This window comes from Heterodontus francisci, chromosome 28 (genome assembly GCF_036365525.1).
Source record: "Heterodontus francisci isolate sHetFra1 chromosome 28, sHetFra1.hap1, whole genome shotgun sequence".
In the NCBI taxonomy this organism is placed as follows: domain Eukaryota; kingdom Metazoa; phylum Chordata; class Chondrichthyes; order Heterodontiformes; family Heterodontidae; genus Heterodontus; species Heterodontus francisci.
Genome location: NC_090398.1, coordinates 18,072,520 through 18,216,698, shown reverse-complemented (window position 1 = coordinate 18,216,698; position 144,179 = coordinate 18,072,520). Strand labels below are relative to the sequence as shown.

The 144,179-nt window shown below is 44.2% G+C and overlaps 1 protein-coding gene across 10 annotated transcripts; it reads right to left on the bottom strand.

Moving 5' to 3' along the window:
• Positions 1-42,142: 42,142 nt before the first annotated feature.
• LOC137385110 (NACHT, LRR and PYD domains-containing protein 3-like) lies at positions 42,143-139,497 on the bottom strand. Of its 10 annotated transcripts, none has more exons than XM_068059883.1 (17): positions 139,085-139,497; positions 135,116-135,196; positions 126,891-126,974; positions 125,982-126,147; positions 102,602-102,780; positions 97,141-97,233; positions 94,008-94,174; positions 84,333-84,504; positions 84,162-84,227; positions 73,377-75,114; positions 60,165-60,251; positions 59,726-59,896; positions 59,287-59,457; positions 56,466-56,636; positions 56,121-56,291; positions 43,347-43,514; positions 42,143-43,184 (listed from the first exon to the last, which is right to left on the bottom strand). In XM_068059883.1, the coding sequence occupies exons 6-17, from the start codon at positions 97,214-97,216 to the stop codon at positions 43,091-43,093; spliced, it is 3,252 nt and encodes a 1,083-aa protein (XP_067915984.1). In that variant the 5' UTR covers positions 97,217-97,233; positions 102,602-102,780; positions 125,982-126,147; positions 126,891-126,974; positions 135,116-135,196; positions 139,085-139,497; the 3' UTR covers positions 42,143-43,090. The 10 variants fall into 10 exon arrangements, with proteins under 10 accessions (XP_067915984.1, XP_067915983.1, XP_067915982.1 ...); XM_068059882.1 differs by lacking the exon at positions 126,891-126,974 and adding an exon at positions 105,181-105,410; XM_068059881.1 differs by lacking the exon at positions 126,891-126,974 and adding an exon at positions 105,189-105,410.
• Positions 139,498-144,179: the final 4,682 nt, after the last annotated feature.

Sequence of the window (144,179 nt, the reverse complement as noted above, 5' to 3'; positions counted from 1 at the left end):
TTCCATTAGTACCCGCCAAACTATTTACCTCCATCTTGGTAAACTCAACGACTAAACAAGCATAGCTCTCTGGGTTCGAGAATTCCAAAGATTCACAACTCTTTGAATGAAGACGTTTCTCCTCATCTCAGTCCTAAATAGACGACCCCTTATTCTGCACTGGTGACCCTGTATTGTACAGCCGCAGCCAGGGGAAACATATTCTCAGCGATTACCTTATCAAGCCCGGTAGAAAATGTATCTGTTTGAATTAGATCAGCTCTCATGCTTATAAACTGCAGGGTACAAAGGCCCAGTCTACTCATTCGCTCCCAATAATGTTAATTGCACGTTAATTGTGTTTTGTTGTACACTGATGGTGGGTATTAGACAGCGATTCACTTAACTCCCCTATGAATAGACACAGTATATAACTGTGGTTTTGGAGGTGAGGAGGTGTATGCTTGTAATATGTAATTCTGTAAATAAACATAAAAGTGTCCAAAGATTGATATAAGTTCTATGCTTCACCAACTTGCTTCGTGGAATAAAACACATAGGACCATCTCCTTATCCCGGGAATCTGTCTTGTGAATCTTAGTTGCACTCGCTCTCAGCAAGTATTTCCTTCCTTAGGTAAGGATTGTGTAATTGTAGTAAAGCTTCTTTACTCTTATACACCAATCCCTTTGCAACAAAAGCGAACATAAGTCCTTTAGGGAAGGAAATCTGCCGTCCTTACCTGGTCTGGCCTACATGTGACTCCAGACCCACAGCAATGTGGTTGACATTTTACTGCCTGCTAAAATGGCTGAACAAGCCTGTCATTCCACATATTTAATATCTGCACATTTTTTCCCCGAAAAATATTGTTGTAATCAAGTTGTTTTTGCCTGTGAATTCCACCCCGCCTCCCCCCTCCCGTCTCTGGACTATTTTCTCTCTTTCATTATCAGTCGTCCAATTGGCGATTCTCATCCTGTCCCGAGGAAAATGTGGTTTCTCCAAATGCCTCACTAGTTAACTGGTAGCAATGGGAATAGCAGATCGGACAAACGTTATTCATTGTGTATTACTGTGGCAGATCAGTCATATTTATTTCACTTTTACTTCCTTGTTTCACTCTCCGTAGTGCACAGTCCATCTGGTTTTGTGCTGCACGGCCATCGCTTGCTCCATCTGCATCATGCTCACTTTCACCTTTGATCAATTTGTTTCCCTTTGCTGTCAGCAGTTCAAGTGAGAAAATCGCAGCTGCTGTCCTGGTAACATTGCGCTTGCTGCTGTGTGTTTAAAAACGTCCAGCTTTATTTTACCGAAAGGAATGGTTACACTCGAAATAAGCACTGTTAGCTGAAGCAAAGTGTTGGTTACGTGAACCAATGACGGTTTATTAAACCCATTAATTCCCTTCTTGCTGGTGTTGCTGCTACACGCAAGGATCCTACAAGGGAGGGTGCAGTGCTGGACCTGATTCTGGGGAATGATGCCCGACAGGTGGTTGATGTGTTGGTGGGGGAGCATTTTGGTGATAGAGACCATAACATGGTACAATTTAAGCTTGTTATGGAGAAAGAAATAGACAAGTTGCTAAAAAAGGTTTTGGATTGGGGGAGAGCGAATTTTAGTAAAATAAGACAGGATCTGGCCAAGGTAGACTGGAAAGAGTTACTTGTCGGGAAATCTATAGAAGAGCAGTGGGGGGCATTCAAAAAGGAAATGGGGAGGGTACAGGCCCAACATGTTCCCTCCAGGGTAAAAGGTAGGAGCAACAAGCTCAGAGAACCATGGATGACCAGAAACATTCAGGGTGATGAGAAGGAAAAGAGAGGCTTTTAGCAAATACAAGGAGAGCAAATAAACGGAAGCATTAGTGGAGTACAGAAAGTATAGGATGGAGCTTAAGAAAGCAATTAGGAGAGCAAAGAGGGGATATGAGAAAGTTCTGGCTGGTAAAAGTAAGGAAAATCCCAAGATATTCTATAAGTATATCAATGGGAAGAGGATAACCAGGGAAAGAGTAGGGCCCATTAGGGACCAAGGGGGAAATTTGTGGGTGGAGCCAGAGAACATTGGTAGGGTGTTGAACGAATACTTCACATCTGTCTTCACCCAAGAGAATGAGGATGTAGATATGGAACTTAGAGAGAGAGACTTCTTGAGAGACTGCTCAAGAGAGAGGTTCTCGAGCAAATTGTCATCGGGAGTGACAAGCTATTGGAAGTTTTGGAAGGCTTAAAAGTGGACAAATCTCCAGGTCTGGACGATTTGTGTCCCAGGATGCTGTGGGAGGCAAGGGTGGAGATTGCAGGGGCTCTGACCCAAATTTTTAATTCCTCTCTGGCCACGGGGGAGGTGCCAGAGGACTGGAGAACAGCTAATGTGGTCCCACTATTTAAGAAAGGTTGTTGAGATAAGCCAGGGAACTACAGACCAGTGAGTCACATGTCAGTGGTAGGGAAACTATTGGAGAAAATTCTGAAGGAGAGAATCTATCTCCACTTGGAGAGGCAAAATTTGATTAGCAATAGTCAGCATGGCTTTGTCAGAGGGAGATCCTGCCGAACAAATTTGATTGAATCTTTTGAGCATGTGACCAGGTGTGTGGATGAGGGTAGTGCAGTTGATGTCGTTTACATGGATTTCAGCAAAGCCTTTGACAAGGTCCCACATGGGAGACTTATCAAGAAAGCAAATGCACATGGGATACAAGGTAACTTGATAAGATCGATTCAAAATTGGCTTAGCTGTAGGAGACAGAATTAACCAAGCGCATGGGAAAGGCTTCCTCTGCTATGTCCAGACTGGCCAAGAGAGTGTGGGAAAATGGCGCACTGACACAGAACGCAAAAGTCCAAGTGTATAAAGCCTGTGTCCTCAGTACCTTGCTCTACAGCAGTGAGGCCTGGACAAGGTATGTCAGCCAAGAGCAACGTCTCAATTCATTCCATCTTCGCTGCCTCCGGAGAATACTTGGCATCAGGTGGCAGGACCGTACTACCAACACAGAAGTCCTCGAGGCGGCAAACATCCCCAGCACATACACCCTACTAAGTCAGTGGCGCCTGAGATGGCTTGGCCATGTGAGCCACATGGAAGATGGCAGGATCCCCAGGGACACATTGTACAGCGAGCTCGTCACTGGTACCAGACCCACCGGCCGTCCATGGCTCCGCTTTAAAGACGTCTGCAAACGCGACATGAAGTCCTGTGACATTGATCACAAGTCATGGGAGTCTTTTAGTTTAGTTTAGTTTAGTTTAGAGATACAGCACTGAAACAGGCCCTTCGGCCCACCGAGTCTGTGCCGACCATCAACCACCCATTTATACTAATCCTACACTAATTCCATATTCCTACCACATCCCCACCTGTCCCGATATTTCAGTTGCCAGCAATCGCCAGAGCTGGTGGGCAACCATAAAGGCAGGGCTAAAGTGTGGTGAGTCAAAGAGACTTAGCAGTTGGCAGGAAAAAAGACAGAAGGGCAAGGGGAGAGCCAACTGTGCAACAGCCCCGACAACCAATTTTATCTGCAGCACCTGTGGAAGTGTCTGTCACTCTAGAATTTGCCTGTATAGCCACTTCAGGCGCTTACCCATTGTCTCTCGAGGCAAGGAGGCCAAAGAAAGAAAAGAAATGTCTCCATATCTAAGGGAGAATATACTCACCTTGGAAGCACCACAGTGATGTTCACTAGATTGGTTCCTGGGATGAGTGTGTTGCCCTGTGATGAGAGACTGTGTAAAGTAATCTAATTGAAACAGAACATTTCTTTACTCAAAAGATTGTGAATCATTGGAATTGTGTGCCCCACAGGATTGTGGAGCACCATCATTGAAAGCTCCTATTTCCTATGTGCTTTTGTCCTTATGTAAGTGCAGGGAACCATTAGTCATGGAGGAGTTCTGTTACTGCCATTGCAATTATAGGTGAGCACAAGTACCAGAGGAGTATTGTTTTATCTCACATAAGTGTAGGGTTAACACCAGTGGCAATGTCTAGAATAAATAGAGGGAATCAGGTGTGTCAGAAAAGGGCTTTTATCTTTAGTGTAAGTGTAGGGAACCACGAGTATTGGAGCAGGATGATCACATCTCCTCTAACTGTCGGTGCCACAAGTACAGAGGAAGATGGACAAATTTGATGTAATCATAAGTGCTATTAGTCTGAGATAAACCTGGTCACCTCTAGAGTTAGTGGGGTTATACCACTATTACAGTGATACCCTGCTCACCTCTAGCATAATTGAAAGGCACCACGAGTACTGGAGGAATATGGACACCCCAGTATGAATATGGTGTAACTCCAGCAAGGATACACATACAGATCTCTGTGTACATGTACTGGTCCCTTAGTCTCAGAAGAATAAAATCGCCAGTATTGCTGAAAGACTATTTTCATCACAAATATTGCAGGATTTATTTTGCTGCCTGATCGTCAAGTTTTGAATCAACAGATTAGACTGAAGGGCAGTGTCAGGATGATAAGAAAGCTACGTTGGCTGATCCTGTAGGAATAGGATCTACATTCGTGCGTCAATTTTGTATTTTAATTTTGTGTTTTTAAAACTGTCTTAGTGTTAACCGTTTCGCTAAGTAGGTATTGACAAGAAAAAAAAAATACTTACGATATCTATTTGTTAAATGACTATAACCAATGTTAATTAGGAATAAAGCAGATTGACTCCTTGGAGGATTAATGTCTGTATAAATAGAGGTTCCCCCGCATAAGCTCAGACGTGCACCAGTCTTTCAACTCATACAGGATTCATCTATTCATACACAAAATGGGGAAACCAGCTATTCTGGCGATGAAGGACATTTACTATCCTATTGTCGCAGCCGTGGGTATCCTTGGTGAGCCATTATAAACTATTAGTTTGTAAACTGTGTTGACAATTTCCCCGTTTATACCACATGTTGAAAAAGAAAACATGTTTCCCCAGTGTCAGCATTATAAAGTCACTGCTTACTGGAACAAAATTTTAGTTGGGTGTCCAGACTTCCTGTTTCCCTTAATCTGATAGCCTTACTGAGGTTACAATGTTCTTTGAAGGTCCTACACAAAGAATCAAGTACTACTCGTACAGAGTGAGTGCTGCAGCAGCTCAGTAAAATATATGGTCAGGTTTCCCAGGTAATGGCTCCACGGCTAATCCTATATAATTATACTGAATGGAGTAAAATGCTGTCAATAAATATCGCCATATATATTTCAAACAGCCACTAAAACATTATTTACCTCATCTCTCTTTCTTACAGGGAACTTGGTGACAATTATGATTCTCTGCCGAAGAAAGTGCGATCTGTCCAAATGTATTTCTGTTTATATGGTGGCCATGGCAACAGCAGATCTCCTGATTATGATCATCAACGTAATAGGGTCACGTATTTTCAGTTATCACTTTCCACTTTCATTCCTGTCTTACACTACGGTGTGTAGGGTTATTATATACATCGATATTGTCAACTTTGATTTGTCTGTTTGGTTCACAGTCTGCTTCACATTTGACCGTTTTGTATCTGTCTGTTTCCAGAAGTTGAAAACAAGATATTGCACAGCAAGAACTGCCGCTGTGGTTATAACAACGTTTTGTTTCTGTAGTTTTTTGAAGAACATTCGCTTTTTATTTGTATACGAACCTGAGCAAATAATTAACAAGGTGCAGTGGGGCTGTCAGGCAAGAGTGGATTTTTTTTCTTCACCACTCGGTACAGCGTGGATCTGGTTTCACAGCGCCTGGCTCGTTTGGCTTCCTTTTACTTTAATTGTCTTATTTAATTGTTCAACCATTGGACGTATTTTAGTGGCCAATAGAACCCGCAGGAAACTCTGGGCTAACAGGAGTAAGAATCGCAGTGATTCGGAAATGGAGAACCGAAGGAAATCCATTATTTTATTGTTCACTGTATCGGGCTGTTTTATAGTGTTGTGGTTGACAGTTGCCGTGAGTTTCGTGGCGACCAGACTAACAAGCACCAATTATTACCGTGGTGACCGCACGGCCCCTGGATATATTGCCTATGAAACCGGAACCTTTCTTAAGTTTTTGAGTTGTATTCAAAACCCATGTATATATGCTGCAACACAGAGAAAATTCAGGGAAGATCTGAAGAATGTGTTGAAATCGCCCTGGGAAGTGATCCTGAGATTAGTTAGAAAATGCAGATGCAAATAAAGAAATCTTATTCAAATCAGAAGATCAAGTTGAACACATTTCCCATCGTCCAGCATCCTTCTTTTCGGTAATGTGAAAAGTAGATTAGCTCTTGTGTGCACAGTTCTTCCATTTTGCAGCACATGTTCGATGTCAGCATTACATTCGCTCATTGAGTAAACAACTTATTCCTGTCAATTCAACACATTTCAAGTTCACGTTTCAAAGATAACAATGATGGTTTCGGCAGTAGCGTCATGCATGTAGTTAAGAGAGGAAACCAGCTTATATAGAAGATATTGGGATTGGGCGCGCCAGTTTATCTCATTAATAACACTTCATTTGGTTCGGAAACAAAGGTCCTGCGACCGTTCACATTGATAACATTCCGGGAAGCTTGGTGTGAATATTGCCAGTGTGGGTCTCACTATCAGAGTCATTCCTCATCAACAAGTGGAACCGGGATCTTGTCACATGATAAGTTTTCAAATGGAGAAAACTGTCGGAACTCGACACTGATCAATGTGGACGTGTCACCTCTTTTGCCCCAGATACTGAATTGAAATGTCGATTGTACACTGACTGGTGTCTCCCACTCATTATAGGGAGAACCTGCTGTTTTGTTGTGCAGTCGGTAACAGCATCATGAGCAATAGATTGCTATTCTGTCTCAATCAGTTTCCGAAACCGAATGTAAAGGCATGTAATATTGAATAATTTGTCATAAGATTATTAACCATTACATTTGCAGAAAGTTATCTGTAAAAAAGTCTGTCAGAGTATGAAAACATGTCAAACTGATATTAAGTATTTGATAAAAGCAAAATACTGCGGATGCTGGAAATCTGAAATAAAAACAAGAAATGCTGGAACCACTCAGCAGGTCTGGCAGCATCTGTGAAAAGAGAAGCAGAGTTAACGTTTCGGGTCAGTGACCCTTCTTCTAAGTATCTGATGTTTAGCAGACATCTGCAGATAGTCAGAAAGTATTTTTGGTAATTATCGGCTTATTATGCATTTGCACATTATTCCAAATTATAATAAAATAAGTTCCAGGGAGTTTGAAATATTTACAATTTTTTCATCTCTCATCTCTCTTCAATCTGCCAGGAACGCCAAGGAATAGGAGCAGGTTCTCAGTGCAAAGAAGCTGCAGGGTGTGGATGAACAACAAGCTCTAGGGACACAAATGCCTATTTGAGAGAACAAAGGCTTTCCTGGTGTAAAGTCCACAAGAAAAAAAAACCAGCAACAATGTTTGCAAAGGTTACAAGAGTGAACAAATGGTGATAATTCTTTTCAAAAAACTGCTAAGGCTGCTGTTAGATGACCAGGTAAAGCTTCGGTCCGTCATTTTGGAAAAGCCATTCAACACAGACAGCAGATAACGTAGATACAATATGATGATGCCAGGGATCAAAACCATACTGATGACAAGAAACAGGACATTGCATCTATATGCATTGCAGGACAGAAAACTAAGATAAAATTGAAGGGTTTAAGTGTTACAAATAGTTTTGGTGAAATGAAGAGGGAGAGTATTCTGCTGAGTTGGTTTGCCAGTGGTAAAGATGATCAATTAAAGATGGTCACAAAGAGAATGATCAGAGCAGTTAGCAGAAACTTCTTTAGGCAACAGTTGCGGAAGAATGGAATGTTTTGCTTCAGAGAATAGTTGGAGGAAATTATATGTGCATTTGAAGCAGAGAAAATAAGTGTCTGTGGAAAGATGTCAATTCTGTAATCCAAGAACTCAATACAGAAAGGCAGCGTCAAACGACCAAATCCCACCCAGAATATGTTTTTCTTTATTCGTTCAAGGGATTTGGGCGTCGCTTGCTAGACCAATAGTTATTGCCCAGCCCTAATTGCCCATGAGAGGGTGGTATTGAGCTGCCTTCTTGAACCACTGCAGTCCATGTAGGGTAGGTATACCCATAGTGCCGCAAGGAAGAGAGTTCCAGGTGCTAAACCCATCCAGGCAAGTGCAGAGTATTCCATCACACTCTAGACGTGTGCCTTGTAGATGGTGGACAGGCTTTGGGAAGTTAGGACATGAGTTACTCGAAGCAGGATTCCTAGCCTTTGACCTGTTCTTTTTGCCACACTATTTATATTGTTATTCCAGTTTCTGTTTAATGGTAACTCCTAGGATATTGATAGTGGGGGATTCATCAATGGTAATGCCATTCAATGTTGAGGGGAGATGGTTAGATTCTATCTTGTTGGAGATGGTCATTGCCTGGTACTTGTGTGGCACGAATGCTCCTTGCCACATATCAGCCCAAGCCTGAATATTGTCCAGGTCTTGCAGCACTTCGGCATGGACGCCTTCAGTATCTGAGGAGAGTGAATGGTGCTGAACACTATACAATCATCAGCAAACATCCCCACTTCTGACCTAATGATTTAAGGAAGGTCAGTGATGAAGCAGCTGAAGCTGGTTGCGCCTCGGACACTACCCTGAGAAACTCTTGCAGTGATGTCCTGGAGCTCAGATGATTGACCTCCAACAAGCACAATGATCTTCCTTTGAGCTAGGTATGACTCCAAACAGTGGAGAGTTTTCCCCCGGATTCCCATTGACTTCAGTTTTGCTCGGGCTCCTTGATGCCATACTCGATCAAACGTTGCTTTGATGTCCAGGGCAGTGACTCTCACCTCACCTCTTGAGCTCAGCTCTTTTGCCCATGTATGAACAAAGGCTGTAATGAGGTCAGAAGCAGAGTGGCCCTGGCAGAACCCAAACTGAGCCCCGCTGAGCAGGTTATGGTGAAGTGACTGCCGCTTGATAGCACTATCAATGACACCTTCCATCACTTTACTGATGATTGAGAGTAAACTGATGGGGCGGAAATTGGCCGGGCTGGCTTTGTCCTGCTTTTGTGTACAGGACATAGCCAGGAAGTTTTCTGCATTGACGGGTTGATGCCAGTATTGATTGTCGCTGTACTGGAACAGCTGGGCTGGGGGCATGGCTAGTTTTGCAGCAAACGTCTTCAGTACTGTTGCCAGAATATTGTCAAGACCCGCCTTTGCAATATCCAGTGTCTCCAGTAATTTCTTGATATCACATGTAGTGAATCGAATTGGCTGTAGACTGGCATCTGTGATGCTGGGACCTCAGGAGGAGGCCGAGAATATATTGATGGTTTCATAAGTTACCTATGTGGCATATTGTCAATGTTTTTTCTAAGATACCCTCATCCCCATTGAGACTTTATTCAACAAAATATATTTAATAATCTGTTAACAAGAAGATGCCAGAGCTTCAATAGCCACCCTGACCTTACAGGTTGCCATTTGTCGATAGTCTACTTACAATATGTAAACCCCTCTCTGTGCAGTGCCAGATTTCCCACTCCATCCCATGACTACACATCGTTTGCAGATATTCCTGGAATTCACAATTCCAGTTTTGAAGAAGTTATACGAAATTGAACTTTATGTCGTTAGAACAGATTCCTTCAGATGAATGCCAGTTTTAAGATGATGAGCCGATGGACAAAGTTCTTTTCTCAAATTCATCACTGTGACAAGGAGTTCAATCATAACGTTGTACAAAATGTGAAATTAGAAATGGAATATTCCTGTCACGACATAAACTTCAATGTAGAAGACAAGAATGAAAATTCTAATGCTTGACGTTATTCTAGAAATGCACCATTTTATCCTGACAGTTTGTAATGAGTTGGTCTGTGCCGCTTGTCCCTACTTCAATGAATACAAAAAAGAACTGACAGTTCAGTTAGCTGCACTTTATTGAAGTTCAAATAGAACAATTCTCGTTATATTGTATTTACCAAGCCCAGACACAGCATCAGCGAATGGAATATCTTGTGCTGTGAATCCAAGTATTATCCTATATTGTAGAGATCCTGTTGTAAGAAAACTGGATTTTGCTATCCTGAAAGATAACAGCTGAAAAATCAGATGCATTCTGCAATCCTTCCTTTAACTCCTGATAAAGGAATTGTCTGGGATTAGTGGGAGGATGTTGAGTTGGGTTGGGTTGGGTTACCTCCCAGTGTATATGGAGGGATGAATGATGTTTGACTCCGTTCACGATCTCTGTTGTATTCAACCCAGTTTGGATCAGCGAAAATGTAATTTATTAATCATCGATTAAGTTATCCTCCAGCTCCTGTGTGAGAGAACTTCTTCCAAATGAGAAAGATGAATCCAAACCAAAGTCTGAAACAAATTAAACAGTCATAAATCAGAACTGAAAGTTAATGTTGGACACACAGGAGCTTCATAGACATTAAGACATATAAAACGATTTATCTAGAAATTGAGTAGTAAAACACAAATAGGTAGAGTTACTTAAAGAAAAGTGATGGCAGTTGTCCAGACAATTAACACATCACGAGAATCAGCATCAAAGGATGCTGAGCTTTAATCACAGCAGCAACGAAACCCAGTTGCTATAAACTGGTGAGATGTTTTATTCATTCACGGGCTGTAGAAGTGGCTGGAAACTTCAACTTTTGTTGTCCATTCTGAATTGTCCATGTGGAGTTGGTTCTGAGCCACCTTCTTGAACGGCTGCAGTCCATTTGTGAAGGTACATTGTTAATTCTATTCGGAGTGGAGCTTCAGGATTGTGTCCAAACGACAGTGAGTGAAAGGCTTGGAAGGAAACTGAGAAGCGGTGTTGTTCCCATGTGCTGGCCGAATTTGTACTTCAATACATTACAGGTGGCGGGTTAAATCTTCTCGTTGAAGGAGCCTGTTGATATGCTGTTGTGTTCTTGTTAATGGTACGTACTGAAGTCACAGATCGCTGGTGGTGGAAATTGTGTATTTAAGATGGTGAATGGATTGACAATCAAGCCTTTTCCTGAATGGTGTCGAGCTTCTTGAGTGTGATTGGTACTGGAATCATCCAGAAAAGTGGACAGTATTCCATAATTTGGCAGCTCCTGCTAAGTTTCTGGTCAATGGTAACCCAGGTTGATAGGTAAATTGGCCATTATAAATTACCCCCAGTATATGTAGGTGGTAGGGGAATTGAGGGGAGGTGGGGATGTGGTAGGAATATGGGATTAATGTAGGATCAGTATAAATGGGTGGTTGATGGTCGGCACAGACTGGGTGGGCCGAAGGGCCTGTTTCAGTCCTGTATCTCTAAAATAAATAAAAAATAACACCGCAAGATGTTGATGGTTGTGGATTCCACAATGGTATCATAGAATCATAAAATGGTTCCAACAGAGAAGAGGCCATTCCCCCTTCATGTTTGTGCTGGCTCTTGGCAACTGGTCCCACTCCCCGACCTGTTCCCTGAGCTTTAATACTGTAGATGCTGGAAATAAAGACAAGAAAGTGCTCGAAATACTCAGCGGGTTTGGCAGCATCTGTGGAGAGAGAAGCAGAGTTAACATTTCAGGTCAGTGACTCTTCATCAGAACTGACAAATATTACAAATGTAAAATGTTTCAAGTAAGTAAAGTGGGAGTTGGGGCAAGCAATAACAAAAATGTATTTGTTGATATGTTGCTGTGTTCTTGTTAACGGGACGTGCTGAAGTCACAGAGCGCTGATGGTGGAAATACAGCGCTTAAGATGGTGAATGGGGTGACAATCAACTGGTCTGCCTTTTCCTGAATGGTGTCGAGCTTCCTGAGTGCGAATGGCACTGCAATCATCCAGGGAAGTGGACAGTATTCTATAATTTGTCAGCTCCAGTTAAGTTTCTGGTCAATGGTAACCCTGCAGGATGTTGATGCTTATGGATTCCACAAAGGTATCATAGAATCATAGAATGGTTACAACACAGAGGAGGTCATTCGTCCATTCATGTCTGTACTGGCCTCTGCAACTGCAACTCACCTAGCCCCACTCCCCGACCTTTTCCCTGTAGCCCTGATATTTGTACAATTTTTGTGAAGTCCTCCATCACACTCTCAGTCAGAGCATTCTTGCTCCTAACCACTTGCTGTGCAAAGAACTTTTTCCTCATGTCGCCTGTCGTTCGTTTTGCCATTCTCCTTTAATCAGTGTCCTCTGGTTCTGGTAACCTCGGCCAATAACAACAGTTTCTCCCTATCTACGCTGTCCAGAGCCCTCGTGGTTTGGAACACCTGTTTCAAAGCGCCTCTTCATCTGCTCCTTTCCAAGAAGAACACAGCCAGCTTCTCCAACATATCAGCATAACTGAAGTTCTTCATCCGCAGAATCATTCTCCTGAATAATTTCGGTAATGTCATTGAATTTCAAAAGCAGATGGTTAGCCTGTCACTCTAAAAATGGTCATTGTCTAGTACATTTGTGGCACTTTTACATGTCACTTTTCAGCGCAACCCTAAATATTGTCCAGGTTTTTTCTTTATGCAGGCATGGACTGCAATCATCAGCGAGCACCTCCACTTCTGACACATTCCTGCAGCGGTGCACTAGGGGTAAAATAATTGGCCTCCAGCAGCCCCAACTATCTTGCTTTGTGCTAGGTATGACTGCAGGTAGCGGAGAGTTTTCCCCAATTCCCACTGACTTCAATTTTACAGCAGATTCTTGATATTACATTCAGTTAACTATTGCCTTGAAGTCAAAAGGGTAGTCACATTGACCTCACATCTGGAATTCAGCTCTTGTGCTATGTTTGGACTAAGGCTATAATGGGGTTTGGAGATGACTGGTTTTGGCTGAACCAAACAGAGAATTGTTGAACAGGTTATTATTGAGCAGGTTATTGTTGTGCAGGTTTCTGAGGCAGAAACCATCACACACTTTTTGAAAACAACTTGGAGAGGCTGTTCAGGTGCTCGAACCAACAGGGCTAAGGACCAAGAGCTCAGAGGTTTGATTAAACTGTATAGGTTTTTGCTGATAGTATGTATACTGAATGTCCTCCTTCTTTATATTGAATTTTTCTGTTTCTCCGTTTCTCCACAGCACAAGGAATTGACTAAACAAGCCACAATATAAGCCATTGTCTGAGGTGATAAAATGTAGGGGGAGGGACTCAAATAGGCCATAATAGAAGGGATGGTCCTGAACATAAAAAAACACCTGGGCATGAGCTGAACTGGGTCAGAAAAGAGAGGGCGATCTGGGTTACAAAGATTTGAGAATGACTGTATCGGACCTTAACACAGATCATGGTCTGATGACGGGAATTGAGAAGGTTATTCTGCAGTTTTCAAACAATGGCACATTAGAAGCTTCAGGCGGGATAGAGGGGGATGTAAAAGGGGTGGGGGAGTTGCATTACTGGTTAAGGACAATATCACAGCTTTACTGCGGGAGGACATCTCGGAGGGGTCATGCAGCGAGACAATATGGGTGGAGCACAGGAATAGGAAGGGTACAGTCACGATGTTGGGGGTTTACTACTGGCCTCCCAACAGCCAGTGGGAGGTAGAGGAGCAGATATGTAGACAGATTTTGGAAAGATGTAAAGGTAATAGGGTTGTAATGGTGAGTGATTTTAACTTCCTCTATATTGACTGGGACTCACTTAGTGCTAGGGGCTTGGATGGGGCAGAATTTGTAAGGAGCATCCAGGAGGGCTTCTTAAAACAGTATGTAGATAGCGCAACTAGGGATAGGGCCATTCTGGACCAGGTATTGGGGAATGAGCCCGGCCAGGTGGTCGAAGTTTCAGTAGGGGAGCATTTCGGGAACAGTGACCAAAATTCCATAAGTTTTAAGGTACTTGTGGATAAGGATAAGTGTAGTCCTGGGGTGAAGGTGCTAAATTAGGGGAAGGCGAATTATAACAATATTAGGCAGGAACTAAAGAATATAGATTGGGGGCGGCTGTTTGAGGGTAAATCAACATCTGACATGTGGGAGTCCTTCAAATGTCAGTTGATTAGAATCCAGGACCAGCATGTTCCTGTGAGGAAGAAGGATAAGTTTGGCAAGTTTCGGGAACCTTGGATAACGCGGGATATTGTGAGCATCGTCAAAAAGAAAAAGGAAGCATTTGTAAGGGCTGGAAGGCTAGGAACAGACGAATCTCTTGAGGAATACAAAGACAGTGTGAAGGAACTTGAGCAAGGAGTCAGGAGGGCTAAAATGAGTCATGAAAAGTCATTAAGGAAAATCCCAAGGCTTTTTATACGTAAATAAAGAGCAAGTGGATAACCAGGGAAAGGGTTGGCCCACTCAATGACAGAGAAGGGAATCTATGTGTGGAGCCAGACAAAATGGGCGAGGTACTAAATGAGTTCTTTGCATCAGTATTCACCAAGGAGAAGGACTTGGTGGATGATGAGTCTAGGGAAGGGAGTGTAGATAGTCTCAGTCATCTCATTATCAAAAAGGAGGAGGTGTTGGGTGTCTTGCAAAGCATTAAGGTAGATAAGTCCCCAGGGCCTGATGAGATCTATTCTCGAATACTGAGGGAGGCAAGGGGGGAAATTGCTGGGGCCTTGACAGAAATCTTTGCATCGTCATTGGCTACAGGTGAGGTCCCCGAGGAATGGAGAATAGCCAATGTTGTTCCTTTGTTTAAGAAGGGTAGCAAGGATAATCCAGGAAATTATAGGCCGGTGAGCCTTACGTCAGTGGTAGGGAAATTATTAGAGAGGATTCTTCGGGACAGGATTGACTCCCATTTGGAAACAAACTAACTTATTAGCGGGAGGCAGCATGGTTTTGTGAAGGGGAGGTTGTGTCTCACTAATCTAATTGAGTTTTTTGAGGAAGTGACAAAGATGATTGATGAAGGAAGGGCAGTGGATTTTATCTATATGGACTTCAGTAAAGCCTTTGACAAGGTCCCTCATGGCAGACTGATACAAAAGGTGAAGTCACATGGGATCAGAGGGGAGCTGGCAAGATGGACACAGAATTGGCTTGGTCATAGAAGACAGAGGGTAGCAGTGGAAGGGTGTTTTTCTGAATGGAGCGATGTGACTAGTAGTGTTCCACAGGGATCAGTGCTGTGACCTTTGCTGTTTTCAGTATATATAAATGATTTGGAGGAAAATATAGCTGGTCTGATTAGTAAGTTTGCGGATGACACAAAGGTGGTGGAGTTGCAGACAGTGATGAGGATTGTCAGAGGATACAGCAGGATATAGATCGGTTGGAGACTTGGGCGGAGAAATGGCAGATGGAGTTTAATTCGGACAAATGTGAGGTAATGCACTTTGGAAGGTCTAATGCAGGTGGGAGGTATACAGTAAATGGCAGAACCCTTAGGAGTATTGACAGGCAGAGAGATCTGGGCGTACAGGTCCACAGGTCACTGAAAGTGGCAACACAGGTGGATAAGGTTATTCAAGAAGGCATACGGCATGCTTGCTTTCATCAGTCGGGGCATAGAGTATAAAAATAGGCAAGTCATTCTGCAGCTGTACAGAACTTTAGTTAGGCCACACTTAGAATATTGCGTGCAATTCTGGTCACCACACTACCAGAAGGACGTGGAGGCTTTGGAGAGGGTACAGAGGAGGTTTACCAGGATGTTGCCTGGTCTGGAGGGCATTAGCTATAAGGAGAGGTTGGATAAACTCGGATTGTTTTCACTGGAATGACGGAAGTGGAGGGGCGTCATGATAAAGGTTTCCAAAGTTATAAGCGGCAAGGACAGAGTGGATAGTGAGAAGCTTATTCCCAGGGTGGAAGAGTCAGTTACTAGGGGACATAGGTTTAAGGTTAGAGGGGCAAAGTTTAGAGGGGATGTGCGAGGCAAGTTCTTTACACAGAGGGTGGTGAGTGCCTGGAACCTGTTGCCAGGGGAGGTGGTGGAAGCAGGTACCATAGCGACGTTTAAGAGGCATCTTGACAAATACATGAATAGGAAGGGAATAGAGGGATATGGACCCCGGAAGTGCAGAAGGTTTTAGTTGAGGCAGGCATCAAGATCAGTGCAGGCTTGGAGGGCCGAATGGCCTGTTCCTGTGCTGTACTGTTCTTTGTTCTTTGCTCATCTGCATGAGTGAGATTGTAGAAGTCTCAAGCAAACGGACTTTAACGGAATAGGAAAACAAACTTCAAACTAAATACGCTGTAACCTGGGGAGGAGCGGCCCAGTGAGGACAGATATTGTGTAACATCAAAACATAAGACATGGAAGCTGGTAATATTCCGGTAATCTACTTGGCAGCGTAGTAGCCTAAACAGTCCCACACAGGCCTTGTTCTGTCATAAATAATACCAGTGCACAACTGTTCTGAAACATTTAAAGGTGCTTTGCACTTGGGGACAAAACTGTGCAGAACAATTCAAGTTTAAATGAACAATGTGAGTAGGAGTAGGTCGTTTTCGCCATTCAACAATACTATAGCGATCTTGTACCTCAACTCCACCTTGCTGGACTATCCCTAGGTCCCTTAATTCCATTCGTACCAATAATCTATCGAACTCTCTCTTGAATATGCTCAACACCTGAGGATCCCAACTCTTTGAGTTAGAACATTCCAAAGATTTACAAGTGTCCGAATGAAGACATTTCTCCTCATCTCAGTCCTAAATGGCCGACAGCTTATTCTGAGACTGTCCCCTATATTCTAGAGTCTCCAGTCAGGGTAAACATTTTCTCAGCATCTACTCTGACAAGTTCTTCCAGCATTTCATATGTTTCAATTAGATAACCTTTAGTTCTTATAATCGACAGGGTGTACAGGCCTAGTCGACCCAGTCTCTCTTCATAATGTTAATTGTATGAATATTATGTTTAATTTTATGTAGGTGGTGGGCATTAACTGAGGATTCACTTGAGCTCCCTATCAATAGACACAGACTGGCTTTGGGGGCTAGGAGGTGTATGCTTCTAATGTGTAATTGTGTAAATAAATATAGAAGTCTGCAAAGATTTTCTCAGGTTCTATCCTTCATCAACTGGCTTTCTGGAATAGATCACATAGGACCATCCCATAATCGCAGGATCCAATCTCTTGTAAATTAGTTGCACTCTGTAGGGGAAATACTTTCTTCTCTAGGTAAGAAGACCGAACTGAACACTGTTCTCCACTTGTGACATCACCAATGTCTTGTATAATTGTTGGAAGGCACATTTAGTCTCATATTCCAATTCATTGTAACAAAAGCTAAAATTCCATTTACCTTCTTTGCTTGCTGCAACTCCACGTTACGTTTCTGTGATGCATGTACAAGGACACTCAAGTCACCCTGTCTGTAAAGACTTCCCAGTCACTGTCTCATCAAAAAATATTTTCCTTCCTTTCATTTTCCAAAGAAAGTGAGAACTTCACAGTTCACCACATGGAATTCCAGCTCCATGTTCTTGCCCACTCACACAATCTGTCCACATACCTCTGTAGCCTCTTGTTGTCCTGATCACCACTTACTGTGCCAACTAACTTTATATCGTGAGCAAACTTGGATATGTTACACACAGTCCTATAATCAAGGTCATTAGTATAAACTGTAAATAGCTAGGCACAAGTACTGATCTTGTGGTAACCAGCTCGTTGCAACCTGTCCCATAAAGTCCAATTTATTCCACTCTCTCTTTACTGTGCATCAGATAATTCTCAATGCATTCTAATATATTACCCCCACAATTCCACAAGTCCTAATTTTTCGCAATAACCTTTCGTGTGACACCTTATCAAATTATTTTTTAAGAAAATATATTCTTCCTACAGTATCCATCTTACGAGCAGCATGTCCAAAAAAAAATCCACAAGTTGCCAAACATGCTTTCCCTTTTCTAAAACTATTGTCTCCGCTTCATATTCAGACCTACTACTCTTTTTGACAAAATCATAAGCCTCTTTCTCTGATCTAATATTGTCTTTAACTCCCCTTGTTACCCACAGATGACCATGTTTTTCTTTGTGGACTTCATGCCTTAAAAAGAATGCATATTTGCTGCAGGTTGTGCATTCTTTCTTCACATACTAGACATTGCTGCCTACCATTATATCGTTTAATGTAGTTTCCCAATATATGTTAGCTAATTCGCCCCACCGCCCACACCTATGCAGTCAGGGAGCCTGAGCAAAATTCAAGTCGATGGGAATCAGAGGTGAAACTTTCCATTTATTGGAGTCATGCCTTGCACAAAAAGCGATGACTTTGGTTGTTGGAGACCAAATATCTAAGTCCCAGGACATCACTGCAGAATTTCCTCAGGGTATTGTCCTAGGACCAACCAATTTCAGCAGCTACATCAATAACCTTCGCTCTATCATAAGATCTGAAGTAGGGATGTTCGCTGCTGATTGCACAGTACCATTAACAACCTCTCCGAAGCTGAAGCAGTCGGTGTCCACATGCTGCAAGACTTTGACAACATTGAGGCTTGGGCTAACAAGTGATAGTGACATTCAGACCACAATTGCCAAGCAATAGCCATAAACAAGAAAGGAGAATTTAGCCATCTCTTCCTGGCATTAAACAGCATTGCCATCAACATCCTGTGAGTTACCATTGACCGGAACTTAACTGGACAAGCCATATAAATACTGTTGCAACTTGAGCAGGTCAGAGACTGGGAATTCTGCGGTGACTAACTCAACATGTGACTCCCCAAAACCTATCCAACATCTATAAGGCACAGGATCAGTGCAGAACCAACACTCAAAAAGTCGACAAAAAACAGGACAAAGCAGCCTGCCTGATCAGATCCCTATCCACCACCTTAAACTTTCACTCACTCCACCACCAGTGTACAGTGGCAGCAATGTGTTCCATCTACAAGGTACCCTGATGCAACTCGACAAGCCTCCTTTGACAGCATCTTCCAAACCCACAACATCTACCACCTAGAAGGACAAGGTCACCAGCCACATCCACGTTCCCCTCCAAGTCCCACACCGCCCTGTCTTGGAACTATATCTCCGTTACTTCACTGCCACTTTGTAAAACATCTTGAACCCCCTCCCCCCACTAGTGACACTGATGGACTACAGCGGTTAAGAAGGCAACTCACGACCAAAATCTCAAGGGCAATTATGGATGGGCAACAAATGCTGACCCACATATCTTGAAAGAATATTTTAAAAAGTCCTGTACAGCATATTCATCACTGACAGAAAGAAAATAGTTGCATATGTTCCTTTGTACTAAACTGATATCGCTCAAAAGAAAAACACACCTAAAGTGGATGGCTATTGAAACCATCATACATGTTTTACAAGATCTTTAAGTTGCTGATGACAAATGATTTTGGATTTTATTTTGTAATTTTAAGTCCTCAATTAGTTTTCATTCTGTGAAATATTCTGAAGCATCGAGTACTTTCACTGAAGGCATGTAAACCACTCAGCTGTGGTTGAGATCTGACACGGACACTTTATTAACTTTCATGCCTCTGAATCTTCGCTGAGATCCTTCTGCTCATTGTAAAGTTAATTGGCCGATCCGCTCCCCACAAGGCTTTACACCAGCTAATAACAGCTTTAACACAAGGCTCATAAATATCTGTGCACGCTGTGGGCAATTAGTTCAAACTCACACAGTACTGGTCTCTACCATGGTTGGACCAGTGGGACCAGGATCGTACGCTCCTCTGGAGACTATTGAGGTGCAACACAAGTTCTGTTTTTTGGCACATATATCATCGCCGGAAATATTATTTCCATTCCGGTTCTCAATAGCGGTGAACATCTCAACAGGTCAATATGTTAAATTGTATTTGCATCATTGCTGTTTGCTTAACGGAGAAATGGAGGGTACTGGGGTGGGCAGGTGATGTCGGTCTGAACCACGTAAATAGACGGCAATGGAACTCTGGACCTTGTCATTATATACGAGGGTAAAAATGTTAAAGCTGACACATGGAAACCTGCTGAACATTAGGGCACAGGCAGACCAGGGTAATGCGGGTGGTGGCGGTCATAAGTCATTCATCCCCTTACTTTCTTCTCAGCAGGACAAACTCTGGAATGATTAACACGGACCCAAATGGAACTCGATAAAGCTGGAAAACATACAGTTTTAAAAGGTTCCTTTTCCTTCCCAGGCAGGTCCAGTATTTCTGCTCAGCCTGTGGCAAAAGTGAAATTGTGAAAAATTCGACACAGATACAAAGAACCCACAGACATAAACATTCAACTACAATAACACATAGAGCAGCGGCCACAGATCCTGTATTCATGTCACACTCACTTACAAGGTCTTTGACAATATTGTGAGAAACTTATATCCCGTTGAACTGCCTAACACTGTAACCCTTATTCACTAGATGTTCCTAGCCATTCTCACTCTAGATGCAACGTTAGACCCTATTTGTCAACCTCTGTGTCCTTGCTCCTAAAAAAATATCCCTTTTCCCATCGTCCAGCTCATTAAGTTCCACAAAAATAAGAAGAATCTCAGCACCACTCCTTCTGACACTTCGCTCCATGTCTGTTCGTTTTCTTAACAGTTCCATTGACAGATGTTTTCCAATCCCTCTCTTAAAGGTATTTCATTGCCAAGTTACAATCCATGCTCCTGCATTGTGAGATTTGACTCAAACTGTCGAGTGAGTGGGTCCAACATACAGGGATTTTTTGGGTACATTGAGGGCTCCGTAACCTCTGGACAGGACTATTCCAATACTCACCTGACCATTTTCCCATCAACCGCTCTCCGTAAACTCCAACTCAAACTGTGCTACCCATATTGCAGCGTGCACCAAGGCCCGTTCATGCCTCACCCATGTCCGCGCTCATCTATATTCGCTCCTCGTCCAGCAATAACTCAATTTACATTCCCTCTGTTTAGATCCATCCATGGATAATCCCTTTCAATCGCTGTGACCTCCTTCACCCCAAAAACCTGCCGAAACTCTGCATTCCTCAGATCCTGCCATCTTCTAAACCACAGATTTACTTCACTATAACATTGGTGGCCTTGTCTTCAGCTGTCTAATTCCTAAGTGAAGGGGAGGGACTTGAGACAATGGATGGGCTAAAAATTGATGCAGATGAGGTGTGAGAGAGCTTAGATGTACCTAAAGCTAATGAGTCAGCTGGACAGGTTCAGATGCATCCAAGGATACTGAGGGACGTAAAGGTAGAAATTGTGGAGGCACTGGCCATAATCTTCAATCCACCTTCGCAACATGTGAACATAGGAACATAGGAGCAGGAGTATGCCATTCTGCCCATCGAGTCTGTCCCACCATTCAATATGATCATGGCTGATCATGGCTGATCATCCACCTCAATGCCCTTTTCTCATACTATCCTCATATCGCCTTATGTCATTTGTATTTAGAAATCTGTCTACCTCTGCTTTAAACATACTCAATGGCTGAGTTTTCACAGCCCCCCGGGGCAGAGAATTCCAAAGATTCACAACTTTCTGAGTAAATCAATTTCTTCTCATCTCTGTCCTAAGTGGTTTCCCTCTTATTTTGAAATTGTGCCCCTTGGTTCTAGACTCCCCAGCCAGGGGAAACAGCTTAGCTGCATATACCCTGTCTATCCCTTTAAGTATTATGTACATTTCAACGAGATCACCTCTTATTCTTCGAAATTCTAGAGAACAAAAGCACAGTTTCCTCAATTGCTCTTCAAAGAACAGTCCGATTTTCACTGCATTCCTTTTATGACAATAATATCCTTCCTAAGGTAAGGGAACCAAAACTGCACACAGTACTCCATGTGCGGTCTAACCAAGGTTCCATACAATTGAAGCAAGACTTCACTACTCCTGCACTCAAATCTTCTTCAGATAAAGACTAACATACCATTAGCCTTCTTAATTGCTTGCTGCACCTGCATGTTACCTTTCAGTGGCTTATTGACAGGGAAACCCAGGTCCCTTTGTACAACTACACTTTCTAATCTCTTGCCATTTAAGAAATACTCTGCACATCCATTACTCCTACCAAAGTGGATAACCTTACATTTTTCCACATTATAGTCCATCTGCCAAGGTCTTACTCACTTCCTAAGTCTGTCCAAATACCCTTGAAGCTGCTTTGAATCCTCCTCACAACGCACATTCCCACCTAGTTTTGTGTCATCCATGAACTTGGAAATACGACGTTTAGTCCCCACATCCAAATTATTGTGAACAGCTGAGGCCCAAGCACTGATCCCTGTGGTACCCCACTAGTCACAGCCTGCCAATGCGAGAATGACCCATTTATTCCTAATCTCTGTTTTCTGCCTGTTAACCAATCTTTAATCCATGCCATATATTACCTCCTATCCCATGTCATTTAATTTTCCCAACCAATCTCCTGTGAGGGACTTTATCATAGTCCTTCTGAAAATCCAGGTATGCCACGTCTATCGACCCCCCTTTATCAATTCTGTTCGTAACATCCTCAAAAAACTCCAACATATTCGTCAAACATGATTTCCCAGTCATAAATCCATGTTGACTATGCCCAATCAGATCATTATTGTCCAAGTGCCCATTCAGCACATCCTTTAAAATAGATTCTAGCATTTTTCCAATGACTGATGTAAGGATAACAGGTCTGTATTCCTTGTATTCTCTCCCCCGCCCTTCTTAAAAAGTGGGGTGACATTTGAGACCTTCCAATCTGCAAGAACTGCTCCAGAATATATAGAATTTTGGAAGATGACCACCAATGCATCTATAATCTCTATAGCTACCTGCTCCAACACTCTGGGATGTAGAATATTACGTCGTGGGGACTTATCAACCTTCAGCCCCATGAGTTTCTCCAATACAACCTTCTTACTAATACTAATTTCCTTTAATTCCTCATTCCCCCTAATCACATGGATCTCTAATTCTGGGAGATTTCTTGTATCATCCCTAGTGAAGACAGGCACAAATTAATCATTTAGCTTATCTGCCATTTGCCAATTTCCCATTATAAGAGAGCAGGGAAGAAGCTCCCTCTTTGGTGAGTATCTGGTAAGTGATTAAGGTCTATTATAATCCTAAATTTGAAATCGTAAAGGAACGAGTGGCAAGCTTAATAAAATACATTAAAAAAGGTAAATAAAATAAATAATTGAATACAAGCATTAAGTAGTTAATTAAAACTCATTAAGAATGGCAGGACAGGTGATGTGTCACGGCTGTGACATGTGGAAGCTGCTGGATGCCAGCGCGATCCAGGGCAAACATATCTGCAGTAAATGTTTGCAGCTCGAAGAACTTCGGCTCAGAGCCATTGAACTGGAGTCCGAGTTGCAGAGACTGCGACACATCAGGGAGGGGAGAAAGTTACCTGGACATTTTGTACCAGGAGGTGGTCACATCCTTTAGGATAGGGTCTCCTCCTTTGGTCAGTGGTCAGAGACAGGAGAGTGTGGCTGCAGCTGAGGCATGTAAGGAGACCCACAGGGCAGGAGTGCAGGAGCCTCAGCCTTTGAGATTGTCCAACAGGTATGAGATTCTTTCAGCTTGTTTGTATGAGAGTGGGGGCTGCAAGGTGGATGAACAACCTGACCATGGTACCATGGTACAGGAAGCCATTCAAGTGGATGGAGAAAAATGGAATATAGTGTAGTAGGGGACACTATAGTTAGGGGGATTGACACTGCTCTCTTCAGAAAAGAGCAAGAGTCCAGACAGCTGTGTTGCCTGCCCGGTGTCAGGGTTCAGGACATCTGCTCAGGACTGGAGAAGAACACACAGTGGGAGGATGAGGAACCAGCCATCGCAGTCCATGTAGATACCACCGACATAGGCAGGACAAGGAAATACGTTCTTCATAGTCAGTATGAGAAACTAGGCGCCAAATTAAGAAGCATAACCTCAAAGGTAATAATCTGTGGATTACTACCTGGGCCACATGCAAATTAGCATAGGGCAAATAAGGTTAGAGAAATTAATGCATGGCACAAAGACTGGTGTGGTAGAAGTGGGTTCCAGTTCATGGGGCACTGGCACTAGTACTAGGGAAAGTGGTGGCTGTACATTTGGGATGGTCTGCACATGAACCGTGCTAGAGCCAGTATTCTAGTGAGCTGCATAACTAGGGAAGTAGAGAGGGCGGGGTGCATGGAGTCTAATTTGGGAAGATATGGTAAATCAAGGAGTAGAGCCAAGGCAAGAAAGAAAGGTATTAATATGGGAAATGATAAAACAGACTGTGACAGGAAGGGACAGAGTGTACAAATCTACGTGTAAATCAACAGATAAGGCTAGAGGTTCTAAAAATAATAAAAATACACCACTAAAGGCAACTGAAGGCACATAATATTTGAAACAAAACAGATGAACAGAGAGTGTAAATAGAAATAAATAAGTATGATCGGATAGCCATTACAGAGATCTGGCTGCAGGACGCCATACATTGGGACCTAAATATTGAAGGGTACATGGCATTTAGGAAGGATAGGCACATAGGAAAAGGTGGAGGTGGGGTGGAGGGGGGGTGGGGGGGGGGGGGGGGGCGGTAGCTCTGTTAATCAATGATGGTATTAGTGCAATAGAGAGGGATGACCTAAGTTCAGGAGACCAGGATGTAGAAGCAGTTTGGGTAGCCACGAAAAATCATAAAGGTAAGAAGTCACTTGTGGGAGTGGTGTACAGACCACCTCACATTAACCACACTGTAGGACGGGGTATAAAGGAAGAAATAATGGCAGCTTCTTAGAAAGGGACAGTGATAATTCTGGGGAATTTTAACCTACATATAGACTGGAAAAATCAGATGGGCAGAGGTAGCCTGGATGAGGAGTACACAGAAAGTTTTCGGGATAATTTCTTGGTACAATACTTTCTGGAGCCACCAGAGAGCAGGCTATACTAGATCTGGTATTGTGCAACGAGATAAGATTAATTAATGACCTCATTGGTAAGGCACCCCTAGGTAGCAGGGATCATAATATGATTGAATTTTACATTCAGTTTGAGGGAGAGAAGAGTGGGTCCAAGTCCAGTAATTTAAACTCAAATAAGAGCAATTATGAGGGTATGAAATCATGGCTAGCTAAAGTGAACTGGCGAATCAGGTTAATTTTTTTTTTATTTTTATTTAGAGATACAGCACTGAAACAGGCCCTTCGGCCCACCGAGTCTGTGCCGACCAACAACCACCCATTTATACTCACCCTACAGTAATCCCATATTCCCTATCACCTCCCTACACTAGGGACAATTTACAACGGCCAATTTACCTATCACCTGCAAGTCTTTTGGATGTGGGAGGAAACCGGAGCACCCGGCTAAAACCCACGCAGACACAGGGAGAACTTGCAAACTCCGCACAGGCAGTACCCAGAATCGAACCCGGGTCCCTGGAGCTGTGAGGCTGCGGTGCTAAGGTTAAGGGATAGGTCAATAGAGATGCAGTGGCAGACATTTAAGGGGATATTTCATTATACACAGAATAGATACATTTCAACGAGAAAGAAAAAGTCTCAGGGTAGGACCCGCCATTCGTTGTTAACTAAAAAGTTAAAGATAGTATCAAACTTAAAGAAAAAGCCTATAATTACAGAAAGATAGGAGGCAGGTCAGAAGGTTGGACAGAATATATAAAAAAGCAAAGAATGACTAAACAATTGCTAAGGAAGGTAAAATTAGAGTACAAGAGAAAGCCAACTAGGAATATAAAGACAGAAAGTAATAGTTCCTATCGATATTTGTTTTTAAAGAGTTAACAAAGTGAGCGTTGTTCCGATAAAAAGTGAGTCTGGGGAATTAATAACGGTAAAAAAGAAGAAAGCAGATGACTTGAACAGATATTTTGCATTGTCTTCACTACTGATGATACAAGTAACATCCCAGTATTAGCTGGGATGATTAGAAGGGACGGAGAAGCTCAAGAAAACTGCGATCACCAGGGAAGTGGTACTGAAAAAATTGTTGAAACTGCGGACTGACAAGTCCCCGGGTCCTGATGGACTTCATCATAGGGTATTAAAAGAAGTGGCTAGTGAGATCATTGATGCGTTAGTTTTAATTTGCCAAAATACCCTGGATTCGGGAAAGGTTCCTTTAGATTGGAAAATAGTGAATGTAAATCCTTTATTCAAAAAGGGAGAGAGACAGAAAGCAGGAAACTGCAGGGCAGTTCGCTTAACATCTTTCAAAGGGAAAATGTTGGAATCTATTATGAAAAGTGTTGTAACAAGGGATTTAGAAAACTTCAAGGTAATCAGGTCGAGTCAACGTGGTTTTATGAAAGGAAAATCATGTTTAACACATTTATTGGAGTTCTTTGAGGGAGTTACACGTGCTGTGGATAAAGGGGAACCGGTGGATATATTGTACGTAGATTTCCAGAAGGCACTTGATAAGGTGCCACGCCAAAGGTTTCGCAGAAAATAAAAGCTCATGGTGTCGGGGGTAACATAGTGGCATGGATAGAAGATTTGTTAGCTGACAGGAAACAGAGAGTAGGCATAAATGGGTCATTTTCTGGTTGGCAAGATGTAACGAGTGGTGTGCCACACGGATCTGTGCTGGGGCCTCAACGTTTTACAATTTATATGAATGACTTAGATGAAGGGACCGAAGGTATGGTGGCTCAATGACTTACCCCTGTTGCTGAGACTAAGACCCACAATTCCAGAACCTCCAGCAAGGTAAAACAGTCACTCAGCTCCTAACCGGCTAAGCCCACAAAGATGTTTTTTTGACGTTTTAATGAGATCATCTTTCATTCTTCAAGACACCATAAACTATAGGTCAATTCTACTCAATATCACATCGTAGGACAAACCTCTGATCCCAATAATCAATCGACTGAAGGTTTGCTGCACACCATCCGTGGAAAGTATTTACTTACTTAAGTAAGTAGATAAAAACTGTACATAGTGCTTGAAGTGTGGACTCATCAGAGTCCTACATCATTGCAGTACGTCTTCCTTTCACTTTGACTGCAACCTCCTTGCTCTTAAGAATAGCACACAATTTACCTGTCTATGTGCGTGCTCTGTTTGGGAGGCGTTGTGATATTGTCACTGGACTAGTGACCCAGGGTATTGCTCTGGGGACTTGGGTTCGAATCCCACCACTACAGAAGTGGAATTTGAATTCAATTAATAATCTAGAATTAAAAGCTAGTCTAAACATGGCCATGAAACCATGATGGAATTTCGTTGTAAAAACCCATCTGGTTCAACAATGCCGTTTAGGGAAGGAAATCTGCTGTCCTTACCTGGTGTGGCTGATATATGACAACAGGCATGCAACAATGCTGTTGACTCTTAAATGCCCTCTGAAATGCCCAAGCAAGCCATTCAGTTATATCTAACTGCTACAAAATCAATAAAGAATGAAACCGGATGGACCACCCAGCATCGTCCTAGGCACCAGAAATGACAACAGCAAACCCAGCTCTGTCGACCCTGCAAGGTCCTCCTTACTAACATCTGGGGGCTTGTGCCAAAGTTGGGAGAGCTTTCCCATAGACTATGCAAGCAACAGCCTGCCATACTCACGGAATCATGTCTTACAGAAAATGTCTCAGACACTGCAATCACCATCCCTAGGTACGTCCTGTCCCACTGGCAGGACAGACCCAGCACAGGCGGCGGCACAGTGGTATACAGTAGAGAGGGAGCTGTCCTGAGAGTCTTCAACATCGACTCCAGACCCCATGAAGTCTCATGACATCAAGTCAAACATGGGCAAGGAAACCTCCTGCTGATTACCACCTACCGCCCTCCCTCAGCTTATGAATCAGTACTCCTCCATGTTGAACAGCACTTGGAGGAAGCATTGAGGGTGGCAAGGGCACAGAATGTATTCTGGGGGATGGACTTCAATGTGCATCACCAAGAGTGGGTCAATAGCACCCCTACTGACCGAGATGGCCGAGTTCAAAAGGACATAGATGCTAGGCTGGGTATCCAGCAGGTGGTGACGGAACCAACAAGAGGGAAAACATACTTGACCTCGCCCTCATCAATCTGCCTGCCGTGGATGCATCTGTCCATGACTGTATGGGTAGGAGTGGCCATCTCTCAGTCCTTGTGCAGACAAAGTCCCACCTTCACACTGAGTTTCACATTGCCCACCTTCACATTGCCCTCTGTTGTGTTGTGTGACACTATCACCGTGCTAAATGGGATAGATTTCAAACAGATCTAGCAATGCAAAACTGGGCATCCATGAGGCACTGTGGGCCATCAGCAGCAGCAGAATTATACTCACGCACAATCTGTAATCTCATGGCCCGGCATATCCCCCAATCCACCATTACCATCAAGCCAGGAGACCAATCCTGGTTCAATGAAGAGTGCAGGAGGGCATGCCAGGAGCAGCACCAGGCATACCTCAAAATGGGGTGTCAACCTGGTGAAGCTACAACCCATGCAAAACTGCATAAGCAGCATGCGATAGACAGAGCTAAGCAATCCCATAAGCAATGGATCGGATCTAAGCTCTGCGGTCATGCCACGACCAACCGTGAGTGGTGGTGGACAATTAAACAACTAACTGCAGGAAATTTCTTCACAAATATCTCCATTCTCAATGATAGGGGAGCCCAGCACATCAGTGTGAAATATAAGGCTGAAGCATGTGCCACAGTCTTCAGCCAGAAGTGCCGAGTTGATGATCCATCTCAGCCTGCTGCTGAAGTCCCCAGCATCACAGATGCCAGTCTTCAGCCAATTCGATTCACTCCACGTGATATCAAAAAAACGACTGAAGGCACTGGATACTGCAAAGGCTTTAGGTCCTGACATTATTCCGGCAATGGCACTGAAGACCTGTGCTCTAGAACTTGCTGCGCCCCTTGCCAAGCTGTTACAGTACAGCTACAACATTGGCATCTATACAGCAGCATGGAAAATTGTCCAGGTATTTCCTGTAACAAAATGCAGGACAAATCCAACCTGGCAAATTACCACCCCATTGGACTACCTTCAATCATAAGTAAAGCGATGGAATATGTCATCAACAGTGTTATGAAGCAGCACTTGCTTAGCAATAATCTGGTTAGTGCAGCTTAGTTTGGGTTGCACCAGAGTCGCTCAGCTCCTGACCTCATTACAGCCTTGGTTCAAACATGGACAAAAGAGCTGAAATCAAGAGGTGAGGTGAGAGTTACTACCCTTAACATTAAGACAGCATTTGATCGAGTATGGCATCAAGATGCTCTAGCAATACTGGAATCAATGGGAATCGGGGTGGGGGACGGGGTGGGGGGATACTCTCCGCTGGTTGGAATCATACCTAGCACAAAGGAAGATTATAGTGTTTGTTGGAGGTCGATCATCTCAGATCCAGGACATCACTACAGGAGTTCCTCTGAGTAGTATTCTAGGCCCAACCATCTTCAGCTACTTTATCAATGATCTTCCTTCAATCATAAGGTCAGAAGTGGGGACGTTTGCTGACAATTACACAATGTTCAGCACTACTCACAACTCCTCAGATACTGCAACAGTCCATGTAGAAATGCAACAAGACCTAGACAATATCCAGGCTGGGGTTGATAAGTGGCAAGTAACACTTACATCGCACAAGTCCCAGGCAATGACCATCTCCAACAAGAGAGAATCTAACCATCTCCCCTTGACATTCAACGGCATTACCATCGCTGAATCCCCCACTATCAACATCCTAGAGGCTACCATTGACCAGAAACTGAACTGGAGTAGCCATATAAATACCGTGGCTGCAAGAGCAGGTCAGAGGCTAAGAATCCTGAGGCGAGTAACTCACCTCCTGACTCCCCAAAGCCTGTCCACCATCTACAAGGCATAAGTCAGGAGTGTAATGGAATACTCTCCACTTGCCTGGATGGGTGCAGCTCCAACAACACTCAAGAAGCTTGTTCAGGACAAAACAGCCGACTTGATTGTCACCCCATCCACAAACATTTACTCTCTCCACCACCGATGCACAGTAGCAGCAGTGTGTACCATCTACAAGATGCACTGCAGCAATGCACCAAGGCTCCTTCGACAGCACCTTCCAAACCCGCGACCTCTACCACCTAGAAGGACAAAAGAAGAAAATCCATGGAAACACCACCACGTGCAAGCTCCCCTCCAAGCCACACACCATCCTGCACTGGAACTATATCGCCGTTCCTTCACTGTGGCTGGGTCAAAATCCTGGAACTCCCTTTCGAACAGTATTGTGGGTGTACCTACCCCACATGGACTGCAGAGGTTCATGAAGATAGCTCACTACCACCTTCTCAAGGGCAGTTAGGGATGGGCAATAAATATTGGCCTAGCCAGCGACGTCCACATCCCATGAATGAATCATAAAAAAATCTCTGCATGTTTATTTTCTGTGATTTATGTACAAAGACATCCAAGACACTCTGAATGCCAAAATTAACTTGGCTCTCACTTTTTTTGTTAATGAAAATATTTTTTCATTGTTTTCCTTCCGAAAATGGATAATTTAACTCTTTGCACGATATACCACATCTGTCGCCAGCTTACACAATCAACGATACCATATTGCAGCCTCTTCACATCTTGAATAAATGTGTCACTTTCACCACTCTCTATTCCTCTGATACCTTTGCCAGTCTTATGATCCTCTTCACCCCCCTCTCCGCCGTTTGTGTTTGACCTGGTTCAAGTTTGAAGAATTCTGCATCATTCACCCTCTTTTTTTTCATCATATTCCTTTGTCATCCAAGGTGTCTTGGTTTTGGATCGCCTATTTTTCCCCTTGTTGGAATGTACCTCGCCTGTACATGAAACATCTACCCCTTAAGGAGCATACATTGTTCTGTTACCGTTTTACTTGGCAGTCTTTGGTTCCATTTTACCCTGGCTAGAGCTCCATATCATCGATTGAAATTTGCCCTCTTCCAATTTAGAAGCTCTACTTTAGATACTCTTTTGCTCTTCTCCAATACAAATGTAAACTTCATGATGATCACTCTTACTCATGCGCTCCTGCACAGACACTTGGCCCACTTTCCCCAGCTAATTCCCCATCCCTGATTCACAATGCCTCATTCCTATTTGGACACAGAATGTACTAGTAAAGGGAGTACTCCTGATTACATTTCAGAAATTCCTCCCCCACCTTACTTTTACTCTGATACTCTCCTGATAGATATTTAGGTTTTAGAAGTTCCCCCAATATCACGACTCTGCAGTTCTTCCACAAATCTATGATTTTCCTGCAGATTTCCTCCTCTACCTCTCTTACCTTTGAAGGCCTATAGAGTACCCCGAATAGAGTGATCATACGCTGTTTCCTCTCGATTCTAACCAGATGGATTCTGCCCTTGCCGCCTCAAGGAATCCTCTCTTTCCCAAACTCCAATGTTTTCCCTAATTAATACTCCCACCCCACTTCCCTTTTTTCCTTCGCTATCCTTTTTCCCCAAAGCCTTGTATTTTAAATATTAACTGCTCAGTCCTCACCATTTTTTTTAGATATTCATGTACCCGAATATCTTTTTAATGTGGATCGGTGCCAAATTGTATTTGTTAACGTTTCAGGGAAGAGCATTGGCATGTTTTACTGCGTCCAGACGCTATATAATTACAAGTTGCAGTTTTTGTTGATGTTGATATTTTATAATAACTTGGATGAAACAAGAGGGAGTTGTATATCCAATGTTAATGACAACGCAATGCTGGGAGAGACAGTAAACCATTTTAATGCAAGTGGGAATTTGCAAAGGGGCATAGACAGATTCAATGTGATAACAAAATTCTATCAATTGGATTTCATTGTCAGTAAGTGTGAAGTCACTCACTTTGAAACAAGATGGTTGAGTTGCAGAATTTTCTAAGTTGAGCTAAATCAGAAGCTGTAGTGAAGTTAAAAGATTTTAAAATTCCAAATTCCTAAATCGTTGAAAACTGGTCGACATGAGAAAAAAAAAACAATGCGCAATGTAAATGGAGTGTGGAATGGTAAAAGCGCAGGAATACAATGGATTTAATGCTTGGGCCGTGTAGAATCCTCAGCAGTCACATCAGCCCATGCATTCAGTTTTGAAAATCACGTCACAGGAAGGATATATTGGCATTGGAAGTGATGCAGCAAAGAGTTATCAGAGTAACATCGATACTGATGAGATTAAATTATAGGACAGTTTGCACAAACATGACTCTTAATCCTTTACATGCATTGGCAACTTGATCGTGGTGTTAAAAATTGTAAATGCAGTGATGGGACTGAAATACGGGAAAAATTATTTACTTTGATGCGAGAATCAAAGCGTCGCGCTCATGCAAGGAGATGTTATTAACTACAGAGTGAACGTCTGTAACAAACCCAACAACCCTGAGACGCGCAAATACTGGATTCAAACTGACATATCATGAGAAAGGTTCTGAAATAATCAGAACAGAATTAGTGTTGACTATTTCAGTTATTGTTCAAAAATGAGAATTCCATCTATTCCAGTGAAGAGGAGCGACCCGGCCTAACATCATCATCTTTAAACTACATGTAGGCAGAGACTGGAGATTGGACTCGAACTCCCTGACTGAGAGCTAGCACCGGGACTTCGCCAATGACCTTTGGCTGGAACATAAGAAGAACAGTCAGTAACAGCGCATCCCTCTTCCTGATCCTCCGAAATCTGTCTTTCTTCAGAGAACATGGGAAATGATTACAGGCTTGTACCATTTCAAGTGTTCACGCCGGGGAACAAGTAAGTTTTCCTGCGAACTTTTTTTTTAAAAATCATCAGACGTAAACACGTGTTATCTTATTTAATCTCTATCTTTTCTTGTGTGTGTGTGTCCACATGCACAGGATAGTGAGGGAAGTCGCCTATACTCTTGGGTGTTGTGTGATAAACATTTATCTTTCTTTTTAAATTTATGAGAAAATCTATCATTTGTCTGTTTACAAAAATTGAAACGATCAGGGGTTAAACCATTTGTTTCAAAAAAAAATACAATGGCTTTGGTTAGTTGAAAGGTGAAAAGGGGAAAACCATCCCTATTATCTCTCAGCTGTTTGTAACAAAAGCAAGGAGAAATCATCTAAAATTCGATTTGTGCCATTCTGGAACGAACACATGATGCACATTTTCTCGTAAAATGTGGTTAGAAATCTGGAAATTAAGTCAACAAGGCTGAAGAATATAGTACATTTGGAGCTTTCAAGATTGAAAAAAAGAACTGATTCTTTCAAAGTTTGGAGTATTTTAACTTCTTCTATTATGACAAAAGGAATCGCCAATTATTCAAGTTTTATGTGACTGCATTAAAATGGCATTTGAGAACAATGGTTCAAGCGCATCACACAAAGACAGACTTGAATCTTGGATCCTCAGATTGAAGGTTTAATGCAGTATCAGCTGAGCTATCTTAGTTTGCACTCCTCTCAATCACACATCGATATTTACTGGCTGACATGTAACATTGCACCTTTCACATCTGGAGTTTCCTTCTGCAGTAATCTCTGTGGGACCATTTCTTTCACACATCCAGACACAATGAATCCAATGGCTTCACTTCACAAATACTCTCCCTCCCACCTAGTGCACGCACGTTAGCAACTGCACCAATGTCACAGTGCTATTGCCCAGGTATCTGTTCTGAGGTTTCAACCTATCATAACATGTATTCATGACTTCGATGGATGAATAGGAAGTTGCATATCCAAATTTGAAGGGGGGGGGGGGCAGACAGCAGCGCATATAATGGGACTTTACAAAGGCATATAAACATATTGAGTAAATTTGTTTGTCAATGTGAGACAATCCATATGGTACCAGGAAACAATATTTGGTGCATTCTCTAAATGATGTAACAGCATAATTTGCAGGGGGGAAAAGAGATTTGTGATTCTAAGTTCATAAAGCATTAAACGCTAGCATACTTGTACAAAATCAATGAAAGGAATGTTGATCCGTTTTTCTCAAGACCACTGGATCACAATGAAAGTCATTCTAATCACGTGACGCTCTGCCGCTTATTTACTGCTGAAACCCTCATTCATGCCTTCGTTTCCTGTCCACTTGGCTATTCCAACGCCCCCTGGCTCGTATCCCACACACTGTCCTCTGTAAGCTTGAGGTCCTCCAAAACGCTGCTGCCTCTATCCTGATAGACTACAATTCCACCTATATAACCCCTGTGCTATCTGACCTATATTGGTTCCTGCTCAAGCAACATCTTGTTTTTAAAATTATCATCCTTGTTTTCAAATCCCTCAATTGTTTGGGCCCGACCTATATCTGTTATTTCCTCCAGCCCTACAACTCTCGGGATGTCTGCTTTCCTCTAATTCCTGCGTCTTGAGCATTTTTATCACCCCAACCATGGTGGCCCTGCTTTCAATTGCTTAGGCTCCAAGCTCTGGAATTCCTCTCCCTCAACAAAACCCCTCCTCTCTAGTCGCTTTCTTCCATTAATACACTTCTTAAAACATAGGACTTTTGCCAAGGTTTTGTTCATCTGACCAAATATCTTCTTATGTGATTCGATGTCACATTTAGTTTACATTGGCCCTGTGATGCGCCTTATGATACTTCAGAATGTTAAAGGCGCTATATAAATATAAGTCTTTATATATGTGACTTTTCTAATATTTGTCAGTTCTGATGAAGGGTCACTGACCCGAAACGTTAACTCTGCTTCTCTTTTCACAGATGCTGCCAGACCTGCTGAGTGGTTCCAGCATTTCTTGTTTTTATTTCAGATTTCCAGCATCCGCAGTATTTTGCTTTTATAAATATAAGTCACTGTTGGTGTTATATCGAGTCTATAGACCTTCATTAGTTCCATCAGGAGCACGGCATTCAGTTTTATGTTCCACATCTTCAGAAGGATATACTGGCGTTGGAGGGGGTGAAACACAACATTACCAAAATGATGCCCGTGATTAGTTGGTTAAATTACGAGGACAGATTGCATAAAACTGGCTTGTATTCGATGGCGCAGAGTAAGTTGATTGATGATCTGGCCGCTGTGTTGACATTTGTAAATATGATAGAGCAAATATAGGGAGAAACCATTTGCTCTGTTGCAAGATTTAAAGACAAATGAAAGTAATGTTAAAATTAGATCCCGGTCAGTCTAAGGAACACCTTTCTTCACCTTCCCCCTCCACCCTTCATCGTAAAATATTCTGACGCTTTAACCAGCTGGACTATCCATGCTCCTACTGCACCATCTCACAAACTGACATAAATTGGGGCCCATGCATCATTGCACCGTCCAAATCCTGCTGCAATTCGACTTATACAGCGCATACCCATACTGACTGCCTCCAACAGTCTCGACTTGCCAAATGCTTCCCCTCACACCGACGACACACTCCTTAACAGCTGCCACTGATGTGACAAGTGCTGCTTCTCACAGATCAGTACAGGGGCCTTAATATGTGGCTATGTGTTTTATGACTTGAATGAAGCTAATGAGAGTTCGATATTCGAGGTAAAGATAGCATGAATTCAGGTGTGACAATTGGTGATGAAGAGAAACATAAAGATTATATGTGTGGCCAAACTATATCAAATGAAGTAGATTGTGTGCAAGTGTAAGGTTATCGAGTTTAAATTCAAGAAACAGCATTCAGTGAATTTTCTAAATGATGGAAATGCAGAATCAATAGGAAGGACAGACTCTTGAAAGTCTTAAATCATTAATACCTTGTTAATAAGTGCGAAAAAATTCAAAGGGCTAAAGAAATGGGGTCCTTATTTCTCAGGGACACTTGAATACAATGAACGTCGTGCTTCGATTGTACAGAATTTTGATCAGTTCCATCACGAGTACTGTGTTTATTTTTGTGCTCCATATTAGGTAGGATAAAAAGCTGCAATCTCTGATCGTAGTCGGGCTCACTTGATTGCGTAGATCAATACGCTGATATTGGGAAAATACAAAGGCATTTCACAAATTTGCAAACCAGAAGTGCATTTGTATCGATCGCAGTCGGAAGAGCCCAGCACCTGCAACATAACATTAAAATTAGACCTAAACCGTTCAAGGTGATGTCAATAATCATGTATTCACTCAAAGTGTAGTGAGAGTATTGAGGGGGGGGGGGGGTGCTGGATAGGGAGGAATCCACGTGTTGTTGTTCATGTTGGGATCAACAACAGAGAAAAAGAGGAGGCAGTAGATGTTGTTTGGAGCGTACCAGGAACGAAGACTGAAATTAAAGAAAAAGGACATCAAGGGTTAAAATCTTTGGATTATTATCCGAGCCACGTTCAAATTGCCAATGGGATCAGCAGATTAGGCAGGTGAACACATGTCTGAAGGAGCCATCGAGGGAAGACAGTTCGATATCATGGGACACTGGTCACAGTGTTGGGACAAAAAGGAACTGTACTCGAGATGGTAGTTTATCTTTATATAGCCTGTCTTTTCCTGTTAATATCTTGAAGACTTCAATCAGATCACCCCTTAATCTTCTAAATTCTGGCAAAAACAGGCCTAATTTGTGTAATCTCTCCTCGTAACTTAAGCCCTGTAGTCCAGGTATCATTCTTGTAAACCTACGTTACACTCCCTCCAAGGCCAATATATCCTTCCTAAGGTGTGGTGCCCAGAACTGCTCACAGTACTCCAAGTGGGGTTGAACCAGGGTTTTGTACAGCTGCAGCATAACCTCTGTGCCTTTATACTCCAATCTTCTAGATATAAAGGCGAGCATTCCATTAGCCTTTTTGATTATTTTCTGCACTTGCTCGTGGCATTTTAAAGATCTATGCACTGAACCCCCAAGTCTCTTTGGACATCTTAACCTCTTCCCATTTAGAAAGTGCCCTGCTCTATTCTTTTTTGGTCCAAAATGGATCATCTCACACTTGCCCACATTGAAATCCATCTGCCCATTCACCGAGTCTGTCAATATCTCCTTGCAATTTTATGCTATCATCTCGACTGTCTACAATGCCGCCTAACTTTGTAACATCAGCAAATTTGCATATATGACTCACTATGCCATCATCCAAGTCATTAATGAATAATGTGAATAATTGAAGCCCCAACACAGATCCCTGTGGGACACCACTAGTCACATCCTGCCATTCGGAGTACTTACCCATTATCCCACCTCACCGCACCGCAGCCTCACAGCTCCAGAGACCCGGGTTCGATTCCGGGTACTGCCTGTGTGGAGTTTGCAAGTTCTCCCTGTGTCTGCGTGGGTTTTCTCCGGGTGCTCCGGTTTCCTCCCACAAGCCAAAAGACTTGCAGGTTGATAGGTAAATTGGCCATTATAAATTGTCACTAGTATAGGTAGGTGGTAGGGAAATATAGGGACAGGTGGGGATGTTTGGTAGGAATATGGGATTAGTGTAGGATTAGTATAAATGGGTGGTTGATGTTCGGCACAGACTCGGTGGGCCGAAGGGCCTGTTTCAGTGCTGTATCTCTAAATACTAAAAAAATACTAAATACTCTCTGTCACCTACCACTCAACCAACTTCCTAACCATGTCAATAATTTGCCTTCAACTCCATGGGCTTCTACCTTAGTTAACAGTCTCTTATGTGGTACTTTATCAAATGCCTTCTGGAAGTTCATATAAATAACATCCAAAGACATTCCCCTGTCCACTACCTTCGTCACCTCTTCAAAAAATTCAATGAGATTTGTTAGGCATGACATTCCCATCATGAATCCATGCTGGCTGTCCCTGATTAACTGAAATGTTTCTAGGTGTTCAGTCACCATATCCTTGATTATAGACTCCAGCAACTTGCCCACCACAGATGTCAGTAAAGTGGTCTGTAATTCCCTTGGTTCCCCCTCTCACCCTTCTGAAAAAGTGGAGTGACATGTGCAACTTTCCAATCCAGAGAGACCACTCCTGAATCTAGGGAACTCTGAAAGACTATAGTTAGGGCATCTACAATGTGCTCCCCTATTTCCTTTAACACCCTCGGATGGAAACCGTCAGGTCCTGGGGATTTCTCACTCTTTAGTTCCATTAATTTCCTTGTTACTGATGTTTTACTTACATTAATTGCATTAAGTCCCTGTCCCCTATTGGCTATTAATTTTTTGGGGACTTCTGGCAAGTTATCCTCCTTTTCAACTTTAAATACTGAGGCAAATTAATTGTTCAACATGTCTGCCATTACCCCATGATCAATGACAACATAGCACTGCAACCTCACAATCCTAGTGACCCGGGTTCGGTTCTGGCCACTGCCTGTGCGGAGTTTATAAGTTCTCCCTGTGACCGTGTGGGTTTCCGTCAGGTGCTCTGGTTTCCTCCCACAGCTAAAGACTTGCAGGTTTATAGGTAAATTTCTCCTTGTATAGGTAGGTGGTAGGAAAGGTGAGGATGTGGTAGGGAATATGGGATTAATGTAGGATTAGTATAAAAAATGGATGGTTGATGGTCTTCACGGACTCGGTGGGCCGAAGGGCCTGTTTCAGTGCTGTACCTCTCTATCTCCATTTTCAGCTTTTAGTGGGCCTACATTGCTCTTGACCACCCACTTTCCTTTTATGTAACCATTAAATTTCTTATTGATTTTTTATGTCCCTGGCAAGTTTTGACCCTTTACTGGTCTTTGTATCTACCCCATTGGGCCGGATCTGTGCTGCGTTTTGCATTTTTGTAAGCCCTTGCTTTTACTTTTATGCTATCCCTAATCTCTTTAGTTGTCAATGGCTGTTTTTTCTGTGAAGTGGAGCTTTTTCCTCTCAGGGGTATATACTCACTCTGTATTTTGTTAAATGTTTCTTAAAAATTCTCCACTGTTCTTCAGTCGTTTGACCCATTAACAGATCTTCCCAGTTTACCGTGGACAGTCTCTGTCTCATCCCGGTAAAGTCAGCCTTACCCAAGTCTAAAATTCTAATAGCTGATTCATGCTTTTCACTTTCAAATGCTATCTTGAATTCGATCATGCTGTGATCACTATTTGATAAATGTTCATGCACAGTTAGACTACTAATTAAATTTGGCTTGTTACTCATAACTAAATCTAATATTGCCTGTCCCCTTGTTACATCTAGGACATATTGCTGTGGGAAGCTATCCCAGACACATTCCAGAAATTCATTACCTTTCTGACAGGTGCTCGTCTGCCTCTCCCAATCTATGTGTAAGTTAAAATCCCCCATTAATACTACTCGGCCTTTGTTACACACGTGCCTAATTTATGCAGTTATACAATCTAACACCTCAGAACTGCTACCAGGTGGTCTATACACAACACCTATTACAGTTTTAGATCCTTTTCTGTTCCTCAATTCCACCCATAAGGTCTCCACTGGATGCTTTCCCCTCAATATATCCACCCTCACCAATGAGGTGATATTATTTCTAATCAGTAAGGCTACTCCACCCCCTCTGCCATTTTCCCTGTCCCTCCTGTAAACTTTATAACCAGGTATATTTAGTTCTCAGTCCCGACCATCCTGCAGCCACGTCTCGACAATGGCTACCACATCATATTCTTGCAGTTGAATTTGCGCTCGCAGCTTATCTAGTTTATTCCTTACGGTCCATTTGTATTTAGAATTCTTATTTGAGCTATACCCCCTAACCTGTCCCTCAGCACTGATGCTTTATTCACCTGTTTATTATTTCTCTCTTCTGGTTTAACCAGTATACTTCTTGCAGTTTTGCCATTACCTGAAGTCGGGTTCCTTTCTGTTTCTTTACTCTGTGCCCTGGTACTTGTTTTTGAAACTGTGTTGACATTCCCCAAGACACCCACCCCCCCCCCCCCCCCCCACCCCCCACCCCCCCATTTACTTGTTTAAAGTCCTTGTGACCACCCTATTTATCCTTTCCACGAGGACACTGGTCCCAGATCAGTTCAGGTGGAGCCCGTCCCAACAGTACAGTTCCCTCCTGTCCCAATACTGAGGCCAGTGCCCCCTGAAACGGAACCCCTCTTCCCCGCACCACTCCTTTAGCCACATATTTACTTACATGATTTTCTTATCCCTATGCCAATTTGCTCGTGATTCAGGTAATAATCCAGAGATTATAACTCTAGAGAACCTGTTATTTAATTTTGTTCCTAGTTCCTGATAATCCCCAAACAGGTCCTCTTCGGGGCTTGTACCACAGTTGGGAGAACTGTCCCACAGACTAGTCAAGCAACAGCCTGACATAGTCATACTCACGGAATCACCTGACAATGCCCCAGACACTGCCACCACCATCCCCGGGTATGTCCTGTCCCATGGCAGGACAGACCCAGCAGAAGTGGCGGCGCAGTGGTATACAGTCGGGAGTGAGTTGTCCTGGAAGTCCTCAACGTCGACTCCGGACCGCATGAGGTCTCATGACATCAGGTCAAACATGGGCAAGGAAACCTTCTACTGATTATCACCTACCACTCTCCCTCAGCTGATGACTCAGTATTTCTCCATGTTGAACAGCACTTGGAAGAAGCACTGAGGGTGGCAAGGGCACAGAATGTCCTCTGGGTGGGGGACATCAATGTCCATCACCAAGAGTGGCTCGGTAGCACCACTACTGACCAAGCAGGACAAGTCCATCCCTGCCAATTACAACACCATCAGCCTACTCTCAATCATCAGCAAAGTGATGGAAGGTGTCATCAACAGTACCATCAAGCGGCACTTGCTTAGCAATAACCTGCTCAGTGACACTCAGTTTGGGCTCCGCCAGGGCAACTCAGCTACTGACCTCATTACAGCCTTGGTTCAAACATGGACAATAGAGCTGAAATCAAGAGGCGAGGTAAGAGTGACTGCCTTTGACATCAAGGCAGCATTTGACCGAGTATGGCATCAAGGAGCCCTAGAAAAACTGAAGTCAGTATCAAGGGGAAAACTCTCTGCTGGTTGGAATCATACCTAGTGCAAATGAAGATGGTTGTGGTTGTTGGAGGTCAATCATCTGAGCTCCAGGATATTAGTGCAGGAATTCCTCAGGGTAGTGTCCCAGGCCCAACCATCTTCAGCCGCTTCATCAATGACCTTTCTTCAATCATAAGGTCAGAAGTGGGGATGTTCGCTGATGATTGTACAATGTTCAGCACCACTCGTGACTCCTCAGATACTGAAGCAATCCGTGTAGAAATGCAGCAAGACCTGGACAAAATCCAGGCTTAGGCTGATAAGTGGCAAGTAACATTCGTGCCACACAAGTGCCAGGCAATGACCATCTCCAACAAGACAGAATCTAACCATCTCCCCTTGACATTCAATGGCATTACTATCACTGAATCCCCCACGATCAACATCCTAGGGGCTACCATTAACTGAACTGGAGTAGCCATATAAATACCGTGGCTACAAGAGCAGGTCAGTGGCTAGAAATCCTGCGTTGAGTAACTCACCTCCTGACTCACCAAAGCCTGTCCACCAACTACAAGGCACAAGCCAGGAGTGTGATGGAATACTCCCCACTTGCCTGGATGGGTGCAGCTCCAGCAACACTCAAGAAGCTCGACACCATCCAGGACTAAGCTTGTTTGGCATACCATCCAGAAACATTCACTCCCTCCACCACCGACGCACAGTGGCAGCAGTGTGTACCATCGACAAGATGCACTGCAGCAACGCACCAAGGCTCCTTAGACAGCATCTTCCAAACCTGCGACCTCTACCAACCAGAAGGACAAGGGCAGCAAAAGGAACACCACCACCTGCAGATTCCCCACCAAGTCACACACCATCCTGACTTGGAACCATGACGCCGTTCTTTCACTGTCGATGGGTTAAAATCCTGGAACTCCCTTCCTTACAGCACTGTGGGCGTACCAAACCCACATGGACTGCAGCGGTTCAAGAAGGCAGCTCACCACCACCTTCTCAAGGGCAATTAGGGATGGGCATATAATGGTGACCTGGCCAGTGACACCAACATCCCATGAATGAGTGAATTAAAAAAAAGTCTCTTATGAGGCACTTTATCAAATGCGTTCTGAAAGTTCACATAAATAACATTCATACACATTCTTCTGTTGACGACATTAGTCACTACTTCAAAAAATCCAATCAGAACCGCACAACATCACCTGCCGTTTATAAATCCATGCTGGTCTCCCCGAGCAATTGACTTTTTTTTTAAGTGTTTAATCACCTTGTCTTTAATTATAATCTCCAGCAATTTCCCTGCAAGAGAGGTTTCGCTAACTGGTCTATAATTCCCAGGATTCCCTCTCTCACCTCGCTGAAACAGTGATGCTTCGTTGACCTGGCTCTCTCTGATATTTCACTCAGGTGAACTGCTTTTGATCCACACTCACCTTTATCTGGTAAAGGCCAAAACTCTGAAACTATTCTCAAATTTGAAGTTGGTAAGAAGTCCTGAGATGTACTTGTTAAGATAATGTATCATTTAATTCAACATCACACAATAACAATTCTCATCAGTACTGTTACATCATCCAGGAGGCAGTGATACAGAGGTGAAGTTTAACAAAACATTTCCAAGTGGAAGTCATTATACAAATCCAGGTAACAAGTCCGTTCATCGACCCCTCAGTTTCCTCAGGATGTTTCACAGGGTCATTGCACCTTTTCACAATCTCATGGTTTACAGTCTCAGGTGATTCCGTTTGAAAATTCAGTCCACAGTAAGTACACAATGTTTAATTTCCATGGTAACACCAGTACCTGCTCCCATGTTGGTGCCACAAATATGTTAAGTTCAGGATCCTTAAACACTACAAATGCTCACGATCACCCAGACAGAACAGTGGGATTCCTGACTGACACTTTCCCCATTTCTCCTCTCGCAGTGCTGACCCATCCTGGGTGCACCAGTTTCAGGAACCTCCCCAACAGGATACTCTCTCTGGGTGACCCCAGACACTGGGTATTGGTATCTATTGGACGGTGGGATCTATCCAAGCTGAACAGAGCCTGTCTCCATCCTGAACACACACAGGTTCACTTCCCAGCAGGGTCACTGGGTACTGATGCTGAGCGTGAACCCTGGATAATGTAATTCCCAAACCCAGGGATATTGAGTGTAATTACCAGTGTCCCACTGCAGCCCAGACTGAGTCCCACCCTGGACCCTTCCTGTCTGTACATTTCCCCAGTGCCCCATTGGGGAATGTTCAGTCCCGGATATCCTGCAGAAGCAGCGCTGTGGGGCCGGGCGGATGAGTCACGTGACCCTGTTGCTGGGCCTCTGATGTCACAATGGGAGATGACACTCGCTCAGCTCGAACTAGAAACAGTGAAACAGCCAATAGGATTTAAACCTGGAGCGCGGCCAATTAAAGGGGAAGGACAGAAAATTGGCCAAAAATGTTCATAAAGAGAGACCAGTGATGTTTACAAATTGAAATGTTCACACAGTCACAACCACATCCAGTCTGGGTCTTGTACCCTGCAGCGACTTCAGCTGATTCTCTCCATTTGAACTGAACTGATTCCACCACAACCTGAAACAGATTAAAGAGGAAATAAACGGACTGAACAATAGTGTAAATAACAGGCAGACTGGGATAATATTTCAATAATAATCACAGAAATATTACTTATAAGAGTGACTGAATCCGATTTATATTTTATTTATTACATTAAACATTCACACAAACACTCACCAGATCCACTCCAGATTCCTGCAGTTCAGTATTAGACGGAGGAGAGTGGGGACAGATCGGTCGGTGAAGGAGTTTGACCCCAGGTTCAGAAACGTCAGTGAATGGTTTGTACTGAGAGCAGAGGCGAGACCCCCGGCACAAGAATCTGAGAGACCGATATCCGATAGGCTGGGGATAAGGGAGGGAAATAACAAGTATCAGTGCAAATCTCCAGCGTTCATTGAAAACACTATTACTGATACTAATAATAATGTACAGCGTTCATTAATGACACTATTACTGATACTAATAATAATGTACAGCGTTCATTAATAACACTATTACTGATACTGACAATAATGTACAGCGTTCATTAATAACACTATTACTGATACTGATAATGTACAGCGTTTATTAATAACACTATTACTGATACTAATAGTGTACAGTGTTCATTAATAACACTATTACTGATAATAATAATGTACAGCGTTCATTAATAACACTATTACTGATACTGACAATAATGTACAGCGTTCATTAATAACACTATTACTGATACTGATAATGTACAGCGTTTATTAATAACACTATTACTGATACTAATAGTGTACAGTGTTCATTAATAACACTATTACTGATACTAATAATAATGTACAGCGTTCATTAATGACACTATTACTGATACTAATAGTGTACAGTGTTCAATAATAACACTATTACTGATACTAATAATATACATCGTTCATTAATAACACTATTACTGATACTAATAATATACATCGTTCATTAATAACACTATTACTGATACTAATAATAATGTACAGTGTTCAATAATAACACTATTACTGATACTAATAATAATGTACAGCATTCATTAATGACACTATTACTGATACTAATAATAATGTACAGCGTTCATTAATAACACTATTACTGATACTAATAGTGTACAGTGTTCATTAATAACACTATTACTGATACTAATAATAATGTACAGCGTTCATTAATGACACTATTACTGATACTAATAATAATGTACAGCGTTCATTAATAACACTATTACTGATACTAATAGTGTACAGTGTTCAATAATAACACTATTACTGATACTGATAATGTACAGCGTTCATTAATAACAATATTACTGATACTAATAGTGTACAGTGTTCAATAATAACACTATTACTGATACTAATAATAATGTCCAGCATTCATTAATAACACTATTACTGATACTAATAATAATGTACAGCGTTCATTAATAACACTATTACTGATATTAATAATAATGTACAGTGTTCATTAATAACACTATTACTGATACTAATAATAATGTACAGTGTTCAATAATAACACTATTACTGGCACTAATAATAATGTACAGCATTCATTAATGACACTATTACTGATACTAATAATAATGTACAGCGTTCATTAATAACACTATTACTGATACTAATAGTGTACAGTGTTCATTAATAACACTATTACTGATACTAATAATAATGTACAGCGTTCATTAATGACACTATTACTGATACTAATAATAATGTACAGCATTCATTAATAACACTATTACTGATACTAATAGTGTACAGTGTTCAATAATAACACTATTACTGATACTAATAATAATGTACAGCGTTCATTAATAACACTATTACTGATACTAATAGTGTACAGTGTTCAATAATAACACTATTACTGATACTAATAATAATGTACAGCGTTCATTAATAACACTATTACTGATACTAATAGTGTACAGTGTTCAATAATAACACTATTACTGATACTAATAATAATGTACAGCGTTCATTAATAACACTATTACTGATATTAATAATAATGTACAGTGTTCATTAATAACACTATTACTGATACTAATAATAATGTACAGCGTTCATTAATGACACTATTACTGATACTAATAATAATGTACAGCGTTCATTAATAACACTATTACTGATACTAATAGTGTACAGTGTTCAATAATAACACTATTACTGATACTAATAATGTACAGCATTCATTAATAACTCTATTACTGATACTAATAATAATGTTCACTGTCTTGTTATTATGAACATAATCTCACACAGTCTGGTACTTACTGTTCTACTCTGCAAAGCAGCTGGTGAAGTATAATACTAAAGCTAATCTTTACTCAGTCTTACATATATTTAGAGTTAAACATGACAAGCACACACCTCCTCACTCAACCACACACAGTTTCAATAAGTGTCTCCACGTATCTGCTCAATTGAAACCCCTGTTAATGACCACCGCCCACATATTAAACACCATTAATATGCAATTTCCAGATTCCCTTCTTTCTCTTTAAATTCAAATTAGAGTTAATATGCACAAACAAAATTTCAGCAAAAAATCAAATCCAAAACCTCCATATTCTGTACAAAGCATTAAAATTGCGAGAGGCCCCTCCTCGAGAATCATAAGGAATTTCTTCGTACAAGAATTTCCTTTTGTAAAACAATCAGACAGTTGATGACTTGCATCTACCCATTTAATTTTAGAGATTTCCTTTCTCTCCGGTATTTCTTTCAAGCCACCAAGGTCGATCTGTTACCTTTTCTGAAACTTTTAGTGGAATGTGCATTATCTAACAATGAACAATTATCTACATAACATTCAATGAGTATGTGATCTTCAGTAAACCCCTTGTATAGAATCTCACTTACAATATTTGACAAATAGAATCCCATATCCACTGTCTCCACAAGGGCCAGTGTGTCAATCAGCTGAAGTACTTTTAACGACCCTTTTTATTTTCTGAGCTTCCCGAGCTGAAGGACGGTATCTCCCATTTTCACCCATCAGTAATATTATGAAACCAGCTGCACTAGAATACCCATCAGGAAGATTAGCATGTGAACCAGCGCTAAAAATGACTAGTTTCATGTTCTTTGGGTCACCTCGGGATGGGAACTTAAACACACATTTCTCCAGATTTAATCAATTTAATTATAGAGTGTTTTAAGGGGAAATAAAACTTTTTTGACTTTAGGGTCTTTCATTGTAGCACTTCACTCCAACACATAAAAACTAGTCTCTGATCTCGTCTGAGAGCCCAAACAGTTCAACTGACCAATCAAGCTTCACAATTGTTCTGTCTCTTCTTCAGATATAACATCATCTTTCTGTGATGTCCGAGTACGATTAACTGGGAGGGGAGTGACACCCATTAAATAGGATTGTTGATTCAAAATTATTTCAGGCCTACTCTGCTTAATATCTAAACCAATATATTCAAAAGTTCCACAAGCCTGACACCCTATTTTAAATTCTACTCTAATCTTTTTAATAACATCTTTCTCAAATTCCACAGTATCACCACATAAGAAATCAACATGTATCATAAGGATGCCTGAAATTTTTCCTTTATGATACCAATAAGACATTGTGGGATCTGTTTTTAGTTGAACACAACCTATTTTCAGCAAAACAGATCTCACTGTAAAATACCACACGCTGGAAGCATCATTCAGGCCATACGTGCATTTGTTTAGTTTCCATAGTTTCCCTTCTGCATCCGCTGTCTCTTTGCGAAGTTTCAGAAACACACCTCTCTGAAAGGTATCGCCCTGCAGAAATGCAGCTTTCAGGTCAATTGATCTCCACTCCCATGAATATGTGACGAAAATAGCTAAAAGGATTTTCAAGATTACTTTTCCAGCTGTAGGAGAGCCCACTCCAACATCTGTATCACCCGGTCACTCTTCAAAACCCCTCAGCAACCAGCCTGGCTTTAGCCTCATCAGTCCCATCTGAAAGGACCTTTTCAGTACAAATCCACCTATGTGACAAGGCTGCTTGCCCCTGATCTGGTATCAGAGTAAACTCCAACTGTCTCCAACTATCTAATTCCCTTTGTTTTACTTCTCTTAATAGTTTGTCAAGTTTATTGACAGCCACTAAAACTTCACAATCATGAGGACATCTGCTTCTAGTTCTGTTGAGAGACTGTTCTGTGTCTTTAATTTCATTGTGTAATCTGTTCAAGTTACAGCCTCTACTTGCACTTTTATATCTGTTGGGACAATTACTGTGAGATCTCTCTCTTACACTATCGAGACTCTTTCTCCGGTACCTGATTTTTTCTGATGCAAGAGTCACCTCCAGATCCACTATCAGAACGTGCACTGTGCTTTCATACCCTCCACTCTTTCATCCCATTCTACCAGTCCACAGACCTCACTTCTTGACCATCATCCTGTACATTAAACAATATTTAAATTTACCAGTAGCTTTTCCTGTATGTCCCGCAATTGTCATATTCCTGCATTAACTTGACCCCTCTGGAATATGTGTCACCCAAGTTTCTGAGCAATTGGTCTTTGGATGTGATAGCTCTGTCCTGTGTGTCATGATCACTCACAGTAACACTAACCAGCCCTTGATCTACTGTTTTACTGGTCCTCAGGACCCTCATCACAAAACACACAAACATTTGAGTTACAAGGTGCCTTGTTCACTCTATCGGCTGCTCAGAATCCAAGATATCATTAATCCTGATAAATCATGAGGAATGAACCTGAACAGTTTGATATGTTTGATAGGGACTGTTTTACCATCATGGCCTATTACTTTACCCAGGCCTTTCCGTTCCCTATGACCCTCTCTTTTATAATAGAGCAAATCTGCTGAATTAAATTCTATCTCAGATGATCTTATATGATGCCTCAGAGCTCTCTGAATGTTCCACAAGACCTCAGACTTGATGAAAGCCCATTGTCACACATGTAAAATACTCAAATGTGCTGGACAAAGTTGAACTAATTGTAGTACCTTCGCGAGCAGGAGGACTATCACACAGTTCAGGAGGTAATTTGGAATTTTCCCTATAGACCAACTGACAGAGACTAAACCCTCCAACCACTGGAGTGAATTCTTTGTATGAACCATCAATGCTCGGCCGGTTGTCAACTTGCAGTCTGGTTGATCAGCTAAGATTTTATGCAGCATTTCATCAATCACCACATCATTCCTGTCACAGAGTCCATTACTGAAAAGACTTTCAGCTGCTGTATTCATGACCAGAATGTTGCTTACTTTGCTTAGAGATACAGCACTGAAACAGGCCCTTCAGCCCACCGAGTCTGTGCTGACCAACAACCACCCATGTCTACTAACCCTACAGTAATCCCATATTCCCTATCACCTCCCTACACGAGGGGTAATTTACAACGGCCAATTTACCTATCACCTGCAAGTCTTTGGATGTTGGAGGAAACCGGAGCACCCGGCAAAAACCCACGCAGACACAGGGAGAACTTGCAAACTCCGCACAGGCAGTACCCAGAATCGAACCCGGGTCCCTGGAGCTGTGAGGCTGTGGTGCTAACCACTGCGCCACCCTGTTCATGTTTTCAAACATGTCTCTGAATTCATCATTGGCAAATATAATCACCCTTTTGTCCTTACTCTGTTTTATTGTAGAAACACTAAGTCAGGCCAGGTCTATAAAATGTAGAATGAAAATATTTCTGTCTTTGATCCACACAATTACCTCGTTAAAGCCACGTACCAATGGAAGGTTTACAATAGGACGTGGTGGCATCCTCCAATACTTTTTACATATTTCACACTTGACCAATCTCTTCTATTAGCCTTATACACTCTTCAACTGTACCTGTATCTTTTAGCAGGGTTTTTAACCTCTGACAAGCAGGGGGAGCAAATTGTCCATATTACTGAAAGCCCATTTGCTTTTCTACTCTCTGATTCTTATCAACTGATGCCATTAATATTTGTCTAACACTCTGAAAAGAAACAACAAGTTTTGTTGAGGGAACACAATAATGTCCTGATTGGGTAAAGTGCAGATCCACTGACTTTCCAAAAGTAACAGCCTTATCACACTCCATGTCAAGTTTCATTTGTGTCTCTTTGATAGAAGGTTTACTCAACCACATAGATATCTCACTAGAGACATCAGTACTGATAACATGGCTTACTCTAGATATTTTATATGGAATTATGACACTCTTTAGTGACCTCAATGCTCGTCATTACTAAACCTGAAACAAGTAGTACTTTGATACTCTTGAATGTTGCATTAATCCTCACTACTTAGTGAATCTAGATAACATTTTAACCAATCTGTTCTACAAACTGTTGAAGTGCAAGCACTACTAGCACAATACAGTTAAACAAGTCTGCGAAAAACATATTCAGTATAGGACTAAAACTCCTTGTGACCTGTACAGTTTGTTCGGATTCATCAAAGTCTTCATCTTCTGCCTCAGAATCCCCTGTCCCATGTGTCATTTCATGGACTCTGCCTCTCTGCTTTGTGCAGTTCATGGCATAATGGTACTTGAAGCCACACCTGAGGCACCTATTAACTGTTCCTTGGCCATTGCTGGGATTCAGACACCTATTATTGCTGATCCAATTTTGTCTTTGCTATAATAGCCAGATCTGCTAAAGATGCTTTCATCCTCATTCTGTTTGTTCATAACCATTCCATTGTACTGACCCCTGTATCCAGTATCTGGTCCATTTCTAAAACTGACAATTATGGTGTCTTCTATTCTTTGTGTTACTGCGGAATGTCCCATTTGCTCCACCAAAGCCCCAGGAATCTTTTCAAGAGAGCAGACATCTGATCCAACAGGGAGTCTCTCTCTCCGAGAACTGAAAAGCAGTTAGAACCAGGAGCATGTCCCTGTGCTACACCTTAGCACAATCCAGCAATTTAAGTGCTAGCACTGAACCAGGGATCTCTAAAGTGAATTTTGTCAATCTTTTATACAATCTGTTAAAGTACATGATATATTCTTCCTCTGAATAAACATCTGTTTTCCAAAATGCATCAAACTCTGACCATGCCTCAAAGGCATTTAATAGACCACCCGACTTGTATATTTCATCCAAGAACTCTAGCAGAAGATCCAAACCATCATCAGTTTTTAACTGACGGGGAGGCAGCTCACAAAGCATTTTACTTCTTATTTTACTTCTGGTCCGAAGCAACGCCAAGGCCATACCTTGTTTCCTTTCTCAAAGGGACACAACCCATGTCCACATCTCCACTTCTTTCTTCCATTGGTCATTTTTTATACTTATTTGTTTTGTGGGATGTGGGTGTCGCTGGAAAGACCAGCATTTGTTGCCCATCCCCAATTGCCCTTGGGAAGGTGGTGGTGAGCTGCCTTCTTGAACCTCTGCAGTCTATCTGGTGTAGGTACATCCACAGTGCTGTTAGAGAGGGAATTCCAGGATGTCGATCTAGCAACAGTGAAGGAACGGCGATATATTCCCAAGTCAGAATGGTGTGTGGCTTGGAGGGGAACTTGCAGATGGTGGTGTTCCCACGCGTCTGCTGCCCTTTTCCTTCTAGGTGGAAGAGGTCGTGGGTTTGGAAGGTGCTGTTGAAGGAGGCATGGTGAGTTGCTGCTGAAGAAGGCATGGTGAGTTGCTGCATGCATCTTGTATCTGGGACGCACTGCTGCCACTGTCTGTCCCTGGTGGAGGGAGTGAATGTTTAAGGTGGTGAACGGGGTGCCGATCAAGTGGGCTGCATTTATCCTGAATAGTGTTGAACCTCCTGAGTGTTGTTGCAGCTGCACTCATCTACGCAAGTAGAGATTATTCCATCACACTCTTGACTTGTGCCTTGTAGATGGTGGACAGGCATGGGGAGTCAGGAGGTGGATTACTCGCTGCAGCATTTCCAGCCTCTGACCTGCTCTTGTAGACACAGTATTTATACTGCTGCTCCAGTTCAGTTTCTGGTCAATGGTAACCCCCAGGATGTTGATAGTGGGGATCTAGTGATGTTAATGCTGTCGAATGTCAAGGGGAGATGGTTAGATTCTCTCTTGTTGAAGATGGGCATTGCCTGGCACTTGTTTGGCATGAATGTTACTTAGCACCCATCAGCCCAAACCTGAATGTTGTCCAGGTCTTACCTCATGGGGACATGGACTACTTCAGTATCTGAGGAGTTGAGAACAGTAGATGGAGTATAATATAGGGAAGTGCAAAGTGATTCACATTAGTTGTAAGAATAGAAAAGCAGAGTGTTTTTTAAAAGGTGAAACTTGTAAGTGTTGATGTTCAATGAGACTTGGGTGTGCTTGAATGCAGAAAGTTAGCACGCAGGTACAGCAAGAAGTTAGGAAAGCAAATGGCATGTTGGCCTTTATTGCAAGGGGACTGGAGTACAGGAATAACGAAGTCTTGCTACAATTGTACAGGGTTTTAGTGAGACCACATCTGGAGTACTGTGTGCAGTTTTAGTCTCCACATTTAAGAAAGGATATACTTGCATTGGAGGCGGTACAGCGAAGGTTCACTAGATTGGTCCCTGGGATGAGGGGGTTGTCCTATGATGAGAGGCTGAGTAAATTGTGCCCATACTCTCTGGAGTTTAGAAGAATGAGAGGCAATCTCATGGAAACATACAAGATTCTGAAGGGACTGGATAGAGTAGACACAGAGATTGATTCCACTGGTAGGGGAATCGATAACACGGGGCACAGTCTCAGGATTAGTGGCTGATCATTTAGGACTGAGATGAGGAAAAATTACTTCACTCAAAGGGTTAAGAGTCTTTGGAATTCTCTATCCCAGAGTGTTTTGGATGCTCCATCGTTGAATACATTTAAGGCTGGGATAGACAGACTTTTGGTCTCTCAGGGAATCAAGGGATATGGCGAGCGGGCGGGAAAGTGAAGTTGAAGCCTAAGATTAGCCATGATCGTACTGAATGGTGGAGCAGGCTCGATGGTCTGATTTTTTGTGTTCTTGTGACACTGTACATTGTACAATCATCACCGAACATCCTCACTTCTGACTTTACGATGGAAGGAAGGTCACTGATGAAACAGCCGAGGATGGTTGAGCCGAGGACACTACTCTGAGGAACTCCTGCAGTGATGTCCTGGAACTGAGATCACTGACCTCCAACAACTGCAGGTGAAGCCTGGCTCGGGTATAAAATTCAATCCCGACCCAGACCTGACATGAAAGCAGCCAACCTGAACCCGACCCAAGCCCTTTAATTTTTTTTGCGCGCCCGACCTGACCCGTGTCTCCTTCATCTGATGCAGCAGCAGCTGTTCCTGCAGCTGGAGTTGTGGGCAATCATTGGTAAGCCTGATCCCCTGACTTCCTGGAAGCAATGTCCAGCCCGATCCAACCCAAGCCCGAATGCTGGACTCAGAATTTCGACCCAACCTGAACCCGACACATGTAGTTGGATCTAGTCGGGTTCTGGTCAGTAGCCAGACTTTAACCACAACCATCTTCCTTTGTGATAGGTGTGATACCAATGTTATGAAGGTGCTTCCATTTTCTCATAGTTTTTGGGGACTCGTATTCAAAAGACTGTGCAAATACTTGCGGAAATGCTTGACTTTTTTTTAAAGGGTTACTGGAAGGACACTTGAGACATTGTTTTAAAAAACACTTTCTGGAAGTTACATGTCTTAAGCTAATTAAACAACAGAGGCCTTGCTGACTATTGGAACTGTTTACAGAGAAGTCACATGTCTAGATTTATGGTGGTCAGGAGTTGGTTTCATTTTGAACTGTTTGAATGGGCAGTTGGGGTGTCAGCCTGCTAAGAGAGAGAGGTCACCAGTTTATCCTGTTCCACCTCTTTGAGAACTCTGAGAATTCAGTGTGAGAACTGGAGAAACTGATGCAGCATTTCTCCTGAGAAGTTTCTGCAAGACTTTCTCTTCACATATCCTGAATGAACTGCTTCTGAAAAGATCCCAGTGACAACTGCATGTGACAAATGACCCCCGTCTACATGCATCCAGACCAGCTGGATTATTCCATATCTTATCTTTTTTCTCCAAGAATGAAACAAGTACTTGGCCAAAGTATTATTTTTTATTTTTTTGTAAAGTTGATCTCTGCAGAGAAAGCATCTTTATTTTTCCTTTAACTCGTGCGTTTGTGCATGTGTGACGGGTTATTTCGAAAGGAATATTTTCATACTTTCATATTTCAACCTGTGTTAATAAGCTTTGCATCTTTATGAAATGAGTCTGTTTTACAATAAATTAATAATTTTGTTTATTATTAAAGAAATTTGGTTAGTGGATTTTTATTCAGAAACTGAAATAGATGAAGTATATAATTGGCTGTATCGGTAACTGGGTAAAACATTTAAATATATGTTGTGACCTGTGGAGAAGTGGAACTAGAGAAAGAAAGTGCACTCCTCCATCCTCGGTCATAACACCAACCAGTGGAGAGTTTTGCCCCTGATTCCCACTAACTTCAATTTGCCTCGGGCTCTTTGATGTCACACTCGGTCAAATGCTGCCTCGATATCAAGATCAATCACTTTCACCTCACCTGGTCATATGGTTCAGATTCCGAGAACATCGGAGGGTAATCAAAGCCCAACAATTTACACTTGCTTTCGGCCATTTCTGATAATTGCTGCTAGAATTTTTTTGTCTGTTACTTTTTTCTGGAATATCACCTGACAATGCAGAGCATGTGCAGATCGATCACTGACGTCATCACTGTGTCTGAACATTTGCCAGCATGGGTCCATGCATGCGCATGTCAATGTCACCACGTAATGACATCACACGTAACAATGTCCGAGTGTTGCTTCACCTCTCAATGGCTGTGATCGCAATCTCCACCCCTCCAACAGTACCCCACTCCCTCCCCCAATCGGCGCTCAGTCACCTCTTTTCTTCCCCGCTCCCTCCTGCTGTTCTCACCTGCATCCGCCTGCTCGCCGCTCCCTACTCTATGCGGCTCCATCCCGCCTCACCGCTAGCACCTCACTGGCTCCCCCGCCCGCCCACCATCCCTGCTGCTTCTCTGGGTGGCGAGGCAGGGTGTAAGCATTGGAAAGGAACAGCGAGCAGACGGATGCGGAAGAGAATGGTGAAATGGAGTGACGAGCAGTTGGGAGCGGTGGGAAGGTGGGTGTGGGAGGGAGTGGGTAAGAGACGTGTGATTGCACGAGGGAGTGGTGTATTGTTGGGGGGGAGACAGTGATCATTGGGGGGGTGAGGGGGTTTGGGTTTGATTTTTTTTGTGTTAAATTGAGCAGCACCATTTTTATTACTGGCAGCTTCCTGAGACGTTGCAGACAGTGATGTTTCTGTCCATGAGGTTGCATTTGCACGTGTGCCCATACTGCGCCACCTAGTGGTTGCATTGTCAGCAAAAGCAGCCTTGGACTCGAGGCCTGCTACCTGAACCTGAAGAGTCCCGAGGACATGTGTTGGGTTCGGGTCGGGTCGGGCTTGGGTTGAACCGAGTCAGAGTCAGGCCAGACACGGCAAGTGCTCTGTTGGTAAGTATTGAAATTAAAAAAACTTACCTGAGCTGGGAGCCCAGAACAAAACTGAGTCTGCGCAGTGAGCGAGTGACGTCTCTAGATGTCATCACTCACACGCTGCAGCTTCCTGGAGGTTCCGAATCAGAAGGTAAGTCAAGGGATGGTCGGGTTGGGCTCAGGGCAAAATTGAAGGGCGTCGGCCCGGGTCGGACTCTGGTCCGCTGTGATTCTGTTGGGTTCGGACCAGTTTGGATGATGTCATAGTAAGTCATATATCCAAATTTGCTGATGATACAAAGTTAGGCGGCATTGTAGACACTCTAGATGATAGCATAAAGTTACAAGGAGATATTGACAGACTAGGTGAGTGGGAAAAACTGTGGCGGATGGATTTCAATGTGGGCAAGTGTGAGATGATCCATTTTGGACCAAAAAAGGATAGAGCAGGGTACTTTCTAAATGGGAAGAGGTTAAGTACAGTGGATGTCCAAAGAGACTTGGGGGTTCAGGTGCATAGATCTTTAAAATGCCACGAGCAAGTGCAGAAAATAATCAAAAAGGCTAATGGAATGCTAGCCTTTATATCTAGAGGATTGGAGTATAAAGACAGAGAGGTTATGCTGCAGCTGTACAAAACCCTGGTTAGACTGCACTTGGAGTACTGTGAGCAGCTCTGGGCACCACACCTTAGGAAGGATATATTGGCCTTGGAGGGAGTGCAACGTAGGTTTACAAGAATGATATCTGGACTACAGGGGTTAAGTTACGAGGAGAGATTCCACAAATTAGGCCTGTTTTCGCGAGAATTTCGAAGGTTAAGGGGTGATCTGATTGTAGTCTTCCAGATACTAACAGGAAAAGACAGGCTAGATAAAGATAAACTAATTCCAACGGTTGGAGTTTCTAAAACTAGGGGACATAGTCTAAAAATTAGAACCAGACCATTCAGTAGAGATGTTCGGAAGCACTTCTTCACACAAAGGGTGGTAGAGGTTTGGAACTCTCTCCCACAAACAGCAGTTGAAGCTAAAACAGTTGTTAATTTTAAATCTGAGATAGATTTTGTTAAGCAAAGATAATTAGGGATATGGGCCAAAGGCAGGTATATGGAGTTAGGCCGCAGATCAGCCATGATCTCATTGAATGGTGGGACAGGCTCGAGGGGCTGAATGGCCTACTCCTGTTCCTTCCTACCTTCCTATGTTCCTATCGCTTCTTTTTCCGACCTAAGCAGGCCTTTACCTTGGACTGTCACCTTGAGGCGACCATTCTCTGTTACCATATTCTACTCTGGAAATACAGTTGGTGAAGAATATTACTGGAGCTAATCTTTACTCAGTCTTACATTAATTTACAGAGTAAAGCATTACAAGCATAAACCTCCTCACTCAACCACACCACAGTATCAAGAGGTGCCTCCTTATATGTGCTCAAGTGAAACCCCAGTCAATGCCCACTACCTGCACACAATTAAACATAATTAATATACAATTAGCACTTACCCCAGTCTCTGTATTTTACAGTCTGGATTCCTCAGAGCTGCAGACAGTAGTTTCACGACTGAATCTCCCAGTTTATTACCACCCAAGTCCAGGTCCGTCAATGACCGGTTTGTACTGAGAGCGGAGGCGAGATCTTTGAAACAAGAAGCTGAGAGTGTGTTATGAGAAAGCCTGGGATCAGAGAGGGAGAGAAATACCAGGAACCACAGTAAATTCCAGAGTTTATTAACAATGCCATTACTGATACGAATGTTTATTGATGACACTATTATTGATACGAATAGTTACGTGCAATGTTAGACATCCAGTTATTATAGACACAATCTCTCACAATCTGGTACTTACCACAGTCTCTGTATTTTACAATCCGGGTTCCTCAGAGCCTCAGACAGTAGTTTCACTCCTGAATCTCCCAGATTATTATCATTCAGGTTCAGATCCGTCAGTGACTGGTTTGTATTGAGAATGGAGGTGAGATTTTCCATACAAGAAGCTGTGAGTGCATTATGAGAAAGCCTGGGATCAGACAGAGAGACAAAGAACAGGAATGACAGTAAATTCCCAGTGTTTATTCAGAACCTCATTCCATGACAATACGAAAGGCACAATTCAGCTTAGCGGCGCCTCCTCAGACTCCTTTCCTATCCTGAGCGGTGTGAAACAGGGCTGTGTTCTCGCACCCACACTGTTTGGGATTTTCTTCTCCCTGCTGCTCTCACATGCATTCAAGTCTTCAGAAGAAGGAATTTTCCTCCACACAAGGTCAGGTGGCAGGTTGTTCAACCTTGCCCATCCAAGAGCGAAGACCAAAGTACGGAAAGTCCTCATCAGGGAACTCCTCTTTGCTGACGATGCTGCATTAACATCCCACACTGAAGAGTGTCTGCAGAGTCTCATCGACAGGATTGCGGCTGCCTGCAATGAATTTGGCCTAACCATCAGCCTCAAGAAAACAAACATCATGGGACAGGACGTCAGAAATGCTCCATCTATCAATATCGGTGACCATGCTCTGGAGCCCTTTCCTATCCTGAGTGGTGTGAAACAGGGCTGTGTTCTCGCACCCACACTTTTTGGGATTTTCTTCTCCCTGCTGCTTTCACATGCGTTCAAATCCTCTGAAGAAGGAATTTTCCTCCACACAAGATCAGGGGGCAGGTTGTTCAACCTTGCCCGTCTAAGAGCGAAGTCCAAAGTACGGAAAGTCCTCATCAGAGAACTCCTCTTTGCTGACGATGCTGCTTTAACATCTCACACTGAAGAATGCCTGCAGAGTCTCATCGACAGGTTTGCGTCTGCCTGCAATGAATTTGGCCTAACCATCAGCCTCAAGAAAACGAACATCATGGGGCAGGATGTCAGAAATGCTCCATCCATCAATATTGGCGACCACGCTCTGGAAGTGGTTCAAGAGTTCACCTACCTAGGCTCAACTATCACCAGTAACCTGTCTCTAGATGCAGAAATCAACAAGCGCATGGGTAAGGCTTCCACTGCTATGTCCAGACTGGCCAAGAGAGTGTGGGAAAATGGCGCACTGACACGGAACACAAAAGTCCGAGTGTATCAGGCCTGTGTCCTCAGTACCTTGCTCTACGGCAGCGAGGCCTGGACAACGTATGCCAGCCAAGAGCGACGTCTCAATTCATTCCATCTTCGCTGCCTTCGGAGAATACTTGGCATCAGGTGGCAGGACTATATCTCCAACACAGAAGTCCTTGAAGCGGCCAACACCCCCAGCTTATACACACTACTGAGTCAGCGGCGCTTGAGATGGCTTGGCCATGTGAGCCGCATGGAAGATGGCAGGATCCCCAAAGACACATTGTACAGCGAGCTCGCCACTGATATCAGACCCACCGGCCGTCCATGTCTCCGTTATAAAGACGTCTGCAAACGCGACATGAAATCGTGTGACATTGATCACAAGTCGTGGGAGTCAGTTGCCAGCATTTGCCAGAGCTGGCGGGCAGCCATAAAGACAGGGCTAAATTGTGGCGAGTCGAAGAGACTTAGTAGTTGGCAGGAAAAAAGACAGAGGCGCAAGGGGAGAGCCAACTGTGCAACAGCCCCAACAAACAAATTTCTCTGCAGCACCTGTGGAAGAGCCTGTCACTCCAGAATTGGCCTTTATAGCCACTCCAGGCGCTGCTTCACAAACCACTGACCACCTCCAGGCGCGTATCCATTGTCTCTCGAGATAAGGAGGCCCAAAAGAAAGAAGCTCTGGAGGTGGTTCAAGAGTTCACCTACCTAGGCTCAACTATTACCAGTAACCTGTCTCTCGATGCAGAATTAAACAAGTGCATGAGAAAGGCTTCCACTGCTATGTTCAGACTGGTCAAGAGAGTGTGGGAAAATGGCGCACTGACATGGAACACAAAAGTCCGAGTGTATCAAGCCTGTGTCCTCAGTACCTTGCTCTATGGCAGCGAGGCCTGGACAACGTATGTCAGCCAAGAGCGACGTCCCAATTCATTCCATCTTCGCTGCCTCCGGAGAATCCTTGGCATCAGGTAGCAGGACCGTATCTCCATCACAGAAGTCCACGAGGCAGCCAACATCCCCAGCATATACACCCTACTGAGACAGTGGCACTTGCGATGGCTTGGCCATGTGAGCCGCATGGAAGATGGCAGGATCCCCAAGGACACATTGTACAGCGAGCTCGCCACGGGTATCAGACCCACCGGCCATCCATGTCTCCGCTTTAAAGACGTCTGCAAGCGCAACATGAAGTCCTGTGATACTGATCAGAAGTCGTGGGAGTCAGTTGCCAGTGATCACCAGAGCTGGCGGGCAGCCATAAAGGCGGGGCTAAAGTGTGGTGAGTCGAAGAGACTTAGCAGTTGGCAGGAAAAAAGACAGAAGCACAAGAGGAGAGCCAACTGTGTAACAGCCCCGACAACCAATTTTATCTGTAGCACCTGTGGAAGAGTCTGTCACTCCAGTATTGGCCTTAAGAGCCACTCCAGGCGCTGCTTCACAAACCACTGACCACCTCCAGGCGTTTACCCATTGTCTCTCGAGACAAGGAGGCCAAAGAAGAAGATGATGACTCAGAACGCCATTACTGATACTCATAATGTTTATTGATACTAACAATAATGTGCAGTGTTAGACATCTAATTATTAGAGACACAATTTCTCACAGTCTGGTACTTACCACAGTCTCTGTATTTTACAGTCCGGGTTCCTCAGAGCTGCACACAGTAATTTCACTACTGAATCTCCCAGATTATTACCACTCAGGTTCAGATCTGTCAGTGACCGGTTTCTATTGAGAATGGAGGCGAGATCTTCGATACAAGAAGCTGTGAGTGCGTTATGAGAAAGCCTGAAATCAGAGAGAGAGAGAGAGAAAGAACAGGAATCAGAGTAAATCCCCAGAGTTTATTGATAACACCATTACTGATACTAATAATAATGTTTATTGATAACACTATCATTGATACTAATAATAATGTCCAGTGTTAGGCATCCAGTTATTATAAACACAATCTCTCTCAGTCTGGTACTTACTCCAGTGTCTGTATTTTACAGTCCGGGTCAATGTCCACCATCTGCACACAATTAAACATAATTAATATAAAATTAGCATTTACCACAGTTTCTGTATTTTACTGTCTGGGTTCCTCAGAGCTGCAGACAGTAGTTTCACTCCTGAATCTCCCAGTTTATTCAGAGCCAGGTTCAGAACCGTCAGTGATCGGTTTGTACTGAGAATGGTGGCAAGATCCTCGACACTAGAATCTGTGAGATTGTTTCCTCCCAGCCTGGGATCAAAGATGGAGAAATAACAGGAATCAGAGTAAATCCCCAGTGTTTATTGGTAACACCATTCCTGATATTAATAATGTACAGTGCTTAGCAATAACACGATAGCTGTTACTAATAATGCACAGTGCTTAGTAACAACACTATTACTGATACTGATAATAATGCACAGTGTTTATTAATGACACCATTACTGATATTAACAGTAACGTACATTGTCAGATACCCAGTTATTATAAACACAATCACACACAGTCTGGTACTTACCCCAGTTTCTGTATTTTACAGTCCGGGTTCCTCAAAGCCACAGACAGTAGTTTCACTCCTGAATCTCCCAATTTATTGAAATCCAGTCTAAACGCAAACAGACAGAGAGTGAGAAACAAATTGAATCAAACCCTGGACCTGATACAATTCACTTTCTGTTCAATGCTACAGGAAACACTGAAAAAGACTTGAGGAAATTAACAACCAGATTTTCCTGTCACTCACAATGAATCTCACACTGCAGAACTCCTCATATATTCAGGAGCTGTCAATAAACATCAAAGAGGGAAGTAACAGGACAGAAGGTAGGTGATTGGTTGGTGAATATTACAGTGTGTTTTTGTCTCTCCAAGTGACAGCATTTGAATAAAACATTGTTTGGGGAAATAAATCGATTACTTTATTAAATTAATCAGATAAATCAATTAATGAATACATTTATTATGAATTGTTTTTAAAGACCTAATTACATTTATTCAGGTTATCAATAAGCAAATTAATTATAAAAGACTAGAGATGACAGGGCAGGCTACGTGTTGGGACTGTAGGAAGTGGGAGTTTGTGGATAGTGAGACTGTCCCACATTCCCACACCAGCAGGAAATGTCTCCATCTTCAGTCATTCCAGCTCAGAGTCAATGGGCTAGAATGTGAGTTAGAGACATTCCCAAACATAAGGGAGGGGGATGAATTTCTTCACAGTTTTATCCAGAATACAGTCACAGCTCAGAGAAAATCACAGGTTCAAGAAGAGGGTGTAACCATTAGGGAGCAGCATGGTGAGGACTGAGGAGAGATTGAGAAGGAGGTTCCTCAAACACAGGTCCTGTCCAAAAGGTACAATGTACTTGTTACCTGTGAGGACAAGGAGAAAGACTGTGGGGAGGACAGTCACAATGTAGACCAAGGTACTGTGGCTCAGAAGACTGTCCAAGGGGGAAAGAGCAGAATAGAACGTGGCAGTGATAAGGGTTTCTATAATTAGAGGGATGGATAGTGTCCTCTGCAGCCATGAATGAGAATCCTGTCGGGTGCGTTGTCTACAAGGTGCCAGGGTAAGGGATATCTTATGGTGGCAGGAGAGCAATTACGCGAGTTAAAGTGTGGCTAAAGAGCTGGTGTGGGAAAGAGGGGTTCATTTAAATGAAACACTGGCAAAGAAAGGAGTTATAGCAAGTTTACAGATTCCACCTGAACTGGGATGGGACCTGTGTCCTAGTAGAAATGGTAAATAGGGAGGTGGTAAAGGTTTTAAACCCATAAGACGGGGGCAGGAGGGGGAGTGGCGGGGAGATGGGGAGGGATGAACAGAAGATGAAATGAGGCTGAATATAAACAAATCAGGAAAGCGGAGCATTGGAAAGAAAACAAAAATAAGTGAGGACTTCGATGGAAAGGCGGTAAATAGAATTATGGAGCATGACTGTAAAAAGCTGGTAAAAAATTAAGTAAAATGAACTGCTCTTACAAATGAGTTAAACTTTTCATATAGAAATACACACAGTGTCTGTAATAAAACAGGGGAATTGGAGGCAATACTACATTGCGAGGAATCATATTAGGGATTACTGAGACATAGCTATGGAAAAATCTGGACTGAGCATTAAACATTTCAGGATATAAACTACTTAGAAACGATAGAGGGGAAATTGGGGAGGTGGAGTAGCTGTACTTAATACTAAAAACAATGGCAGTAGCAAAAAGTGACACGGCCATCAGCAAGACAGAAATAGAATCCACATGGATAAAGATAAAAGATAATAAAGGATCAACCACATTAACAGGGATTGTCTACGGACCACCTAATAGTGGAAGGAAGGTGAGGGAGAAGTATACAAAGAAATTAGGGAAATGAATACAAAACATGGAATAATAATCATGGGGAATTTCAACTAACATGAGATTAATTGGCCAGAAGAGACATGTAAAGGAAATAAGGGAATGGAGTTCCTACAATGTGTACAAGACTCCTTTCTAACCCAATATGTAAGAAGCTCAAAAAGGGAGGATTCCCTACTGGATCTAGTAATGGGGAATGAGCCAGAGTAGATAAAAGTAAAAGTAGGGGAACATCGAGACAATAGTGAACATTAATATTATATACTTTAAGATAATAATTGGGAAGGAGGTAAGTATGACGAAGACCAGGGAATAGATTGGAGAAAAGTGGAATTTGAGGGGCTGAGAATAGAGCCGAGGAAAATAAAACTGACAACAATATTGTCAAACAGTGATGTCGAACAGCAATGGGAAACTTTTAAAACCATGTTTGACATAGTCCAGGAAAAATATATTCTGCTAAAAAGACAAGAACAAGTGAAACACTAATGAGTTACCATGGATGAATAAAGACATCAGGTAAAGAAAAATGAGGTCTTGGAAAAAGACAGACACTAAGTACATGAGCAGCAGGGGAGAGCACGACAAAGAGATTAGAAATTTTTAAAAAAGGACAAAAAGGTGCAATTACATTATCAAGGAACAAATAGTAAAACATTTTATAGGCACATAAATAAAAAAAAGAAAATCATGATGGAAATAGGGCCAATTATTGATGGTCAGGATTATATCACAACAGATGACAGAAAAATGGCAGAAATATTAAATAATGACCTTGCTTCAATATTTACCAGGAAAACAGGATAGGTGGACAGATCAGAAATCAGATAACAGCACTGAAAATAAAAAAAGGTGAAGTTTTAAATAAACTAATCAAACTCAGAGGATAAAAACCCCTGGTCCAAATGGATTAAATCCACACATTTTAAAAGAATCTCGGGAAGTGATAGCAGAGACATTACTACACATTTTTAATCATTCTTTAGAGAAAGGTGTAGTGTCAGAAGACTGGCCGATAGCTAACATTATACCGATATTTAAGAAAGGAGATAGAACATGTACAGGGAACTATACACCAGTTGGCTTAACATCAGTGGTAAAAAATAATGGAATCTCTACTAAAGGTGGGAATAGAAGAATATCTGGAAACCAAAGATATAATAATGAATAGTCAACATGTATTTAAAGAGAAAGTCTTGCTTAACCAACCTTGTTGAATTTTTTGAAGAGGTGACAGAGAAAGTGGACAATGTTAATGCAGTGGATGCAATTTATCCAGATTTTCAAAAAGTCTTTGATAAGATATCACATAACAGACTAATGAATAAGGTCAGAGATTGCAGGATCAGGGAACAAGCAGAATGGACAGCCAGCTGGCTTCAAAACAGAAAGCAGAGAGTAGGGATAAAGAGTAGTTACTCAGAATGGCAGAAGGTGGAAAGTGGTGTTGCACAAGGATCAGTGCTGGGATCACTGTTTTCACAATTTATATTAATGATTTAGACTTTGGAATCAAAAACACAATTTCTAAATCTTCAGATGGCACCAAACCTGGGGTTGGGGGGATAGTTAATCTGAGGAGGATAGCAACAAATTACATGAAGATATTCACAAACTTGCAGAATGGACATGTAATTGACAAATTAATAGCAACATAGATAAATGTGAGGTATTACATTTTAGAAAGAAAAGTAAAGAGGTGACATATTACTTACAAAACAAGAATCTAAATGGGGCAGAGGAGGTAAGGGATCTGGGAGTACAAATACACAAATCACTAAAAGTAATTACACAGGTTAACAGTAAACCAAGCACTAAGGTTTATTCCTAGGGGGTAGAGTTGAAAAGTATAGAAGTTATGCTAAACTTACGTCAAACCCTGGTTGGACCACACCTGGAATACTGCATACAATTCTGTTCACCATATTATAAAAAAGATATGGAGGCACTGGAGAGGGTGAAAAATATTTACAAGGATGATACCAGCAATGTCGGGAATACCTATCAGGAGGGAATAAACAGGCTGGTCTCTATTTTCTGAACAAAGAGCAGGCTGAGGGGTGACCTAATAGAGGTGTTTAAAAGTATGAAAGGTTTCAATAGAGGAGACACAGAGAGAATGTTTCCACTTGTGGGGAAGAGCAAAACTAGAGGCCATCAATGTAAGATAGTCACCCACAAATCAAACAGTGAATTCAGATTGGTCAGTCCTGTGTGATGTGTTACCTCCCTGGTGCTGGGGTAAAGGACATCACGGAGAACATTCTTAGGGGGGGAAGGTGGGGTGAGCCAAAAGTTGTGTACACATTGGTACCAACGACATAGAGAGGGCAGGTATTGAGGTCCTACAGTCTGATTTTCAGGAGCGAGGGAGGAAGTTAAAAAGTAGGACCTCAAAGGTAAGAATCTCTGGATTACTCCCAATGCCACGCAGCAGTGAGAGTAGAAATAGGATGATAGGGAGGATCAATGTGTGGCTCGAGACATGATGCAAGAGGAAGGGTTTCAGATTGTTGAGATATTGGGATCTGGGGTAGGAGACACCTATTAAAAAGCGACGGGTTGCACCTCAGCAGGACTGGGACCAATGTCCTTGCGGGGAGGTTCACTAGTGTAGTTGGAGAGGCTTTAAATTAAATTGGTAGGGGCACAGGCAACACCAAATAAAGTAGAAAAGAGCAGAATAAGGTGCTTAAAGTAGTGAGAGTGTTGGAGAATACAAGAGAAGGAAGGAGTACCATATTAAATAGAAGCTGACTAAGGACTACAGGGAATAGATGTTCAGAATGCTTGTTTAGAAATGTAAAAGTGTGGTGAATAAGGTTGATGAGCCACAAGCACTGACACCTATGTGGGAATATAATGCAGTGGAAATAACAGAAACGTGGCTTAAAAATGGTGAGGACGGGGCACTTAATATTCACAGATACAAAGTGTTCAGAAAAGATAGTGAAGGAGAAAAGGGAGGTGTGTGGCAGTACTGATTAGGGAAGACATTGTAGTGTTGGAAAGAGAGGATGATCTTCAGGGCGAAAGGATAGAATACATTTGGTTAGAGTTCAGAAAAAAAAGGATGTGATCACATGACTGGGGGTAATCTACAAACCTCGGAACAATGACAGAGAGAAATAAAGGAGCAAATCTGCAGGGAAATCGCAGAGATGTGCGAGAACTATAGAGTGGTGGTATTGGGGGAACTTTAGTTACTCAAATATCGATTGGGATAATGTTAGAGTAAAGGGAAAGGAGGGGTTAGGAATTTCTGAAATATTTTCAGGCGAAGGAAGGAGGCATTGGTGGATCTGGTGCTGAGGAATGAGGTGGACCAACTATCTGTGGAACAGCACTTGGGGAAGAGTGATCATTGTATCATAGGTTTTAGATTAGACATGGAGAAGAGAAAGGAACAATCGATCCACCATTGGTGACCTTCAGTTTTCTAGGCCCCAAGCTCTGGAATACCCTCCCCAGACCACTTTCCTCCAAAAAGACACTCCTTAAAACCTACTTTAGACCAAGCTTTTGGTCACCTGATCTAATATCTCAATATAAAGAAAAAGAAAGACTTGCATTTCTATAGCGCTTTTCACAACCACCGAACGTCTCAAAACACTTTACAGCCAATGAAGTATTTTTGAAGTGTATTCACTGTTGTAATGTAGGAAGTGTGACAGCTAATTTACACACAGCAAACTCCCACAAACAGCAATGTGATCATGAGCAGACAATCTGTTTTTGTGATATTGATTGAGGGCCAGGATTGGCCAGGACACCAGGGAAAATCCCCCTGCTCTTCTTCAAAATAGTGCCATAGAATCTTTTACATTCACCAAAGCTGGTAGATGGGATCTCAGTTTAACATCTCATGTGAAAGACAGTACCTCCGACAGGGCAGTGTTCCCTCAGTACTGCATTGCAGTGTCAGTCTTGATTTTTGTGTTCAAGTCCTGGAGTGGGATTTGAATCCAGAATCCTGTGATTCAGAGGCAAGAGTAAGACCAACTGAACCACAGCTGACACATGTATGTGGTTCACTGTCATACTTTCTTTTAGAATATTTCAATGAAGTGCGTTGGGTCATTTTATTACATTAAATGTGCGATTTTAATATCAGCTGTTGTTATTGTCTGCTCTTAACTAAATGTATGGTTGCTAAGTTTACTGATGACACAAAGATTGGTAGGTGAGTAAGTTGTGAAGAAGACATAAAGAGTCTACAAAGAAATACAGATAGGTTAAGTGAGTGAGCAAAAATTTGGCAGATGGGAGTATAATGTGGGAAAATGTGGACTTGTCCACTTTGGCAGGAAGAATTGAAAAGCAGTATATTATTTAAATGGAGAGATTCGAGAACTCTGCAGTACAGAGGGATCTGGGTGTCCTGGTACATGATTCATAAAGTTAGTCTGCAGGTACAGTGAGTGATTTGGAAGGAAATGGAATGTTGTTGTTTAATGCAAGGGGAATAGAATATAAAAGTAGGGAAGCTTAGCTATAGTTGCACAGGGCGTTGGTGAGACCACATCTGAAGTACTGCATTCAGTTTTGTCCCCTTACTTAAGAAAGGATACTATTGCATTAGAAACAGTTCAGAGAAGGTTCACTCAACTGATTCCTGGGATGAGGGGGTTATTATATGAGGAAAGGTTGGACGGGTTGGGTCTGTATTCATTGGAGTTTAGAGGAATGAGAGGTGATCTTATTGAAACATATAAGATCCTGAGGGGACTTGACAGGTGGATGCTGAAAAGATGCCTCCCCTTGTGGGAGAGACTAAAATTAGGGAACATAGTTTAAAAATAAAGGATCTGCCATTTTAGACAGAGATGATGAGAAATACTTCTCTCATAGGTTTGTTAGTCTGTGGAATTCTGCAGTGGAGGCAGGGTCATTGAATATTTTTAAGGCTGAGTTTGACAGATTCTTGATTAACAGGAGTGTCAAAGGTTATAGCAGCTAGACAGGAAAGAGAGTTGGGGCCGCAATCAGATCAGTCATGATCTGCTCAAATGTTGGAACAGGTTCGATGGGCCGAATGGCCGACTCCACCTACTAAGGTGTATGCTTGTATCTCATATGGTCCTCCTTCCTTCTCCAGTACTATCCAATATACTCACTCCTTTATGTACCTTATTCCTCTATTCTACTTCTATAAGCTGGTGACTATCCCTCTGACACTTTAATTTAAACCCTCCACAACCGCACTAGTGAACATCCCCACATGGCCATTGGTCCCAGTCCTGTTGGGGTGGAACCTGTCCCTTTTGAATAGATGCCTTTAGCCCCAGAACTGGTCCCAATGCTCCAAGAATCTGAAGCCCTCCCTCCTGCACCATGCTTCAAGCCACATATTGATGCTCCCTATCTTCTGATTTCTACTCTTACTGGCGTGTGACACTGGGACTAATTCCAGAGATTATTACCTTCGAGGTCCGACTTTTTAACTTTCTCCCGAGCTCCTGAAAATCTGACTGTGGGATCTCAATACCTGCCCTCTCTATTTCGTTGGTACTGATGTGTTCCACAACTTCTGGATCACTTCCTTCCCCCTGCAAACTATTCTGCACTCTCTCCTTTACCCCGGCATGAAAGAGGCAACACACCATGTGGGACTCACAATGAGGGTTACAGAAATGCCTGACTATGGAATCTCCTATAACCACTGCATTCGTACACTTTGCTGTTCCCCCTGTGCAGTCTCTTGCTCATTGGTGCCACGGTCTGGACTGCTCTCCAATGTGTTGTCATTCTCAGCAGTCTTGTGGGGAACCTGGAACTTGGGGGCACAGTTTCAAAACTAAGGGGCCTCCCATTTAAGACGGAGATGAGGAGGAACTTCTTCTCCGAGGGTTGTTAGTGTTTGGAATTCTCTTCCCCAGAGAGCAGTGCAGGCTGGATCATTGAATATATTCAAGGCTGAGTTAGACAGGTTTTTGATTGACAAGGGAGTCAAGGTTTATTGGGGGCTGGCAGGAATGCGGAATTAAGGCCACAATTAGATCAGTCATGATCTTATTGAATGGCAGAACAGACTCGAGGGGCTGAATGGCCTACTCCTGTTCGTATTTCTAATGTTCTTCTGAGGATGATACCAATCGCCTGCATCAGGACATAGATAGGTTATCAGAATGAGCAGACAAATAGCAGATGGAATGTCATACAGAGAAGTGTGAGGTGATGCATTTGGCAGAAGGGATAGGGAGAGGCAATACAGACTTAATGGCACAGCTCACGAGTGTGCAGGAACGGAGGGACCTGGGGGTTCATGTGCATGGGTCTTTGAACAAGGTAGGACATATTGGGAGAGTAGTTAGCAAAGTCTGTGGGATCTTGGGCTTCATAAATAGAAGTATTGAGTACAAAAGCGGGGAAGTTATGTAGAATCTTTATAAAGCACTGATTAGGCCACAATTGGAATATTACATCCAGATTTGGTCACCACACATTAGGAAGGATGTGAGGGTCCCTGAGAGAGTGCAGTAGAGATTTAACAGAACAGTTCCAGGCATGGGGGATTTAGTGACAAGGTTAGATTGGAAAATCTGGGGTTGTTCTCCTGACATATGAAGTATGAGCAGGAGTAGGCCACTCGGCCCCTCGAGTCTGCTCCACCATTCAACATGATCATGGCTGATCTCCTGCCTAACACACAATAACCTTTCCCCCCCTTACGTATCAAGAATCTATCTACCTCCACCTTAAAAATATTCAAAGACTCTGCTTTCACCGCCTTTTGAGGAAGAAAGTTCCAAAGACTCACAACCCTCAGAGAAACAATTTCTCCTCATCCCTGTCTTAAATGGGTCACCTCTTATTTTTAAACAGTGACCCCTGGTTCTAGATTCTCCCACAAGAGGAAACATCCTTTCTACATTCACCTTGTCAAGACCCACCAGAATCTTCTATGTTTCAATCAAGTTGCCGCTTACTCTTCTAAACTTCAGCAGATACAAGACTAGCCTGTCAAACCTTTCCTCATAGGACAACCCACCCATTCCAGATATTAGTCTAGTAAACCTTCTTTGAACTGCTTCCAATGCATTTACATCCTTCCTACTACTTGGTTCTACTTGAGATTGAGTGTCACCCTTCAGTAAAAGCACAGTCGGCAGCTACATGAAGGGAGGTTGTCAATTGAGCCAAAGTAGTTCCCCAGGTGTCTCGGACATGGCTGCAAATGAGATCGAGGTATGTTGGTGTCAAGAGAAGGTGAAAGTAAATGCCCTTTTCATGATTACATACATTCCTGGTCTGGTCCACCAATCACTGCACGAACCTAAGCTGGGAACCACACACCTGAAGGATTTTGGATTTTTCGATGCCAGTTTTAAGGATTAATTACCTGCTAAAAGATCTGAGTTTGTTTCAGGATATTAATTTAACAAAGGAACTGTTAAATGGACTGATCAACAGCATGATGGTAAGGGTGACTGAATTCAAAATGTCTTATTCAGCAGACTGTCGAGAAAGTTCAAGATAAGACAGTTGCAAGGTCTTGAAAATCTGTGAGAAGCTGTTGTAAGCATCAGATGTTGTAGTAACAATCTGTTTGAAACTATGAGAAAGAGGCAGAGTGTGTAGAAAAGTATAATCTGTATTTCTGCCGGCAAGATTATAAAACCAGGATTTTAGCAAGTTCGAGTAGACAGTCCATGAGGAGATCAGGAAAACAATCCAACAGAAAACCACATGGGATGTCGTTGGAGAATTAGGATTGAATTTTATCAGCAGCAAAGAAATCCTGCCGCCAGGACTGAAAGTGGGACCTGACCCCGTGCCGGCGGGCAGTGGGACCTGGCCCCGTGCCGGCGGGCAGTGGGACCTGGCCCCGTGCCGGCGGGCAGCGGGACCTGACCCCGTGCCGGCGGGCAGCGGGACCTGACCCCGTGCCGGCGGGCAGCGGGACCTGACCCCGTGCCGGCGGGCAGCGGGACCTGACCCCGTGCCGGCGGGCAGCGGGACCTGACCCCGTGCCGGCGGGCAGTGGAACCTAACCCCGTTTTGGCGGGCAGTGGAAACTGACTCCGTGCTGGCGGGCAGTGGGACCTGACCCCGTGCCGGCGGGCAGTGGGACCTGACCCCGTGCCGGCGGGCAGTGGGACCTGACCCCGTGCCGGCGGGCAGTGGGACCTGACCCCGTGCCGGCGGGCAGTGGGACCTGATGCTATGCCGGCGGGCAGTGGGACCTGACTCCGTGCCGGCCGGCAGTGGGACCTGACAACCGTGCCGGCCGGCAGTGGGACCTGACAACCGTGCCGGCCGGCAGTGGGACCTGACAACCGTGCCGGCCGGCAGTGGGACCTGACTCCGTGCCGGCCGGCAGTGGGACCTGACTCCGTGCCGGCCGGCAGTGGGACCTGACAACCGTGCCGGCCGGCAGTGGGACCTGACAACCGTGCCGGCCGGCAGTGGGACCTGACAACCGTGCCGGCCGGCAGTGGGACCTGACAACCGTGCCGGCCGGCAGTGGGACCTGACAACCGTGCCGGCCGGCAGTGGGACCTGACAACCGTGCCGGCCGGCAGTGGGACCTGACAACCGTGCTGGCCAGCAGTGGGACCTGACAACCGTGCCGGCTGGCAGTGGGACCTGATGCTATGCCGACGGACAGTGGGACCTGATCCCGTGCCGGTGGGTGGTGGGACCTGACCCTGTACTGGTGGGTGACGGGGCCTGAACCCGTGGCGGTGGACGGCGGGACCCTGGGGCAGCATTTTAACAGCAGCAGCCAATTCATACTCTGCCCGAGCCAGGCAGGCAGGCCTTGGCAATCGGGAGGAAGGGGAAATTCCTCTTCCTTCGTTGGTGCTGTCGCCACGAGGGTGGCCATTGTGAGCAGGAGGCCTCTTCATGGACCAAGGAACAGCCATAAAGGAGGATTTACCTGGCACCCTCCCCATATCAGCGAGGGTGGGAGGTGCCTCTTCATGAGGCAATTAAGTGCCTCAATTGGCTTCCCGGTGGGTGGCAGTGCCATTGAGGTTCCCATTGCTGGTAAAATGCCGTAGCACCAGGAAGCAGAAGAATTGGCCATTCTGAGTTTCGAGGAGTAGTTCAAATTAAGCTGATGTGTATCTCCGTGTTTTTAAAAAATTTTTGTACTTTAATGTTGATAAAAGTAATCAGTTAATGTCATGACCGTAAAGAGTTAAAACAAAAACATCCCCTGGAAACATTGTTCACACAATCATTTCACATTTTCCCACATTATACTCCATTTTCCAGATCTTTGCCCACTCACATAACCTATCTCCATCCCTTTGTAGCTGCCTTATGTCCACGTCACAACTTACTTTCCTACCTATCTTTATTTCATCGGCAAATTTAATGACCATACGTTCAGTCCCTTCATCCAAGTCATTTATATAAATTGTAAAATGTTGAGACCCTAGAACTGATCCCTGTGACAAACCACTCATTACATTTTGCCGACCAGAAAATGACCTATTTATGCCGACTCTCTGTGTCCCGTTAGCCAGCCAATTCTACCCACACCAATGTTACCCTCTACACCATGAGCTTTTATTTTCCACAACAATCTTTGATGTGGTACCTGATTGTTATTATCTTCTTGGAAAAAAGAAGGTTGAGAGGAGATCTGACAGAGGTGCATAAGATTATAACAGGTTTAGATAAGATAAACAAAGAAAATCTGTTACCATTAGCTGAAGGTACAAATTTCAGATTTTGAGTAAGAGATACAGGGGGTTTGTGAGGAAGAACTTTACTTTCCACAGTGAGTAGTAATGACTTGGAACTCACTGCCTATGAGGGTGGAGGAAGTGAAGATGATCAATGATTTCAAAAGGGAATTCGATACGTACTTGAGGGAAATCAACTTGCAGGACAATGGGGATAGAGCAGGGGACTGAGTGAACTACAATACAGAGAGCTGGCATGGACTCAATGGGTCAAATGGCCTCCTTCTGTGACATAAAGACTCTCTAATGAGAATGTGGAACCTGCTACCACAGTAGGTGTTTGTGGTGAATAGTTTATATACATTGAAGGGGAGGCTAGATAATCAGATGAGAGGGAAGGTAATAGAGAGTTATGTTGATAGAATTAGATGAGGAAAGATGGGAGGAGGCTCAAGTGGAGCATAAATGCCTGCATGGACTGGTTGGGCCGAATGGCCTGTTTCTGTGCTGTATATCCTATGTAATACAGTACTGTCTGTGTGAAGTCTTTAACTGTCCCTCAGTCTGGTCTCATTGCCTGATGATCAGAATTACCCTCCTGGAGATTAGTGACCAGCCTCGTCATGTTTGGGGAAAATGGTCTCATTTCTGTCACTTCTTAAATCCTGGATTTTATGGGAATGGGGTGATTTCCCCTGAATTAAATGATAAAATGGTGATTTCCTGTACTTTTTACTCTGTACAGTATATCAATCTGTATAATACCTGGGGTGAGTTATATTGTGAAATGGTGCTAACTGCTGCTGTAAAATCCATTCCCCAGGATTTTATATAACAAGGAGAATTGATTCTGTCCCATTGTAAGTTTTAAATGTGCCTGTGCTCCAATTTTACAGGGGAGGGGAGTCTCTCACTTTATTCCCCATTAAACTGGCGCTGCATTTATTTTGTGTAACTGGTCCGACTGTTTCTGGGCAATTTTCGGAAGTTCCCTCCCAGATTAGGACTTCTCACACAAGGGGACGGATTATTGGAAATTCCCGGGTTCAGGCCCCAGGTTTTTCCCAGGAGCTGCTGCTGTGAGGCTCCACCGCTGACCGGTGTGTGTCTGTACTCCGGGTTTAATACCCCACAACACGTTAGATTGGAGTCTTTTTATGAGCAAGTTTAACCTCCCAAATGTCACTCTTTACTTAATGTTCAGGACTGTGAATAATTCTAAACATTTACAGCTAAAATAATTCCTGTCTTCCCAATACTCCCAATCCAGGAAACGTCTCCCTCGACATACACATCCTGCATGGGATTGGATTAAATATCTAATGTTAATGATTTAAACTCTGGTTTCTGTTCTGTTTCTAGTTAAAATGCTGGATGTGGAAAATATTTGACATTAATTTTCTGTACTGCTGGTTTATATTTTATATTTACATTCTGCTGTCCAGTCTTATTAATGATGATTTATTGTAATTAAATTATCAGACCCTTTCAGTGACCTGTATTTACTGATTCCATACAGATTGTAAAATCCCTAATGGTTCACAAGGATCCATTTTAGATTTTCCAGTCCTCATGGTAAAACTAAACAATCCTCTTATTATTTGTCACCGTTGTGTTGAATCTGTTTCTCTCCGGTTTAACTGAACTGTTTCTTTCCCTTCATTACAGAGCAACAACACAATCTGTGACTGTTCTACAATTCACCCAACAGTTAGAGACAAATAAAGAGTAACCTCAACTCCTGGAATGTGTGCAATACGGGTCCCAGCCGCTGGAGTCCTTCACACTGAATGTAGCAGAACTCTAGATCAAGGTTTTTTATGGTATCACAGAGACCAATAACGTGAGACAGGACGGCACAGTCTGTTGGGGTCAATCGCAAATTCCTAAATGTAAGTGTGTTCACAGATCCCACTGTGTCTTGAACCAGTGCTTTATTCTGAGACTCAAACAGGTAGTGCAATGTGTTCAGGAGGTTCCTTTTACCAGTTTCACTCCCTGTGTTTCTAATCGCCCCTTTAACCATCTCCTTCACCCAGTCAATCACTCGGCAGGTTGTTTGATGAGGAAATGGACCCAGAAACTCCTCCAGGGGTCGAGCTGCCTGTGGGGAGGAGAGACCAGCAACAAAACGCAGAAATATCTCAAATCTCCCATCCCTTTTCCTGTGAGCTTCACTGAAGAGATTCTGGATATTCCCGGGAGCTGGAGTCAGGAATTGTGCGAGTGCGGCTACAAACTCTTGGATGGTGACGTTCGGGAATGTGTAAACCACACTCTGGACAGAATTATCTCTCTCCAAAAGTTCCATCAGGAATCCAGACAGGAACTGGGAAGGTTGCAGATTGTACTCGATCAAATCTCCATTTCTAAACACAATCTTCTTCCTGGAGACTCCTGTGAAGGCCATCTCACCGATCTTCAGTAACACATCACGGGGGTTTTCAATCTCTCGGCTATGGTTTTTCAGAATGTTGTAAATATAGTAGGAATATAGCTGGGTGATGGTCTTGGGAACTTGCTGCTGTTTCCTGTCTCTTTGTGTAAAGAAGGGACCCAGTGACAGACAGAGGATCCAGCAGTAGGAAGGGTTGTAGCACATGGTGTACAGGATCTCGTTCTCCTCCATGTGTTTGAAAACAGCTGCTGCCACCGTCTGATCTTCAAAAAACTTGTTGAAATATTCCTTCCGTTCATCACCAACAAATCCCAGGATTTCAGCACAGACACTGATCTCAGCCTTTTCCAATAAATGTAATGCAGTGGGACGACTGGTCACTAACACTGAACATCCTGGGAGCAGCTTGTGTTGTATTAAACTGTACACAATGTCAGACACTTCACACCAGCATTCGGGATCTGTGCACATGTACTGAGGTTCTGTATTTCTCCGATTGTCACCAAAATCGATCGTGTCCTTGAATTCATCCAAACCATCAAATATAAACAGCAATCCCTGGGGGTTCTTCCAGAGCTCTCCCAAAATATTCCCAAAGTAAGGATACTGATCCAGTACCAGATTCCTCAGGTTTATTCTGCCATTAATAGTGTTCAAATCCCGGAATTTAAAACTGAAAACAAATTGAAAGTGTGGGTATATTTTCCCAGTGGCCCAGTCATAAACAATCTTTTGTACCATTGTTGTTTTTCCAATCCCCGGGACTCCACTCACTGCTGCTGAATTCCCAGAATTGGATTTCCTCCAGGAAAAAGTGCTCTGGAACAATTGATCAATTTGGATTTTTTCCAGTTTTGTCCGGAGATGTTTCTCTCTCCACTTTTCATGGTCTCGGCCTCTGACCAGCAGTTCATGTTCTACAAGTGTCCGATCTCGAACAGTAGAAATGACCGTTAGCTCAGCGTATCGATCAACCAGCTGGAAAATCTTAACCTTCTCCTTTATTAGGATAGTGTTCACTCTCAGTGTTTCAGTTTGTACCCGGAGTGTTTCCTTGTGTTTCTGTTGAACATCTTCAATTAGAACAGACAGAAAGTAGTTTTCAATGTTAGCTGTATTGATATAAAAACAACTTCTGAAAACCATTTTACTATTCAATACATGTTGCAAGATTTAATTCACAGCTTTAATAGAGGTGTGTGTATAAATTAAAACTCAGTTGACGAAAACTTCGCCTGAAGGTGAACAATGGTGAAAAGAAGTTTTAAATCCTGATTTGATTCTACCATTTACTGAACATGGAGATGCCTACACAGGTGATATTTTCTCTCTGATGGTTAACATGATCCGGCCTGCCCTGTACGATGAGAAATCTCATTACAAATCCACACGTGATCCTGGTAAGACAACAGCAGAGATTCCATTGGATTAAGTTTTAAAACCTTCAGCGATGCTTACCTTCTGCAGAAATGGGAAATTTGACATTGGACACAAGTGAATACTGTGAATTGTCAGTAATCCCACGGTTATTGTATCAGACAATGAGCAGTTTATCTGGCTGGACATTGGCTCCCAGTTTGGCAACGTATCAATTTAAAAATTCTCACTGTTTTCAAATCCCTCCATAGCCTGGACCCTCCCTATCTCTGTAAACACCTCCAGTCTGACAAAACTCTGAGGTCTCTGTGTTCCACCAAGGGTAGAGTAACACAGTTATGTCACTGGACTAGCAAGCCAGAGGCCTGGACCACTGATCCGGAGATATGAGGTTATATACAACCATGACAGCTGGAGAATATAAATTCTGTTCAGTAAATAAATGTGGAATAATGCTAGTATCAAGAATGTTGTTCATGAAAACTACCAGATTGTCATGAAAATCCACCTGGTTCACTCAGGTCGTTTAGGGAAAGAAATCTGCCGACCTTATCCAGTCTGGTTCTAGGTGACTCCAGACACACAACAATATGGTTGACTGTTAACTGCTGGCTGAAATGGCCGAGCAAGTTACTCAGTTCTATCAAATCAGTATAAAAAAGGTGTAAGTTGTATAAAACCAGACAAACCACTGGCATCGACTGAGGCTCCTGACACCACAATGACACAACCAGCCCAGCCAACCCTGTAAATTCCTCTTCACCAGCATATGGGTTCTTGTGCCAAAACTGGGAGAACTGTCCCAAAGATCAGTCAAGCAACAGCCTGAGATATTCATAATCACAGAATCATAACTTTCAGCCAACTTCCCAAACGACTCGATCACCATCGCTGGTTACGTCCTGTCAGACTGGCAGGCCGTACCCACCTGAAGTGGCAGCACAGTAGTACAGAGTCAGGAGGGAGTGGCCATGACAGTCCCCAAAAATGACTCCAGACCCTATGAAGTTTTATGGCATCAGATCAAGGATGGGCAAGGAAGCAATTTGCTGATTATTACCGACTGCCCTCCTACAGCTCACAAATCATTACTCCTCCATATTGAACATCACATGGGAGAAGCACAGAGGGTCGGAAGGGCACAGAATGAATGCTGGGTGGGGGACTTCAATGTCCATCACCAAGACTGTCTCTCTAGCTCCACTACTGACCGAGCGGGCCATGTCCTGAAGGACATAGCTGCCAGACTGAGCCTGCAGCAGGTACAGACAGAACCAACAAGAGGGGAAAATCTACTTGGCCTTCTCCTCACCATTCTACCCATGGCAGATGAACCTGCCCATGATAATATTGGCAACAGTGACCACCACACAGTCCTTTGGAGACAAAGTACTGTCTTCACACTGAGGGCACCTTCCATCATGTTGTGTGGCACAACCATCATGGTAAATAGGATAGATTCAGAACTGAAACAAAAACAAGAAATGCTGGAGTCACTCAGCAGGTCTGGCAGCATCTGTGGAAAGAGAAGCAGAGTTAACGTTTCGGGTCAGTGACCCTTCTTCGGAACCGAAGAAGAAGGGTCACTGACCCGAAACGTTAACTCTGCTTCTCTTTCCACAGATGCTGCCAGACCTGCTGAGTGACTCCAGCATTTCTTGTTTTTGTTTCAGATTTCCAGCATCTGCAGTATTTTGTTTTTATATTACATTCAGAACTGATCTAGTAACTCAGAACTGAGCATCCATGAGACACTACAGGCCATCAGCAGCAGCAGTGGTGTCTTCCACCACAATCTCCAAACTCATATCCTTGTATATCCCTCACTCTATCAAGACCATCAAGCCAGGGTATCAACCCTGATTCAATGAGGAGTGTGCAAGAGCATGCCAAGAGCAGCAGAAGGCATATATAAAAATGGAGTGACAACCTGGTAAGGCTACAACACAGAACTAGATGTATGTTAAACAGAGGGTTGAGGGCACTGCTCTGAAGAACTCCAGCAAAGATGTCCTGGGTCTGAGATAAGTTTTTATTCTTTCACGAGATGACGGTGTTGCTGGTTTGGGACAGCATTTATTGCCCATCCTTAATTGCCCTTGAGAAGGTGGTGATGAGCTGCCTCCTTGAACTACTGCTGTCCATGTGGGTTAGTTACACCCACCGATGCTCAGTCTGGGTTCCATTAGCATCACTTGGCTTCTGACCTCATTACAGTATTGGTCCAAACATGAACAAAAGAGCTGAATTCAAGGGGTGGGGTGAAAGTGACTAAATGACTGCCCTCGATATCAAGGCAGCATTTGACCGAGTATGGCATCAAGGAGCCTTGGCAAAATTGAAGTCAATGGGAATCTTGGGGGGAAACTCTCCACTCGTTGCAGTCATACCGAATACAAAGGAAGATGGTTGGGGTTGTTGGAGGTCAAACATCTAAGCTCCAGGACATCACTGCAGGAGTTCCTCAGGGTAGTGTCCTAGGCCCAATCATCTTCAGCAGCTTCATCAATGATCTTCCCTCTATCATAAGATCAGAAGTGAGGATGTTCATTGATGATTGTAGACTTCAGTACCATTTGCAACTGCTCAGATACTGAGACAGTCCCCATCCACATGGAGCAAGGCCTGGGCAAAATTCAGGCTTGTGCAGGTAAACAGGAAGTAACATTTGTGCCACACTTGTGCCAGGCAATGACCATCTCCAACAAAAGACATTCAAATCATTTGCCCTTGCCATCACTGAGCATCCTCCCACCCTGCCTCACCATCAATATCCTGGGGTTACCATTGACCTGAAACTTAACTGGACCAGCCATACAAATACTGTGGCTACAAGAGCAGGTCAGAGGCTGGAAATTCTGCAGCATGTAAATGCCTCCTGACTCCCCAAAGCCTGTTCACCATCTACAAGGCACAAGTCAGGAGGGTGATGACATAGTCTCCACTTGGCTGGATGAATGCAGCTCCAACAACACTCAAGCACCTCGACACCATCCAAGACAAAGCAGTCCACTTGATCGGCACCCCATTTACTACCATAAACATTCACTCCTCCACCAGCAGCACACAGTGGCAGCAGTATGTACCATATACAAGATGCAGTACAGCAACTTGCCAAGCCTCTGTCAACAGCACCTTCCAAAACCGCAACCTCTACCACCTGGAGAACAAGGGCAGCAGCCGCATGGTCTCACACTCATGCGCCATCTCTTCTCAGTGTGTCTTCTGAGTGGTGTTCAACATGAACGAAGAGTAATTCATCAGTTGAGGGAGTGCTGTAGGTGGTAATCAACAGGATATTTCCTTGTCTATATGTGACCTGATGCCATGCAAATTCAAGGGATCTGGAGTCAATGTTGAGAACTCCCAGGGCCACTCTCTCCTGACTGTATACCACTGGGCCACCACCTGCGATGGGTCTGTCCTGTCGGTGGGACTGGACATATCCAGTGATTGTGATGGAGGAATCTGGGCCATTGGCTGAGATATATGATGATGTAACTATGACTATTCCAGGCTGTAGTTTGACTAGCCTGTGGGACAGCTCTCCCAATTTTGGCATAATTCCCCAGATGTCAGTGAGAAGCACTTTGCAGGGTCGACTGGGCTGGTTATATATGGTGCCCAGGTCAATACTGAATGGTGTCAGCAGTGGCTCAGTTGGTAGCACATTTACTGTGAGTCAGAAGGTTGCGGGTTTAAGTCCCACTCCAGAAACCTGAGAATAAAAATCAAGGCTGATACTCCAGTGCAGTACTGAAGGAGTGCTGCACTGCCAGAGGTGCTGTTTTTATGCTGAAACATTAAACCAATGCTCCTTTTCCCTCTCACGTGAATGTGCACTATTTCGAAGACGACCAGGGGAGTTATGCCCAGGGAGTTATTGCCAGTGTCCTGGCCAACATTTACCCCTTCAGTCTACATCACAAAAGCAGATAATCTGGTTATTATCACATTGCAAAGCATGCCCGATCCTGGGTTCATAAATAGAGGTACTGAATACAAAAGTAGGGAAGTTATGCTGAACTGTGAAAAAGCTCTGTTTAGGCTACAACTTGAGTATTGCACCCAGTTCTGATCACCCAACCTTTCGGAAGGACGTGAGAGTCCTTGAAATAACATAGGAGCAGGAGCAGGCCATTCAGCCCGTTGACCCTGCTCCATCATTCAATTAGATCATGGCTGATCATCGACCTCAATGCTACTTTCCCACGCTATCTCCATATCCCTTGGTGTCATTAGCACCCAGATATCCATCAATTTCTGTCTTGAACATGCTCAATGACTGAGCTTCCACAGCCCTCTGGGGTAGAGAATTCCAAAGATTCATCACCACTCTGAGTGAAGAAATTCCTCCTGCTCTTAGTCCTAAATAGCCGACCCCTTATTCTGAGACTATGTCCCCTGGTTTCGACTCAAAGCCATGGGAAACGTCCCATCTACATCCACCCTGTCACACCCTGTAAGAATTTTGAACGTTTCAATGAAATCAGTTCTCATTCTTCGAAACTCGAGAGAATACAGGCCCAGTTTCCTCGATCTCTCCACATAAGACAATCCTGCCATCCCAGGGATGATGAAGTGGAGATTTACCAGAATGATTCCAGGGATGAGGGATTTTAGCTGCAAGGTCAGGTTGGAAAAGCTGGAGTTGTTCTCCTTGGAGCAAAGGAGATTGAGGGGAGATTTGATAGACAGGTTTGGACAGGGTAGTCAGAGAAAAGCTATTCCCATTCGCTGATTGTCCCCAAGACCATGCATTCAGATTTAATGTTTTAGGTAAGAGAAGCAGGGGAAATGTAAGGAAAAACGTTTACACTCAGCGAGTGGTAATGACCTGGAACTCACTGCCTACGAAGATGGAGGAAGCAGAGACGATCAACGATTTCAAGAGGAAATTGGGTGGACACTTGAGGGAAATAAACTGCGGGGATAGGGCCGGGGAATGGGACTGATTAGATTCCTCTACAAAGAGCTGACGCGGACTCGATGGGCCAAATGGCCTCACTCTGTGTGGTTATGACTCTATGATGTTTATGGGAGTTGTGTGTGTGCAAGTTGGCTGCTGAGTTTCCCATATTACAACAGTGACTGCATTTCAAAAGTACCTCATTGGCTAGAAAGCGCTTTGGGATGTCCAGGGGTCATGAAAGGCTCTATATAAATGCAAGGTTTTAATAGTTTACAGCAACTATACATTCCTTCAAGGCACAAAAACCACAAAAGTAAAGGCAGTCAACCGTGGATAACAAAGGAATTTAAGGATTGTATAAGATTAACAGAAAAGGCCAAAAATGAGCCTGAAATAGTAGCAAACCTGAGAATTGGGAGGATTTTGGAATACAGCAAAGGACAACCAAGACACTGATAAAGAAAGGAAGAACAGATTATGAATGGAAGCTAGCAGAAAATATAAAAACAAGCTGTAAAAGCTTCTACAGGTATGTAAAAAGGAAACATTTGGCTAAGACAAATGTGGGTCCATTACAGGCAGAGTCAGGAGAATTTATAATGGGGAATACAGAAAGGGCAGAGAAGCTAAATGATGACTTTGTGTCTGTCTTCACTGAGGAAGATACAAGAAATCTCCCAGAATTAGAGATCCAAGGGATTGGGGGGGGGGGGGAAGAGGAACTGAAGGAAATTAGTATTAGTAAGAAGGCTGTATTGGGGAAATTAATGGGGCTGAAGGTTAATAAGTCCCCAGGACCTGATATTCTACATTCCTGAGTGTTGAAAGAGGTACTCATGGGGATAGTAGATGCATTGGTGATCATCTTCCAAAACTCTATAGATTCTGGAACGGTTACTGCAGATTGGAAGGTCGCAAATGTCAACCCACTATTTAAGAAGGGAGGGAGAGAGAAAACAGGGAATTAACGTCCTGTTCGCCTTACGTCAGTCGTTGGCAAAATTCTAGAATCTCTTCTAGAATTGGATAATAATGATCTGATCGGGCATAGTCAACATACAGACTTATGAATGGTAAATCATGTTTGACGAACCTGTTGGGAGGTTTTTGAGGATGTTATTAACGGAATTGATAAAGGGAAGTTGGTGAACATGGTTTACTTGGATTTTCAGAAGGCTTTTGATAAAGTCCCCCACAGGAGATTGGTTCGCAAAATTAAAGCACATGGGTTAGGAGGTCATATACTGGCATGGATTAAGGATTGGTGAACAGGCAGAAAGCAGAAAGTAGGAATAAACATGACTAGTGGGGTACTGCAGGGATCAGTGCTTGGGCCCCAGTTGTTCACAATATATATATCAATGATTTGGATGTGGGGACCAAATGTAGTATTTCCAAGTTCGCGGATGACACAAAACCAGGTGGGAATGTGTGTTGTGAAGATACAAAGTTGCTTCAAGGGTATTTGGACAGACTTAGTGAGTGGGCAAGAACGTGGTGGATGGAATATAATGTGGAAAAATGTGAGGTTATCTCACTTTGGTAAGAAGAACAGATGTACAGAGTATGGTAAGAGATTAGGAAGTGTAGATGTACAAGGGAACCTGGGCATCCTTGTCAATAAGTCACTGAAAGCTAACATGCAGGTGCAGCGAGCAATTAGGAAGGCTAATGGAATGTTATACTTTATCGCAAGAGGATTTGCGTACAGGAGTAGTGAAGTCTTGCTTCAACTGTATAGAACCTTGTTCAGACCACACCTGGAGTACTGTATGCAGTTTTGGTCTGCTTACCTTAGGAAGGATATTATTGCCATAGAGGGAGTGCAACGAAGATTCACCAGACTTGTTCCCTGGATGGCAGGACTGTCCTATGAAGAGAAATTGGGGAAACTGGGCCTGTATTCTCTCGAGTTTTGAACAATGAGAGGTAATCTCATTGAAACCTACAAAATACTTAAAGGGATAGTCAGGGTAGATGCAGCTAAGGTGTTTCCCCTGGTTGGGGAGTCTAGAACCAGGGGACATAATTTCAAAGTGAGGGGGAAGCCACTTAGGACAGAGATGAGGAGAAATTTCTTTACTCAGAAAGTTGTGAATCTTTGGAATTCTCTATCCCGGAGGGCTGTGGAAACTCAGTCATTAAGTATGTTTAAAGCAGTGATTGACAGATTGCTAAATACAAATGACATAAGTGGATCTGAGGACAGTGTGAGAAAAAGGCATTGAAGCGGATGATCAGCCATGATCATATTGAATGGCAGGACAGGCTAGATGGGCTGAATGGTCTACTCCTGCTCCTATGTTCCTATGTTCTGATCTGTCTGTTTTGAGCACAGCAGCATAGTGGTTATGCTATTGGATTGAAATCCAGATGCGTGAACTTGTGATCCAGAGATATGAATTAATATAAAACCATTCCAACTGGGGATTTAAAGTTCAGATAATTTAAAAAAATTTGGAATAAAACACAAGGATCACAAGTAATACTTGACAATAAAACTATCAAATTGTTGTAAAATACCCATCTGCTTCATCAGTGTCCATAGGGAAGGAAATCTACTCAGCAATTCTATGACTCCAGACCCACAGCAATACATTTCACTCTTAACTGCCCTCTTCAATGGCTGAGCAAGCCACTCAGCTGCATTTGGGGCACAGTGGTTAGCACCACAGCCTCACAGCTCCAGGGACCCAGGTTCGATTCTGGGTACTGCCTGTGCAGAATTTGCAAGTTCTCCCTGTGACCGCGTGGGTTTTCGCCAGGTGCTCCAGTTTCCTCCCACAGCCAAAGACTTGCAGGTGATAGGTAAATTGGCCATTGTAAATTGCCCATTGTAAATTGCCCCGAGTGTAGGTAGGTGGTAGTGAATATGGGATTACTGTAGGGTTAGTGTAAATGGGTGCTTGTTGGTTGGCACAGACTCGGTGGGCCAAAGGGCCTGTTTCAGTGCTGCATCTCTCAATATAAAATATAATATAAATAAACCACCACTATCATGCCAGGTGTGTGCGGGGTTTCACAGTGTATCAGGATCCTGCCAGGTGTGGATGGGGGTTTCACAGTGCATCGGGATCCTGCCAGGTGTGGATGGGGGTTTCACAGTGTATCAGGATCCTGCCAGGTGTATATGGGGTTTCACAGTGTATCAGGATCCTGCCAGGTGTGTGTGGGGTTTCACAGTGCATCGGGATCCTGCCAGGTGTGTATGGAGTTTCACAGTGTATCAGGATCCTGCCAGGTGTGGATGGGGGTTTCACAGTGTATCAGGATCCTGCCAGGTCTGTATGGGGTTTCACAGTGTATCAAGATCCTGCCAGGTGTGTATGGGGTTTCACAGTGCATCGGGATCCTGCCAGGTGTGTATGGGGTTTCACAGTGCATCGGGATCCTGCCAGGTGTGTATGGGGTTTCACAGTGCATCGGGATCCTGCCAGGTGTGTATGGGGTTTCACAGTGCATCGGGATCCTGCCAGGTGTGTATGGGGTTTCACAGTGCATCGGGATCCTGCCAGGTGTGGATGGGGGTTTCACAGTGTATCAGGATCCTGCCAGGTGTGTACGGGGTATTAAAATTGGATTAGCTTGAGTACTAAAATGTGTGCAGGTTGGCAAACAATTAAGGACTCTGAGCAAATAGTGCATTTTACACAGACGGTTCGAAGAATATTGACAAATCCAAATTATCTATGATCCTCTTTTTCCTCGGATTTACACTCTTTTTCAGGTTCCAATAATTTCTGAACTGATGGCTGAAGTCAAACATTCTAATTCTCAGAAGTGAAATAAATGTTTTGAAATGTGCATTGAAATCTGCATTTCATTGCTTACCTTTCAGGTGACTGGGTACTTCGGATAAATGTTTTGTTATTTTCATCAAATCAAATGAATCAGAACCTGTTTAAGTCAATCAATTTTCATGAAATCAGATTTGTATAATATTATAGTAAATTCTGCAGTGTTTGAATCTGAAGTTGAATTCAGTGTGTGATTTTACCGTACCAAGTTCCTGTATTTCTTTCAGTATTTTGTCCAACTTTGGTACTCCATGACGCATTTTCACAAAGGATTCCCACATCGCCCTTCCAGCCCGAGAGCCTTTCTCCATCACCAGATTTAGGATAAGTTTGGGACTGTCCACCCTGTTTCCCTTCTCCACGAGATCAGTGAATTTCTGTGAAGAAGAATAATGAATATATTGAGGAGTGAAGTAAAAGACAGAAACAACTAAACACTTAGCTACACTGGGTAAGTTGAAGGTGGGGGGCACGAGATGCTAGATTTAAAAGGACCAGCTATGTTTCGGCCTGCAGGAGGTCTGGAGGGCTGAATCACGTTTCAACGATAAGGAAAAGCAAGGCGATGAAGGACTTTAAGTTGGAGGACAGGAATTCTATATTTTGGATGTGCTGAAGTTTATCAGGCATCAAAGAGGGAGTAAAAACAGAAAATACTCAGCGGGTCGGGCAGCATTGTGGAGAGAGAAACAGAGTTAACATTTCAGCTTGTGACCTTTCATCAGAACTGAGCAAAATTAAAAATGGAAAAGGTTTTGGCAAGTGAAAGGAGGGGTTGGGTGGATGGGGGGGGGGTGGGGGGGGAGGGAGTAAGAAGAGCAAAAGGGCAGGTCAGTGTCAGGGTAGAGGGCAGGAGAGATTCAATGACAAAAAGGTTTCACGATGCAAAGCTGAAGCGAATGGTAATGGGATAAGTCAAGAAACAAATGATATGTCTGGAGGAGGTGCAAATGACAGGATAGCAGACGTCTAAACGCACTGTAAAGGAATTAAAAAAGAGGGGGAAAAAAAGCAACAAAAAACAAAATATAGGCAGAGGTTTTTGATCTAAAATTATTGAACTTTCTGTTGAGTTTGGAAGATTATAAAGTGTCCAATCGAAAGATGAGTGCTGTTTCTCGAGCTTGCATTGAGCTTCATTGGAACACTCGATGGACAGAAAGGTCAGAGTGGGAGCAAGGTAGAGAATTAAAATGGCAGGTTGACTGGAAGCTCAGGATCATGCTTGCGGACTGAACGGAGGTATTCCTCAATGTGTCACCCAATCTGTGTTTGGCCTCCCCAATGTAGAGCAGAAATACAAGTGAATTGCTGTTTCACTTGGAAGTGTTTGGGGCCTTGGATGGTGAGAAGGGAGGAGGTAAAAGGGCAGGTGCTGCATTCTGCACTTGCATGGAGAGGTACTGTAGGAAAGAGGGAGGTGTTGGGGTGACCAGGGTGTTGTGGAGTAAATGGTCCCTTCGGAATGCTGAAAGGAGGGAGGAGCAGATGTGTTTGGTTGTGGCATCATGCTGCAGATGGCAGAGGATGATCTGTTGAATACAGAGGCTGGTACGGTGGAAGGTGAGGACAAAGGGGAACCCTGTTGTAGTTCTGGGAGGGAATGGAAGGTAAAGGCCTGCTCAGGTCGGGAAAAAGAACCCGAACAGAACCCAATCAAACCACAGCGGACCCGAGCCCGACCCAGCCAGAGTCCCTCCAATTTCGCCCCGACCTGAGCCTGACCCGAACATCCCTTCACTTACCTTCCAACTGGGAAGCGGCACAAAGCTGCAGCGCATGTGTGATAACGTCACAGCGACGTCACTCGCTCACTGCGTAGACTCAGTTTCGTCCCGGACTCCCAGCTCAGCTAAGTTTATTTAATTTTAATACTTACTGGCAGAGCACTTACTTTGTGTGTCCGACCTGACCCAACCCGAGCCCAAAAGCCGGACCCGGAAGAGGGGCCCGACTCGACCTGACCCAAACCCGACACAATTTGTCGGGTCTCATCGGGTTCGGGTCGGGTAGCAGGCCTTTAATGGAAGGGGTGAGAGCAGAAGTGCATGAAACAGATCGGACACAGTTGAGGGCCCTGTCCACAACGGTTGGTGGGGCAGGGGATTCTTCAGTTGAGGAAAAGAGGAAGACATATCGGATGCGCTAGTTTAGGCGCCATGCCAAGCGTCAAGGTCCTTCCGATCCCAGTATTGTTGCTGGTACCCTAAGGAATTGAACCTCTTTTCCACAGCACGTTTTTAGCCACCTGTTGACTTTCCTAATAGAGTCACAGAATCATAGAGTTATACAGCACAGAAACAGGCCCTTCGGCCCATCATATCTGTGCCGGCCATCAAGCACCTAATATTCTAATCCCATTTTCCAGCACTTGGCCCGTAGCCTTGTATGCTATGGCGTTTCAAGTGTTCATCTAAATACTTATTAAATGTTGTGAGGGTTCCTGCCTCCACCACCTCTTCAGGCAGTGCGTTCCAGATTCCAACCAGCCTCTGGGTGAAAATATATTTCCTCAAATCCCCTCTAAACCTCCTGCCTCTTATCTTAAATCTATGTCCCTTGGTTAGTAACCCCTCTGCGAAGGGAAAAAAGTTTCTTCTTAACTTACCTATCAATGCCCCTCATAATTTTGTCTACCTCAATCATGTCCCCCCTCAGCCTTCTCTGTTCCAAGGAAAACAACCCAAGCCTTTACAGTATCTCTTCATAGTTTTAATGCTCCAGCCCAGGCAACATCCTGGTGAATCTCCTCTGCACCCTCTCCAGTGCAATAATATCCTTCCTATAGTGTGGTGACCAGAACTGTACACAGTACTCCAGCTGTGGCCTAACTAGCGTTTTATACAGCTCCATCATAACCTCCCTACTCTTATATTCTATGCCTCGGCTAATAAAGGCAAGTATCCCATATGCCTTCCTAGCCACCATATCTACCTGTGCTGCTGCCTACAGTGATCTATGGACAAGTACACCAAGGTCTCGCTGACCTTCTGTACTTCCTAGGTCCTACCATCCATTGTATATTCCCTTGCCTTGTTAGTCCTCCCAAAAAACCTCACACTTTTCAGGATTAAATTCCATTTGTCACTGCTCTGCCCATCTTACCAGCCCATCTATATCGTCCTGTAATCTAAGGCTTTCCTCCTCACTATTTACGACACGACCAATTTTCATGTCATCTGCGAACTTACTGATCATACCTCCTATATTCATGTCTAAATCATTAATGCACACTACAAACAGCAAGGGTCCCAGCACCTATCTCTGTGGTACACCACTGGTCACAGGCTTTCACTCGCAAAAAATACCCTCTACCGTTACCCTCTGCCTCCTGCCACTAAGCCGATTTTGGATCCAATTTACCAAATTGCCCTGGATCCCATGGGCTCTTAACCTTCCTAACCAATCTTAGGAATCTAAGGTCCCATGTGGGACCTTATTAAAAGCCTTACTGAAGTCCATGTAGACTACATCAACTGCTTTACCCTCATCTACACATCAAATCACCGCCTCAAAAAATTCAATCAAGTTAGTTAGACACAATCTCCCCCTGACGAAGCCATGCTGACTATCCCTGATTAATCCCTGCCTCTCCAAATAGAGATTAATCCTGTCCCTCAGAACTTTTTCCAATAGTTTCCCTACCACTGATGTTAGACTCACCAGCCTGTAATTACCTGGTTAATCCCTACTACCCTTCTTGAATAATGGTACCACATTCTCTGTCCTCCAGTCCTCTGGTACCTCTCCTGTGGCCAGAGAGGATTTTAAAATTTGTGTCAGAGCCCCTGCTATCTCCTCCCTTACCTCACTTAGCAGCCTGGGATACAACTCATCTGGGCCTGGGGATTTATCCACTTTTAAGCCTGCTGAAACAGCTAATACTTCCTCCCTTTCAATGCTAATATGTTGAAGTGTATCACAATCCCCCTCCCTGATCTCTACACCTACATTGTCCTTCTCCATAGTGAACACAGATGAAAAGGAATCATTTAAAACCTCACCTATGTCCTCCGGCTCCACACACAGATTGCCACTTTGGTCCCTAATGGGGCCTACTCTTTCCCTAGTTACCCTCTTGCCCTTAATATACTTATAAAATGCCTTAGGATTTTCCTTTATCTATCCCGCCAATGTTTTTTCCATGCCCCCTCTTGGCTCTCCTAATTACTTTTTTAAGTACGCCCCTACAATTTCTATACTTCTCGAGGGCCTCCGCTGTTTTCAGCCCTCTGAATCTGCCATAAGTCTCCTTTTTTTTCCTGATCCAATCCTCTAAATCCCTTGACATCCAGGGTTCCCTGGACCTGTTGGTCCTACCCTTCACCTTAACGGGTACATGTTGGCTCTGAACTCTCACTATTTCCTTTTTGAATGACCCCCACTGGTCTGACGTAGACATTCCTACAAGTAGCTGCTCCCAGTCCACTTTAGCCAGATCCTGTTTTATCATATTGAAATCAGCCTTCCCCCAATTCAGTACCTTTATTTCTGGTCCATCTTTGTCCTTTTCCATAATCACCTTAAAACTTAGAGTTATGGTCACAATCCCCGAAATGCACCCCCACTGACACTTCTACCACCTGTCCAGCTTCATTCCCTAGGATTAGGTCCAGTACTGCCCCTTCTTTGTAGGACTTTCCACATACTGACTCAAAAAGCTCTCCTGTATGCATTTTAAGAATTCTGCCCCCTTTAAGCCTTCTGCATTGAGACTAGCCCAGTTAATATTGGGGAAGTTGAAATCCCCTACTATAATTACCCTATTATTTTTACACCTCTCTGAGAATTGCCTACATACCTGCTCCTCTATCTCTCCCTGACTGTTTGGAGGCTTGTAGTACACTCCTGTAGTACAAGTGATTGCCCCCTTTTTGTTTTTAAGTTCTACCCATATGGCCTCATTTGAGGAACCTTCTACCATCCCTCCTTACTGCAGTAATTGACTCCTTGATCAACACTGCAATGCCACCTCCGCTTTTATCCCCTCCCGTCAGGCCTGAAGATTCTATACCCTGGAGTATTGAGCTGCCAGTCCTGCCCCTCCCTCAACCATGTCTCTGTGATAGCAATAATATCATAATCCCATGTGCGAATCAACCCCCTCAATTCATCTAGCAAGACTCCTTGAATTAAAATAGATGCAATCCAGTCTTGCATTTTTCACTTGTACCTTAACTGGTCTATACTTGCTCTGTCCTCCAGACTGACTCAATTTCTCTTCTATATTTGACTGTGCATCACCCCCCACGGTACCTCCACTCTGTATCCCATCCCCCTGCCAAATTAGTTGAAACCCCCCGCAACAGCACGAGCAAACCTCCCAACAAGGATGTTGGCCCCGTTCCAGTTCTGGTGCAATCCACACAACTTGTACAGGTCTCACCTTTGCCAGAAACAGACCCAGTGATCCAGGAAACTAAAGCCCTCCCTCCTGCACCATCTCTTCAGCCACGTATTCATCTGCTCTATCCTCCTATTCCTATACTCATTAGTACGTGGTATCCAGAGATTACAACCTGTGTCCCTTAATCTCTTTGTCCCTCTGCCAAATTGTATATGACTGAGTAATAATCCCAAGATTATTTCAGGTGATGTCCTGTTTTTCAATTTAGCTCCCAACTCCTGATAGTCCCTTAGCAGAACCTCTTCCTCCTTTTCTCCTGTGTCCTTGAGTCCAACAAGGAACGTAACGACTGAACATCCCCCATCTTTCCAAATTTTTTTTCCGGCCACTTCAAGATCTCCCTTACCCTGGCATCCAGTAGGCAACACACTGTTTGGATTCTCGATCATTACTACTGACAGACGGACTGTCTATCCCTCTAGTTATAAAATTCCCTATAACTACAATCTTTCTAGTCTGCACCTCCTCCTCTTGCACTACCATCTGGTCCATGGGTACTTTGGTTACCATTCTCACTCTCCTTTCCAGTCTTTCTCCTTATTCTTATGGATGTCAAGTTCTTGGTACCTGCTGGAATGGAACAGTGTCGGCTGGAACTCCTTCATAATCTCTCCTGTTTCTGATACCAGGATGACTCACTGTTACATTCTTCTCTTCTGCCCCTTACGTTTCACTCTGGTATGTCACTGTACTCTGGAGGAATTTGCCCAGAAACTCCTCCTCCTTGGGCACAGTTCTCTGGAGTTTTGAAGAATAGCGGTGATATCATTGAAACGTTTAAAATTCTTAAGAGGGCTTCAAAGGGTAGATGTTGACAGGTTGTGTTACCTGACTGAATGGTCTGGAACAAGGGGTCATCGTATCAGGGTAAGGGTTCAGCCATTTCGGAGAGATGAGGAGTAATATCTTTACTCAGAGTGTTGTGAATCTTTGAAATTCTCTGCCCCGTAAGGCAGGGGACGCTCAGTAGATGAGTATATTCAAGATCGAGATTGATAAATTTTCAGGCACAAATGGAATCAAGAGATATAGGGCTCCAGTAGGAAAGTGGAATTGATGTAGAAGTTCAGCTATTACCTTACTGAATGGCGGAATGATTCCATGGGCCATAAGACATACTCCTGTTTGTATTTCTTATACACTTATGTTCTCCCTTATGTGTCGGAGTATCTCTAGCTTGGACTCCAGCTCAACAACTCTGAGTCAGTGTCTCGAAGCAGAAACATTTCTTGCAGATGCTGTGGTCTGGGACAGTCTTGTTGTCAATAAACCCCAACCTATTGCAGTCCAGCCACACTGCCTGCACTGCTACATCATTACTAATTTATTAACTCATTGATTGGCTATCTGGTGTTTATTTCTTGAACTGATTGGTCACTTGAAATCTAATTTTATTAAAAAGATGGATTTAGCGTGATGTTAAATAAATTAATTAGTGACGGTGATTAATTACTTAGCTGTCTATCAGGTATTAATATGTCGAAAAGCAGTTAGCATTTAATTACTCAGCAGGTTTTCCTATTCCTTACACTTAACTGTGTCCTCAGTACCTTGCTCTACGGCAGCGAGGCCTGGACAACGTATGCCAGCCAAGAGCGACGTCTCAATTCATTCCATCTTCGCTGCCTTCGGAGAATACTTGGCATCAGGTGGCAGGACTATATCTCCAACACAGAAGTCCTTGAAGCAGCCAACACCCCCAGCTTATACACACTACTGAGTCAGCGGCGCTTGAGATGGCTTGGCCATGTGAGCCGCATGGAAGATGGCAGGATCCCCAAAGACACATTGTACAGCGAGCTCGCCACTGGTATCAGACCCACCGGCCGTCCATGTCTCCGTTATAAAGACGTCTGCAAACGCGACATGAAATCGTGTGACATTGATCACAAGTCGTGGGAGTCAGTTGCCAGCATTCGCCAGAGCTGGCGGGCAGCCATAAAGACAGGGCTAAATTGTGGCGAGTCGAAGAGACTTAGTAGTTGGCAGGAAAAAAGACAGAGGCGCAAGGGGAGAGCCAACTGTGCAACAGCCCCAACAAACAAATTTCTCTGCAGCACCTGTGGAAGAGCCTGTCACTCCAGAATTGGCCTTTATAGCCACTCCAGGCGCTGCTTCACAAACCACTGACCACCTCCAGGCGCGTATCCATTGTCTCTCGAGATAAGGAGGCCCAAAAGAAAGACACTTAACTGCACTCGTATTACATCTTTGTTAACTCAGTCTTAACATTAACCAGTAATGATACTAAACACACAAAATGATATCTAGATACTTACCTATATACTTACCTTATTTTCCTCAGGTTCTGCAGCTTCTCTCTGTGTTGATTATGACATTATTTTTACTATTTCCTCCAGGGTGATTATTTAATGTTGCCCCTTTCTTGAAAGCACCGCATTTCCAAATTCACCAAATCCCTGCTGCCACTCCATTTAGTAGATTCTCCCAGCTCTGTGCATACAGCTCTGTGTGTTACCACTGTATTAGATATCCCTCTAATATATACCTTTTAGAAATGCCTGATTTACAACCAGTCAGTCAATATTAAATGACAATAATTAGCATCTAGTCAGGTACATAACTGACTGTTAAATGTGTCTAAATCCGGCACCGGATTGAGAGGCTGGCGGCTGCTGACCTCTGCTTGTTCCAGGTCCCGTTTACCGGGTGGTGGTGGCACCCCTCCACCACCTTTGTTCGGCGGAGAGTTTCATATGTTGACTTTTTTTAAATTAAAATAAAACCACCCATTTACTCCACAGATGACAAAATAGAATAACAGCAACTAACAGCACAGGAGGCGACAATTCAGTCTGTCTTGCCTGCATTGCCTCTTTGAAAGAGCAGTTTCACATTCCCATTTTTTGTTCACAACACTATCAGTTCCCTATTCTCACAAAACTATCCAACTCCCTTTTAAATTTATTTATGGAATCAGCTTCTGCCACAACATCCGAGATCCAGAAAACTCGAGTGAAAAAAAGATCAGCACATCTCCCCGCTAGATCTCGTCATTAATTTTGAATCTCTGAGCTCTCATTAACAACCCACTCAGCAAACTCTCCAGCTATCCTATCAAACCCAATCAACTTGAAACCACTATTAGGTCACCTCTCAATCTTCTCTATTCCAAGAAGAACAGTCATAGCTTTCCAACCTCTCCTTATAACTCAAGTCCCTCATCTCTGATATCATGGTAAATCTTTCTGTACCCTTTCTAAGGCCTTTACATCTTTCCTGAAGTGTGACGATCAGAATTTTCCATGATATGCCAACCAAGGCCTAATCCCAGTGAGTTACAAAGTTCTACAATGACCTCTGCTTTTATATACTCTTCCACAATTTATAAGCACAAGTAACTGATACGCTTTTTAATCACCTTATCAGTTTGCCTTACCACCTTTAAGAATGTGTGTATTTGGACACACAGTCCTTCTGCTCATTTACACTTTTCAGAATTGGGCTATTTGCAATATACTGTCTATCCATATTCATCCTCCCAAAGAGCATCACTTCGTACTTCTCCAAATTGAAAACTCAGTCACGCATCAGCTCATTTCACCATCACGTCCATGTCTTCCTGAAACCTATAACTATCCTCATCAATATTTACTACTTTGCCAAGTTTTTTATCATCTGCAAACTTTGAAATACTGCTTCCTACTCCTGAGTCCAGGTCTATTAGAAAGCTGAAGAGTAATGACCCAAAACTAACCATATGGGGAACAGCATTGCAAACCATCTCTCAGTCTGAAAAAAAATCCATCCACCACCACATTTTGCTGCCCGTCAACGAGACAATTTTCTATTCATTCCACTTTATTCCATGGGATTCCATCGTATTAGTATGCCTACTGTTTGGCACCTTGTCGAAAGCCTTCTGAAATCCACATATACTACATCTACTACACAACCTTGATCAACCTTCTCTCTTACATGAGCAAAGAATTCATCAAAGTTAGTCAGACATGAGTTGCCTTTAACAAGTGCACGCTGACTCTCCTTCGTTAATCCAAGCCTTTCCAGATGAAAGTTTATTATGTCCCTGATAATGGTTTCCAAAAATGTACCCACCACCAATGTTAGGCCAATGATGGTCTGTAGTTTTCTGCTTTATCCCCGTCCGTCTAATTTCTTTGAAGTAGCTTTCCAATCAATCAACTCATGACCATCACTCTAAATTCTGTCTGTTGCCTCTGGTCTCTCATTTTCTGAGTCCCATTAAAATGTTGCCCATTGTTTCCACTCCATGCAAGAATTCTACCTGAACCATTCCTATCCTTTGTATAGATACTGACAGATCCCCTGGGTATTTTCACCTCTTTGTATCACTGTTACAGACAGAAATATTTTCAGTTTATTCATTTTTTCTGTTTCTCTTCTGTAATATTCTATGATTCTAAGATCTGATATCCTGTCAGTTCAGTGATCTTTAAGAATCCAAATTCACTTTTCATCCGTCCCACTTACCCGATGTTCTTGTCCACTGAAATGCCGCCCGTATGTTAACAACGAGCTGACTCCATCCACCACTTCTTCAATCGCCTGTTCTAGTCTGTCCCAGTAGAATTTTGTCAGCAGGAACAGCTGGTAGTCATCACACTTTGTGAAAAACTCAGTGATTTTACAGTCTCGATCTGTGATCAAAAATGGAGAAAACTAAAAACATTATTAATTTTCTATCGGGTTACAATACTTCCACTTATACCAAGTGTCTTAAACCTCCTGTGAGCCACATTACCAAACACTTGCTGATAGCCCATCTGCACCCAGTGTACTACATTTCGTCTATCTATATCGACACGTCTCCACAAAGCGGCATCAAATTTGTCAAATACCACTTGTTTACAGTTAATCTATTCGAGCCTCCACTCATTATCCTCTATATATTCACTAATTCAAGGTAGAGTTAAGAGATTCGAGGAGTTTGTGCACAACTGACAGAGACTAAGTGGTCTCTAGTTACTCAGTTGATCCTCTCTCCGTGTTTTAACAGAGACATTGCTTGGGCTCCTTCAGTCCACCTGTATATTTTTTGATATTAAGTTAGGATTGAAAATTTATGATCAGAGTCCCTCCTAGTTCCTCTATGACTTCCTTTAATTGCCAAGGGAGACGTAACTCATGACCCAGCAATGTATCCACTGCGGCTATGTTTCTCAGATCCAAATCATTTTCTAATGATCTTTAAGCACCAACATTTTCACTTTCACCAACACTTTGCAGAAATTAAAGGGACTATTTTGTATCTTTCAAAACCTCATTCACAACGACATTCCTTTAGTTTAGACTTTTCTTACCTCCACTGCTTGCTAGCCTGCCAACCCCAATGAGAATTGTGCTGTTTCCCTTCCTATTGCATAACTCGGTACATATGGATTCTATCTTAATTTGTCACTCTTTCTGAATTTAAGATGATCTTTAAAACCTAACGCTTTGACCAAGCTTTTGGTCATCTGTCCAATATCTCCTTATGTGTTTCGGAATCCGGTTTTGTTTGATAACGCTCCTGTGAAGCATGAAAAGACTTTTAATACATTAAACATGTGGCATCAGTGCATGTTTCCTGTTCTAGAGATATCACAGCCCTTTATTAATACTGGTGTCCATGACTACTTTTCTGTCCACTCACAATGGTATGACTGAGAACCTATCCCTGAACCTTTTGAAAACGCAGGACCTGTCCTATAGATCACATCCCCTGTGCTCTCTATAATATTTCCTCTACAAATATATTTCTATCTGTGTTACTGGTTCTGACCATGGTTATTTCCCACTATCCATTCCTTCCCAGAGTTTGTCCCACCCATTCCAGAATATTCTACCCTCTGACACCAGGGAAGTAACCTACTATTTGGGACATGCTCAGGGCTGTAGAAGAGCTTGGCTGTTCCTCTGACTATAGAATCTCCCACCACTATCACTCTCCTATTCATGTGGATAAATTGTTCTCAACCTCCAGCCCTCTCAACATTCGGTGCAGCTTCCAGTTCCCTGGTGTCACACCTTTGCTCAGGAACACCGTCCTCAAAGTCAATGGGTTGAATTTTACCAGCCCGGTTGGAAGCAGGGAGGCTGGGAACATAGGTGGAGCCACGTAAGGCGAATGCCCAGAAATATCCCTGCCTGTGGGAGAACTTCCCAGGGGCAGGCTGGGACAAGGTGCAACTGCTCGCTTCATGAAGGTGGGTAGCCAATCAGGGAAATTAAGGGCCCAATTAGAGGCCATTTTATGAAACTGCCAGTATTTTCCTGTCTTTGGAGCAGCTCCCCCCGCCCCAACAAGTACAGAGCCCAGCAGCTCTCTAAAGGCAGCCTCCCAACATTAGGCTGGGGTGGGGGGAGGCACCTCCTTTAAATACCCACTTCCCGGAGCCATGCTGATCATCGGGTCACAGCCGCAACCACAGTTCATCCTGTGGAGGGGCAAAAGACAAAGCGGACGCATTCCCAATCTCTTCTGTCAGAAGTGCTGAGTGAGTGATCCAACGCGATCTCCTCCTGAGTCTCCCACCATCACAGATACCAGTCTTCAATCAATTCGATTCACTCCACATATCAAGAAATGGATGAAGGCCTGGGATACAGAAAAGGCTATGGGCCCTGACAACAGTTCAGCTGGAGCACTGAAGACTTGTGCTCCAGAACTAGACTTTCACTAGCAAAGTTGTTCCAGTACAGCTACAACACTGGCATCTACCTGACAATGTGGCAAATTGTCCAGGTATGTCCTGTCCACGTAAAGCAGGGCAAATCCAATGTGGCCAATTACCGTCCCATGTCTTTTTAAAAATTCATTCTTGGGGTGTGAGCATGACTGGCAAGGCATTTGTTGCTCATCCCTATTTGCCCATCACTTTGATGATGATTGAGAGTAAACTGATGGTGCGGCAATTGGTCGGGTTGGATTTGTCCTGCATTTTGTGGACAGGACATACTGGGCAATTTTCCACATTGTCGGGCAGATGCCAGTGTTGTAGCTGTACTGGAACAGCTTGGCTAGGGGCGCAGCTAGTTCTAGAACACAAGTCTTCAGTACGACTAACACAATGTTGTCAGGGCCTTTGACGTATCCAATGCCTTAACCCATTTCTTGATATCACATGAAGTGAATCGAATTGGCTGAAGACTGACATCTGTGATTCTGGGGACCTCAGGAGAAAGCCAAGATGGATCATCAACTCGCATTTCTAGCTGAAGATTGGTGCAAATTTTTAATTAAATTATTTTTTTCGGCCAGCACGGACAAGACGGGTTGCATGGCCTCCTTCTCTGCTGTAATTTTTCTATGGCTCTAAATGCTTCAGCCTTGTCTTTTACACGAATGTGCTGGGCATCCCATCATTGAGGATGGGGACGCATGTGGAGCCTCCTCCTCCAGTAAGCTGTTTACTTGTCCACCACCATTCAGGACTGGATGTGGCAGGGAATGCAGAGCTTTGAACTGATCCATTGGTTGGCTCTGTCTATCACATGCTGCTTCTGCTGTTTAGCATATATGCAGTCCTGTGTTGTGGCTGCACCTCATTGTTAGGTATGCCTGGTACTGCTCCTGGCATGTCCTCCTGCACGCCTCATTGAATCTGACTTTGTTTACTAGTACCGGTTCCTGTGTCCTGATCACTTTCCCTTGCAGCAGAGCCTTGAAGATGACGTTGATTACGCGATGAATTCTCCATTTCCGTTCATATGTTATCTGCAAAACATTGTATTCCAGGTTACAGCAGAATATGAAGTCCCTCATTCCTTCTACTATTCTAGTAAGTCTCTTCCACATCCTCTGCAAGGCCTTGATATCCTTCTTATATTGTGGTGCCCAGAATTGAACTCAATATTCCAGCTGTTTCTTGGGCACTACGAGTGCTATTAGGGATCCAAAATGGCATCTGCAGCAAAGCGCACCAGGCACCATCTTAGTGAAGCCGTTAGCAGTGTGCGCAGTTAACATCTGCTGGAAGTATGCATCACTGATTTGATGCCAGCGCTGCCATTTACGATTTCAATGTTCCAGCAGATGACCTCTCTTAAGCCCGCAAGGCTGAACATACTGGAAGAAACACCCCCACACCAGCACTGTTTAAAACATCAACCACAACTTACAGATTAAGTTGCTGGTTGATTTCTTCTGACTGTTGCTACAATTCTACAAGTTTTTGGTGCTTTCTATAGTTTAAAGTTTCAGAAGTTTATACGGGTGGTTTGGCTGGTGCTGAAGGCATTTTTATTGGCTTCAAGGCTTCTGCACAAACCACTTGCTCCTAGGCAAGGATAACGTATGACTGGGAGAATGAGCAGAGGTTCTGCAGAGCAGGACAACCTGCTAGAAAAGAGAGGAGGAGGGATAGAAGGGCTCTCACCAGGATGCCATATTCACCCACATTATTCAGGGAGCAATTCCAATATTGTGATATGGGATGCCTGATGTTTAATGAAGTCTTCCCTCTACCCCTCCCCCTTGCATCCCCTCCTCCCACCGGCACCATCCTACACCTGTGTAGGGGCCCCAACAACCCCACTGCCTTGTGGGCGTCTCGGGAGAGACCAAGGCTAAGGGAGTAAACCCTAACAGAAAATCCGGAGCGGAACCCCGTAGGCGGTCATGTGTCACCTTTGGCATGTTTCCAGCAGTTCCTGCAGCCATACTGGTGCCAAACGTCGTGTCCTGCACTCCTTTGGACCCCACCAGAAAGGCCGAGAGGGGGGTTTTGACGACTGGGCAACTCTCAACCTCCATAAATTTGCCCAGGCATGCGCCATGGAGAGGTCACTCCACTGACCACCTCCAGGCGCGTATCCATTGTCTCTCGAGATAAGGAGGCCCAAAAGAAAAAGAAAAAGAAATTCCAGCTGAGTACTAACCAGTGTTTTGTAAAGGTTTAGTATAAACTCCTTGTTTTATTTTAATCTAATCCTCTATGAAGAAAGCCAAGGGTCACATATATGCTTTTTAAACATCCTTCTCAACGTGATCTGCCTCCAGCCCTTCAGGTACACCAACATGTCTCTGTTGCTGCAGTTGTTTAAAATTGTACCCCATTACATACATATTGCCTCTCCTTATTCTTCCTGCCAAAATTCACCAAGCACACTTTTCTGTTAAATTTCATCTGCCATGTGTCTGTCAATGTCCTCCAGAAGCATGTCATTATTTCCCGAACTGTTTACTGGGTTTTGTGCCCTGTATACCCAAGTTCAGGTCATTAATATACACACAATAGTGCAGTGGTCCTGATACCAACCCTTGGGAGCACCATTATATTTTTCTCTCCAGTCTGAAAAACATCATCTCACCACCGCTCTTCGCTTTCTGTCCCTTAGACAATTTTGTATCCACCTGTCCCTTTATTCCTATGGCCTTTCATTTTGCTAACAAGTCTATTATATGGTACATTGTCAAGCAGATTTTGAAAGTCCATGTATACAACATCAACACTCTACCCTCATTAACCCACTCCATGACTTCATTGAAGAAGTTGATGAATTTAGGCAAACTCAATTTGCCTTTAACAGATCCGGACTGACTTTCATTTATTGGCCCATAAGTTTACAAGCGCCAATTAATTTTTATTCGGATTATTGTTTCCAAAAGTTTCCCCACCATCGACATTCGGCTGGTTGGCCTGTTGTTGGCAGGTGTATCCCTCTTCCCTTTTTTGAACAGGGATGTAACATTTGCAATCCTCCAGTCCTCTGGCACCACCCCTCATCCGAGGAGGATTAGAAGACTGTGGCCACAGTCTCCACAATTTCCACCCTTCCTTCCCTCACCAGCTCAGAATGCATCTCAATCAGACCTAATGATTTTTTTACTTTAAAGGACTACCAACCTTTTAAGGACATTCTTTTTGTCTATTTTTATTCTCATCAATATCACTCCTGCCTCCTCATTTCATGCTGCATTGACAGCATCCTCTTCCCCAGTGAAAGCACATGCAAATTACTCATTTAGTACCTCAGCCATGCCCTCTGCTTCCACAAATTCTCCTTTTTTGGTCCCTAATCAGGCCCACTATTCCTTTGACTACCCTTTCATTATTATGTATTTATAAAAGAATTATAGATTCCCTTTTATGTTAGCCGCTAATCTATTCTCATATGCTCTGTTGACCCCTCATATTCTCTTTAAGACCTCCTCTGCATTTGTTACATTCAGTTTTGTCTCTACTGTAGTCCGAACTTTACAATTCGCATGTACCGTTTTTTCTGTCTCATTTTAACCCATATATCGTTTATCACCCAGGGTGTTCTAGGTGTGAATGCCGTTCCTTCCTTCTTCCCGTGCTCCAATAGAAATGTGTCTACTCTGGATGAAGCATCTCCTATTTGACGTTCTCCCAGTTTTCATTATTGTTTTGCCGAACAATTTTTGATTCCAATCCATCTGAGCCAGATCCCTTTTCAACTCAGTAAAGTGAGTCCTCCTGTACTGAAGTATTTTTATGCTTGATTGTACCTTGTCCTTTTCCGTTACTATTATTATTGGAAGCTGGATAAGATTATGATCACTGTTCCACAAATGCTCTCCCACTAAAACATGCTACATTTCCCCACTTTATTCCCCAGAGGGAATCTTGAGATTTCTCTACCCGAGAGGCTTGTGGATGTTCCCTCATTAAGAATATTTAAATCCGAGATAGATAGATTTTTGATTTCTCAGGGAATCGAGGGATATGGGGAGTGGGCAGGAAAGTGGAGTTGAGGCAGAAGATCAGCCATGATCGTACTGAATACTGGAGCAGACTCAAGGGGCCTCCTGCTCCTATTTCTTATGTTCTTATCTTCATAGAACTAGATTCAGCAAAACTTCCTTCCTTGTTAGGCTGGAAACACTGATAAAGGAAGTTCTCTTGTATACATTTCAGGAATTTCTCCCACTCTTTGTAGGTTACACTGTTATTATCCCTGTCTATATTAGAATGATTGAAATTCCCCTTCATCACTACACTGCAGTTCTTACATCTTCCTATAAATTGCCTGCAATTTGCTCCTCAATCACTTTTCCATTATTTGGTGGCCTATATTACTCAGTAATGCAATAGCTCCTCTATTGTTGTTTAATTGTAATCAAATTCATTATAGTCATTGAGTTATACAGCACAGAAACAGGCCCTTCGGCCCATCGTGTCCATGCCAGCCATCAAGCACCTATCTAATCTAATCCCATTTTCCAGCACTTGGCCCGTAGCCTTGTAGGCTATGGTGTTTCAAGTGCTCATCTGAATACTTCTTAAATGTTGTGAGGGTTCCTGCCTCTACCACCTCTTCAAGCAGCGTGTTCCAGATTCCAACCACCTTTTGGGTGAAAAATGTTTTCCTCAAATCCCCTCTAAACCTCCTGCCTCTTACCTTAAATCTGTGCCCCCCTGTTTATTGACACCTCCACCATGGGAAAAAGTTTCTTCCTATCTACCTTGTCTATGCCCCTCATAATTTTGTATACCTCAATCAGGTCCCCCTTCAGCCTTCCCTGTTCGAAGGAAAACAACCCTAGCCTACAGTGTGTCTTCATAGCTGAAATGCTCCAGCCCAGGCAACATCCTGCTGAATCTCCTCTGCACCCTCTCCAATGCAATCATATCCTTCCCATACTGTGGTGCCCAGAACTGTACACAGTACTCCAGCTGTGGCCGAACTAGCATTTTATACAGCTCCATCATAACCTCCTTGCTTTTATATTCTATTCCTCAGCTAATAAAGGCAAGTATCCCATATGCCTTCCTAACCACCGTATCTACCTATGCTGCTGCCTTCAGTGATCTATGGACAAAATCCCTCTGACCCTCTGTACTTCCGAGGGTCCTACCATTCACTGTATATTCTCTTGCCTTGTTAGTCCTCCCAAAATGCATCACCTCACACTTCTCAGGATTAAATTCCATTTGCCACTGCTCTGCCCATCTAATCAGCCCATCTATATCATCCTGTAATCTAAGTCTTTCCTCCTCACTATTTAGGACACCACCAATTTTCATGTCATCGGTGAACTTACTGATCACACCTCCTATATTCATGTCTAAATCATTAATGTACACTACAAACAGCAAGGGTCCCAGCATCGATCCCTGCGATATATCACTGGTCACAGGCGTCCATTCGCAAAAACAACCCTCGACCATTACCCTCTGCCTCCTGCCACTAAGCCAATTTTGCATCTAATATGCCAACCTTCCAATACCTTCTTGACCAATCTCCCACGCGAGACCTTATTAAAACCCTTACTGAAGTCCATGTAGACTACATCAACTGCTTTACCCTCATCTACACATCGAGTCACCTCCTCGAAAAATTCAATCAAATTTGTTAGACATGATCATCCTCTGACAAACCATGCTGACTATCCCTGATCAATCCCTGCCTCTCCAAGTGGAGATTAATCCTGTCCCTCAGAATTTTTTCCAATCATGTCCCTACCACTGATGTTAGACTCACTGGCCTGTAATTACCTGGCTTATCCCTACTACCCTTCTTGAATAATAGTACCACATTCACTGTCCTCCAGTCCTATGACACTTCTCCTGTGGCCAGAGAGAGTTTTAAAATTTGTGTCAGAGCCCCTGCTATCTCCTCCCTTGCCTCACACAACAGCCTAGGATACATCTCATCTGGGCCTGGGGATTGATCCACTTTTAAGCCCGTTAAAACCTCCTCCCTTTCAATGCTAATTTGTTCAAGTATATCACAATCTCCCTCCCTGATCTCACCTACAGTCGGCCATTCCAGCTCTCGAGCCCTTTCTGCCATGCAATGTGATCATGGCTGATCTGTGACCTCACTTTATATCACTGCCTTTGCCCAATAACCACAGAATTAGTCCAACACTGAAGGATTCAGCCCATCACATTTGCGCTGACTCTCCGAGTGAACAACTCACTTAGTGCCATTCCCCTGCCTTCTCACCATAACCCTGTATATTCTTCCTTTTCAGATAACTATATAATTCCCTTTTGAATGCCTCAATTGAACCTGCCTCCATCGCACTCTCCGGCAGTGCATTCCAGATCATAACCACCTGCTACATGAAAAAGTTTTCCCTCGTGTCACCATTGTTTATTTTTGCCAATTACCTTAGGCCTGTGCCCTCTCGTTCTTGATTCTTTCAGGAGTGGGAACAGTTTCTCCCCGTTGACTCTGCCCAGACCTCTCACGATTCTGAATACGTCAATCAAATCTCCTTTCAGCCTTCTGTTCTCCAAAGAAAACAGTCCCAACTTCTCCAATCCCTCTTCGTAGGAAGGAAGTAAAGCTGGTAACAGGAGGTAGAAAAATAGCAAGTGACATCAGAAGGCAGGCAAAACAAAGGCAAGCGTCAACTTTGCTTAGAATGCAGAATAATGTCAAGAAGACAAGCTTAAGGGCACTCTAGCTGAATGCATGCAGCATTCACAACAAGATAGATGATTCAAAGGCCCAAACAGAGGTAATAATTGCCATAACGGAAATGTGGCTACAGGGTGACCAAGATTGGAACTGAATATTCAAAGATATTCGACTTTTAGGGAGAACAGGCAAAAAGGAAAAGGAGGTAGTGTTGCGCTGATAATAAGGGATGGGTTTAGTACATTAGTAAGCAAGGATCTCAGATCGGAAGAACAAAATGTGGAATCTGTTTGGGTGGAGCTAAGAAACTATAAGGGGCAGCAAACATTGGTAGGAGTTGTTGGTAGACCAAACAGTCGTGGTAGTGTGGGACATGGTAGTAATCAGGAGATTAGAGAAGCATATGGTATGGGTAATACAGTAACCATGGGTGACGTCAATCTGCACATAGACTGGGTAAACCTAATGAGCACTAATGCTGTGGAGGACGAGTTTCTGGAGCACGTTAGGAATGATTTTCCAGAGCAGTATGTTGAGGAACAGACGAGAGAACAGGCTATTTTAGATTCAGTATTATGTCATGAGAAAGGGCTAATTAATAATCTTGCAGTAAAAGAACCTTTAGGGATGAGCGACTATAATATGCTAGAATTTTACATTATGTTTGAAAGTGAGATATTTGAATCTGAAACCAGGGTTTAAATTTGAACCAAGGAAATTACAAAGGAATGAGGGATAAATTGGCTAAGGTGAACTGGGAAAATTCATTAAAAGGCATGACAGTACATAGGCAATGATCTGATTGGGCATAGTCAACATGGATTTATGAAAGGGAAACCATGTTTGACGAATCTGTTGGAGTTTTTTGAGGATGTTACTAACAGAATTGATAAAGGGGAGTCGGTGAACGTAATATTTTCAGGATTTTCAGAAGGCTTTTGATGAAGTTCCCCACAGGAGGTTGGTTAGCAAATTTAAAGCACATGGGAATGGAGGTAATACACCGGCATAGATTAAGGATTGGTTAACAGGCAGAAAATGGAGACTGGGAATAAGCGGGCCATTCTCACGTTGGCGGGCTGTGACTGGTGGGGTAAGACAAGGATCAGTACTTGGGTCCCAGCTGTTCACAATATATATCAGAGATATGGATGTGGGGATCAAATGTAATATTTCCAAGTTTGTGGATGGCACAAAACTAGGTGGAAATGTGTGTTGTGAGGAAGATGCAAAGCAGCCTCAAGGGAATGTGGACAGACTTAGTGAATGGGCAAGAACATGGCAGATGGAATGCAATGTGGAAAAATGTGAGGTTATCCACTTTGGTAGGAGGAACAGATGTGCAGAGTATTTCTTAAATAGTATGAGATTGAAAATTGTAGATGTACAAAGGGACCTGGGTGTCCTTGTCAATCAGTCACTGAAAGCTAACATGCAGGTGCAGCAAGCAAGAAGGCTAATGGTACGTTCGCCTTTATCACAAGAGGATTTGAGTACAGGAGTAGTGAAGTCTTGCTTCTATTGTATAGAACCTTGGTTAGACCGCACCTGGAGTACTGTGTGCAGCTTTGGTCCCGTTAACTTAGGAAGGATATTATTGCCACAGAGGAAGTGCAATGATGGGTGGTTGATGTTCGGCACAGACTCGGTGGGCCGAAGGGCCTGTTTCAGTGCTGTATCTCTAATCTAATCTAAGGTTCACCAGACTCGTCCCTGGGATGGCGGAACTGTTTTATGAAGAGAAAGTGGGGAAACTGGGCCAGTATTCTCTCGGGTTTTGAAGAATGAGAGGTGATCTCATTGAAACCTACAAAATACTTAAAGGGATAGACAGGGTAGAGGCAGCGAAGATGTTTCCCCTGTTTGGGGAATCTAGAACCTGGGGACACAATTCTAAAATAAGGGGAAAACCACTTAGGACAGAGATAAGCAGAAATTTCTTTACTCAGAGAGTTGTGAACATTTGGAATTCTCTAACCTAGAGGGCTGTAGATGCTCGTTCATTTGTATGTTTAAAGCTGAGATTGACAGATTTCTAAATACCAATGACAGAAAGGAATATATGACTATGTAAATGGAGTTCCTCATCCCTGGAACCACTCTCGTGAATCTTTTCTGCACTCTCTCCAATGTATTCACATCTTTCATGCAATGCAGCGCCCAGAACCTGATGCAATAAACCCCTCGAGGCCAAACTAGTGTATTATACAAGTTCAACATAACCTCCTTGTTCTTGTACTCTATTCCCCTATTCATAAAGCCTCGCATCCTGTATGCTTTATTGCACACTCTCAACCTGTCCTACCACCTTCAATGACATAAGCACCTGGGTACCTCTGTTCCTGCACCGCCTTTGGAGTTGTACTTTTTATTTTATATTCTCTCGCCGTTTTCTTCCAACTAAAACAAATCACTTCACTTTTCTCCACATTGAACTTCATCTGTCACTTGTGCCCCATTCCACCAGCTTATGTCCTGTTGAAGCTCTGCACTATCCTCCTCACAGTTCACAATGTTTCCAAGTTTTCCATCATCCGCAAATGTCGAAAGTGTGCCCTGTACACCAAGGTGCAAGTCATTAATATATATCAGGAAGATCAAGGGTCCCGACACTGACTCCTGTGGAACTCCACTGCAAAAACATCCATTAAACATTAAAATTAAAGGAAAATACTGCAGATGCTGGAAATCTGAAATAAAAACAGAAAGCTCTGGAAATACTCAGCAGGTCTGGCAGCATCTGCGGAGAGAGAAGCAGAGTTAATGTTTCAGGTCAGTAGCCTTTCTTCAGAATGTTAACTGATATTTTAACTCTGCTTCGCTCTCCACAGATGCTGCCAGACCTGTGGAGTATTTCCAGCACTTCCTGTTTTTATATCCATTAACCACTACTCTCTGTTTCCTGTCATTCAGCCAATTCTGTATCCATTTATTCCACGAGATATAACTTTGCTCACAAGTCTGTTGTGTGGCACTGTATCAATGGCCTTTTGGAAGTCTATGTAGACAACATCAACAGAATTGCCCTCTATATAATCTACATAAATGATTTGGATATGGGGATCAATTGCAGAGCATTTCTTAAATGGTGAGAGGTTGGGAAATGTTGATGTCCAAAGAGACCTGGGTGTCCTTGTTCACGAGTCACTAAAAGCTAGTATGCAGGTGCTGCAAGCGATTAAGAAGACAAATGGTACATTGGCCTTCATTGCAAGTGGATTTGAGTACAGGAGTAAAGATGTATTGATTCACTTGTATAAACCCTTGGTGAGAATGCACCTGAAGTACTGTGTACAATTTTGGTCTCCTCATGTAAGGATATACTTGCCATAGAGGGAGTGCAATGGGGGTTCACCAGACTAATCGCTGGGACGGTGGGATTGTCTTATGAGGAGAGATTGCAGAAACTGGGCCTGTATTCTCTAAAGCTTCGAAGAATGAGAGGAGCTGTCATTAAAACTGACAAAATTCTTACAGGACGTGGCAGGGTAGATGTGGATAGGATGTTTCCCTTGGCTGGTGAGTCTAAAACAAGGAAACACAGTCTCAGAATAAGGGGCTGGCTATTTAAGACTGAGATGAGGAGGAATTTCTTTACTCAGAGGGTAGTGAATCTATGGACTTCTCTATCCCAGCAGGCTGTGGAAGCTCAGTCATTGAACATGTTCAATACACAAATCGATAGATTTATGAATACTAAAAAATGGGAAATGGGGAAAGTGGGGAAAATGGCGGAGAGGTAGATGATCAGCCATGATCCGTTTGAATGGCGGAGCAGGCTCGACGGGCTGAATGGCCTACACCTGCTCCTATTTCCTATGATCATATGATCCCTCATGAACCACCTCAGTTACCCCTTCAAAAACTCCAGCAAGTTAGTTAAACACAATTTTATCTTAACAAATCCAGCCTGTTTTTTCCCTTAATAAACCCGAATTTGTCCATCTAGTAACTTTGTCCCGCGTTATTGTTTCTAGATGTTTCCCCAACAAAGTTAAAACGGTGTCTGATCTCACTGGGTCCATCCTCCCCGGGTTACACACTGTCTGATCTCACTGGGTCCATCCTCCCCGGGTTACACACTGTCTGATCACACTGGATCCATCCTCCCCGGGTTACACACTGTCTGATCTCACTGGGTCCATCCTCCCCGGGTTACACACTGTCTGATCACACTGGGTCCATCCTCCCCGGGTTACACACTGTCTGATCACACTGGGTCCATCCTCCCCGGGTTACACACTGTCTGATCAGACTGGGTCCATCCTCCCCGGGTTACACACTGTCTGATCACACTGGGTCCATCCTTCCCAGGTTACTCACTGTCTGATCATACTGGGTCCATCCTCCCCGGGTTACACCCTGTCTGATCTCACTGGGTCCATCCTCCCGGTTTATACACTGTCTGATCACACTGGTTCCATCCTCCCCGGGTTACACCCTGTCAGATCACACTAGGTCCATCCTTCCCAGGTTACTCACTGTCTGATCATACTGGGTCCATCCTCTCCGGGTTACACCCTGTCTGATCTCACTGGGTCCATCCTCCCCGGGTTACACACTGTCCGATCACACTGGGTCCATCCTCCCGGGCTACACACTGTCTGATCACACTGGGTCCATCCTCCCCGGGTTACACACTGTCTGATCTCACTGGGTCCATCCTCCCCGGGTTACACACTGTCTGATCTCACTGGGTCCATCATCCCCGGTTTACACACTGTCCGATCACACTGAGTCCATCCTCCCCGGGTTACACACTGTCCGATCACACTGGGTCCATCCTCCCCTGGTTACAAACTGTCTGATCACATTGGATCCATCCTCCCCGGGTTACACCCTGTCTGATCTCACTGGGTCCATCCTCCCGGTTTATACACTGTCTGATCACACTGGTTCCATCCTCCCCGGGTTACACCCTGTCAGATCACACTAGGTCCATCCTTCCCAGGTTACTCACTGTCTGATCATACTGGGTCCATCCTCTCCGGGTTACACCCTGTCTGATCTCACTGGGTCCATCCTCCCCGGGTTACACACTGTCCGATCACACTGGGTCCATCCTCCCCGGGCTACACACTGTCTGATCACACTGGGTCCATCCTCCCCGGGTTACACACTGTCTGATCTCACTGGGTCCATCCTCCCCGGGTTACACACTGTCTGATCTCACTGGGTCCATCATCCCCGGTTTACACACTGTCCGATCACACTGAGTCCATCCTCCCCGGGTTACACACTGTCCGATCACACTGGGTCCATCCTCCCCTGGTTACAAACTGTCTGATCACATTGGATCCATCCTCCCGGTTTATACACTGTCTGATCACACTGGGCCCATCTAACCCTTGAATTGTTAGCAGTAACTGTTAAAATTGCTACGAACGTACTGAATTCAATGCCAAAACATCTGATATTTCAGAAGTGCAAGGATTGTGACTATTACAACATACATTTCAGGAGTCCAGGAGCAGGAACTGGATTCCTGGAATCAAACGCCAGTTAGTGTTTAAAGGGCTGTAACATGGTCGTTTCATTTCCTGCTGAAAGCAGGTCCCAACAATAATCAGGTGATTTGTGTTGAACGAGTACAGCAATGAATCTGCAATGTAGCAGGACAAACACTGTTCTCAGTTTAATAAAAACCCTCGGTCGAGGCTGAGAGCTGGATCAGGTGAGCACTCAGAATCCTTTATTCTGACAATGGAAAGTAATTACATTTAATCACAAAATACTGCAAAAATAACATTTTGTCATAATTTTATCACCAGTTTACATTTGATCAATCATTAAATCCAATAGTATGAGAATTAATAAATTAATGAGAAACAGATGTAACAATGGGAAATAAGTGTGATTAGTAAAACCCAGATTTTGGTTGAAACCTGTCCGTTTATTAATTTTGTTATTTGTCTGTAAATTTATTTTGTTATTTATCCTTTTCATTATTTTATTTCCGCGTTTTCATCGGTGGAGCCGGAAATTCTCCACCTTCTCTACAAACTGCAGATTAACCCAATCAGACCAAACCCTCTATTAACACCGTATATAAATACTTTAACTATATGAATACTATATCACTCTGTATTATTACTATAACTATATTAATACTATATCACTGCATTAATACTATATATCTCTATATTGATGCTATTTTAGTCGATATTAATACTATACAATGTTGTAACTGTTCCTCACCATCACTGAGACCAGCCGCGGAACAAACCCGGAAGGATGTAATTGCACCTGCGCGGTGGTAGTGCTCTGATTGCGCCTGCGCGGCACAGGAGACTGTGAAAGGACTTGGAATTCGGAAAGGAAGTTAAAAGTTGGATGTTGTGGAGGAAATGTCAATGGGAAGATGGAGTGTCAACACCAACAGCTGCTGGACTGAAACAAACAAAATAAAATACACCGATGCTGCCAGACCTGCCGAGGATTTCCAGCATTTTTTGTTTTTATTTCAGATTTCCAGCATCTGCAGTATTTTGCTTTTATTTTAGTGTTTAAGTCACTGCCACTTCTCCAGGAATGCCCACCTTGAAGGAGTTCTGCTCTTCTCTCCGACGGGATTTTCATTTGTCTCTTTTACCTTGTTCCCCTTCATTGCTTTCTATTTCCCTCCTGGTGTTTGATAAAGTCTCTCCCAAAACTCATTTTCACAGCCACATCTCCTTCCTCAGTGACTGTCTCCGGCTCCGACTGATTCCATGTGGATTCCAACTGCAGTTTCATCCTACATGTTCTGAATCCACCCAGGATTACAGGCATCTCCGAGAAATACAACGTTCCTCGGACTGCTGTTCTCGCCGCATCCTGAGATCCACACTCAGAGCTATGTGCCGCCACATGTATACACTGAACCTCTCTCTCCAGAAGCACCGCCTCACCTTATCTCAAAGTTGTTCTACTCCGCAGTTTAATTTCATCCTTCGTCTTATCCAACGCGTTAACAAAAAACTTTTTTTCTTTCAGATGTTAAGGAACGCAAACTCTAGCAGATGATGGGGACGAATGCCCCGCCAGATCCTTCTTCCCCTTCACTTCCCTCTGACCCCACCCTTTCTGATCTGACCCCTTGCCGTGTATTCACTATACCCTCTGACCTCCCCCTCTCTGACTCTGAACGTTCTGTACTCAACAAAGGACTCAATTTTATTCCCTTACGTCGCCACCTCAATGAATTTCACACTCGGCATGATGTTGAGCTCTTCTTCTAACGCCTTCACCTCCGGGCTCACTTTTTTGACCAGGAGTCCTCCCCCCCGACCAGAAGACCCAATCACCCACCTCCAGCATTCTCCCTCCACCTGGACCCCTCCCTCTGGCATCAAACCTGCTCTTGATCTTTTCATTGAAAACTGTCGGCGAGATATCGGCTGTCTCAATTTCTCTGCGCCCCCCCCCCCCCCCTCCTCACTCACTCTAATGTGACTCCCTCTGAACTTGCTGCACTCTGTTCTCTCAGGTCTAACCCCGAAATTGTCATCAAACCTGCAGACAAGGGTGGTGCTGTTGTTGTTTGGCGTACCGACCTCTACCTTGCAGAGGCTCAGTGCCAACTCTCACACACTTCTTCCTACCTCCCCCTGCATAATGAAACATCAAGCTACTGTCCACAGGATTGTGACTGACCTCCTCTCCTCTGGAGATCTTCCCTCTACAGGTTCCAACCTCGTAGTCCCACAAACCCGGACAGCCGGCTTCGACCTCCTTCCTAAAATCCACAAACTGGACTGTCCCAGCAGACCCATTGTGTCAGCCTGCTCCTGCCCCACTGAACTTATTTCTTCCTATCTTGACTGATTCTTTTCTCCCCTGGTCCAGTCTCTTCCCACCTACATCTGTGACTCTTCTGACGCATACGGCATTTTGACAATTTCCAGTTTTCTGGCCCGAACAACCTCCTCTTCACTCTCTTCACTATGGACATCCAAACTCTCTACACCTCCATTCTCCCACCAGGATGGTTTGAGGGCTCTCCGCTTCTTCCTTGAACAGAGGCCCAACCAGTCCCCATCCACCACCACCCTCCTCCGCCTGGCTAAACTTGTTCTCACATTGAACAACTTCTCCTTCAACTCCACTCACTTCCTTCAAGTAAAAGGTGTTGCTTTGAGTACCCGCTTGGGTCCTCATTATACCTGACTTTTTGTGGGATATGTCGAACATTTCTTGTTTCAGTCCTACTCAGGCCCAATCCCCCAACTCTTTTTCCAGTACTTTGATGACTGTATCGGTGCCATTTCCTGCTCCCGCCCCGAAATGAAAAACTTTATCAACTTTGACTCCAACTTCCACCGAACTCTCACCTTTACATGGTCCACCTCTGACACTTCCCTTCCTTTCCTAGACTTCTCTGTCTCCATCTCTGGGGATAGGTTGTCTACTAATATTCATTTTAAGCCCACCGACTCCCACAGCTACCTCGACTACACTTTTTCACACCCTGCCTCCTGTAAGGACTCCATTCAATTCACCCAGTTTCTCCGTCTCCGATGCATCTGCTCTGATGATGCTACCTTCCATGACAGTACTTCTGATATGTCGTCCTTCTTCCTCAACTGAGGATTCCCCCCCACTGTGGTTGACAGGCCCTCATCCATGTCCGGCCCATTTTCCGCACCTCTATCCTTACCCCTTCCCCCCTAGAACCGCGTCAGGGTTCCCATGTCCTCGCTTGCCACCCCACCAGCCTCCACATCCCAAGGATCTTCCTCCGCCATTTCCACCACGTCCAGCGTGATGCCACTACCAAACGCATCTTCCCCTCCCTTCCCCTGTCAGCATTCCAAAGGGATCGTTCCCTCCATGACACAGTGGCGCAGTGGTTAGCACCACAGCCTCACAGTTCCTCACAGAACCCCGGTTCAATTCTGTGTACTGCTTGTGTGGAGTTTGCAAGTTCTCCCTGTGTCTGCGTGGGTTTTCTTCGGGTGCTCCGGTTTCCTCCCACAAGCCAAAAGACTTGCAGGTTGGTCGGTAAATTGGCCATTATAAATTGCCCCTAGTATACGGAGGTGGTAGGGAAATATAGGGACAGGTGGGGATGTCGTAGGAACATGGGATTAGTGTAGGATTAGTATAAATAGGTGGTTGATGGTCGGCGCAGACTCGGTGGGCCGAAGGGCCTGTTCAGTGCTGTATCTCTAAAACTAAAAACTAAAGACACCCTGGTCCACTCCCCCATTACCCCCACCACCTCGTCCCCTTCCCACGGCACCTTCCCATGCAATCGCAGGAGGTGTAATACTTGCACTTTTACCTCCTTTCTACTCACTATCCAAGGCCCCAAACACTCCTTTCAGGTGAAGCAGCGATTTACTTGTACTTCTTTTAATGTAGTATACTGTATTCACTGCTCACAATGTGATCTCCTCTATATTGGAGAGGCCAAATGCAGACTGGGTGACCCCTTTGCGGAACAGCTCCACTCAGTCCAACAGCATGTCCCCGAGCTTCCGGTTGCTTGCCATTTCAACACAGCCCCCTGCTCTCATGCTCACATCTCTCTCCTGGGATTCATGCAGTGTTCCAGTGACCATCAACGCAAGCTTGAGGAACAGCATCTCATTTACTGATTAGGCAGGCTGCAGCCTGCCGGACTGAAAATTGAGTTCATTAATTTCAGAGCATGACGGACCCCCCGCCTTTTTATGTTTAGTTATTTTTTCTTTTCTTCTCTTTTATTTATTTGGTTATTTTATTTCAGGATTTTTAATGTGATTAGTTTGTTTCTACTGTATCTACCCACCTTTTTTTTTCATGTTTGTGCTTTGGGCCAGGGCTGTTCATTTTTCTGTCAATTAACACCCTCTCTGCACTAATGCTTTGTCTTTCCACACACCATTAACATACCGTTTCTCTTTGCTCCATGACCTTCTGGTCAGTTATTCTCGGTGACCTTGTCTTATCAACACCTTCTCTTTGGTTATCTCTTGCTCCACCCCCGCTTTAGTTGCTTAAAACCTATTACATTTCTAATATTTGCCAGTTCTGATGAAGGGTCACTGACCGGACACATTAACTCTGCTTCGCTCTCCACAGATGCTGCCAGACCTGCTGAGTATTTCCAGCATGTCTTGTTTTTATTTTAACTTTCCAATCTTATTTATCTTACGTGGCTCGATTAATAATCTAGAAATTATTACCTTTGAGGTTCTGCTTTTTAAGTGAGTGCCTAGCTCCTCATACTCTCTATGAAGAAGCTCTTTCCTAATCTTATGTCATTGATACCTACATGGACATACAAATTACCCGAGAGCCCTCGAGCCTGCTCCGCCATTCAACAAGATCAAAGCTGATCTGATTTGAACTCCACATTCCACCTCCCCCGATAACCTTTCACCCCATTGCTTATCAAGAATCTATCTACCTCTGCCTTAAAAATATTCAAAGTCTTTCTTCCACAGTCTTTTGAGGAGAGAGTTCCAAAGACTCATGACCCTCAGAGAAAAAAAATTCTCATCTCTGTCTTAAGTGGGCGGACCCTGATTTTTAAACAGTGAATTCTAGTTCTAGATTCTCCCACAAGAGGAAACATCCTTTCCACACTCACCCTGTCAAGACCCCTCAGGATCTTATATGTTTCAAAGAAGTTGCCTCTTACTCTTGTGAACTTCAGCAGATACAAGCCTAGCCTGTCCAACCTTTCCTCAAAAGACAACGCACCCATTCCAACTATTAATCTAATAAACCTTCTTTGAACTGCTTCCAATGCACTTACATCCTTCCTTAAATAAGGAGACCAATACTGTACATAATACTCTAGATGTGGTCTCACCAATGCCTTGTGTAACTGTAGCAAAACCTCCCTAATTTTGTATTCAATTCCCCTCACAATAAACAATAACATTCTATTAGCTGTGCTAATTACTTGCTGTACCTGCATTCTAACATTTTGCGATTCATACACCAGGACACCCAGATCCCTCTGCTTCTCAGAGCTGTGCAATCTCTCACCATTTAGACAATATGCTTTGTTTTTATCCTTCCTGCCAAAATGGACAATTTCACATTTTTCCACATTGTACTCCATTTGCCAGATCTTTGCCCACTCACTTAACCTATCCACAGCTCTTTGTAGTCTCCTTATGTCATCTTCACAACTTACTTTTGGTACCTATCTTTGTGTCATCAGCAAATTTAGCAACCACATCTATGGTCCCTTCATCCAATCCAAGTCATTGATATAATGTGTAAGAAGTTGAGGCCCAGCACTGATTCCTGTGGCACATTTATGTCTGGTCTCTGTTTCCTGTTAGCTAGCTAATCTTCTATCCATGCCAATATGTTACCCACTACACCATCAGCTTTTATTTTCCACAATAACCTTTGATGTGGCACCTTGTCAAATGCCTCCTGGAAATCTAAGTACAGTACATCTACTGGTTTCCCTTTATCCACAGCACGTTACTTCTTCAAAATACTCTAATAAAGTGGTTAAACGTGATTTCCCTTTCACAAAATTATATTGACTCTGCCTAATTACGTTGAATTTTTCTAAGTGCCCTGCTATATCATCTTTATTAATAGCTTCTAACATTTTTCCAAAGACCTGTTAACCTAACTGGCCTGTTATTTCTGGCTTTCTGTCTCCCTCCCTTTTTAAATAAAAGGAGTTACATTCACTATTTTCCAATCTAATGGAACCTTCCCCGAATCTAGGGAACTTTGGAAAATTAAAACCAATGCATCAATTATCTCCCTAGCCACTATTTAAGACCCCAGGATGAAGTCCATAAGGACCCTGGGACTTGTCAGTCCACAGTTCCAACAGTTTGCTCGGGACCATTTCCCTGGTGATAGTAATTTTCTTGAGTTCCTCCCTCCCTTCCATTTCCTGATTTACAACTATTTCTGAGATGTTACTTGTATCCTCTGTAGTGAAGACCAGTGAAAAGTACCTCCTCAATTCATCTGTCATCTCCTTATCTTCCATTATTAATGCCCCAGACTCACTTTTATAGGACCAATGCTCACTTTGTTAACTCTTTTTGAAATATCTGTAGAAACTCATACTATCTGTTTTTATATTTCTAGCTAGCTTTCTCTTGCACTCTAATTTCCCCCCTCCTTATAAATCTTTTAGTCATTCTTTGCTTTTTTAATATTTTGTCCAATCTTCTGACCTACCACTCATCTTTGTGCAATTGTATGCTTTTTCATTAAGTTTGAGACTATCTTTAATTTGTTAGTTAACCACAGATGATGGGTCCTCCCCCTTCGAATTTTTCTTTCTCGTTGGAATGTATCTATTCTGTGTATTCTGAACTGTCCCCTTAAATGTCTGCCACTGCATCCCTGGTGACCTATCCCTTAACCCAATTTGCCAGCTCACTTTAGCTATCTGTGCTTTCATGCCCTCATAATTGCACTTATTTATGTTTAAAATACTAGTCTTAGGCCCACTCTTCTCTCCCTCAAACTGAATGTAAAATTCAACCTTATGATCGCTGCTGCCGAGGAGCGCCCTTCACTATGAGGACATTAATTAATTCTAATTCATTGCATAATGGCCGGCACTGTGGCGCAGTGGTTAGCACCGCAGCCTCACAGCTCCAGTGACCCGGGTTCAATTCTGGATACTGCCTGTGTGGAGTTTGCAAGTTCTCCCAGTGTCTGCGTGGGTTTCCTCCAGGTGCTCCGGTTTCCTCCCACATGCCAAAGACTTGCAGGTTGATAAGTAAATTGGCCATTATAAATTGCCCCTAGTATAGTTTTGTGGTAGGGAAATGTGGGGATGTGGTAGAAATATGGAATTAGTGTAGGATTAGTATAAATGGGTGGTTGATGGTCGGCACAGACTCGGTGGGCCAAAGGGCCTGTTTCAGTGCTGTAGTGCTGTATCTCTAAATAAAAATTAAAAAAATAAAATATCAGGTCCAGTAGAGCCTGCTCTCTGGTTGGCTCCAGAACTATCCCGAAAACATTCTATGAACGATCAATCCAGGCTACCTTTGTCCATCTGATTTTCCCAGTCTATATGTAAATTAAAAGCCCCTATGATTATTGCTCTACCTTTCTGACTAGCTCCCATTATTTCTTCCTTTGTACCCTGTCCTACCATGTGTTACGGTTAGGGGTCCTGCTCACCACTCCCACAAGTGACCTCTTGCCTTTGTCATTTCTCATCTCCACTCAAGAGGCTTCTCCATCCTGGTTTCCTGAAGTTAGGTCATTGCTCTCTATTGAGCTAATACCATCATTAATTAACAGAGCCACCCATCCACCATTGCGTACCTTCTGGTCCTTTCTAAATGTCATGTACCCTTCAATATTCAGATCCCAATCTATGTCATGCTGCAGCCATGTCTCTGTCATGGCTATCAGATCATACTTATTTTTTTCTATTTGTGGTATTGGTTCATCAGTTTTGTTTCGAATGCTACATGCATTCAGATACAGAGCCTTTAGTTTTGTCCTTTTATTATTTTTGCAACCTCTAGGCTGATCTTCTGATTTACTCTTAGATTTGTACTCTCTGTCCCTTCCTGTCATGGTCTGTTTATCATTTCCCATATTCATATATTTCTCTCTTGCCTTGTCTCTACTCTTTGATTTACCACATCTTCCCAAATGTGATCCCTTGCCCCCACTATTTAGTTTAAACCCTCTCTACTTCTAGTTGTGTGGCTCGCTAGAACAGTCGTCCCAGAATGGTTCAGGTGCAGACCATACCAACGGTACAGCCCATACCTTCCCCAGTCCTGGTGCCAGTGCCTCACAAACCAGAACTCACTTCTACCACACCAGTCTTTGAGCCATGCATTCATTTCTCTAATCTTATTTGCCCTATGCCAATTTGCACATAGCTCAGGTAATAATCCAGAGTAGCTAAAGTAAATGTTGGTCCCTTAGAGGATAACACTAGGGAATTAATAATGGGAAACAAGAAAGTGGCAAAGACTTTGAACAAATATTTTGTATCTGTCCTCAAGGTAAATGACACAAAAAGCATCCCAAGAGTAGAAGAAAATTAAGAGGAACTGAAAACAATCCACATCACTAGAGAAAAAGTACCAGGAAAAGGAATGGGACAAAAGGTGACAAGTCCTCTGGACCTGATGGCCTGCGTCCTAGGGTCTTAAAAGAAGTGGCTGCAGAGATAGTGGATACGTTGGTTGTAATCTTCCAAAATTCCCTAGACTCTGGAAAGGTCCTACTGGAGTGCCACAGGGATCAGCGCTGGGGCCTCAACTATTTACGATCTATATTAAGGGAAACGGTGTAGTGGGAATGAGACTTGGTACGACCGAGATAGGAGTAATGCACTGTCAATTCAGTGCCATTACTCCACAGGTCACAGCACGTTATTAAACTTTCCCCTCACCAGAAATTAGCCAAATTAAACACTTTATTAACCCCAGAATAAAATACACCAAATCAGGTATCTTTAAACAACAACAAATTAACTATTTATTAATAAACTAAATTGAGACAATACTGAGATAAATCAATGTCTGAAAAGGCTTTATAACTTCTTATTCCTCCTCATCCTCATGCACACATACATACATTACATACCAACGGTTAACTGGTTCTAAAATAATGTTTTAAATTCAAGCTGTTTCTTAGGAATAATAAAACAGCTGGGTTGTTAGTCCTGGTTGGTCACTTTCTCAGATCAGTGAAGTGTCCCAGAGTCGAATATTCAGATCCACTCGAACTCTCCAAGTGAGTTGAAGAGGAGTATGGAATGGATAGGCTTTCAAGGCACTTTGGATGCAGTAGGCGTCACACAGATCTTTCAACACGGAGTATAACAACAGGTCTATTTAGATTTTGAATTGACAGTCTATCAGTAGAAACTTCACTGAGTTTCTGGATTCCCAGAAACACAAAAGAAAGTCATTCCTGAGGCAGAGACTTCTTGGAGACGAGAGTAAAAAGGAATTTGCTGCGTCCAATAATGCAAGATTCCTTTCCAAGCGTTGTTTCCTCTTTAGGCAAAACACAGCCTGTAGGCCAGTGTAGATTTTCTGCTGAGAGGGGAGACAAATCCTTCCTTCAGGGAGAGCACGCTTTGCTGGTCTGCCAGATCAAACCAATTCGTAGCCAGTTCTTATGCACAGGCAAACTGATACAATATGACATGTGACTGCATCTCCCTTGCTGTTGTTTAGCCTCGCACACACCGTTCCCAGAGATTAAAACTTATTTCAGTCTTAAAGGCACACAGAGTCCACTTAATTTTTTTGAAAAACTGCTCTGACACACTGGACTAATTATCCAGAGGTCCAGGCTAATGCCTTGGAGACAGGGGTTCAAATCCCACCATGGCATCTGGCAGAATTTAAATGCAATCAATTAATAAAAAATCTTGAATTGAAAGCTAGTCTCAGTAATGGTGCCATGAAACTATCATCAATTATTGTAAAACCCCATCTGGTTCACTAATGCCCTTTAGGGAAGCAAATCTGCCATCCTTACCAGATCTGGCCTACATGTGACTCCAGACCACAGCAATGTGGCTGACTCTTAACTGCCTTCTGAAATAGCCTCGCAAGTCATTCAGTTGTCAAGGGCAATTAGGGATGGGCAACAAATGCTGGCCTTGTCAGTGACACCCACATCTCATGAAACAGAAAACTGACTTAGATGAAGGGACCAAATTTATTTTAGCCAAATTTACTGAAGATACAAAGAGAGGGCGGAAAGCAAGTTATGAGAGGACACAGTCTTCAAAGAGATATAGATAGGTTGAGTGAGTGGGCAAACATTTGACAGATTGGAGTATAATGTGGGAAAATGTGAGATTGTCCATTTTGGTGGGAAGAATAGAAAAGCAGAATATTATATAAATGGAGAGAGACTGCAAAGTACTGCAGTACAGATGGATCTGGGCTTCCTTGATGTGAACCACAAAAAGCGAGCTTGCAGGTACAGCAGGTAATTTGGAAGGCAAATAGAATGTTGGCATTTATTGCAAGGGGGATGGAATATAAAAGTGTGAAAGTCTCGCTGCAAATGTACAGGGTACTGGTGAGATCACACCTAGAGTTTTGGTACAGTTTTAGCTTCCGTATTTAAGGAGAGGACACAAATTTAAGGTGAATGGCAAAAGGACAAAAGGCAGCATGAGGAAAAACATTTTTACACAGCAAGTGGTTATGATCTGGAACACACGGTCTGAAACATGTGGTGGAGATAGATTCAATCATGACTTTCAAAAGAGATAAGCACCCACCGAGAAATATCCTACCAGAACATGACAACCTAATTATTTTATTATGCCCAAGAAACAGTTGTAAACTAAAACATCCTTTACTCCCAGTTAACTATTTTTTTTGAACGTATGTGTGTGTGCATGAGGGTTCGGAAGAATAAGACGTTTGAAAAGAATCCTTTCACATATAGTTATCTCATTATTGTTTAAGACTTAGTTTATTAATAAATAGTTAACTTTGTTGTTGTTTAAAGAAACCTGATTTGCTGTGCTTTATTCTGAGGGACCAATAGAGTGTTTCATTTGGCTATTTTCCAGTGGATGGGAAACTTTACTAATATGCTATGACCTGTGGAGTTGTGGGACTGAATTAACAGGGCATTATTCCCACCTTGGTCATAACAATGTGGAGAGACAATATAAACGGTACAATTCTAAAGGGGGTGCAGAAGCAATGAATGTGCATTATTTATTGAAGGTGGAAGGACAGGTTGCGAGAGCAGTTAATCGCACATACAGCATCCTTGGCTGTATTGATAGGGACGTAGAGTACAAGAGCAAGGAAGCTATGTTATAGAACACTAGTTCGGCCTCAACTAGAGTACTGTGTCCAGTCTGAGTGCCACACTTTAGGAAAGATGTGAGGATGTTAGACACAGAGTGCAGAAAAGATTCATGCGAATGGTTCCACTAATGAGGAACCTCAGTTACGAGGATAGATGATGAAAGTTGAGACTGTTTTCCTTAGTGAAAAAGTTGAGAGGAGATTTGATAGAGATGTTCAAAATCATGAGGGGTCTGGACACAGTAGGTAGAGAAAAACTGTTCCCATTGGTGGAACGATCGAGAACAAGAGGGCACAGATTTAAGGTAATTGGCAAAAGAAGCAATGGCGACATGAGGAAAAACTTTTTCACATAGCGAGTGGTTAGGATCTGGAATGCACTGGTGAGACCGTAGTGGAGGCAGGTTCAATTGAGAGCCAGCACAGGCAGGACGAGCTGAATGGCTCCTTCTGTGCTGTAACAGTTCTGTGATTCTGTACCGCCAGATCCCTTTTCTCCTCTATCCCATTCAGATTCATGAATTTCCAAGTAACCAGCAACCACCTTATATTTCTTAGCAAAGTGTAGTAACACATACTGGTTTGAAATTTATTTGCCAATTATTTGCTGATTCTGCCAGTTTGTTCATGTCTTATTGTAATGTGTTGCAGTCCTCAATATTGACTATTCTCCCATTTTAGTGTGATATGCAAATTTAGAAATTGTTTTAATCCGAAAGTGTAAATCGTTAATATAAACTGGGCTGAGTCACTGAATATATTTAAGACTGAAATGGACATATTTTTGAGCTGCAGGGGAGTCGAGGGTTTATGGGGAACAAGCAGGAGTTGAGGCCAAGTTCAGATCAGCCATGATCTTATTGACTGGATGAGCAGGTCAAGGGTGGTATGGCCTACTCCTACTCAGATTTCTTCAGTTCTCATGTAAATTGTGAACAGCAGTCCCAGCACTGATCCTTCTGGGGACTCACTTTCCAACTTCTGCCACTCTGAACAACCCTACTCTCTGCTCTCTGTCTTGAAGCCAGCGAGTTAGGTCTCAGACTCTGCATGCTCTGAACTTACTCATTAGTCTATTATGTGGTACTTTTAATGAAAGCTTTTTGAACATTTAGTTGAATTACATCTACTGCTCAACTCTTGTCTATTCTCTCATACCTCTTCAAAAAATTCAATTAGGTTGGTTAAGCAAGTTTTCCCCTTTTGAAATCCATGCTAAATATTCATTGATATATTTTTGCTTTCTCTACGTTTTTCTATTTTGCCCTTCATCGGGAATCTATGTTTCTCCTGCCACCAATTTTAAGCTGACACGGAGAACTGAAGCATTTAACTGGTGACTGAATATAGTTCACTCTGGTGTGGTGGAGGCAGCTTCAATTGAGGTATTCAAAAGGGAATTGGATTAGTATCTGAAAAAAATGTTCAGAGCTACAGGGAGAAGCCGGGGGAATAGCACGAGGTGAATTGCTCCTTGAGAAAGCCAGCACAGACACAATGGGCCGAACGGCCTCCTTTTGTTCTGTAAACATTTGATAATATTCCATGAAATGGAGCAAATCCACTCAAAATCTGCTCATCTTAAACTATCTAAATCTGTAACTATTTACAGTGTCAGGCAAGCCCCCCACCTGCCAAGAATGAGGCCAATTAAATTTGCCACATGAACATTGATTTTGGACTGTTGGTGAAGAAAGAACTTGCTTTAAAAACAATTGGAAACTTTGGCTGCAGAGAGACATTAGCATATCAACAGACAGGACTTCAAAGGACAAAGGGGATATTCCCTGCTCCAATTTAATCCACAATGGACTTTGATTACTGGACGTTGAAGGTGGGAAGGCTAGCATTCCAGGTTAACTGCTAAGATGGCCGAATATATAAACAGATGTGGTCGGACCAGTTTGGTCACATGATTAACTGACTTGGAGTTTTTTGAATTTGAACTTCCAACAAGGAATTTGAACTCAGACAGTTCCTGGACTGGAAAAGACCTCTCTCCTGTCTGCTCTCATCTCACTCTCACCAGCTTTGGAAACCTTTGAAGACACATGAACCCCAAGGGAGAAAGGTCTTCTACAGTGAACAAGGTTTAAGAGGAATACTGGGCCCCAATGAAAAGCAAGATTACCTACAATTGAGCACCCTACAGCAAGCTCGAAGCACAGTAAACAAAAACCTCTTCAGAGAGTGCCTCAAACCTCTCCATTTTATTTTTCTTCTGCTCTTTTCTGTCACTATTTGCATGTGTGTATCACATGTGCATGCTAGTATAGGTGCGTGGTATATCCATAGGCATTAACTGTATTAGAGTCTAAGTTTAAGGTTTAATACATTTCACTTTTCTTCTTTAAACCCAAGAAAACCTGGTGTGGTCATTTCTTTGCCTTACAATTGGAAAGCTGCGAACAAGGATTCACCAAAGGGGGAAACACAAAACAAAGTGTGTTTAAAATTAATCCCTGTGACAATAAGACCAGGTGAAGACAGCAAAAGACCCCTAGACACCTTTCTCACCTGGTCCTAACATCAGTGACCATTTAAATTTCTGCTAAAATACTAATTTGATTGCAAAATATAATCAGGCTTGCCATACATCCAAAATACCAAATTTGGACAAACATTTTGTGAAACTCCAGGAAGTGTTTAAAGCGCCGAAACATGGTGCATTTTTAAGTTCTGCTAAAAGCAGGTTTTTTAAAAATTCATTCATGGGATGTGGGCGGCGCTGGCCAGGCCAGCATTTATTGCCCATCTCCAATTGCCCTTGAGAAGGTGGTGGTGAGCTGCCTTCTTGAACTGCTGCAGTCCATGTGGGGTAGGTAAACCCACAGTGCTGTTAGGAAGGGAGTTCCTGGATATTGACCCAGCGACAGTGAAGGAATGGCGATATAGTTTCAAGTCAGGATGGTGTGTGACTTGGAGGGGAACTTGCAGGTGGTGGTGTTCCCATGCATTTGCTGCCCTGGTCCTTCTAGTTGGTAGAGGTCGTGGGTTTTGAAGGTGCTGTCTAATGAGCCTTGGTGCATTGTTGCAGTGCATCTTGTAGATGGTACACACTGCTGCCATTGTGCGTCAGTGGTGGAGGGAGTGAATGTTTGTAGATGGGGTGCCAATCAAGCGGGCTGCTTTGTCCTGGATGGTGTCGAGCTTCTTGAGTGTTGCTGGAGCTGCACCCATCCAGGCAAGTGGAAAGTATTCCATCACACTCCTGACTTGTGCCTTGTAGATGATGGACTGACTTTGGGGAGTCAGGAGGTGAGTTACTCGCCGCAGGATTCCTAGCCTCTGACCTGCTCTTGCAGCCACGGTATTTATATGGCTACTCCAGTTCAGTTTCTGGTCAATGGTAGCCCCTTGGATGTTAATAGTGGGGGATTCAGCGATGGTAATGCCATTGAAGGTCAAGGTGAGATGGTTACATTCTCTCGTTAGAGATGGTCATTGCCTGGCACTTGTGTGGCGCGAATGTTACTTGCCACTTATCAGCCCAAGCCTGAATATTGTCCAGGTGTTGCTGCATTTCTACACGGACTGCTTCAGTATTTGAGGAGTCACGAATGGTGCTGTACGTTGTGCAATCATCAGCGAACATCCCCACTTCTGACCTTATGATTGAAGGAAGGTCATTGATGAAGCAACTGAAGATAGTTGGGCCTAGGACACTACGCTGAGGTACTCCTGCAGTGATGTCCTGGAGCTCAGATGATTAACCTCCAACAACCACAACCATCTTCCTTTGCGCTAAGTATGACTCCAGCCAGCAGAGGGTTTTCCCCGATTCCCATTGACTTCAGTTTTGCTCGGGCTCCTTGATGCCATACTCGGTCAAATGCTGCCTTGATGTCAAGGGCAGTCACTCTCACCTCACCTCTTGTGTTCAGCTCTTTTGTTGATGTTTGAACCAAGGCTGTAATGAGGTCAGGAGCTGAGTGGCCCTGGTGGAACCCAAACTGAGCGTCACTGAGCAGGTTATTGCTCAGCAAGTGCCGCTAGATGACACTGTTGATGACATCTTCCATCACTTTATTGATGCTCGAGAGTAGGCTGATGGGGCGGTAAATGGCCAGGTTGGATTTGTCCTGCTTTTTGTGTACAGGACATATCTGAGCAAATTTCCACATTGCAGGGTAGATGCCAATGTTGGAGCTGCACTGGAACAGCTTGGCTCGGGGCGCGGCAAGTTCTGGAGCACAGATCTTCAGTACTATTGCTGGAATATTGTCACGGCCCATAGCCTTTGCAGTATCCAGTGCCTTCAGTCATTTCTTGATACCACGTGGAGTGAATCGAATTGGTTGATGTCTGGCATCTGTGATGCTGGGGACTTCAGAAGGAGGCTGAGATGGATCATCAACTTGGCATTTCTGGCTGAAGATTGTTGCAAATGCTTCAGCCTTATCTTTTGTACTGATGTGTTGGGCTCCCCCATCATTGAGGATGGGGATATTTGTGGAGCCACCTTCTCCACTTAGTTGTTTAATTGTCCACCACCATTCAAGGCTGGATGTGGCAGGACTGCAGAGCTTAGATCGGATCCGTTGGTTATGGGATCGCTTAGCTCTGTCTATCGCATGCTGCTTACGCAGTTTGGCACACAGATTGTTCTGTTTTGTAGCTTCACCAGGTTGACACGTCATTTTGAGGTATACCTGATGCTGCTCCTGGCATGCCCTCCTGCACTCTTCATTGAACCAGGGTTGGTCTCCTGGCTTGAAGGTAATGATAGAGTGGGGGATATGTTGGGCCATGAGGTTACAGATTGCGGTTGAGTACAGTGCTTTCATTGATCTCACCAAAGCCTTTAACCTCGTCAGCAGACGTGGTCTCTTCAGACTACTAGAAAAGATCGGATGTCCACCAAAGCTACTAAGTATCATCACCTCATTCCATGACAATATGAAAGGCACAATTCAACATGGTGGCTCCTCATCAGAGCCCTTTCCTATCCTGAGTGGTGTGAAACAGGGCTGTGTTCTCGCACCCACACTTTTTGGGATTTTCTTCTCCCTGCTGCTTTCACATGCGTTCAAATCCTCTGAAGAAGGAATTTTCCTCCACACAAGATCAGGGGGCAGGTTGTTCAACCTTGCCCGTCTAAGAGCGAAGTCCAAAGTACGGAAAGTCCTCATCAGAGAACTCCTCTTTGCTGACGATGCTGCTTTAACATCTCACACTGAAGAATGCCTGCAGAGTCTCATCGACAGGTTTGCGTCTGCCTGCAATGAATTTGGCCTAACCATCAGCCTCAAGAAAACGAACATCATGGGGCAGGATGTCAGAAATGCTCCATCCATCAATATTGGCGACCACGCTCTGGAAGTGGTTCAAGAGTTCACCTACCTAGGCTCAACTATCACCAGTAACCTGTCTCTAGATGCAGAAATCAACAAGCGCATGGGTAAGGCTTCCACTGCTATGTCCAGACTGGCCAAGAGAGTGTGGGAAAATGGCGCACTGACACGGAACACAAAAGTCCGAGTGTATCAGGCCTGTGTCCTCAGTACCTTGCTCTACGGCAGCGAGGCCTGGACAACGTATGCCAGCCAAGAGCGACGTCTCAATTCATTCCATCTTCGCTGCCTTCGGAGAATACTTGGCATCAGGTGGCAGGACTATATCTCCAACACAGAAGTCCTTGAAGCGGCCAACACCCCCAGCTTATACACACTACTGAGTCAGCGGCGCTTGAGATGGCTTGGCCATGTGAGCCGCATGGAAGATGGCAGGATCCCCAAAGACACATTGTACAGCGAGCTCGCCACTGGTATCAGACCCACCGGCCGTCCATGTCTCCGTTATAAAGACGTCTGCAAACGTGACATGAAATCGTGTGACATTGATCACAAGTCGTGGGAGTCAGTTGCCAGCATTCGCCAGAGCTGGCGGGCAGCCATAAAGACAGGGCTAAATTGTGGCGAGTCGAAGAGACTTAGTAGTTGGCAGGAAAAAAGACAGAGGCGCAAGGGGAGAGCCAACTGTGCAACAGCCCCAACAAACAAATTTCTCTGCAGCACCTGTGGAAGAGCCTGTCACTCCAGAATTGGCCTTTATAGCCACTCCAGGCGCTGCTTCACAAACCACTGACCACCTCCAGGCGCGTATCCATTGTCTCTCGAGATAAGGAGGCCCAAAGAAACAGTTCTGCAGCTGCTGATGGCCCACAGCGCCTCATGGATGCCCAGTTTTGCATTGCTAGATCTGTTCGAAATCTATCCCATTTAGCACTCCGGTAGTTCCACACAACATGAAGGAAAGTATCCTCAAAGTGAAGGTGGGACTTCATCTCCACAACGACTGGAGAGGACTCTGAACATTTCCTGCCTTACCTCATTAGCTTTGTGTACTGTTTACAGGACCAGTGTTTCTCAGAGTAAATGGGACTTTCCCTTACCTTTCTCCTCAGTCGATCTATGACAGCTCTTTGAATGGGAAGGGCTCTCTCTGGTTGGTGCCCTCACAATCCTGTGCTGGTTCACCTGCTGTTGTTCCTCAGTCTACAATCCCTGTTTACTTCCAGCTGTGGACCTTTCTCATCACTCCATCATTCACCAGCAGATCTAATTATAACAAAACAGAATGAGAACAACATTGAGGGTCTGAAGTAAAAAGCCAATGTGCTCAATTCCGAACACTGTCTCGTGGACTTTCAAGCAAAATGTCAGAGCTTGGGGGCAGAAATGTGCTGTATCCATTCGGCATTTTAAACAACCCTCGTTGGCTTACACACAGTCTGATCTCACTGGGTCCATCCTCCCTAGGTTACACACTGTCTGATCACACTGGGTCCATCATCCCCGGGTTACGGACTGTCTGATCACACTGGGTCCATCCTCCCCGGGTTACACACTGTCTGATCTCACTGGGTCCATCCTCCCCAGGTTACACACTGTCTGATCTCACTGGGTCCATCCTCCCCGGGTTACACACTGTCTGATCTCACTGGGTCCATCCTCCCCGGGTTACACACTGTCTGATCTCACTGGGTCCATCCTCCCCGGGTTACACACTGTCTGATCTCACTGGGTCCATCCTCCCCAGGTTACACACTGTCTGATCTCACTGGGTCCATCCTCCCCGGGTTACACACTGTCTGATCTCACTGGGTCCATCCTCCCCGGGTTACGGACTGTCTGATCCCATCAGTGGAGCCGGAAATTCTCCATCTTCTCTACGAACTGCAGATTAATGAAACCAGACCAAACCCTGTCTTAACACTATGTGAATGCCAAATCACTCTGTATTGATGTTATTTTACTCGATATTAATACTTTACGCTGTTGGAGCTGCAACTGTTCCTCACCGTCACTCAGAGTCCAGTGTGCGCCACCCACCATTGAGAATAAAACCAAAAAGTGCTGGAAATACTCAGCAGGTCTGGCAGCATCTGTGGAGAGAGAAGCAAAGTTAAAGTTTCAGGTCTGTGACATTTCATCAGAATTGGCAAAAGTTAGAAATGTAATAGTTTTTAAGCAAATAAAGTGGGGGTGGGGCAATAGATAACAAAAGGGAAGGTGTTGATAGGACAGGGTCACAGAATAACTGACAAGAAGTGGGGGTGGGGGAGAATCAATGGGAAAAGGGATGATGGAGCGGGGGGAGAGTCAATGGGAAGAGAGATGATGGAGCGGGGGGAAACAGTCAATGGGAAGAGAGATGATGGAGCGGGGGGAGAGTCAATGGGAAAAGAGATGATGGAGCGGGGGAACAGTCAATGGGAAAAGAGATGATGGAGCGGGGGGGAGAGTCAATGGGAAAAGAGATGATGGAGCGGGGGCGGGGGGAGTCAATGGGAAAAGAGATGATGGAGCGGGGGGGGGGGAGTCAATGGGAAAAGAGATGATGGAGCGGGAGGGGAGGGAGTCAATGGGAAGAGAGATGATGGAGCGGGGGGAGAGTCAATGGGAAGAGAGATGATGGAGCGGGGGGAGAGTCAATGGGAAGAGAGATGATGGAGCGGGGGGAGAGTCAATGGGAAGAGAGATGATGGAGCGGGGGGAGAGTCAATGGGAAGAGAGATGATGGAGCGGGGGGAGAGTCAATGGGAAGAGAGATGATGGAGCGGGGGGAGAGTCAATGGGAAGAGAGATGATGGAGCGGGGGGAGAGTCAATGGGAAAGGAGATGATGGAGCGGGGGGAGAGTCAATGGGAAAGGAGATGATGGAGCGGGGGGAGAGTCAATGGGAAAGGAGATGATGGAGCGGGGGGAGAGTCAATGGGAAGAAAGATGATGGAGCGGGGGGGGGAAGAGTCAATGGGAAGAGAGATGATGGAGCGGGGGGGGGGGGGAGAGAGTCAATGGGAAGAGAGATGATGGAGCGGGGGGAGAGTCAATGGGCAAACAGATGATGGAGCGGGGAGAGTCAATGGGTAAAGAGATAATGGAGCGGGGGAAGAGTCAACGGGAAAAGGGATGATGGAGGTTGACCCGTTTCTCATTTTTTTCCTAAAATATACATTATTCATAAAAATTTGCAAAAATACATTTAAAAAAAGTTCAAATTTCACATTTCAGGTAAGTACAATAGAGATCAGATTTCTTCGCTATGGAAAAACATTAAAAGCCTCACAATCCTTGCCACTCCATTTTAAATGCAATGTATTACATAGTAAAAAACATTTTGGTGTATACAGCCCGAGGGGTTTTCCATGGTTCCATCCCCTCAGTTCACTATGGTGGGAGGACCTTACTCAGTGGTCTTTCCCCACTTAGCCTTTGTGGCAGCTGCCCCAAGCTTTAGTGCGTCCCTCAGCACCGAGTCCTGGACCTTGGAATGTGCCAGTCTGCAACACTCATTCTTGGACAACTCTTTGCACTGGAAGACCAGCAGGTTTCAGGCAGACCAAAGAGCGTCTTTCACTGAATTGATGGTCCTCCAGCAGCAGTTGATGTTTATCTTGGTGTGCGTCCCCGGGAACAGCCCGTAGAGCACAGACTCCTATGTTACAGAGCTGCTCGGGATGAACCTCGACAAAAACTACTGCATCTCTTTCCACACCTGCTTTGCAAAGACACATTCCAAAAGGAAGTGGGCAACAGACTCTTCCCCACCACAGGCTATGTCTTGGTGCTTGTTTGAAAGTTCTGGTGATGAGGTGTTCTGCCAAATGACTTGGGCAGTCTGCTCGGGGAACCATCCGACAGGATCCACCATCTCCTTTTCCCGCAGGGCCTTGAGGACATTCCGTGCAGACCACTGCCTGATGGATTGGTGGTCAAAGGTGTTTTTCTGCACAAACTTTCCCACAAAGGATAGGTGGTACTGCATGGTCCAACTGGATGGAACGTTCTGCAGCAATGTGAGCAGACCCATCCTTCTCCACACCGGGGACAGATAGAACCTTAGCACGTAGTGACACTTGGCTTATGTGTATTGGGGCTCCACGGACAGCTTGATGCAGCCGTACACAAAGGTGGTCATCAGGATGAGGGTGACATTGGGTAGATTTTTTCCTCCTTTATCCAGAAGTTTGAACATTGTGTCCCTCCAAACATGGTCCAGTTTGGATCGTCAGATAAAGCGGCAGATGGCTCGGGTGACCGCCATAGCGCAGGAATGGGGTATGAGCCAGACCTGGGCCACATACAGCAACAATGTGAGCGCCTCGCACCTGATGACAGGGTTCTTACTCACAATGGAGAGAGAACGCTGCTCCCACATGCTCAGTTTATGGTGTACCCTGGCTACTCGCTCCCTCCAGGTTTTGGTGCACGCCCCGGCCCCTCCAAAACCATATCCCCAGCATCTCCAGGTAGTCTGAGCTGACGGTGAAGGGGACAAAGAATCGGTCGGCCCAGTTCCCAAAGAACATGGCCTCGCTCTTGCCGTGATTTACTTTGTCTCCCGAGGCCCGTTCAAACTGGTCACAGATGCTCATCTGCCAGTGAACAGAAGGCAGATCCTAGCAGAAGACAGTGATGTCTTCCATGTACAGGGAGGCTTTGACCCGAGTGCCTCCGCTGCCTGGGACTGTCACCCCTCTTATGCCCGCATCCTTCCTACTGGACTCAACAAAAGGTTCAATATAGCAAACAAACAAGACAGGAGAGAAAGGACAGCCCTGTCTGAATCCAGATTGGATTGGGAAACTTCCTGATTCCCACCCATTGATTGAGACTGTGTTACTGATGTTTGTGTAGAGCAGTTTTATCCAATTGTGGATTCCCTCCTCAAACCCCATTTTGGAGAGCACGTCCATCATGTATGTCTGTGATATCTTGTCAAAAGCCTTCTCCTGGTCTAAGCTGATGAGGCAGGTGTCCACCCCACTATCCCGTATATAGGCAATCATATCACTGAGGCTATCAGCGATCTTCCTGCCGGGTACAGTACAGGTCTGGTCAGGGTGAATCACCAACTCCTGACCCGACTGACGATGACTTTGGACAGAATCTTGTAGTCTACATTAAGCAGTGAGATGGGCTGCCAATTTCTGATTTCTGCCCTCTCCCCCTTCCGCTTGTAGGTGAGGGTGATGATGCCTTTCCTCATGGATTCTGACATGCTGCTGGCCAGAAGCATACTCTTGTACACTTCCAGCAGGTCTGGGCCGATCCAGTCCCACAGAGCCGAATACAACTCAACCGGTAAGTCGTTGCTTCTGTCGTGTCCAGTTTGCTGTCGTCACTGCCGGATTGTCCAGCTGTGTTAATGATGCGGTTGAAGTCACCACCTAGAATGACCGGCCTGGATGTCGCAAGCAGCAGTGGGAGCTGCTGGAGGACGGTCAGCCACTCGCTGCATTGAACCGGGGCGTACACGTTAATTAACCGGAGTGGAGCACTGTTGTACATTACGTCTGCTATGAGGTGGTGACCACCCACCACCTCCTTAACTTCTGAGATGGTGAAGTTGCCTCCCTGCAGCTGAATACCCAGGCCGGAGGAACGGGAATCATTTCCCTCTGACCAGATCGATGGCCCGTTGGATCACCATTGTGACCATTGCCTGTAGGTGCTGAGGTGTGGAATTCCACACACCTGCAGAAACAGCAGGTTGGCTTTGACCTTGGCAAGGTAACCCAAGGTCGAAACACATCGCGTGGTGGATTTAACGCTACGCATGTTAATGGAAATAATCTTTATACACATTTAAAACTGGATGTTGTTTACCATACCAGGTATCCTTACTAGTCCCAGTCCTTGGGTATGTTCCTGCATAGCCATAGTGTGCAGAAGCTGTTGCAGATGCGTTGGGCTCAGAAAATACTCCTGGTCACTCACAGGGGTTTGTTCTGCTGGGGTGACATCGGGGGGAAGCGGGGGGGCTCTTGCAGGCAGCGAGGTTTGGACTGTCCTCTACTGCTGGTGTCTTTCCCCTCTGTTCCTCCTTGAGAACATTACTGCTCCCGGCTTCCCGGAGCTGTAGTGCACTGGATGCTTCGCTGCTCTCGGTCTCCCGGAGCTGGGGTGCGCTGGGCATCTCACTGGGTTCAGTGCTTTGAGGTTGGGGCACACTGGGCCCATTGCTGCTTCCAGTGCCACGGAGCTGGTGGGGCTTTCTCTTCCAGCTCCTTTGCGTTCTGCCTTTTCTTTTGCATGTGCCGTCTTTCCAGCCCTTCCTCATCCGATGGGGAGCAGCTGCCGTCGTCCGTCTCAGGAGGTAGCCTCCTCTTGCCGCTGGTTTGGGTGGTGACCTGTTCCTTTTTTGGGGGCTTCTTTGTGGTTTTCTTTTTGACCACTTGCCACTCATCCGTTTCTCCCTCTGCTGCCTTCGCCTCCATGGATTGTCTGTTGAGGAGGAGTTTCCAGGCACAGGGTAGGTGCCGGGTCACTGGTTGCAGCTGCCTCCCAGAATCACAGAATCGTTACAGTACAGAAGGAGGCCAGTCGGCCCATCATGTCTGCATCGGCCCTCTGACAGAGCAACTCCCCGAGTTCCAACCCCCCGCCTTCTCCCCATAACCCTGCACATTCTTCCTTTTCAAACAACTGTCTAATTCCCTTTTGAATGCTTCAGTTGAACCTGCCTCCACCACGATCTCAGGCAGCGCATTCCAGACCTTAACCACTCGCTGCATGAAAACATTTTTCCTCATTTCACTTTTCCTTCTCTTACCAAATATTTGAAATCGGTGTCCTCTCATTCTTGATCCTTTCACGAATGGGAACAGTTTCTCTCTATCTACTTTGTCCAGACTCATGATTTTGAATACCTCTATCAAATCACCTCTCAGCCTTCTCTTCTCCAAGGAAAACAGTCCTAACTTCTCCAATCTATCTTCATAACTGAAATTCCTCATCCCTGGAACATTCTTGTGAATCTCCTCTGTACTCTCTCCAATGCCCGCACGTCTTTCTCCAGAATTGAACACAATACTCCAGCTGAGGCCGAACTAGTTTCTTCTACAAGTTCAACATAACCTCCTTGCTCTTGTACTCTATGCCCCTATTAATAAAGCCCAGGATACTGTATGCTTTATTAATTGCTCTTGCAACCTGTCCTGCCATCTTCAATGACTTATGCACAAAAACACCTCGGTCCCTCTGCTCCTACACCCACTTTAGAATTGTTCCTTTTATTTTATATTGTCTCTTCATGTTCTTCCGATCAAAATGAATCACCTCACATTTCTCTGCATCTGCCACCTATCTGCCCATTCCACCAACTTGTCTATGTCCTTTTGGAATTCTACACTATCATTCTCACATTTCACAATGCTTCCAAATTTCGTATCATCTGCAAACTTTGAAATTGTGCCCTGTACACCAAGGTCTAGGTCATTAATATATATCAGGAAAAGCAAGGGTCCCCTTTCCTCTCCTTCTCAGATGGATTTCCCTCGCTGCGGTAAGGTTGCTGGGCTCCTTTGCAGCACGAGTCATGTTCACCGTTCCTTCCTCCAGCCTTTCCTGTGATCTTGTCGCCTGTGCGTAACTGGGACAGGTTTTGTAGAGGTGACCTGCCCCACCACACAGGTTGCAGCACTTACTCTGCTTACAGTCCTTTGTGTGATGGCCGTCCTGTTTGCAGTTCTTGCAGACGGCAGTGATGCAGTTGGCCGCCACGTGACCAGATTTGTCACAGGTCTGACGAACACTGGGCTGCCCTGCGTAGACCAAGGAGCCTCGACTTCTCTCGATAGCGAAGCTGGAGGGAGGATGGATGATATCTCCGTTGGCATCGACCTTCAAGGTCACCTTGACCTGTCACTTGCTGGTCTAAATCCTAAATGGGTCCTTGACCTCAGTACTGCTACCTTGATGTATCTGGTGAGGAAAAGTGAGCACATCCATGACAGGAACATGGGGGGTTGTAGAGGTGGATCACCACCACCTGGTTGTGTTGCGATGGCACGTGAAGAGTGGCTCCGCCGTGAGGATCGACAGTGGTGCCTGGTTTCCTCTCTCCTTGAAGACCTTCAGGAACGTGATGCATCCCGTCATGTTCTTGAATGTCACATTGAAATATCCACTGCTGAGGAAGTCCTGTAGACAGAAGATGTCCACAGCTTGGAATCCACATCATTCAGTCAGGATTTTCTTCATGAAGAAGGTATGGTTGACAGACACATCCTCTTTATTATCCTTTCCCACCACCCTAACGGTGTAACGGACTCCTTGGCCTGAAGCACTAGTGTTTTTGCTCAATGTTTTCCTGGAACAGGATCAAAGGCCACTGATCATGGTCTCTCCCCTGCCAGGCTGTCAATCCTTTCCTGATACCTAAGCATTTCTGATATCATCCTTATAAATTGCTTCTGCATCCTCTCCTGTGCCTTTATATCCTTTTTATAATATGGCGACCAGAACTGCATGGAGTATTTGAAGTGTCATCTAAACAAGGTTCGATACAAGTTCAGCATAACTTGCCTACTTCTCAATTCTATCCCTCTAGATCGAAAGCCTCGTGTTTAGTCTCTTTTTTTAATGGCCTTGCTAACCTGTGGTGCAACTTTTAGTGATTGGTGTGTTTGAATTCCAAGATCCCTTTGTTCCTCTACCTCATCTAGACTCGCACCTTCCAAGTAATAAGTGACCTCCCTATTCTTCCTCTCAAAACGTACTATCTCACATTTATCTGTGATTAACTTTGTTTGCCAATGATTTGCCCATTCTGTAAGTTTATTAATGTCCTTCTGTAATTTGTTATTGTCCTCCTCAGTATTGACCATCCCCCACTCTTTGGCTTCATCCACAAATTTAGAAATTGTGTTTTTGATTCCAAAGTCCAAATTGTGAATGTAAATTGTGAACAGCAGTGATCACAGCACTAATCCCCATGGGGCACCACTTCCCATCTTCTGCCTCTCTGTCTAACTACCTTTTACTCCCACTCTCTGCTTTCTGTCTTGAAACCAGCTAGAAATCCATTCTGCTACTTGTTCCCTGACTCCACATTCTCTGACCTGATTCATTCATTTTTCTGAGGCACCTTATCGAAAGCATTTTGAAAATCCAGATAAATTACATCGACTGCATTATAACCAAGAACATTTCCCTCCGAATGCTGTGAAAACACAGGCTCTATCTTGTAGATACCAGATCACATCTCTCACCCTTCTGACTAGTCAAATGTGTTTGGAATGATTTGCATATTCACAGACACAATGCTCAATACCAGCTCCAGTTGTCTCTTATATTGATTTTTCGTTTTTTTCTTCCACCCAGTGACTTTATCTTCACCACTCCAAAACATCTTTCCTTTCATTCCTGCTAAGAACCTTTCACTATTTCATAAATCTTCTGTTCTTTTTTCAAGTTTTATTAATTCCACTCTCTAGTCTCAGATCCGGATATTTCCCACTCTCCAGTCACATTAACTGATATCCTTCCCATTGCTCCATTCAGCTTTACTGTAATGTAATTGAAGTTGATCAGTTCAGATTGTCACCATTTCTTCCCTTCTCCCTGAACCCACTCTCGTGCCCTAAGAATGTGAACTGCACCTTGACCTGTCTTATACTTACCTCCATGAACAGCCAGTGCAAAACAATCCAGAATCACCACCCTGAAGCCTTGTTTACCAGCCTAGAGTCGAAATTTTAATATTCCCTCTATAACCCGATTTCTATCTGTGTTACTGGTTCTAACCCTGGATATTCTCTGCTCTCCTATCCTTCCCAGAGATGGTCCTACTGCTCCAAGATGTTCTTCCTTCTGGCACCAGGGTCGTAACTTACCATTCGGGACCTGCTCAGGGCTGTAGAAGAGTCTGTCTATTCCCCTGACTATAGAATCTCCCACCACTATCATTCTCCTATTCCTGTGCCCCACCTGTCTCTCACCCCACCCCACTCGGGGTGGCCTCCTGCTTCCTGGTGTTAGTGTTTTTCAGGGAGATCTTCCACTGAGTCACTGTCTCTATCCACCTTACAGACCCCAATACCAGGTATCTATTGGACGCTTCCAGTATTCAGGGAATCTCTGTACCTGTGATTGCAGTGCCCTCTAGATGGTCACTCACTTCCCTCTTTCTACTCAGCCCCTGCCCTGATCCATCTTCCTGTGTGAGCTGCAGGTTCTTCTATGAGATCTGGACCTTTGTCAGGAGAGACATTATATTTAAAGTATTTTGTGAACCGACCTGTGTCCATTCTCATTCTTGTTGAAGATGTTGGATCTTCTCCCGGTTTGGTGGTGACAGGCGTTCCCAGATTCTGATGCTCTGTAATAAATGTAATATTAATAGGAGGGTCAGACAAAAATATTATAATGGGAAGGAGAACATTGCCTTGTTAAACATGACATCAGTCCTCCCTGCTGCCCCCATCAGTGCATCAGTTAGTTGTGGGATTGATCATTTCCCGAGGGTTACGATAAACTCTCCACTCAGGCGTGACAGAGACAGCAGCCCAGTGAGTGCTGCTGATAGAGTCATAGATTCATAGCATCATAGAGTTACACAGCACAGAAACAGGCCCTTCGGCCCACCGTGTCCATGTCGGCCATCAAGCCTATCTAATCTAATCCCATTTTCCAGCACTTGGCCCGTAGCCTTGTTTAGTATGACGTTTCAAGTGCTCATCTAAATACTTCTTAAATGTTGTGAGGGTTCCTGCCTCTGCCACCTCTTCAGGCAGTGTGTTCCAGATTCCAACCACCCTCTGGGTGAAAATATTTTTCCTCAAATCCCCTCTAAACCTCCTGCCCCTTACCTTAAATGTATGCCACCTGGTTATTGACACCTCCGCTAAGGGAAAAAGTTTCTGGAAGTTTCTTCCTATCTAACTCCCTCATAATTTTGATCTCTACAACCCAGTAACAGATGGGGTCTTGTCATCCGAGACTCTGCACAGGAACACCCATCGGTAATATTTACTTACGCAATCACTGGAACACAGGAACAGGAGTAGGCCATTCAGCCCCTCGAGCCTGTTCCGCCAGTCAGTGAGTTCGTGGATGGCCTGCATCCTCATTCCATCCACCCGTCTTAGATCCATATCCCTGAATACACTTGCCTCAGAAAAATCTATTGATCTCAATCTGAAATGATTCATTGAGCTCGGATGTCCTGTCTTTACTGGGAGGGAGTTCCACATTCCACCAGCCTGTGAGTGAAAGTGTTTCTGAATTTCACTCCTGAATGGCCTGACTCTGATTTGCAGGTTATGTTCCCTTGTCCTACACTCCCCCACTAGCTGAAAATGTTTCTCTATTTACCCCATCAATTCCTTTCAAAATCCTAAAAGCCTTGAACAAATCACCCCTCAACCTTCTAAATTTTATAAATAAATGATAAAATGTAAATGATAGAATGGTCTAAGGTGTAGTACACAGTTCTGAGTTAGTGAATATTCTACAGGGAAATATGGTGCAACTGATATTTGATTAATGAAATGATCCTTCACTTGGTTTTATACAGTCTGGTGGTATTGTAGTATTTTATTTACAGATTTGTGTTTAATATTTTGGTTTATGGAGTTTCAGTATTAAATTATGGTGTTTTATGAATATAATATCTATTCACAAACACAATATACAGCTGGGTGTGATTCCTCTGGTCTCTGAGCAGTGACATTGTCCGTGTGTTCATGCAGATGTGTCCTGGTTGGTGTTTCTGTTTGAATACATTTACCATATCTCACAGGGTGTCAGCAGCTGACTAATGAACACTGTTGGAGGTGAGGACATTTACCACTGTATCATCCTATTAAATCTCCTCTGTACCCCCTCCAAGGACTTGCTGAAATGTGGTGCCCAGAATTGTACACAATACTCCAGCTGAAACCTCACCAGTAACCAAGGCAGTAACAAGGACTTTAAACTGGTAAATGGAGGGAAGGGATCAGGTGGAAAAGGTAGTCATAGAATAATTAATTATAAATAATAGTTCAAAAGCAAATGAAAGGGAAGAGATTAGAGTAACAGTTGGAAACTGTGATTTACTCTCTACGGGTAAAGGGAAAACAAAAAATGTGAAGAAATTAAATGTGGGGGGAAGAAATAAGAAACATTTGATTAAAATATAACAGCAGAAGCACAGGTTGTTGGGGGGGGGGGGGGGGTGTCAAAATCCAAAAGAAGAGTTCCTCAAGACAAATATAAAAATATATAAAAATAGAAATACAAGCACAGAGTCAACTTGGAGGATATGACATGGTAGACATTACTGAGACATGGCTGCAAGATGGTCAGGCGAGGGAATAATTACAGGCCAGTCAGTCTAACCTCAGTAGTGGGCAAATTATTGGAATCACTGGAAGGTGGATATAAAATTGGCTCAGTGGCAGGAAACAAAGGGTAATTGTTGACGGGTGTTTTTGTGACTGGAGGACTGTTTCCAGTGGCGTTCCGCAGGGCTCAGGACTGGGTTCCCAGCTTTTTGTGGTATATATTAACGATTTGGCCATAAATGTAGCAGTCATGATCACGAAGTTTGCAAACAACGCACAGATTCTCCATATGGCAGATAGCGAGGTGGATAGCTATCGGCTGCAGGAAGATATCAATGGACTGGTCAGATGATCAAAAAAGTGGAAAATGGAATTCAACATGGCGAAGTGTGAAGTGATGCACTTGGGGAGGTCAAACAAGGCAAAGGAATACACAATTAATGGGAAAGTACTGAGAAGCGTAGAGGAAGTGAGGGACCTTGGAGTGAACGTCCACAGGTCCCTGAAGGTAGCAGGACAGGTCGATAAGGTGGCTAAAAGGCATGTGGAATTCTTTCCTTTATTAGCCGAGGTATAGAATATAACGACAGGGAGGTTATACTGGAACCGTATAACTCATTGGTTAGGCCACAACTTGAGTACTGTGTGCAGTTCTGGTCACCTCATTACAGAAAGGATGTAATTGCACTAGGGAGGTTATAGAGGAGATTTATGAGGATGTTGCCAGGACTAGAAAAATGCAGCTATGAGGAAAGAATTGGATAGGCTGGGGTGGTTCTCCTTGGAACAGAGAAGGCCGAGGGGAGATCTGATTGAAATGTACATAATTTTGAGGGGCCTAGATAGAGTGGAGGTGAAGGGCCTATTCACCTTAGCAGAGAGGTCAGTGATTAGGGGGCATAGACTTTAAGTGGTTGGGAGAAAAATAAGAGGAGCGATGAGGGAAATGGCCCGGGGGGGGGTCTGGAACACACTGCCTGAAAGAGTAGTTGAGGCAGAATCCCTCAACTCATTCAAAAGAAGTCTGGATATGCACCTCAAGTGCTGTAATCTGCAAGGTGGGATTCGAATAGGTGGATCATTTATCAGGCAGCACAGACACAATGGGCAAGTGGCCTCTTTCTGTGTCTTAAATTTTCTATGATTCTAACTAAATCTACCAGATATTAAGGTGTACAAGAGGGATCAGGTAAATGAAAGTAAATCAGGAGATGCCCTTTTATCTCCTCCTTTATCATCGAGGGCCCCAATCTCACCTTCTAGATAAAATAGAAATTTACTTATATTCCTTTCAGGTTAGCAACTGTATTTGCTGCACACAACGCTATTTTCTCTACACTGGGGAGACTAAACGCAGATCGGATGCTCAGTTTGTGCACTCCTCCGGTCTGTTGATGAACATTACCCCAAGCTCCCAGTCACCTGTCTTTTTAATTCTGGTCTCCATTCCCACTCTGTTCTTGGCCACCTGCCCTGTTCCAATGAAACTCAGCCTAAGCTCGAGGGACAATTTGACTCTACATCCTCTGAAGCCAGCACACATTTTAACAGCAACAAGAGAGAACCTCCACTCCAGGTTTATTTAACTTCCTTTGTTTTTGTCCAACAACTGTTGGTGTTGACTCCCATTAACACCTCCTCTAAACCATCTTCACTTTTCTTCCCTGTGTCATTGTCCATCTTCCCTTTTCTCATTGACTCCCCTCTGCCCCCATCATCCTTCTTCCTATAGACTTTCTCCTGGCTACATCAAACATTTTCCCATGGACTCTTTCCCAAAAAAAACTTTACTCATGAAATCTGTAAAAATCTGATATAACAATTCAAATTTGCCATTTCCTAAAGTGCAATACAGATGTTTCTTTCAACACAGTACATGAGGTGCCTCATAAGTTTTGCCATTTCAGGTGATATTTATAATGTACATTTGCAGAACATACCATTCTCTGGAGCAGACAGCCCAAGACGTTTCCTGCCCTTCGGAGGGTCTTTCCCTTTTCTCATGGCCTCCCTCCTTCCCTTTTCCTGCCTTTGCATGAGCTTTAAACCTCTCACTTCTACTGGCAAGACCAGCATTTACTGCTCATCCCTAATTGCCCTTGACAACTGAGTGACTTCCTAGGCAATGAGGAATCCACCACATTGCTGTGGTCTGGAGTCACATGTAGGCCAGGTCTGGTAAAGATGGCAGATTTCCGTCACTAAAGGGCAAAAATGAACCAAATGGGTTTTTATAACAATTGCTAATAGTTTCATGGCACCATCACTGAGACTAATGATTAATTACCGTGGTGGTATTTAAACCTGCGTCCAAAGGACACTTAATCATAAAAGTCCTGCCATTCCCACGACATCACCGTCTACCCAACCCCGCCCTGAACCGGAAACTCTGTTTCTCCAGACGCTGTCACATGATCACTTGGTCCAACATCATTCGCTCCGATTTCTGAATAAATTAACATATCCCGGGTCGTGAACTCCTCCCAATGGCTGAGAACAGGAGGTTGACAGATGCCTCCACCACTCCAGACACGGTCTGTCCAAAGTCACGCCCATCCACCAAGGTTACCCCGCCCACGTACAGTCACGTGCTGAAGCCACAAACAATCGCAGCCCCGCCGACTGCGCATGTCCGCGATCTCGTGCTGGGGAGAGACGCAGCGAAGGGACCGGAGTCCGGATCAAACTGTGAGTGACGGTGAGGAACCCGGGGAGGATGGACCCAGTGTGATCAGACAGTGTGTAACCCGGGGAGGATGGACCCAGTGTGATCAGACAGTGTGTAACCCGGGGGAGGATGGACCCAGTGTGATCAGACTGTGTGTAACCCGGGGAGGATGGACCCAGTGTGATCAGACAGTGTGTAACCCGGGGAGGATGGACCCAGTGTGATCAGACAGTGTGTAACCCGGGGAGGATGGACCCAGTGTGATCAGACAGTGTGTAACCCGGGGAGAATGGACCCAGTGAGATCAGACAGTGAATAACCCGGGGAGGATGGTCCCAGTGAGATCAGACAGTATGTAACCTGGCGAGGATGGACCCAGTGTGATCAGACAGTGTGTAACCCGGGAGGATGGACCCAGTGTTATCAGACAGTGAATAACCCGGGGAGGATGGACCCAGTGTGATCAGACAGTGTGTAACCCGGGGAGGATGGACCCAGTGTGATCAGACAGTGTGTAACCCGGGGAGGATGGACCCAGTGTGATCAGACAGTGTGTAACCCGGGGAGAATGGACCCAGTGAGATCAGACAGTGAATAACCCGGGGAGGATGGTCCCAGTGAGATCAGACAGTATGTAACCTGGCGAGGATGGACCCAGTGTGATCAGACAGTGTGTAACCCGGGAGGATGGACCCAGTGTGATCGGCCAGTGTGTAACCCAGGGAGGATGGACCCAGTGTGATCGGCCAGTGTGTAACCCGGGAGATTGGACCCAGTGTGATCGGCCAGTGTGTAACCCGGGGAGGATGGACCCAGTGTGATCACACAGTGAATAACCCGGGAGGATGGACCCAGTGTGATCACACAGTGAATAACCCCGGGGAGGATGGACCCAGTGAGATCAGACAGTGAATAACCCGGGGGAGGATGGACCCAGTGAGATCAGACAGTGAATGACCCGGGGAGGATGGACCCAGTGTGATCAGACAGTGTGTAACCCGGGAGGATGGACCCAGTGTGATCAGACAGTGTGTAACCCGGGAGGATGGACCCAGTGTGATCAGACAGTGTGTAAACCGGGGGAGGATGGACCCAGTGTGATCAGACAGTGTGTAACCCGGGGAGGATGCACCCAGTGTGATCAGTGTGTAACCTGGGGAGGATGGACCCAGTGTGATCAGACAGTGTGTAACCCGGGGAGGATGGACCCAGTGTGATCAGACAGTGTGTAACCCGGGGAGGATGGACCCAGTGTGATCAGACAGTGTGTAACCCGGGGAGGATGGACCCAGTGTGATCAGACGGTGTGTAACCCGGGGAGGATGGACCCAGTGAGATCAGACAGTGTGTAACCCGGGGAGGATGGACCCAGTGAGATCAGACAGTGTGTAACCCGGGGAGGATGGTCCCAGTGAGATCAGACAGTGTGTAACCCGGGAGGATGGACCCAGTGTGATCGGCCAGTGTGTAACCCAGGGAGGATGGACCCAGTGTGATCGGACAGTGTGTAACCCGGGAGGTTGGACCAAGTGTGATCGGCCAGTGTGTAACCCGGGGAGGATGGACCCAGTGTCATCACACAGTGAATAACCCGGGAGGATGGACCCAGTGTGATCACACAGTGAATAACCCCGGGGAGGATGGACCCAGTGAGATCAGACAGTGAATAACCCGGGGGAGGATGGACCCAGTGAGATCAGACAGTGTGTAACCCGGGAGGATGGACCCAGTGTGATCACACAGTGAATAACCCCGGGGAGGATGAACCCAGTGAGATCAGACAGTGTGTAACCCGGGGAGGATGGACCAAGGCAGATCAGGCAGTGTGTAACCCGGGGAGGATGGATCCAGTGTGATCAGTCAGTGTGTAACCCGGGGGAGGATGGACCCAGTGTGATCAGACAGTGTGTAACCCGGGGGAGGATGGACCCAGTGTGATCAGACAGTGTGCAACCCGGGGAGGATGGACCCAGTGTGATCAGACAGTGTGTAACCTGGGGGAGGATGGACCCAGTGTGATCAGACAGTGTGTAACCCGGGGGAGGATGGACCCAGTGTGATCAGTCTGTGTGTAACCCGGGGGAGGATGGACCCAGTGTGATCAGACAGTGTGTAACGTGGGGAGGATGCACCCAGTGTGATCAGACAGTGTGTAACCTGGGGAGGATGCACCCAGTGTGATCAGACAGTGTGTAGCCCGGGGGAGGATGGACACAGTGTGATCAGACAGTGTGTAAACCGGGGGAGGATGGACCCAGTGTGATCAGACAGTGTGTAACCCGGGGAGGATGCACCCAGTGTGATCAGTGTGTAACCTGGGGAGGATGGACCCAGTGTGATCAGACAGTGTGTAACCCGGGGAGGATGGACCCAGTGTGATCAGACAGTGTGTAACCCGGGGAGGATGGACCCAGTGTGATCAGACGGTGTGTAACCCGGGGAGGATGGACCCAGTGTGATCAGACAGTGAGTAACCCGGGGAGGATGGACCCAGTGAGATCAGACAGTGTGTAACCCAGGGAGGATGGGTGACACAGTGGTGCAGTGGTTAGCACCACAGTCTCACAAGCTCCAACGACCCGGGTTCGGTTCTGGGTGCTGCCTGTGCGGAGTTTGCAAGTTCTCCCTATGACTGCGTGGGTTTCTGCTGGGTGCTCCGGTTTCCTCCCACAGCCAAAGAGTTGCAGGTTGATAGGTAACTTGGCCATTGAAATTACCCCAAGTGTAGGTAGGTGGTAGGAAAATGGTGGTGATGTGGTAGGGAATATGGGATTAATGTCCAATTTGTATAAATGGGTGGTTGTTGGTCGGCGCAGACTCGGTGGGCCGAGGGGCCTGTTTCAGTGCTGTATCACTCTCTGGACCAGTGCGATCAGACAGTGTTTTACCTGGGGAGGATGGACCCAGTGAGATCAGACACTGCAACCCGGGGAGGATGGACCCAGTGTGATCAGACACTGCAACCCGGGGAGGATGGACCCAGTGAGATGAGACAGTGTGTAACCCGGGGAGGATGGACCCAGTGAGATGAGACAGTATGCAAGCAGGGGAGGATGGACCCAGTGAGATCGGACAATGTGTAACCCGGGGAGGATGGACCCAGTGTGATCAGACAGTGTGTAACCCGGGGAGGATGGACCCAGTGTGATCAGACAGTGTGTAACCCGGGGAGGATGGTACCCAGTGAGATCAGACAGTGAATAACCCGGGGAGGATGGACCCAGTGAGATGAGACAGTGTGTAACCCGGGGAGGATGGACCCAGTGAGATGAGACAGTGTGTAACCCGGGGAGGATGGACCCAGTGAGATGAGACAGTGTGTAACCCGGGGAGGATGGACCCAGTGTGATCAGACATTGTGTAAGCAGGGTAGGATGGACCCAGTGAGATCAGAGAGTGTGTAACCTGGGGAGGATGGACCCAGTGAGATCAGACAGTGTGTAACCCGGGGAGGATGGACCCAGTGAGATCAGACAATGTGTAACCCGGGGAGGATCGACCCATTGTGATCAGACAGTGTGCATCGCGGAGAGGAGGGACCCAGTGAGATCAGACAGTGTGTAACCTGGGGAGGATGGACCCTGTGTGATCAGATAGTGTGTAATCCGGGGAGGATGGACCCTGTGTGATCAGATAGTGTGTAATCCGGGGAGGATGGACCCAGTGTGATCAGACAGTGTGTAACCCAGGGAGGATGGACCCAGTGTGGTCAGACAGTGTGTAACCCGGGGAGGATGGACCCAGTGTGATCAGACAGTGTGTAACCCGCCGAGGATGGACCCAGTGTGATCAGACAGTGTGTAACCCGGGGAGGATGAACCCAGTGAGATCAGACAGTGTGTAACCCGGGGAGGATGGACCCAGTGAGATCAGACAGTGAATAACCCGGGGAGGATGAACCCAGTGAGATCAGACAGTGTGTAACCCGGGAGGATGGACCCAGTGTGATCGGCCAGTGTGTAGCCCAGGGAGGATGGACCCAGTGTGATCGGACAGTGTGTAACCCGGGGAGGATGGACCCAGTGTGATCAGACAGTGAATAACCCGGGAGGATGGACCCAGTGTGATCACACAGTGTGCAACCCAGGGAGGATGGACCCAGTGTGATCAGACAGTGTGTAACCTGGGGGAGGATGGACCCAGTGTGATCAGACAGTGTGTAACCCGGGGGAGGATGGACGCAGTGTGATCAGACAGTGTGTAACCCGGTGAGGATGGACCCAGTGTGATCAGACAGTGTGTAACCCGGTGAGGATGGACCCAGTGTGATCAGACAGTGTGTAACCCGGGGGAGGATGGACCCAGTGTGATCAGACAGTGTGTAACCCGGGGGAGGATGGACCCAGTGTGATCAGTCTGTGTGTAAC

Bases quoted from the DNA above. Each gene is read 5' to 3' on its own strand.
- LOC137385110 (XM_068059883.1), bottom strand. From the start codon at position 97,216: ATGGAGAATTCATCGCGTAATCAACGTCATCTTCAAGGCTCTGCTGCA. The intron at 60,252-73,376 runs GTTACTCTTTAT...GTTTGCGTTTAG, and splicing joins CACACATTCCAGGAGTTGAG to ACTGGATTTCAATAAATTGG. The intron at 59,897-60,164 runs GTAAGTACCAGA...CTTTGATCCCAG, and splicing joins TGTAAAATACAGAAACTGGG to GCTGGGAGGAAACAATCTCA.